The 125,131-nt window shown below is 40.8% G+C and overlaps 7 protein-coding genes and 1 long non-coding RNA gene across 15 annotated transcripts; 4 read left to right on the top strand and 4 right to left on the bottom strand.

Annotated features, from left to right (window-relative positions):
- Window positions 1-11,219: 11,219 nt before the first annotated feature.
- Window positions 11,220-25,818, bottom strand: tars2 (threonyl-tRNA synthetase 2, mitochondrial). 2 transcript variants are annotated; one of them, XM_026183835.1, is made up of 18 exons: window positions 25,758-25,818; window positions 19,496-19,677; window positions 19,301-19,415; window positions 18,846-18,967; window positions 18,376-18,484; window positions 17,894-17,958; window positions 17,731-17,809; window positions 17,033-17,179; window positions 16,852-16,950; window positions 15,985-16,154; window positions 15,750-15,912; window positions 15,145-15,282; window positions 14,573-14,650; window positions 12,625-12,725; window positions 12,022-12,123; window positions 11,847-11,919; window positions 11,587-11,701; window positions 11,220-11,483 (listed from the first exon to the last, which is right to left on the bottom strand). In XM_026183835.1, exons 1-18 carry the CDS (start codon window positions 25,809-25,811, stop codon window positions 11,341-11,343), a joined length of 2,055 nt encoding a protein of 684 aa, XP_026039620.1. In that variant the 5' UTR covers window positions 25,812-25,818; the 3' UTR covers window positions 11,220-11,340. The 2 variants fall into 2 exon arrangements, with proteins under 2 accessions (XP_026039620.1, XP_026039619.1); XM_026183834.1 differs by lacking the exon at window positions 25,758-25,818 and adding an exon at window positions 21,004-22,690.
- On the bottom strand, window positions 22,915-42,498 carry rprd2b (regulation of nuclear pre-mRNA domain containing 2b). The gene is made up of 10 exons (XM_026183833.1): window positions 42,260-42,498; window positions 33,749-33,878; window positions 33,420-33,619; window positions 32,246-32,298; window positions 31,984-32,110; window positions 30,519-30,694; window positions 30,052-30,337; window positions 29,652-29,909; window positions 27,963-28,127; window positions 22,915-27,870 (listed from the first exon to the last, which is right to left on the bottom strand). Exons 1-10 carry the CDS (start codon window positions 42,453-42,455, stop codon window positions 25,835-25,837), a joined length of 3,627 nt encoding a protein of 1,208 aa, XP_026039618.1. The 5' UTR covers window positions 42,456-42,498; the 3' UTR covers window positions 22,915-25,834.
- Window positions 42,499-42,651: 153 nt separating this feature from the next.
- prpf3 (PRP3 pre-mRNA processing factor 3 homolog (yeast)) lies at window positions 42,652-53,438 on the bottom strand. 2 transcript variants are annotated; one of them, XM_026185437.1, is made up of 17 exons: window positions 53,212-53,438; window positions 52,633-52,786; window positions 51,908-52,038; window positions 51,321-51,488; window positions 51,118-51,204; window positions 50,726-51,012; window positions 50,488-50,606; window positions 50,199-50,386; window positions 49,935-50,101; window positions 49,753-49,835; window positions 47,367-47,510; window positions 47,176-47,275; window positions 46,968-47,081; window positions 46,730-46,848; window positions 43,639-43,716; window positions 43,490-43,545; window positions 42,652-43,391 (listed from the first exon to the last, which is right to left on the bottom strand). In XM_026185437.1, the coding sequence occupies exons 2-17, from the start codon at window positions 52,775-52,777 to the stop codon at window positions 43,242-43,244; spliced, it is 2,136 nt and encodes a 711-aa protein (XP_026041222.1). In that variant the 5' UTR covers window positions 52,778-52,786; window positions 53,212-53,438; the 3' UTR covers window positions 42,652-43,241. The 2 variants fall into 2 exon arrangements, with proteins under 2 accessions (XP_026041222.1, XP_026041223.1); XM_026185438.1 differs by having other exon boundaries at window positions 50,726-50,988.
- Window positions 53,439-60,823: 7,385 nt separating this feature from the next.
- On the top strand, window positions 60,824-61,718 carry LOC113032497 (uncharacterized). Its single transcript, XR_003273886.1, has 3 exons — window positions 60,824-60,894; window positions 61,261-61,455; window positions 61,602-61,718. It is a non-coding gene; the product is annotated as an uncharacterized LOC113032497 (long non-coding RNA).
- A 2,663-nt stretch (window positions 61,719-64,381) lies between these two features.
- On the bottom strand, window positions 64,382-69,697 carry LOC113032556 (circadian-associated transcriptional repressor-like). Its single transcript, XM_026185540.1, has 6 exons — window positions 69,452-69,697; window positions 67,636-67,988; window positions 67,412-67,487; window positions 66,980-67,058; window positions 66,444-66,627; window positions 64,382-66,315 (listed from the first exon to the last, which is right to left on the bottom strand). The coding sequence occupies exons 2-6, from the start codon at window positions 67,984-67,986 to the stop codon at window positions 65,743-65,745; spliced, it is 1,263 nt and encodes a 420-aa protein (XP_026041325.1). The 5' UTR covers window positions 67,987-67,988; window positions 69,452-69,697; the 3' UTR covers window positions 64,382-65,742.
- A 9,225-nt stretch (window positions 69,698-78,922) lies between these two features.
- ca14 (carbonic anhydrase XIV) lies at window positions 78,923-91,610 on the top strand. Of its 6 annotated transcripts, none has more exons than XM_026185148.1 (13): window positions 78,923-79,096; window positions 79,331-79,354; window positions 82,652-82,831; window positions 83,055-83,200; window positions 84,613-84,708; window positions 84,839-84,905; window positions 85,252-85,409; window positions 86,369-86,495; window positions 87,326-87,349; window positions 87,492-87,576; window positions 87,753-87,794; window positions 88,787-88,840; window positions 90,396-91,610. In XM_026185148.1, the coding sequence occupies exons 1-13, from the start codon at window positions 79,027-79,029 to the stop codon at window positions 90,505-90,507; spliced, it is 1,185 nt and encodes a 394-aa protein (XP_026040933.1). In that variant the 5' UTR covers window positions 78,923-79,026; the 3' UTR covers window positions 90,508-91,610. The 6 variants fall into 6 exon arrangements, 5 of the variants coding, with proteins under 5 accessions (XP_026040933.1, XP_026040931.1, XP_026040928.1 ...); XR_003273859.1 differs by having other exon boundaries at window positions 78,961-79,096; window positions 88,787-89,487; window positions 90,396-90,458; XM_026185146.1 differs by having other exon boundaries at window positions 78,961-79,096; window positions 89,316-90,464.
- A 1,682-nt stretch (window positions 91,611-93,292) lies between these two features.
- LOC113032140 (uncharacterized) lies at window positions 93,293-94,388 on the top strand. The gene is made up of 2 exons (XM_026184825.1): window positions 93,293-93,439; window positions 93,634-94,388. Exons 1-2 carry the CDS (start codon window positions 93,320-93,322, stop codon window positions 94,222-94,224), a joined length of 711 nt encoding a protein of 236 aa, XP_026040610.1. The 5' UTR covers window positions 93,293-93,319; the 3' UTR covers window positions 94,225-94,388.
- A 12,631-nt stretch (window positions 94,389-107,019) lies between these two features.
- crabp2a (cellular retinoic acid binding protein 2, a) lies at window positions 107,020-114,173 on the top strand. The gene is made up of 4 exons (XM_026185825.1): window positions 107,020-107,341; window positions 110,591-110,769; window positions 111,343-111,459; window positions 113,514-114,173. Exons 1-4 carry the CDS (start codon window positions 107,260-107,262, stop codon window positions 113,565-113,567), a joined length of 432 nt encoding a protein of 143 aa, XP_026041610.1. The 5' UTR covers window positions 107,020-107,259; the 3' UTR covers window positions 113,568-114,173.
- The last annotated feature ends 10,958 nt before the right edge of the window (window positions 114,174-125,131 follow it).

Here is a 125,131-nt window from a genome sequence, read left to right as displayed (position 1 = left end):
CCCAGCCCTGACAAAGATGATGGTTTGTAGGATGTCTTGTAGGTTGTTGCTGCCTGCTGTGAGCTATCCCCGTGCTGATGACATCTGCTGTCACTCTCAGCACCTGGTCATGGAGCCAGTGACAGCAGCCTTCTCCCAGTGCTATAGGGGTGCAGTGGGTGCAGATCGGATTGATGGGAAGAAAGTCGTAGACTGACTGAATCAGGAAACTTATCTGGTGGGGATCAAATCATATCCAGGTCCAACATCTATTTCCATGGTATCCATGCTCCTTGTCGCCGTATCCCTAATGACCTGCAATAGTGGCCTTCTTCAACCCCTACACGAACCTCTTCTTGGAGAAGCTGGCATCCTTCTTGCCCTTGGGCCTTGCTATAAAGAGGCCAAGGAAAGTTTCTAAACCCTGCTCACCCTGATGCCACTTTTACCACCGACTCGCTGTGCTCCAGCCAGAATTAGGCCTCACATGCCTTCCACTTCCTCCATGTTCTGACCTCGATGCCTGCTGCAGAGACTTTATTGTAGCTGGAGTTGCTGGAGTCCCTGTACAAAATCACTTACTTGGCCCGGGTGACCATGAATTCTGATTACTGAAAGAGGGAGTTGCCGCTTGTTCTTGCTGCTATAAAGTCCAATACTGCTGAGACTTCAGGGTAGTTACAACCACCAGCGCAGGTAGTGGCTAATCCTTCTGAGTGGAGCCTCATAGACCTGCTGTGGTCAGACAAGTTGAGGCAAGATGCCATGCAGGTAAATTTTAAACTTTAAACTTTCCTGGCAGCCCTGATTTATCCTGCTAAGGGCCAGTTGCCCAGCTCACTGTTGGTCACTTGGAAAGCTGCAGTGTCCTTCAGGGTGCTATCAAACATCCTGCCAAGGTTCTTGACAGGCTTCTCTGTGACTGATGGAATCGGGATGCCTCCCACACTAAAGCAGAACTTGTCAGTCACCTTCCCCTTCCTCATTACTAATGCTCTAGGCTTGGCAGGCTTGAAATCCATCTGTGACCAGTTGATGAGTTCTTCGAGTCCTTGGAGCATCCACCTACCCCCGGTGACCTGGTGAGGTCATCCATAAATGCTCTTATAGGGGGCTTTACAACTTTTTTCTACAGATAAATGCCTCCCTCATGGCTATTCATACTACACATAAGGCTCAATTAAGAGCACATGTGACTGAAACATTCAGGTTCTCCCTTTAAATACTGCTTGAATGCAAACTTTATTAAAATGACCTAAATACTGACTGTTCCGCTGTAAGAAATTACTATTTAAAGTGTATATTTTGTTAAATCTAATTGAATTAACCCATTACAAACAGCCTTGTGTCAGTTAAGGGACCCTGACATTTGTAGGAAGCACACCCTGTGTAAGTGGAGTTCAAAAATACATCAACATAGATTTAGAGTCTACAGTGATGCTCTGTGAGGCAGTGTTTCAAGCTCACTGCTAAAGTCAAACATGCCTATATGCCAAAAATCTGGGTGCAGTTTGCAGGAGTGGATGGAGTTATCCCCCCTTCACCCTACCCTCCAACTGGTTTTGATATCTGTGCCTCTGCTAAATTATTTTTATCCCTGATAAAACTGATCTTACACTGCTGCTAGCGTGTTACTGACCATTTCTGTTTGGCACATCAACATATATATGTGCAAATCTACATGTAAAGACAAGATTCAAAGGTCTGAAACAGGTTCTTGGTCAAGACAGTTAAAAAAGGTACTGACTTATGACTTCTGTTTTCAAAACTTGAGTTTGATGTTTTGGTCAATATAAGTATCTTTAAATAAAACCAAGCTATAGAAACTAAACGTGTTGTATACCAGGCTGTAAACACTGTTATTTCTGCTGTAGATTTGTGCATTTTAATATCAGACTGACTCGCTTTTGGAGCCAACCTCAACTCGTAGTGAAGTGGCGGCAGTTATCAAGTGCATTCACTTGACATCCTGGGAGGCCACTGGACTATTATATGTGTGCGTTAACAAGCAGTTGAACAGGTGAACCTAATGAAGTGTATTTTGTACTGCCATCTATATTGATTTATATCATGTCTTCTATGCATTTAATGCTTTTCACATTATTTTAATTTTGCATAGAATTTCAAATAAGACCAACTTAACCTAATGCTGCGAAGAAATGCACCAGTGCCCCAGCCAAACTGTGATGCCGGGGGCCCCAGAGCTCTACACAACAGAGACGCAACACTGGTTAATAATGCTGGGCTGTGAAGGAGGCCCCCAACATCTGAGCTGATACTGTGTCTGAATAATGGACATTCCCACTGAAATTTGCATTTAACTGAATTACCACACACCAAAATGATACAAGGTGAATGTGGGGCCCTGGAGGAGCTGAGAGCCTTGTTTGAATTATAGTCCAACCTCAGCAGAAACTCTAATATTATCTGAGGCCTGAGCACGACGGGAAACCATCTAGTCATTAGACGCTGTGTAGGATTAAAGAAGATATGTCAGAGGATTTTCTTTTTCCTGCACATACATTTTGCCAACTGTGCAACTTGTCAGTTTCACAATTCAGTTTTTTCACAGTGTGTGCAAAGAGCATGTTTTTTTTGTGGACTTTGGGGGGTCTGGTTGTTGTTCTGTTATTCTTTAGAAGGTGCCTGAAATACTTTTTTTCAGTTGACTAAAAAGAAAAAGACACACAAAGAGGAGGTTAAGCTCGTTTGATATGACCACACACACACACACACACACACACACACACACACACACACACACACACACACACACACACACACACACACACACACACACACACACACACACACACAAACCCTCTCCAATAAACTTACGCAAGTGTAAAATGATTAAAACAAATAATCATGACACGCTCAGAAACAGTTATGAAATAGCTGAATAAACCTTTGCATCATTTAAACATGCCCGAAACCACATCTATGCCAAAGACTTGGCAGCGCACCCTCCCCTCCCTTATACCCGTATGAACCGACTGGTCCGTCTCGCTTTCCCTCGGGAGGTTTGAATTACCTCCTGAAAACAACCTGGGGTCAAAGTCCGAGGTCAGCCTCTCCTCAGCTTACTCCTCCAAGGCTGCACCGGTCTCTGCACAGTGTACTGAGATGTTTATTCAGTGTGCACTGAAGACGACCGGTATATAACAAATGAACTCTGGTGGACTGGATTTCTGAATGAATACACTTTGCACTGCACCTTCAGTTTACAGTGCAGGGCTCCGAATCGATTCTAAGACAAATGTTATCTTAAATAACGTCTGGATTGCAAATAATATAATATTTATTCTGTAACTGGTGATAAATGGCCTGGGATTATCACTTTCATTTCCTCCACATCCTAAACGCTTTATTTTGTCACATAAGCAAAAGTAAATCAACTGGATTGTCAGTTTTAAATGGTTATCATGCATCGTGGAAGTCTCTCGGTGCAGATTCTCGGCACACCCTGAGCTTTTCTGTCAGCTTTTCTTTTTTACTGCCTCTTGATTTCTAAAGTCTGCTTTGGTTCAACAACAAAAAGACAACACAAGCACCAGTAATGGGATATTAGAGCATGGGCGTCTTCTGCATGAGTTGGCCCAAAGTCATGCAAGAAAACTCAAAACTGGTGCTTGCTTCAAGAGCCTTTCCACTTCAGCTTTCCTAATAAAACTTTTTCTACAGTGACTTGTTGAGAGGGGAGAATGTCAGCTGTAAATATTTGCACGTTCCCAGGAGGGTTAATTTATTCTCCTTGCTTACTAAACGGTCCTGAGAGTCAACATGACCTCTGACCTTCCCTTGAACCCTAAAACTCCTCCCTCTTGAGAGCGAGTCGACAGGTTGGCTAGAACAATAAACCAAAATGCCTCTTCCACACAGATTCTCTTGGCTGAAGAAAGAGCTTCTTTCTCTGGCCTCTGTCTGCTCTCTCTCTCTCTAGGTATCCCACTCCAATGAGAAGCAGGATAGGAAATCAGGTCAGCAGTGTGCTGAGCATAGCAGGAATACTTTGGAGCAGTCCGAGGCCAGCCCGAGACTGTACGCCACTGTGTCGAGCTGCGAGCTATCTGTTTGTCTTTGCGAGTGTGACTTCCGCAGCTTGGCACAATTTGTCGGCTGGGTGCGAGTGTGTACATGCTGGAGCATCCATTACTTTGAAATTAGTCTAAAGCCAAGTGCAAGGGCACGTTTGAATCAAAGGCGAGAACGGCACACTGGCGGATTAGAGTGGAGCCCGGCTGACGGGTGGAGAGAGCAGCCAGCTCAAATAAGGATACCCAAAAACTCTTTGAGTATAAACTAAGAGATGGCTCTTAGCTGAACAGAGTTACTGGACCCAGAAGAATTACTGGAAATGGAGATGGAGAGAAGAGAGAGCAGCCTGGGTGGGCTGAGGTTTTGGGGGTATCCAGTCAGAAGCAGAAAGCTTTCTGACAGTTTTATTCCGCTGTCCTATTAAGAAGTAACTTTTCTTTTTTATTTGATTGTTACTCGGCAGCGCACACAAGAAAACGAATCCCCTCCCCACCCGAGTGCATGATTTGCTTGCACTGATGCTGCAGTGCCGTCATATGTTTGCTTGAAACTTTTACCCCGATCGGCACACCTGTTGAACAGAGTATAGTACTAATGATCTAGGGATATTCCCTCAGGTGGTAATTTACAAGCCCCTATCCAAACATTAACATGACTCAAAGGCATGGGAGCATGCACGTGCACAGACGACGTGCAGTACTGAAGTGTGGAAATTGGAGGGAGTGGGAGTTTACTGCAGGTTAAAGACTCTAAACTGGGAATGTGTGTTAGAAGAAGTGGTTGGTCGAGGGTCTCGACCGCTGGGCTCCTGTCACCCATTGGCTGTGAGCCTCACAGACCTCCTGTCATTGTTTTCAGTGGCTTCACTTTCTAAGAATGCTCTGGCAGTTCTCATATTTGTCTCCCTTTGCTTGCACACACTCTTTCTTTCTTAACACTATCTAAAACACACACTAACATGAAATGCATGAACACAGGCTGCTCGCACACACACACACACGCACACACACACACACACACACACACACACACGCACACACACGCACACACACACACACACACACACACGCACACACACACACACGCACACACACACACACACACACACACACACACACAGGTTATTTATAACAGGGTGGAAGGGAAAGGCAGCGCGGCCTTGCAGGGCCTATTTTGGGAGGTTGAGCCCTTCAATCACTCAGGCTGACAGCTTCTCAGTGATACCAGGAGAACAATACAGAGCAGCTTGTTTATCTTCCTCTAGCCGTCCTGTTAGACTCTGCCTCCATGCCTGGGTCATTGCCTCTCAGTCTGCCTGCCTCCCACCAGGAAAACGGGACTTCCAGGACAACGGCGATCTCCAAATCTGACATTTCACAACCACAAAGTGATTTTCCATTATTACCTCCCCCCAGCCCGGATGTTTACAGTAAGCAATGGCTTCAAACAAAAAACCAAAAAAAACCCCCAAAACAAACATCTTAAAGTATTATTTAATAAAAGCTTAACGCAAAAACTAAACTAAATCTGCTTTTGGATCATATTGATCCAGCATTAGAGCTCCTGCAGATTAACTACCTTAGTGACCAAATTATGACCGTCGTCATTTCTCAGATGTGAGGATTGTCCTTGTCAAAAATGATTTCAAGTGAATCACTTTGAGATTTTTGTCCAAAGATGTCATCTTGGGTTCTGGGAAACTATGTGAAGCATATTTTTTAATGTCGTTAGAGACCGATTCAAACGTCACTAAATCTTGATCAGACTTTAAATCGGTGAGAAGGAAGTCCACGTTATGTGACCTTACATCCAAACCCTGTTACTTATTTTAAGAAGATGGAGAAAAATGAAACAACTTTGAGTAGATGAATTAGATATGGACTGGCATTTAAACAGTGCTTTTCTAGTCTGAGTCAGAACATAAAGGTCTTTACATTACAGCGCTTTCTTCTGGGAATTTTAGGATCTTTATCTAGCTCGCATCCACAGATACGGCCAAATCAGAGTCACCCAGCCTAACATGCGTGTCTTTAGACTCTGGAACAGATGGACAGTTCTTTATGACTTTCCCATCGGGCTTATTCCAACATTAAAATGCTGAAGATATCCGTTCATGTCATTATGAATGAATTCTCTTCACTGTCCTTCCAAAGCAAAAAGCTTTTCCGCAGCAGCCTTACTTGTGGTAAGTCTCTCTAGCTAAAAATAATTTCCTGTGAACTCTGTTCGACTCCACCAGTTGAATGAAGGATTGCTTTGTGTGTGTGTGAGAGCAGAGATAGTAATGATGGAGGATGGGCACAGTGGGGACATGAGGAGTGCAACAGGAGGCTGATATAGTTATCTGGTAAAGATTAGAGTGGTGTTTACTGGAATTAATGGCCTGTGTCATCACTACGCAACTACTGTGCAATGTTGGCGGGTGGCTGTGGCGTCTGGGTCGCATTTATCGCCCCATTTTGGACAAAGCCTCCAGCAAAGAGAGCCCAGCCTTACAATAGACCTATAATCAACATGATGAATACTGCAGGACATCTAGGATCGCAACTGTTTGAGTCACATTCGGACTATTCAGAGGTCTCATCAGTCTGACAAGTACAAAGATGTTCAGTTTTCTGTTATAAAAGGCAAAGAGACTTTTACAACTTCAGTTCAAAACCTGTGAATCAATAATCCAATAAAGCTGATTTTCTAATAAATGACTAACACAGTGTAGTGTCTCTGTGTAGCTGTCTGCTTTACAAACAAACCCAAACGTCCTCTAATGTTAACTGTTATAATTAATCAACTATTCGTTCCATGTTATCAGACCTTGTTTCAGCTGTATATCATGTCTGTGATATAATAACTGAGATTCAGGAGACAAACATGTTTGATAAATCCTGTAAAAGCACAGATTGAGTTTATGAGTCCATTTAGATCCGATTTAGGTAAAAATGGTATCTGCTGTATTGTAAGGCCGTCTGGTTCTCCGCTACAAGCAGCTACCATAATCATCTAAGAGGCTGATAAGTTGTTTAAACACAAGGACAAAGTACAGACTCCTTCTTTTTTTATCTCTTTTATGACTCAATATTTTTTTAAACTATGTATAATACTGAGTTTGTTGGTTTTCTATTCTTAAACAAAAAAAGAACAAAACAAACCCCTAACATTTATCACATGTGTTATATCGATTATTCAGAGGACCAGGGACACATTGCTTCTGTTTAACCATTAGCTACACTTGCAGCATTGCTAATAAGATTGCCAGTCGATTCACCCAGCGGATGACTCTAAGTGACTTTGTTCCCTGACCTTCCTACAGGCACCAGCAGTAAATTATTTTTTAGCATCAATGTAAAATGCAGTCATGCAAAAAAAAAGTTTTCACAGGACTCTATGCAGCCCAGGGAAACTGCAAGAGTAAAGTGCACCCTTAGTGCAGAGGGTAAGTAGCAGCCAAGTGCTGCTAATCAACTGATCATCAGCGCGCATAAGCAGCTCTATAAAAGCTGATATTTTGGCAGGTTGAAGCATTCAGGTTTGTGGAAACACAATAAAACAATCCAGGAGCGGATGTCCCAACAAATTCCTCAAGGTCAGACCATGCAATGGTCAGAAGCCACTTTTGGCTGCTCCCTTCCTACAAAGGGTCACCACAGTGGATAACTCTGAATTTTACACTGGATACTCATCAATGGTGACCTTTTGCTTGCTAGACAAATGTTCAAACTATGGAGCCAGTGCAAGAAACCCAAAAACCTACGTGTCAGACTGTCAGTTAGCATGTTTAATGTTAGCGTTCACGACTGTACAATTAGATAAAGACTGAACAAACATGGCTTGTTTGCAAAGGTTTCCGGGAAAAGGTCTCGTCTCAGCACGACTTAGAGTTACAAAGCTACATCTGAAGAAAACATATCAGCAAAAGCACATCATACCAGCTGTCAAGCACGGTGGTGGAGGGGTGATGATTTTGGGCTTGTTTTGCAGGTATGGTTGACCATGAACTCCTCCATATACCAAATTATTCTAGAGCCATACGTAAAGCCATCTGTCCAACAGCTAAAGCTAAAATCTGGGTCACGCAGCAGAACAGTGGCCCCAAGCACAACAGAATGCCTTAAAAATGAATAAAGTACTGCAATGACCCAGTCAAAGTTTATTGCTCCTAAAACTGGTTCCAAGAGTTGTTGGGGTGCACAGCCCTGTGAAAACTTTCCTTTTCACATGACTCCGTTTCTCCACTTACTAGTTGGGCAAAAAGTTTGCGGGACAATGAAAGACTTTAAATTTGGCTGTATGTAACGTAATAAATAGACACCATTGACATTTACTTTTTTATAATTCAACATTCCCAACTTCTCACAAGCATACAGTACCAGCCACAAGTTTTGCCAGTCACCTATTCTGACTCACTGCAAATGGAAGTTAAGCTTTCTTATTATTGTCTTATGTCTTTGTATTTCTCTTTAAGCCATTAGCTGTTATTTCAGCTGCTGCTCTGTCCGATAATCATTTTTGGGTCTCAGCGGGGATGCATCCACAGCTCAGCACAGCTCTCTTTCAGCCATAGGTTTCTTATGAGACATGTTTACTTTTTAAAATAACAACCGGCAGAGATGTGTGACAAGAAGTAGGTGCAGCTCCGTAGAGCTGTCAATGCGGCTGTCATTTTCAAGGCTGTTAGCACAGCAAAGGATATTTCCTTCACCTCCATTGTATTAGAAAGTCCACAGATCTCAGATTTATATCTCAGCAATAAAAAAAAAAAAAAGAAGCAAAAATAACTAACTGGCAAAAAATGTGTGTTTAATGGTGTTTCTATGCAGTCTAATGGGATAAATGTTCCCATTAGAATCATTCTCTGTTGGGGTCACAGCAGCTCAGGTGGTAGAGCGGGTGGTCTATCATTCAGGAGGTCGGTAAATTGAATCCCAGCTTCTCCAGCCTGTCATACTGAACCCTAAGGTGTCACCACCGGTGCATCCATCTGTGTGTGAATGTCCCTGCATGAGTGAGACTTGTGGTAAAAAGCGTCAGCTAATTTACTATTTGATGCTCAAATTACCTGCCTGTGTTTGCACTCTCGCTTCTAGTCAGAGCTGTGCTTCAATTAAACGTACTTTCAAACCAGCTCCAGCAGAGAGCTTTTACAAATTTGCCCCAGCTTCCCTCTCTGCGGCCCACTAAGCGATGTCGGGAGGACCTGAACACGGTCACTCTACCTGTCTCACAGTGTGCTTTGTTGAAGCGGTTGCTTTTGTCCAGTCAACTCAGATTATTCTCTCGGGGCTCACACCTCCCACTCTCCCTCTGTGTCATTGTTGTGACTGATGTCTTTTCCATCCTGCTGCCCTCTCTCAATTAAAAAGGAAAAAACCTCCAATTCCTTTGACCTTTACCTTGACTTGGCTGTTTCCACTAAACACACATGAAAACACACAGCCCTGACACGGCTGCTCTCTCTCCTATTTTAGTCAAATCTCCCTCTGTGTCCTCCCTTTCTTCCAGTCTTTTAAAGGTATGCCCGGCTTTCTGCTCAGATAGCACCGCGCATGCTTATATAAGCAGGAGGTTTGCACGTTTGATGGCTTATAGGGAACAAATTGCATTGGTAGCTGAGTAATGCCACAGCAGTATAATCTCTTCAGTTCAGTTCCTCCTTCCCCAAGGGACCACTACCCTAGCCTTTACAACAGGTAGCTCCACCCAAGTGACTGACCCTTAAAGTCTAAACCTGCATAATCTCCATAAGAAACTATATAAAGAACATTTTAAGCATCCTGTAGAAGAAAAAGTGAGATTTGAAGAGTCTGGGGTTTCATCTGTACTTCTAAACTCATGGATGGGACACTGAATATTAGCTTATGGCTTTTATCAGTATACCAGTTAATTTTAAAACTCATTTAGCATTTCTAGACTCAACCCTGCTCTCATTACATTAAACTAGGCGAGGGCTTTTATTGTGGAAAGGTGTATCATTTATGTTTCTTTATGGGGTTTCCCCACTTTTCCAGGACTGTGTGCCAGTGGAGGCTCTTAACAGGTTGGTTCTTTTCCACTGTTCCCATTATTAGGCACTCTCATTCCTACTGCTTTTGTTGGACTTTCAGTTTTTCTGTTGTTTGCAGACAGCTTATGAGTCACTCATAGCAGGAAGTGGGCTGTGACCTTGTTATCCATCATTGTTCCAAGACTTTTAAATACATGTGTGAGTCATCGAATGCAAATTGGTAATTATAGCATGTATTATTATTATCATTGTATTATTAATGAATGTGATACAGAGTAAAACCTTTTTGGGTAGAAAAGATGGAAATGTAGCTCTAGCGAAATTCATTCATCATCCACTTTGTTAGAGAAAATATCCAGTGAGCAGCAGTTTGAGGCAAAATGCTTTTTTGACGTCAGAGCTGATAGTAAGAAAATATGACGCATCATTTCATAAAGCTCATATCTCACACTGGTGTCTTGAACATGACATTGAGTTCAATGTATGCAAATGGACTCCACAGTCACCAGATCGCAATCCAGTACAGCACCTTTGGGATGCAGTGGAACAGGAGATACACATCATGGATGTGCAGCCAACAAACCTGCAGCATGTGTGATACGATCGCATCAACATGGACCAAAATCTCACATTTTGAATCTGTCATGAGAAATTAAAGCAGTTCTGAAAAGCAAAAGTGGGGGTGGTGCAGGTACACACGTGTACCTTATCAAGTTTATTACTGTAAGTTTGTAATAAAGATGCTTAAAAAGAGCCAAAAACTATAAGACAAGTATAAAATTAAAAGGTTTCGCTTTTTTATGTGACATATTTTAAGTGTGTTAATTTCTTGGTTACTAGTGATTATACTGCAAACGGTTGTGTGTCCATGAGGATACAACCTACTATAACTCACACATTTTTGTGTAAACAGTAAGAAGTGTTGGATAGCACCGCCAGAGACTGAGTGTAACTTTTCACATTTCCTTTGTGTTACGTTTCCTCTCAAAAGGCTGAAAAAAGGTTGGAGCAGAAACCACAAAGGGTTCTCCTATGGGAGCAGGTGGCAGGACTCTGTGCTTATAGTTGGCACCATTATTTCTAAGAGTGTGGCGATCCTTAAATAGCCTTAAATCTCTCTCTCTCCAGTCTCTTTTTTGCAGGACAGTTTAATCAGCAAATTCCATTAAAGGACAAAATCAGCAATGAGTGCAGAACATAAACATCAGTGTTTTATACTTTTATTCCAACTTTAACCAGCCGCTTCTTCAGACAAAGCCAAAGTGCAACAGACTGAACATGTAAAACAAACATTTCATCAGTGAGTCATTATTTCCAGGACATCATCAAAACTCATCGAGGTTGCTTCTGGTGTCCCGTAGCTTTGTGAGGGACATCAGCACCTCCTCTGTCGGCCTCCTGCCCAGCTGTTTACCCCCTCTGCTCCTCACGTTCACTGTTCCACTCTCACGCTCCTTATCACCCACCACTGCACAGAAACACACACAAAAGACTGTCAAATATGTCAACAGTACTGAAAAACAGTCGCAGTCTTTAGTATTTTAAGTAGCCTCTTAGTTATTCATCTTTACCAAATATGTAGTTATACTGGGCGAGCTGAGCAGAGCGGATCTTCTTATTTAAGGTGGCTCCCTCATCGTCATTCAGATCTGCCATAAAGCCAGCTTCATGGAACTGCTGGACCACCTTAACAGGAGAGAGAGAGGGATTCATTCTTTTAAGACTGTATCTGTAATCTACCTCTTATATTAAAGAACAAATTAATCATGGCAGGATGAAAGTTCACTTTGTCTGCTTATGCACCCGAAGCAAATTTCCATCAGACACTGACCTGCCTGCCGTACGACTCATTGTTGCCCCCCACAGGAATAACTGCGACCTGAGCCGGAGACAGCCACAGAGGCCTGGGTGAGGCACAGAGGGGGGTGACAGGTTAGCGTACAGCTACAGGACAATAATCCCACTAACGGGGTACATTCAGATTTTGTGCATTATCATCTTCTCACCATTTCCCTCCAAAGTTTTCAGCCAGTATGGCCATCATCCTCTCCAGCGATCCCAGCACTGCTCTGTGGATCATTACTGGTCTGTGCAACTGTCCGTCTCGTCTGAGAGAAAGGTTACAAAAAAAGAGATCAGGAGGTGGTGCAGCGTGGCCAAGCTACAGACACAAATACTCTTCTTGACAGTATTGTGAACTTTACATTATACTGAAGTGAAGTAGCTGAGTGGAAGTAAATATGCAGATCTCTGTTGCTTATTTCTAACCTACTTTTCCTATAAACTGTTCTACAATGGGACACTAATCTATTGTTGAACATATAATCTAATCAGATTATAATCAAAAACACTTCAGTAGATGTGGACCAAATTCGACACACTTGAGCTGATAAATCCAATAAAGTGCTAATGTTTCATCATCAAATTAGCTCCCAAAGTTAGACTTGTGCCATCTTATTCCGAGTGATTACTGGAGATAGATATATATATACACAAGGATGCATTCTCAACAAAAAGAAGTGGCCAACTGTAAAGGAGTAGTGGTTTAAATCAGTGCAGGAATGTTAAAGAGATTGAATGCCAACTACTGAAATTTATGAGTGACTCACCCGACGTACTGAAGGTCAAATCTGATTGGCAGCTGGAAGTCCAGCTGGATCGTGGCACACTGGTGCTGTCTGCCAATAGCATCTTTGATCAGGATGTCAATCTGATGAAACATGAAGGCGTGCGTTATTACCGGGCTTCACTTTTCCCTTCCAGTTTAGCGCTCTGAGACAAAGTACCTTTTTGTGCACTGAATCATTAGAAATGGGTTTCTGAGAGAAGCTGATTAGCTGCTTAGATTGTGGTTTAAAAATCCTGGATACACGTTTCTCTGTTTCAACGAGCAGTTAAGCTCAACCTGACTTCACCCATCGCCTCCTCTCAGTGCTTCCACATGAGCACGCTGACGTTTATCTGAGGCCGACTTCTTCTTGGAAAGATAAATTAAGTCTCAACCCCCCCCCCCCCAAAAAAAAGCAAAGGTCATTGCCGCACTGTCGTTTCAATTTTATTTAAAAATAAACAAAAACAAACAAACAAAAGCAAACGCACACAAAACCTCTAAATATTCTGTGAACTACAATAATTCGTGTCTGTAGTTTCTCTGTGCAGAGCCGAAGCAGAACAAAGATGTCTTAATCTGCGTTGCAACATAAATAAATCCCCTTTAGAGGAATTAAAATCATTAAATCTAATTTTATTATTGTCAAAACTTGAGAAATGCTCTTGTTTGTTGTTCTCCCAAGATTTCAGAGATAATGAAGAGAAAATGTAAGCTTGGCTCTGTATCAAATGGAAAAATGATCTACCTGCCAGCACCTCTAAGCTGATGAACACATTGTTACAGGCTTGTGAGAAACAAAGGTTTCACTGGACTACTGTGGAAAAAACTGAGTGCAGCCCAGTATTCAGTAGCTGGTAGAGCAACAACTGTAGAGTCCTAGCCCACTCTCCTTTACACCGAGTTTCAATCAGGTTGAGGTCTGGACTTTAACTGGGGTATTGTAGATTTGCTGCAGTGCATTAAGTTGTTGTCCTGTTGCATCTGGTCATCTCAACAAGGGGCCCAGGCCCTGGGGCCCCAGAACAAGCCCAAATCATCACCCCTCCACCACCGAGCTTGACAGCTGCTATGAGGTGTTTGTGCCGATATGCTGCGTTCGGTATTTTGCAAATGTGCTGCCGAGCATTATGACCAAACATCTCCACTTTGGATTCTTCTGTCTAAAGGACATTGTTACAGAGGTCTCTGGTTTATTCAGAACTTTGCAAATCTAAGCATTGTTTTTTGTTCTTTTTAGATAGAAGAGGCTTTCTAAACAAGTCATACTTGTTCAGTCTTTTTATAACTGTACTGTCACAACTTTTAACATGCTAACTGAGGACCGTAGAGTCTGAGATGTAGACCTTGGGTTTTTCTGAACATTGCATGGACTGACCCTGGGGTGAATTTCCTGGGACGTTCACTCCTATTGTGGCCAGACCAGCCAACTGTCAGAACTTCTGCTTTAAAAGAAGTGGCAACACTTTCTGATGATCAGTCAGTCAAGTGCATTTGATTAGCAACAACCCAGCTGTTAGACTTAGTTTTTAGTTGGACTGAATTAGAGTCATGTTTTTTTCCAGTTTGAGGATACAAGTCAGGCAGTTAAGACTCGGAAGTTGCTATACCTGATAAAGAATTTTCCCACATGGAGACCACCCTAAAACCATTTCTTGGCTTGCTTTTGAGGTGCTGGTAGCTGTCCCAAAAGTAGCTGCTTCCACCATTTCTGAGTCAATATGCTAAGCTAATCAGCTCTCCTGGTAAATCTTTAATAGTGCTTCAACATAAAAAAACCCCAAACAAACAAAAAGAACCAAAACAAAACAAAACACACATTCCCTTAAAGTTTTTTACATTAAGGAGGAAGTGACTAAACTGATGTCACGATGCTTTGGTGTAAACAAACAGTGATAAACAACATTTACTCCTGAGTCCATTAAGTGCACGTCTTCCTTCTCACTGACCTTTGGTCCATAGAACGCTCCGTCTCCTGGGTTTAATTCCCAGCGTTCACCAAACTGCTGCAGACTCCTCTCCAACTGCTTCTCTCACACACACACACACACACACACACACACACACACACACACACACACACACACACACACACACACACACACACACACACACACACACACACACACACACACCAAAGTCCACAATAAGCAAGTAGTTGCATGACAGAATATAAGTACATTAAAGCACATTATGATCGCCATGTCTGTGTTTGAACTGTGCAGGCTCAGAACTGTTATGTTAAATTACACTCAATTGAATCAGCTTAGATTGCTGCTGTGCCCATTTAAAAAGTGCTCGGGGGATTTGGAGATATACATCTACCCAACAGCCTGACGCAAAGCAGCTCTCGACTGGAAAGTACCACTTACATAACTGATAGGTTAAGTGGAAATGCCTCCCCCCTGGCTGCCACTCAAGAGTACACATATATACACACACACACATTGAACAGCTGTGTCTGTGTAGGACTGCTTTTAGCACACAATATGATGGAGAGTGTGTCAACGTGTCTGTTTACCTGCTCAGCAGTGTCCCACTGATCAGGCTCCCCCAGGCACGGCGTGGGTCGCGTAGACAGCAGGCAGTGAAAGGAAAACCCAAACACTTGATAGACGCTCCTCACAAAGTCCAAACAAGTCACAATCTCTTCTTCCAGCTGGGAAAAAAGAAAGAAAAGTCAGGAAGAGGTCAACATGAGGACATAATAATAACAGAAAAGTGTACACAGCTGAGAGACCAACAACAACTGAGAGTGTAAAAATTAAACCAAGATCAAATTTCTCAGGCTGACATAGTGGTGGTCATCATGTGACCACCGTCTCTGAATTAACAAGGTGCAAACAGAAAGGCTGAAGGAACAGTATCATGGGAAGGCTGCAGGACTCCATGTAGGGGATCAGATTTACTGCAGAGCCACAAAGGCTTACATACGGAGGTGCAAAGTCTGAAAAGGACAAAGACCTTCATTCATCCAGGCTACAGCTTCCTGGAATGTCTCAGGAGTCATTTACACAGCCCATCTAATCACTGAAATGCGGTTCCACGTGGGTCTCGTTTACAGCGTCTGTCCCACTTAAACATGCCTTGGTTTAGAAACGAGAGATCATCTGCCTGTTTGCGTACCTGTTCAGGTGTGCAAAATATGTGCGCGTCATCCTGGCAGAACCTGCGAACGCGAGTGAGACCTCCCAGAGCGCCGGAGAGCTCATTACGATGCAGCGCCCCGAAGTCGGCCCATCGCAGAGGGAGCTCTCTCCACGAGCGAACGCGCTGCTCAAACATCAGGCTGAACACAACAAAGGAGAGTCAGTCTCTGCAAAGGCACCCGAGCACAGGTAGGTAAGGTGTGTGTGTTCACCAGTGTGCAGGACAGTTCATGGGTTTGAGAGCGTAGGTCTGAGAGTCCTCTGATTTCACAGTGAACATGTTCTTGCTGTAGTGCTCCCAGTGGCCAGAGCGCTCCCATAACGCAGTGCTGTATAGCGTTGGGGTCACGACCTCAGTGAAGCCTCGCCTTCGGTATTCACACTATGAGAGGTCAGGAAGGAAGGACTTGTGTGACAATGAGTGGAGGACAGGGTCAAATGGTCACAGGGTCAAACAGCATAGAGACTTTAGGCTAAAAAGGCTGACATCCTGACCGCTGACATGAACACGTATGACCTCAGCATTACAATCAGCAGAGCACGTGTTGATGCGTGTTATTACGTTTAAATGGACAACATTCAATAAATACACACACTCAATGAACAACTTCCTGCATAAGCGGCATTTTATCATTATATAAAACCAACTAAGGTCACAGTTGGATTTTGAATAATCAAATTAAAGCTTGTGGGGCATTTTTTGGTTTTAGTTGCATAAGCGGTGTTGAAAAGGGCCGGAGCTCACTTAACAGGTTTTTTCTGCAAGCAGATAGTTCATTTGAACCATTATACAGTTATTTCTTGATTTTTGATTAAACAACTTTTGATGTACCACAAACAGGCAAACTAACTAGAGAAAAAATGTTTCCTGTGTAATGCTGTGTTCATTCTTTAAAGCCACAACTAAGCAGTGAGAGGCCCAGGCCAAATATGAGGTTTGATGACATGTTTATCCACGACCCTTTGTCCCTGCGCTATATTCATACAGTTTCTTATCTGTAATGCTTTCTACAGGTGTAACAAGGCTGTGATGGTGCAGTTCTAGGGGATTCAAATATAAGCTCAAACAAATAATTCACCTTAATGAAGTCTGTGAGTGTGCTGTAGATGTGGGCTCCTTTAGGCAGAAAGAAACAACTTCCTGGACTGACTTCATTGAAGAAGAACAGCTCCTGGTCCTGTGGAAGAACATGAAAAGGTTCTTATTTCACTTTTTAAGATGGCATCATCTTCTGTACCCATGTACGGTTTCCGTCTTACCGTCCCGATGCGTCTGTGGTCCCGCCTCCTCGCTTCCTCCTGCTCCCTCTCCCACTCCTCCTTCTCTTTCTCACCTGGAAAGGCCACACCTAACAGTCGTGTCAAACCGGAGGACTCTGTCTGGTTGGCCAGGGTCACAGAGGACAGCTGGAATGGTACAGAGATGAAAAGTGGGGAGAAAATAATAGGTGAACATGGACGTGGCAAAAGAGAAAGTTATGAGAGGGACGGATGGCCGTGTGTTTCTAAGAGCCCAGAACAGAAATCTGGCCTCTGACAAACACAACATCCTGCTGCTGATATTTCCAGGCCCTTTCTGTTGTGGAATCCCAGTCTGCCCAGTGACAGCTTGGTATGGAAACTTTCCTCTCTCCCTGGATCAATATGGATGAGGAAAATTCCACTCACACAGCATGTGTCCCATCTGAGAGAGAGCCACGAAGGTCCAAATAAAACAGATTTTAACTGATGAGATGGCACTGCCTCTTTCATTGCAGTCATATAGTGTTTGAGTGTGAAAAATCGTGATAGCACTGCCATATGAAATACAGTTTTCATAGGAATAGAACAAATTCTTGATTTGCTTAAGAAAAGCAAAACAATAAAATAGATAAACTGGCAGTGAAACACAAAAACACAAAAAGAGAAAACAGAAAGACGAGCAAAGGACTGAATACACTGGATACACAAACACATACCTGCAGCATCTTGAAGACTGTGAGGAGGCCTGTGTGTGGGAGGAGGGGGCCGTTGCAGACCGCTATAGTGTCTCCACACCTGAGCCACACAGAATGGTTGAAACCAGTTAATTTACTGGTGAGTGTTTTAAATCACTGGCAGGTAAGAAGTTTTCCTACGTGCCTGTATACTGTGACAGTGGCGCCATTCATCTGCTCTTCAGCAAACTGCAGCCTCAGCTTACTGCTCTGTAAGAAGAAAACACAGAAAACCGATTTTAAGTTCAACATGGACACGAGGACAGACAAATATCACAGCTGGACTAAAAACAGGAGTCACACTTAAAAAGCGAGTAACATAACTGCTATTCACATCCTATCAAAGGTTACTCAGATATGCTTCAAGCCAGCATGGCACAATGCTGCTACACCACCAGTGTTTTTTTTTAAAGTGGAAATAAATATAAAATAACAAAACTTTCCTGCTTCCTGGCGTAATATAAGCTGGTGCATTAAAAGTGTGAGGAAGGAGCTTGAACAGCTATGCCACAGTGATTTGATAATTAAGACTTACCTCCTCTACATAAAGAATTAAAGAAAGATGTGTCAGCACTGAAAATGTCTGTCATCAATATTATATTATAACAAACAGAGCATGTTGCAGACCTGGAATAGCTCTTGGACCTCTTCTATACTCAGCTCCAGTCTAGAGAGAGGACGTTTGAGTGCTGCCGCCTCCTTACACCTCGCCTCCACATCACTCAGAGACAAAAAACTGTAGATGAAGTCACATTCAGGCAAAACTTCAGCTGCAGTTTAGTCAGAATCAGGAGCATGCCATACAGGTCAAACAGCCGGCACGAGTTACATAAGGTGGAAACGGTGTCATTAAAGCAGCACATAATAATGAACAGCTATACACAGCATGCATATAAATACAATTTAGTAACTAATTAAACTCATGAATAAAAAATATACACTTTATTTGAAAGGTCGGGATTTTTTTCCCTTTAAAACAAAAAGAAGCTGAAAAACTGAAATAACAACCATCATGTAACTACCACCACCTCTTTTGCGTTTGTGAGCACACAAAGATGAAGTTTTGACAGAGCTCATATCTGATAGATAGTAATCACCTGTTGTCCAACAGGTAATCACAGAAAAGCCCGAACTCTGATGTTCCTTCTCTGCACACCTCAGCACCAAACATGCCCTCCAAGACTCCACCGAGGACGCACGCCCCTGTTCTCCAGGCTGCCTGTGAAATCAAGGGTCGTAATGAGTGAGCGCCAAAGACATCTACACTGTACTTTTGGGATGGTAGATTAAAACAGCAAGGAAACACAAAGATGCTCTCATCCCACTACTGCTGGTCCCAGTTAAAGTGTCGTTTCAATTTTTGTTTGCCATGTTACATGGCATGTTAACATCTTTATTTATTTTCTAACTTATGATGATGCTGAATGAGGTGAGAAAATGTTTTTAAAAAAAACCTTCAAAACAAATTTTTCATCAACATCACACTTACAGGTCAAATAGGGGAAACTGCACATACTTAAAGGAAGTTAACAGCGGGGAACTGTGTAATTACCTGCTTTCCCTCAGTTGTATCAAACCCCAGAAGTTGTAGTTCACAGTCTGCCTCTAGGGGTCGTCCAAGCTCCCAGAGTTCCCCATTCACCTTACTCACCAGGGCTCCTTTCAATCTGAAACAACACGTGCAAAAGCACAGTTATATCACGACAGTTAAACATATTAAACCAAACAGTATAAACTGGGTACTTACCTCACACTCCGAGCAACATAGAGCGGTGTGGTGACACCAGCTGTTCCCTTAACTATCCGGCCGTCAACCAGCCGGATACGGAGGGGCATTTCTGTCGATTCAAAACGCTTCCCATTTCCACGTTTTTCCCTGAGAGCCTCAAAGATCTGCAGTCGTTCAGATAAGGCAGGAGATGCATTCACCTGTAAAGCAAAAAATAAAGATTTGGTTTGAAATTATTTACAAGAAGCAAAAGGACAAAAGAACTAAAATCTGAAGATGACAGAAAACCCGTCAAATAAGACCTCCAGAAATTAAGTGCATATGCAGTAAAGCTAAGAGAGACAGACAAGCATTTAGGATTTTAGCAACACAATAATATATTCTGAACTTATCTTACTGCCCCAACAGAATGAGTAACATAATGCAAAGACATACACAAGCATAGCCCCTCAATATGTTTACCTTACTATTTAGCTTACACTGCACAGACTCATCACTAATATGCATGGGATGGACTAAATATTTGAAACACCTGTCAGTTTAACGCAGTGAAGGCTTTTCCAAACCAGCTGTAATAACACCTTAAGACAATTCTTCATCTATGAAGGGTATAAAGGACTACTTTATAAGACTATGGAGGTGTTGGCATGACATAATTAATGAACTGGAATGGATTTTAAACTTGTTCAATTAATTAATTAATAAGCCATAATACCTTTAATCACCATGGCCCCAAGGTAAAATTAAACAGAATTAACATTTTAGGAATAGCCTTAAAGAAAATCCAAAAGTTTTTACCCATGTATTATTATATCAGTACTTGTTTTAGTTGGTTATAACAAAAAAACAAAACAAAAAAAACAAAAACGTAGTTAACTGACCGTAAACAAAAAAAAACTCTATAGACTTTTAGAAAAAACAAAAACTAACTTTTCTTACAAAATTTCCATAAAGTCCTCAGGAAGTCCACAAAGTTCTTTGTTTTAGTACTGAGCTGATTTGTCAACACAAAAAGCATCAGGACCCTTTTTTTTTTAAGTTTATTGTAAATGAGTCTTGTTCGTATTGTAATACTGGTTGTCAAAATCTTGTGTCAGAAAAACATGATTAATAATAATAATAATAATAATAATAATAATAATAACAATAACAACAACAACAATAAATGTTAACATATTTATATCAGCGAAAACTAAAGAGAAAAATCCAATCTCGACAATAGCTGATAATTCAATATGAAATAAATATTTAAGTTGAATTAAAAACAAAGTTATAACTTTGCATTCATCACCATTTCCCATACATTAACAAACCGGGTATGGCTATCAAAAAAAAAAAAGAAGCCAAAACATGAAACAAAATTACGATAAAACCGAATTAAAAGCACATTAATCTTAGCTACCACACGACAAATGTGCCCATTAGCACATTTAACAGACAGGAGCATCAACAGCAGCTCACAACACTCACTGAAAACACTGCTGCTTGCTAACGTTAGCCTCACTCAGTGCACTGCTTTACCGCACCTTGCTGTACTTCCTCTGCGCGCAAAGGGTCGCACGAGCTGTCGAACGACAGGTAACAAGCCGAAGCAGCTGCGTCACCGCCATACCAAACACCCCTGCCTAAAACAACCGCTTCATTCACCATTACCACATATAACTGTCCCCTTCACTGCAAGCGGCCATAACACCGGAAAGCACGGGTTACTGGCAGCAGCGTTGACGTAAAGACTGAAAAGTTATGACGGAGCTCCGTCTCAGCGTGCGCGCTCCTGACATCTACGCCAGGGCGCGCAATTAAACGCAGGGGAAATAGAAAGAGCGCGATGGGGGAAAACATCTCTAGCCTTCAAAAATAAAATTACGCACTGTCCGGTCAGGCGCTTCAGACTGGAGTCACATATGCTGAAATTTACACGAAACAGCGCATGCGTCGACAGTTCTCGTTTGTGGAGAACACTGCAAAACGGTGTTTGAGAGCTTGCGTGCAAAACAAAGTAATTTCAGAGAAGCACCGACCTGCTGCATCACGACGGGCCCACAAGCTGAGCAGCAGAATCGGTGCTCTTAGCTTCCCGAGCCTGCTGCAAGTGTGCATCAGTTTAGTGCCCAAAGTACAAGTTTATTTTAAAACACGGAGGGAGGAAAGATGAATACAGTTTGACTTTCACCGAAAACCACCTTCACTGCAGCTCTTATTAAAATAAGGGACATATTTTAAACCCTGCCCTCTACAGACTCGCTGTCAAAAGCTCTAAATAATTTTAATTATAAAACTATTCACTGGCCGTTTAATTTTGTGAACAGACTTAAAAAGCTGAGAATATTAATAAACAAACCAGCTGATTCTGAAAAGGAGCGTCATTATATTTTGGATTTAGAAATTGTGGGTAAAACAACCCAACGGAGAGATGAAGCGGCTTCATCAAGGACGACTTAAAGACTACAGCAGCCGAAGTACTTCTGCTCTGCCGCTTGGGGGAGCTACAGCTCTATGAGAGAAATCTACTGGACTTTACAGTGTAAATACAGTCCATTCAGCTTTAAATTACCCCAGCAATTACTTGGTGACATCACCTTAATTAGCAGATTAAACCATATTATAGGTAAGGTTTTAAAACTGTGTTTGGTTTAACATCATGTCCATGTTAAAATTAGGTAAAAGCCTTTTGCAATTAAAATGCTTCACACGCCACGTCTGTTGGCCTCTATAAGGGCAAAAAGTCGATCTACTATTTTCCCTAAAGGTTCAGATGTCTTAATAAGCACTGAAGACCTTACATTTCAGCTGTATGACATTTTAAAAGTTTTAGCAGCAGATTAACAGGAACAGGGGCCCTAATGTGTAGCAGAAAATATCCACAACAAGAATAAATTATCCTGCATCATGTTAAATTAAATGAATGTAAAAAATAATTATTTGCTGAACACTGTGCAGCCACTGTTTGGTCTTACTGTGGGCATATTAATTACACACTAGAGGTGAGTCATCACTCAGTCACAATGTCTCAAGTGAGCTCTGCAAATATGGTCCAGAAATAGGTACAGGGTTTTTAAATGAACTTGATTGTAAAGTGTGGCTTTCCAGCAACAGTGTGTGGTGTAGTGTGCAAGCTTTTTTTTTTTTTTTTTTTTTTTTTAAACAGAATGAACCAAAACAACAACAAATACAGAAAATGGCAAATGGAGCAGACTGATTACAGTCTGTAAAGCAAAAGAAAAAGAAAAAAAAAAAGATTTGCCAATATGTGAAGGCTGGTTTAAGTCAATTCATTAATGCACTGAAAATGTTACCCCTCTAATAGTTTTGATCCTTAAAAATAATATCATAAGATATAGTTCCCCCCTTAAGTATGCATATATTCACTGTGACAAAAATAAAAGCTGCAGAATGTGTGCATGTTCATCACACCAGAAAAGATTGGACACTCAAAGGGCGGTGATATAGCATCATTGATGAGAACAGCAGTGAAAGCAGTTCAACTTATATATATATATATATACACACACACACACACAAACAGGCTGGTAGTTTTGTCAGTCATTTTCAATTGGTCAAACCAAGTTATCTTAAGGTCACGAGGAAGGGACGAGAAGGTGAACTTGAAGATGTTTTACAATTATTCTGTGTGCAATGTGAACACTGCAAACTGATTATTAGCTGCTCCTACATGTGACTGTGAAGATAACAATTTACAGAGGGTGGTAACAGACGTATAAACATTCAGGAAAACACCAGTGTGCCAACGCTGTAGTGACAAATATGCTTTGTGGTTACATTTGGGTATATTTTTTAAACAATGTATTCAGAGACTTTATGCAGGAAGGTTTTCAGCATATTGATAAAACTGTAATTTCACCACAGCTTCAACACACACTTGAATCAAACACTAGAGATGTGAGACCACTGCACCTCTGACTTGTAGAGGTAAACTACTACCAATGTATGAGAGAGGTCAGTATTATGGAAACAATTTCTGGACAAGAGGGAGCATTAAGGCCATCGTGCTAATCTTTTTCTTCGTTGTTATTTTACCTCTTAAAAGTGGTGAGAGGTGCACAAGTGTTTTAGGGTGAAGCCCATGTGAGCACAAGGTAAGCACAGACGCTTGAAAGCAAAAGCATGAAATTAGCAATATAGAGAAAAGGGCCAAAACAATTGGAAGTATTCAAATGAACCATTTTACATGCAATCCTAATTAGCTTAAACACCATCTGTGGGTTCCTACAAATGGAAAAGCATCAAGTCCACCTAGCAAGAAAGCACAGCTGAAAAACAAAGGCTTTAAATGTTAATGTAATGGTAGCTGTGCAAATGCATGAGAACAATCTGAAAGGTAAAGTCAAACAGCGCAATTCAAGTGATGGATAGTGACCAAATAAAAATACCTCCCCCTCCCAGTTGAATTGAAACTCTGGATTTTATTCAAGAGTACATATTGAAGCCTAGCAAGGGTGTGGTTCAAAGTCTAATACTCCCTCCCATCCCATCATCCACTACCGAGTATCTTCATGACTCAGTCTAATGTGAAGCGCGCACAGGTAGACATTTATATATAGGAAATAAAAATGCATAATTATCTTCAGCCTCCTCTTCTGTGCGGTGGTTTCGCAAAAGGAGGACATAAACACATGATAGGTACTGGAGAGAAAATCTTCTGGGCTAAAGCTTATCCAAGGCCTCGATCACAGTAAAGACGGGGTGCGTGAACAACGATCACTGTCCTCATGTACAGAGATAATAGCTTTAAAAAAAAATTAAAAAAAAAAAAAGAGAGGGGGGGGGGGCTATGTCAACTCAGTCTTTATATTTACAAGCTTAGAAATATACAGTGAGAGTGACAGAAGGGTGGAAAAAGGTTGAGCAGAAGAATATTATTTACAGCGGGTAGTTTGGAAATAAGTCTTAATCTCACCTGAAAAACAAATCACTTCAAATCTCTCTCTCTCTCTCTCATGGAAGAAGAGATTACTGTCATGAATTCAATCCGACATTTTTGTTTTACTTTGACATTTTTGGGAAATGCAGTAATTCTTATTCATCTGTTAAATATGATGCAGACACAGATGAGCTTAGCAGAGTACAAAGACTGGAAGTACGGGCAAAACAGCTTGGACTTCTTGAAAAAAAAATTGTGACTTCTTAGAGTTGTGCTGTTGCTGTGAAATTTATCTCAGAAGTCACTGCATGCTCATTATCCCCTGTAAAAGGTCCGTTTTGTATGGGTGAAAGAAATTAGATGTTTTTTTTCCTGATCTAGCTTTCCAACTGTTTACAGTTTTTATGTTAAGCGTCATCTACAGCATGCTGGAGATGAGTGATATTGAGCTTCATTACAAAACAAAAAAGCCAACAAACGCATTTCCCAAAAAGCCAAACTACAGCCCTGTTTTTCCTCAATATCATGAGACCCATCTTTCTTTTATCCAGCATCTCTCTTCTCAGATTAAAATAATAATAATAATAATTAAAAAAAAATATCACACAGGAAAACTCTGAAGCCCCTTTCAGACACGCTCTCATTTTCAATTATCTCTTGTAACTTGTTCGCTTCATGTCTGAATAAGCATTCTAGTCACTTTTCTATAATTTTACTAAGTGGGATCCAGTACAGTGGTAATATTCACAATTGCGCTATATAACATAGACATCGTATTTTAACTGGATTAACTTACGTTTCCAGCCTATGAGGGAGGGGCAGGAATAGCCATCACTTGCTACAGCGCAGACATGGACATAAATATAAAGACCTCTATTTTAGGGAACAATGGCTAAGATAAGTAATCTTCACAAGTCTGTGGATAAGACTTCAATGGATGCACATAATAATCCAGTATGGCAATTCCCATGTAGCTCGTGGTTATGTCCCTAAGCCATGAGGAACATTAACATTAAAAACAAAGCGACCCATGTCTGAATGACAGAATGCCGTCACTGTAACAGACGAACGAAGCCACCAGCATGTCTGAAAGGGCTGAAATGTAGTTTCATTTTTCTTGAACTATTTTGCTTTTTTCTTCTTACAGGTATGCAATTCCTGCAACAGAACGAATGAAACTTGTGCACGGAGAATTGTTGTGGGGGAAAAAGAAAAAAGATTATTGGTTGTTACATAACAATCTGCACTATGAAACTGATAACCTCTTAGCTTTACTGTGCAGTGTTAGATGACTGGCTACCTGGCTGAAGCAAGACAATTTAAATCAGCTATTTACACACAACCTAAGGTAGTTTTAATTCAAGCTAATTAACAGAGTAAAGATATCTGGGCTCATACCAGCAGGGCTAACACACACACTGCACTGCTAGATGTGTGGCTTGCACTTCTCATTCAGCTTGTCGCAGATGACCACTTCAGTAGCGTGGGGGTAGGAAAGGCCTCTTCTGTGCATGCAAGGGACCACCTGTGAATGGAGGCCCGGGGCGCTTTCCCCCACGAAACCCCCCTATGGGTAGATCTTGATTATGCTGCTGAGGGTTTCGGCCTCGCAGCAGGGATCTCTGTGAGATGGGAACGGAGAGGATTGGAGGCCGAGGAGTAGGCAAGGTGAGGAGGGGAACAGGGTTAGGGTTTTGGTTGCGGGGCTGCCCTGGAGGACTAGCAGAAGGTTTCTGGAGAGGAAGGGCAGCGGACTGGGTAAGTGAGCGCGAAGGAGCAGTGTCAACTGCAGGGGAATTAGGTGTGGAGGGTGAGGTTGCAGATGATGTGGGAGAGGGAGACGGGGATGGAAGAGGTAGATTCAGAGGCTCCTTCACTCTACCCAATAAAGGTGGAGGAACACCAGGGGTACCTGGACGGTGGAGGGGGGGTGCATGGCAGAGAACAAAGGGCTCTTTTACTGTGCCGGGGCGGGGAAGCTTAGGGGGCTCGCCTAGCAACGATGACATGAGGGGTGGGGGGGCCACTTTGCCTCCTCTTGGCCCTACTCCACCTCTCTCTGCAGCTTCAGGTCTGACTGAGTGAGGAAGTGGCAGAGGCCGGTCAGCAGGGACCATCACCCCTCCTACCATGACTGCAGTGGGTACAGCAGGGTGAGTAGGTGGAGGGGAATGGCGCTGTGGTATTGGGGGTGGAGGGGGTCTAGGGATTGCTGGAGGTGTGCTGAAGAAGGGAGATGTAGGAGGAGGAACTTGGTGGAGGTGTGATGGAGGAGGAGTCTGGATGTTCTCTGTGTGGTAAGGCAACTGATACTGAGTTTGAGGAAGATGAGGAAGGGGCGGAGGGGGGTGAAGATGTGGGGGGAGTAGGAGATGTGGGGGAGGAGGAGGCATAGAGGGGGTCATGTCCTCTGTGCCCCCTGGGCCAATGTTAAGAGGAGGGGGGACAAGTTGTGGTGAGGGAGGCTGAGCTTCCAGGTATCCTTCCTCTTCATACCACATGGCTCCTCCTGGTCGACTTCCAGGTCCTCCTCCCCGTCGAGAGCCTCGACCAATCACGCGTATGCTCTCTACTGTCTTTATGCGCTCTCCAGTGAGCGGTCTATTAGAGTAGCCTAGAGTTTGAATGGGTGCCCCTTCGGTGCAGGGTGACACGAGTGTCTCAATACGATGGTATTGCCCCTCCTTCCCATCTCCACTTGGAGACATTTGACCTTTTAACTTGTCTTCTTTTTTTCCACACTGACCTCCTTCATCTGAACCAATGCTTGCCTTACGAGAGCCGGCACAGGGCCTCCTCTCTCCCATTGCTCTGTTGTTTCCCATCATCCTTAGCTGACTTTGCTGATCATCCTTCTTACCCTTCATGTCATTACTAGGAGAAGAGGAGACCAGCTTCCTCACATGCATCACTTCATTGTCTTTTAATTTTGTGCCGCTCTTTCTTCCAGCGCCATATCGGGAGGTGGGCAGGAAGTCTCCATCATTGCCGCTTCCCGACGGGGTGATAGCTGCATCCCAGGGTTCATTGCGGTAGGCTGTGGGTGAGAGGTTATGACCTCCAGATGAGCCCACAGATTCTGGCACACTTGCAGGTGTGTCCATAATCTCATCCTGGGTTGGGGTGCCGGCTGCCTCGTCTCTCACTGGGGTCCCATCCACCCCATCAGGACTAACATCACCAAGAGCGAGACTAAAACCTGGATTACCCTGCAGGAAACTGTTGATTTTGGATTCTAAGCTGGGGGGAGAGACAGAAGGAGCTGAGGGGCGAGGGGGGGGAGGTGGTGGAGGAGGAGGGGACAGTTGTCTCTCTCTCCCCCAGTCTCTGATTCTTCCAGGTGTTTCTCGCTTGTGGCTGTTCCCCAGACCAGCTTTCGTTTTTGGGGTAGTTGGGGTGGTCGGGGTGCTGGTGTGCAGAGCTTTAGAAGGTGCTGATTCTGGGGAGGTTCGTGTACCAGCAGCAGCACCAGAGGTGGTGTTAGTCACACTATGCAGGAAAGAGGACAAACCTGACAAAAACAAAGTGTGACAAATATTGAAACAAGGTCACTTCGTTAGTTATTCTTAAAGAAATTCAATAAGCCAAATATATGGATCTTACCTGTTGTGTTGGTTTTAGACAGAGCATTAAGTATCCCTTCAGGTGTGATATCAACACGTGACAGGATACTGGCCAAGGCAGGGCTTGGAGGGGTTCCTTTGGAGGCTGCTGATTGGCCAGATGGGGTTGTGGGTGTCCCAGGAGATGGACGAGGTGATGGGCTTGCTGCAGAGAGAAAGATCAAAGCAGCCCCAGAAATTTAACAAAATTATTTTAAATGTACTGAATCAAACAAAACGTCTTAAACTGGAAAAAATGTTCTGTGTTCCAACAATAAATTGAAAACAACATTAAAGTTAACCAGCAAGTATGAGCTGCATGGTCAACAACTGACTTTGCTCATTAGTCTGTTCCACAGAGATCCCCTGTTGTCCAGACATAATTAAAAAAAACAAATCATTGAGCTACGCTGGGTGATGTGCGTCTTCTTTACACAGAAAAATGTAATGGCGGCTTATTTGGAAATGGCTCCACAGATAATTAACCACAACCACTTTTACAGTTTCCAAGAGAGTTGTTCATGTAATGCAGAGGTCATTACATATTCCTGGAAATACTGTTAACATTGCTTCACTAACCCATTGCAGGCTCTTGAGGGAGGGCTAAAATGAGTGAGAAACATAAGCACATTTGTTGATAATTTCAATTAGCATTTCATATTTTGTGAGCACAGTCAGGGTTGAATAACATCTAGATTCAAGTCTGAAAAGATAAGTGATCAATGTAGTTAATTCTAGGACATTCAATTGAAAATGTTGTAATGAATACAGATTATTATAAAACAAAAAGTACAATCAGAAAGTTCTAGAATTAAGCACATGGGGAAAAAAATAACAAAAATATATAGTGGCAGCTGCCAGTTCTACCCTTCAGCTTCCTAGTAAATGCACCTATGCTATGAACTGGAAAATTAGGTGATTTTCAGATAACCTGACCACTGACCCTTAACCTTGATGTCAAGGTCACTGACATTAAAACTCATCTGAGCTTTTCAGTAGATGCACCTACAGTATGAACTCATTCTCGCGTTATTGTATTCACAAACTTGGGTTTCTAAACCACCTGCCCACTCAGCGGAGTGAGAATGAAGCTTTTATAGCAGAGAGGCTTTAAAAAACAAACAAACAAACAAACAAACAAACAAAGAACCTAAAAATATTCCTGGATTTAAAATCTCCCTTTCAAAAATCATATTCTCATCCATAGCTGATCATCTTTTAGGTCAGAACTTGAAGTCCAGGTCTGTCCCCTTAAACGGCTCCTTCTGGTATGTATGGCCGACGGTGAACACACCACAGTTCAGTTCACGGCGCTTGCGCTAATGTTTTCCTTGACATGCCCTAAAATGTTAGAGCAGAACTTCACATTGACTCTCTGAAGTTCACAGTGCACAAACCTGTAACTGTCCTGATCTTACAAGTTTCAATATCATAGTCTCATCACCACAGATGATGGCCCACAAATGATGTTTGCTGTTGATGTGGAAAGTAGTCTGGAGGAACATAAGAAGCTGATCTTAGAAGGAAGATGGCCTAAATTAATATCAAGTAACACTTTTAAAGCCCGTCTAGTCCTGGATTTTTTTTTTTTTTTTTCACAAAACAGAACAGTTTGTCTTGTTTTTTTAAATTTTGTCTAATAACCACCAAGCATAACACAGAAAGTCTTGTCCCTCTTCCACAAACATACCTGTATTCTTCATGGCGGAGGTTAGCGAGCTGAGAATGGAGGTAATCTTTCCCAGGTCCACCTTGGCCAGATTGACACCCAGAGGGGTGGCTGGGGTACTTGTAGGAGTAGCAGATGTGGGAGTCACTGGGGTGGTTGTGGTGGTAGTAGCAGAAGCATTGTTCTTAGAGGCCTTCGCAGGCGGATTTGGAAGCTTTGAAGGCGCATCTGACTTTGCAGCCTTAGACATGGCAGCGGCTGGCTTTTCCTTCTTATCATCTGAGAATGAAGGAAATTCAAAGAGCTCATAGATTCTCAAAATTGAATCACAAGTTTGCAGCTTTGCAACTTAACTTTCTAATGAATTAATTTGGAGACAAAAAATTATATCATAGCACAACCACAGATCTAGGACACTCACCCCCTGCAGTTGCAGCATCAGTCTCTTCGTCAGACATATCCATGTCCTCCATGTCTCTGTTGTCACTCTGCATTTCTCCTTCATCCATGGCCTTTCCATCCAGATCTGGATCGAGCTGGGCTCTGCTAGCCACCATTGCCATAAAGGGTGAGTCAGAGCCAGTGGGGGAGGGGGCATCTTCAGATGGTGAGGGGATGGGAGAGTCCTCAGGTCCAGGTAGAGTGGACTTGAGGGAATCCAATTTCCTTTTAAGACTGGCCACACGATTGGCAAATGCGTTGTAAGCCTGAGGAGAACGTCGAAGAGAGAAACAAAATTAAGCTCAAACAGTGGAATAGCTGGATCACCAATCAATGAAATAAATTAGTTTTAATGTTTTAAATACAAATGCTTGAATATTTCCACTTTAAGACCAACTAACTCTAATTGTTTTGATATCTTTACATCTTACAAAAGACAACACCTACATTGGCCACAATCTTCACTTCCTTGTACTGCATCTCATAGAAGATATCTGCGTTTCCCAGAGCCTCCAGCAGAGGAGGTCCTGCTTTCAACTCTTTCTCCAGGAAGCTGACAAACTCCTGCAGCTTCAGGCTGCCATCCTCAAAGTCCTTGGCAAATTTGTTCCCCCCTGCCTTATCTAACACAAGAGACAGTTGACAAGCAAGCCATTAAACACAAGGTTTACTCAATTTTTAACAAGTTAAATCAGAAAAAAAGCTAACAGAACAGTCAGAAGGTCAGTGCTGATGCCGAATGCATCAGGGGAAAAATAAATAAATAACACACTTTTTTTTCCAGAGAACTGCATCCCGCTTAACAAGAATAATCCATTGACCTATCCATGAACCCTTTTCACCGATGCCATTCTCAGAAATGGTACATGGGCCTTTTCAGAAATAAGATGCAAAGACTTAACAGCCATTGTTTACGGTGTGTGTTTAATGTGTGTACTGGCTGTACAAGAGCTTTCAGCTGAGGCTAGAGAAAAACTTACCAGTACTAAAAAACATTTCAAATACATGTGGAGAATTCAAATCTCCTCCACATGTAATTTGTTTAAATTATTTCATTTATAAGCTCAGATATCAGGGAACTAAGCACAGTTCATTAGTGAGTTTTGCACTGAGATGTTTAAAACAAACAAACAAAAAAAACTCCCTGGTGATAAAGCTGAGCTGATGCATTTCAGAATGTGAAAACACAAATGTCTGTCCCAGTCAGACTGGTCATTACTTGGGTTTTTAACCTGCACTGTGGTTTCAGATTGTGTCAATATGCAAGCAGCACAACTAATAGTCCCGTACGTCCACCACAAGCTAGTGCTAATCACGTGTTCTGCTGCCCGCACACTACATCAGGGAGCACCCTCGCTTAAGAGAAGATAGATTTCTCTTATTATGAGCATGTCTTAAGCAAACAGTTTCCTTCAGTGTGCTGCATGTCATAAAGGACAAATGTTGAAAGATGAGACTAAATTTTTAGATTCTGTAACATAGCTGAAGCAGACTAATTTACAATAAAATACAAAAGTAAAAGCAACACAGCAAATATCAGATGAAAATGAATTGGCTCACTTTAACAAGTGCGACAATTTGAGTTGTTGATATGAGTATAAAGTGTTGTGACAGTGAGGGATGTGTTGCCTTGTAGAGAACTATTTTAAAAGGACTTTAGGTACAATTAAAGTACAGGTGTGTTGTCTAAAACCATCACAAGTCCATGTTTTTATTGTTTGTTTTTAACTTTACCCTCCATGCCCACACCAAAGGCCTGTAAGAAGCCAGGAAGACCCCTGCTAGTGATATGTATACTTGTTTTGACAGGCTATGCCAAGGACATAAAAATCCAGTATATTTGAGACTTAAGAGAAAGTACAGAAGACAACAGGTGTGCACTGATGTACAAATAAGCCCAGTGACATCTGACCTTTAAGTCTCTTGAGGGCCTCCGTGCTGCAGACATCCACCCGGAGAGCTGACAGCTGCTTTTCTTGAAACTCTTCTTCGGCAACAGCTTGCCTATATTTTAACAATTGTTCAATGAGGGAGTGGGGCTAGAAGAGAGAGAGAGTGCAGATGATTTAACATCACAAGATGTTGTTATATCGTGGTTGATTTTCAGGCTTTTTAGAAAAGAAAAGAAAAGAAAAGAAAAAGGAAAAATTCAGGAAAACACAAAGAAGGCCTACCGTGAACTCCGCCACAATCTTGGACTTCAGGGCAGCTTTGGAATTAGCAGGAGCTAGAGAGTAAAAATAAATTACTTTAAAAACACTGTAAGGTATCTGGAAATATTCCAAACAGACAGCGTTAACTTAAGGATGATTTAGTAACCTATGCCCACACTAATACGTTTTCAGCAGTGCCCACACTACCTCAGTATTTTAGCACCTCAAACGGACTTTTCGTTAAACTGCTGACTTTCAGTTTTCTTTGAACAGCGTTTTCCCACACACATACTTTATTCAGCAGCGCCACCAAGTTATATTTTAAAATTTATTGAAGCATTTTTAAAATTTATATTGCTCATCAATGTACAAATTTTATAACTAGCAACCTACAATACTCCCAATTACCAGCAGGTTGACCAGAGGAGTGTACTACCAAACAGGAATTGAATTTATTGAGGTAGGTCAAGGTCACTGAGACTTTAGTTTTTAGTTTGAAAAAGTTTCGGAAATCCTAGGTGACTATTTCTCAAGTTATCGCATTCACAAACTTGGGAGTTCATGTTGCCTGCCCACCTGCCCAGTAGGGTGCCGACAATATCCTATCAGCTTCTTATGGATGAGGGGTAAAAAACAAAAAAAACTATTTCATCCATCCATCCATCCTCAGAGGCTGGGTTGCAGGGGCAGCAGCTTAAGCCAAACCCAATACCAACTGTAATTAATCATATTCTCCCATGTCTTCACAATGTGTCTTTATACTCTAATAACTTGAAATCAGCAATTTTGCTTCACTTTCCTTCGTCGTTTAAAATAACCATGAAGTGAATAACTGACTTTAAAACCAACTAATTAAACATCCAGTATTTACAGCATAATATTTACAGCATTACATTGAGATTGTTAATTTCCTGTTTCCTGCTACCAAGATGACCTTATAAATATATTTAATATATTTTAATATTTTTGAATAACATTTTCACCTTGTCATCATTTCAAGTAAAGAAAGTTCTGGTCTTTCTTTTTCTGGACATTGCTGTTCTTCCTAAGTAGTCATTTCTGCATCTACCATACGTAACACAGTCATGCAATAAGAGTTTCCTGGCATGTTAGTAAAGAATATATAGTTTGGTTTAAAAAAACAAAAACAAAAACAAAAAAACACACTGACAAAACTCTGAAGTGACAAACTGACCATTTGCAGGTGTAGCCTCTTTTTCCTTTTCCTTTTCTTTTTCCTTTTCTTTTTCCTTTTCTTTTTCCTTCTGCTTCTCTCGCTCCTTTTCCTTTTTATTCAAGTTGGCTTTGAACTGGGCAATGACCTCCTCGGGATACACACTTCTTTCTTCCCAAATGGAAAAGATCCTTTCCACTGACCTGCGAACCTTCCCATCTCTAACAGAGTAAAATGATAAACAACACACAGACCTTAATACCTTTTCAGTGATAGGCATGACGGGTTAGAAGAGAAACAAAATGCAGTGATGGCTGGACAGTACCGTAGAACAAACACTATGTACTTACTTGATGAGCTGAGCAGCATTAGGAAGGACCTCTGAGAAGGCTGAACGAAAAACGATGGCATTCTTTCTTTTGCAGTTTTGTATCACATCGTTGGCAAGGTAGAAAAGATTCAAGCGGTGATTGTTATCAGCTGAAAAAAAGAAAAGCAGAGAAATAAAGGACTCAATCTGGAGTTTAGATCACTATTAGCCTATTTACACTAGTTTCTACTTGGTTTGACCCGATTCAATTTTGGTTGTTTTCCCATTGCAATTGAGTACAACCTGAGGTGCGTGGGGTTGTGATGTCATTTGTATGCAACACAAACGGCATAACAAAGGAGGACATTGAGGTGATGTACGAGTTTCCTCGTTGCAGGGTTTCAAAAATGGTGTTTTTGATTTTTGTCAAGGACATGCTGTCACGATTCATCAAGTTACACCACTGACTAGCCAGAGTTCAACCACTCTGGTGACTCAGTTACTGCAACTTTGCAACTGTTACCTTAACACAAAATTTCTGCTTTTGTGGAAACATGCACATCCAGTGAAAGCTGCTGCTGGATGTGAATGCAAGCCAACATTAGATACTGTGCTTACAGATGAAAGCAGTATACTTGAACGCCAACAAGGGAAAAACAAGGGGGCAGGGATAGCTCAGTAGGTAGAGTGGTGGCCCTATGATTGGAAGGTTGGGGGTTCAACTCCACTGAACGGCTACCCTGAGGTACCGTCCCTACACACTGCTCCCCGGGCGCTGCATTGGTGGCTGCCCACTGCTTCACTGGGTGAATGGGTTAAATGCAGAGGAACTATTTCCCTATGGGGACTAACACATACACATACACATTCAGTAATTTATTCAATAAACAACAAGGTATAGTCTTAGCCTCAGGAGCTAGCATTGCCCTCTTTTGCCGAAATGACTTCTGTACGTGTTTATTCACCAGTCTTTGAAAATTTTAACAAGCTTAAGTCAAAGTCTTCCAGAAAAAAAATTCTTGCATGTATATCCAATTTCAAATCTCAATAAAACATTTAAAAAGAAATCAAATATGATTCAATTATTTTTCAAGTCACTTTTTAAATCGCTCCTTGGTGAATTTTCTGACTCTGCTAACTATCATCCTCCTGCTGAAAGGCTCACCAATTTAGTCAACTTGAACTTTTGGACAGATGACCCGTGAAAGCCATCTGCAGTCTACACCAAACATCTCTACTGTTTCTCTGGCTAAACCACAACATCTTTGACTTATTTTACCGCATTACTGTAAGAGGCCTGGAAAACTGGAAAACTTTCAGTTACCATCACTGTAGAGATACTATAGCTACAGCAAAAAGCTGAAGATCGTTTCTTCTTGTGATGGTCTGGATTAGTCAACTTATGCATACGTTTCCATTTCAAGAAGGAATACAATAGTGGCAGGACACAATGAGTTTTGCTGCTTTAGGGAGTAAACAATACTACTGGTTAAATTCTGGATTTTGGGAAATAAATGTCGTATCTAAAAATATCTAAATCTCTTAATGTGTTTTTTACATTTGAATTAGACTGGATTATCACCTCAGTCTAAAACAGAAGCAGCCTTTTATAAACACAATAATCTACCAGCAAAAAATAATAACAATAAACAAGAAGAAAAGGAGGTGAAAGTATTTCCTCTGCCTCAGCTCTCACCTTGTTACCTTCCATTATATACAGCAAGCTGTGCCAAGATAACTTTTTGAGTTGCTGACCTTTTAATTAAACCCCCAAAAGTCAGCAAATTTTAGGCTGGTAAAACAAACCTTTAAAAACCTTTTTTAAGTAGTTTCTTAATAGCAATAATTAACATACAAAACACAATATTATGCATTTAAATTTAATTTGAAACTATTAAATCAGTTCCATCATAATATCAATTTTAAATATCAGTGAAACCTGTGGCACAACAGTAAAGACACAGTGTCAGTCTGTGACTAAGCACGAGGAGCTTGAGCGGCCTAATTCTCAACCTGTGGAAACTGAGGTTGTGGCTTCGTTAAATCTCTGCATGTGCATTCCCAGTAGTGCTGTGACAGCAAGGAAGGTGAGTTTAACCACCAATTAATTAATTATCCTTTCACAACCAATGCCGTGCATTTTAGGAACGTGTAAATTGTAGGAACAGAACTTAAGGGACAACATCTTTGTATGAAAATTAGTGAAAACACCCAAACAGCAAACAAATCAAATTTTAATTTGTGTGACAGGAGATCTTTCTTCAAACTCTAGGGCTGCTCGATTATGGCAAAAATGATAATCACGATTATTTTCACTGAAATTGAGATCTCGATTATTTGACGATATTTATTTAACAATAACAATGTATTGAATAATGACTTTAAAGAGTGTCAAAAAATAATATAAAATAGTGTGCAAATACTGATAACAGTGCAAATGTTTGCAATATAAAAAACAAATGAAAAATGTAAACATCTATGTTTAGTGAACTTTGCAGTGTTGCTCTGTGGTGCAGCTACGACACTGTAGCAAAGTTTACACACTATGTCTACTTGATCCACGTCTGACTCCGCGAACCCATAATGTTTCCACACCACTGAAGTTTTTTTTACCTTTCTTTTCAACCAACGGCAGTCACTCTCCTCTCCAAATAACTTCTGCTTAGCTTTCCGAGCTTCCCTCGGGTCCTCTTAATCAGTGGTCCCCAACCCCCAGACCTCGGACCGATACCGGTCCGTGAGTCGTTTGGTACTGGGCCGTGAGAGTTGAGGCTCAGGTGTGAAATGTATAGTTTTCAGGGTTTTTATCGGTTTTCAGCATTATTTTGTTATCGTTTTTATCGTTTACTCGGTTTTCCTGAGTCTTTTCACGTGTGTTATGAATAAATTCTCTTTTTTTCGGTACCGGTACTAGTTTTATTTTGTTGTATTTATCCGCGACACCTTAAAGGCCGGTCCATGAAAATATTGTCGGGCATAAACCGGTCTGTGGCGCAAAAAAGGTTGGGGACCGCTGCTCTTGTGACACGTGTTCGAAATGCAGAGAGGTGCGCTCGATTTGCCACACAGAGCAGCGAGAGAGTAAAGCACGAGGGAGGGGCTAATAATCGGCTCAGTCTTTTTTAATGATCGTTGAAAGCCCAGATCGTAATCGAGATTAAAATTCGATTAATTGAGCAGCCCTATCAAACTCCGCTCTAAATCATACATTAAAACTTTATTTATGAGAGACTTGCGTGTGAAATAATGAAAATGTCACTAAGTAGGACGAAGTATACATACTGCTATTCAACATCATGATGTTAGTTGTTATCCTTTAATAACAAGTATTGTTGGGCAGAAAACTGAGAAAGATTTATTTTAGAATCTATATTATGCATGATTAGACAAGATAAAGGAACAATGAATGTTTAATTAATGTAATACTGTTTCACTGTGTTCAATTTTTTCATCTTCTTTGTTTCTACTTTAGAAGTGATTTTCCCCCACTTGTTTTTAACTTTAACTGAATTGAGAATTTACTCAGTCATGTTCCTTTTGAATTACACATTACCTTTTTTGTTATGTCAAATTTATTTAAATAGCACATTTAACACAGAGTTGACCACAGTGCTGTACCTTAAAGTATAGAGCCCGCTCCCAGAACTACATTAAAATACTTTGTGTATTATAGATCAAGATGTGTGTCTATTCTAATAAACTGAAAAACTGACTATACTATAATGCATTAAATTACAATTAGGTAAAAGATACAGTATTAAGCCCAAAAGTTGGAAAATTACAACAACAACAAAAATACTCAAAGTCTACAAAACTTCAATATGACAACAAAGCTTAAGAGTTTAAAATAAGCAGAACTGAACAGAAAAGTGAGACAAAACTGAGTTTAAAAACCCCCCAACTAAAATATAAAATAAAACAGGTACCACAGTTTGACAGATTTCCTTTCTTAAAACTTGGCATAAAAACTGAATCAGCCTGAAAAAAACCCCCAACAAAAAACAAAACTCCACTGCCTGTTGTCTATGTGGTGCAGTAGTTGGTCTGAATTATCCATGACAGACACTTTTGCATCTAAAAAAAGGTCCCTCAAGCATTTTTATCATCGTCCACTCAGACCACTGAAAAATGTTACTCATTACATGTATTGTGCTGCCTCACTCAAATGAGTAGTGAGAGAGAACAGTTAAGACGGGTTGACCTCTCCATGACAGAGAGCATCTTTAGCATGGTTATCAGCAGCCGGGAACATTATCTCAAAGATAAGAGCAAGCCTCACTCCAGAGCATGTCCTCTACAAACGTGTATTTATGAACCGAATCATCTGTAAAATTTGGAAACTTGTCATTTTGGACCGGAAAAATAATATTTTTAAAATTAATTTGAAGCTTGATTTGTACTTATGGACAAAAGTCATTTGGGTTTCCTTTTTGCACATTATTATTTTTTTGTTTGAATACTACTAGCACTTTAATTTGTATTATCTAATATTTTTATTTATTATTTTCAAATTCATATGTTTCCTGGGTAATTATTTTAATTTTCTGTGGGATGAGACAACAGGATGACAGTCACAGGTGGGCAGACTTGAGCAGGTGAGGCACTGGAGCCTAGAAGAGAAGGTCTGCCCAACAGGACGAGGAGATGAGAATTACTGAAATAATCATTGACTAATCAAAGAAAAACTGGAAGATTATTCAACTACCAAAATAATCTTTAGTTGCAGCCCTACAACAAAGTCCCTTCTGATCAGTTTGCTCTGGTCTCCATCAGCACACAAAAGCTCAAATGGTACACAGCAGTTCATTTGTATTGTCAGCATAAGCTAATCTCATCATTGTTCTGTGGGCAGCCATGCAGGGTGGGAATTATAAAAAAAGAAAAGGAAAAGAAAAATGCCCACATAGTAACTGGACTTAGCCACTGAAACAGAACGTCCCATTGGACAGATTAGCTTTCTAAAACACAGGGCCTGAGCCTGCAAAAGAAGAGCCTGCAGCAATAGTGTGTCTGCTGATTTTGTGTGTTTTCAGCACTTTTTTTTCTTTATTTATTTTCATACCAATAGATCACATGCTCAAGATTAGAAAACATGCTTAAATACTGATGGTTCATTTCAGCTTTCTAAATTTTAGTTCATGCTAACTTTCTTGCTGGAGTTTATGACTACTAGGGCTGTGCTATCATATATCATTCATGATAACACTGGTACAAATTCTGAAATGATATATTACTACAGAAACATCATTTGTTTTCTATTACAGAGTGTGCCCAACAACAGCATTAAGCCCAGGCATGTCTGAGAGTGAAAGCAATTGTTAGGATTATTAAGATTTAGTATGTGAAAAATTAGCTTCAACAACCTCCAACAATCTACAGTACTTTGCAATATATGCAAGAAAACTGTTTCCACTAAACGTGGAACACACACACACACACACACACACACACACACACACACACACACACACACACACACACACACACACACACACACACACTTTTCTACTTGAAAAAAACAAAAAAACATAAAGTACAACAACAGAATGAAAGAGGACCTGCTAGCAGCTGTGATGCTTCAACCAAATATAAACAAATGTCTCCACCGAGCAGTGCTGGAACACTCGCTAGTTGCACTCCATATGACAGGATGAATATTACTTAGGCCGTTAAGCAGTTGGCTAAAAACCTAAACAGAGATAACATCCTAGGTAGAAAATATTCTTCAGTTTTATTATGCAGCAACTGAAGAGTTACAAAGATAAGTTTACTTAAAAAAATAAAAATAACTACACTAAACGTTAAGTAGTTATGTTACTTACAGTTTCCAGGAAAAACACTACCCAGGGTACATACGGGTTTACATGTTACTTATGCTGTGTCACTGGCTATAATGCTGCTACTACAATGACAGTAGCTCATTAAAACATTCCTGAAAGGTGCAGTGAACATTCCTGAAAGGATCAGGAAAGTCATCAACCAGGAACCAAATTTGGTTTGTGAATCTGAACAATCTACAACAGAAACAACAACACAGAAGCACTATTTCAATATGACTTTACCAGCACTTCAAGCATCTATTTCATTTAATCATGCATGCACCAACATAAATAAAGAAGCACAGAATATGTAGGGCAGTTGGCCTGCCTTGTTCTTCCCACACAACTCTACAAAGCTGATGAAATTTATTTACTGCAGGCTTAAAAATAACAATCAGCCCATAACCCATCAAAACCTATACAAATAAAGATAAAAGGCAGCAAATGTATTTCTAATAGCAACGGATAAGGAGGGAGAGACTTATCAAATGTACTGTAGACACTTAAGGGGCACAAATTAAAGAAACGGGAGTGAAAAAACTAAAGTATATTGCAGAGACTTTGACTAGCTCTAAATAATACAAACAGGTGCAAATTTATATGGACTTGAGGGAAACTTTTAAAAACAGCATTACTACATTTTCAAAACATGATTCGGTTTGTTTGTTTGGGGTTTTTTTTTTTAAGCAAAGAATCAAAGTTTTCAAACACATCTCATCATCATCCATGAGAATCTGTCACAAAAAGCTCACCTAGCAACTGACCAAAATGCATAATCCTCCTCGGCTTTTGGGTGAGCTGTCTTTTTGTTAGCAAGATTACGCAAACAAACTACCAGGCCAAGGTGGAGAATAGGAAAAGGAAGAAGCCATTACATTTAGTGTTGATCTGAATTCGTTTCTTTAAAAACGCACGGTTTGGCATTGGCAGACAAGTGTGCTGATTAACTGCCCTTCCACTGAATTGCTCCACACTGCGATCCCGGCTGGTCTTATTAGATTTATTATGCAGGAGGATTCATAAAAACTCATAAGATACAAGTACATGGAGGGAGTAGAGATAAGAGTGCCGCCTTGAAATGTCAACATAGTGTTAGAGTGCAAAAGCAGAGATGACTGTAGTGACTAAGGAAATGCTTTCAAGGCTACAACTCTTCATAACTCCCTCTTGATAACTTGTTCTATTATGGAGGGCTCTTTTAGCATTTAACCAACACAACTAACTAGCAGCTATTTATTTTTTATTATTTGGCCATGACATGTTTTGGGATCTAGAACTACATCCAATTTAGGGTTTTGGGGAGTGCTGAAGCCTACACCAGATGTCACTAGACCTTAATAATGTGAGTCCTTGACAGGTTGCCAGTCCATAACAGGACAAACACACAGAGACAAAACCATCCACACACACATCCAGTTTAAAACCACAAGTTAACCCAGCATGTATGTCTTTGGACTGTGGGAGGAAGTTTTAGTACCGACAGAGAACCAACGCATCCACAAGGGGAACATACAAAGTTAATAAAAAGCATAAGACATAAAAAGCAAGATCTATGAGCAATTGTGTTTCCAATATATCTGACATATTAACAAAATATTTCTGATGTAGCAAAATATTAGTATATGTTGATTTAAGAAAGCTACAATGATAAGACTCATGCCTCTTATGAGACCTCTTTACACTCAACATCTTAAATCGGAATTACTGGTACAGATATAAAATTTTATTATTTAAAAGTGCATTTCAGATATCTAGCATTGAGGTTGAAAGGCACAAAATTACATCCTTACTAGATAAAAGTTTAACCTAACTAGACAGGATTTAATATCAAACAACGTAACTTCTACTTCTAATGTAAGAACTGTTGCGCACGTGTACTCTGCTACTTAAGATATATTTAATTAGAAACCAGTCTAAACACGTTATGGGAATGTCAACGGGGATTATAACACGTCAGAACAAAATAATAACTATCTAACACATTTTAAACAGAAGCCAATAGTAAAGGGTGAGGTGCTGTAATTAAAGTGTATTACACGATATCTACACTGCACATACCCACTATATGGCATTATCGTTAATACTAATCTGACGGGAGATAAATGAAGTGTAGATAGTTTAAACGACGTTATCACCGTTTGTTTGGAAAGTTTGGAACTACAGCTAGTCTAGTTAATTTTGCATTTTTAGTATAAATGTTAAATGAGCTTGTCGGTAAAAATTAATAATATAATAACAATGAAAGGGACATACGAGTTTAATTTAAGTGGATCGCTCCTTTATCGCTTCACGCGTCCCCTAAATAAACTATGCTCGATACGACCAGCCGTCAGGAACAACTCAAACCACCATGCACCAACTAAAGCTAACATGCAGCTGATTAAATCAGTCTAAAAATAATATTTTTATCATGTTTGCTCTTCGGCTTAAAAGCGCAGTGCCGTGAACCCCGGGAGGCCCGACTGTAAACATCGCTAGCAGTAGCTTTGCTAACATTAGCAGCTAATTTCAAGCAACGGCAGCGTTAGCTTATAAATATGCTGCATATCAAAAAACTTGAACTTCGTTCAGGGGGTAAATTATTGCTCTTTTGTGCACTAAACAACTTTGTCCCTAACGCAATAAACTGCAGCCGAGTTTTGCAAACTGGTAGCTGGTCCAGACAGAAATGCATTTGAAAAATGGCTAAAATGCGCTAGCTAGCGGATTAGCTTCAGTGACAAGCTACTCACATTTCTTGAGCCACTTCATCCAGTAGCGGACGATAAGGCTGTGATGTCTCTTGTTTTCAATGCACCAAGCTGAAAGTCCTTGTATTGACTCCATAGTGTTTGAAACTCCCTGAAAACGCCGGTCCAAAGACGCTTCCAGAGCAGCGGTGGAGCTGCGTGAGCCGTGACCACTAGCAGCCCCTGAACCGGCCGCCATCTTTCCAACTCTGTGGTGCTGCTGGGGATGGAGGAGCTAAACTAATGAGGACTGCTGGGGGTAAAACACGCCCCCCTGTTTTACTTTATTAGGAGAGCAAAACTAGAGCTACAAGCACAAGCGCAAAAGAAAACAGTGCACTACCAAAACCTAATATATAGTTTATATATTAATAAAATAATTCAGTTACAGAAAATATGGTGGAGGCGGCGCTTAAAGTTGGTTTATTTGAGATGGTCACTGTACAGAGAACTATAGCAACAACTGAGTCAAACTCCTCCTTTTACCTAAACAAAAAAACTAAACACATTGAGGCATTTTAAACTGTGAAAGATAGTTTTCTCTAAATGTGTGGGGCATCTCTTTATTGAAGTGCTTTAGTCAAAGCAGTTTTATTTTCACCAAACTTCAATCTTTACATAACCTGACAGTTTCTCGTCATCTCATCACATGTCTCATGTAATGATTTCCATAACATAATGCAATCTGCCAGACTGTATTTAATAATACAGGAAATATCTAACAGAAGAGTCTACTAGCCAAAAAGATGAACACTGATGCAGACCTACATACATACTATTCCTACACACATCCTGATCGGTCACACATTCTCACAAAAATATCCACACAGGGTCACTGTTCCTTGTTTTCAATGTTCAAGTCTCTTGATATCGCCTCTTTCCCCTGCAGCAATCAGCAGTGAAGGCTGGCTAGCTGTGAGGCTGTTGATCTGGAGGTTTGTAGGAAGAGAGCCCTGACTGAAACTAGATACTCCGCTGACAAGTTTCAGTCGTCTGTGGTCTCCAACACACTCTGGCTCAGCGCTAGGTCCCAGTAGTGTTCAGTGCCATGCTTCTTGAAGTGTTCTCTGGCCATGCTCTCTGTGGGGCACTGCTTGAACTTAATCTCTCCATAGCTACGCTCTTTAGCTGTTCCCTAAAGAACCAAAAGGAATCATTACACTTGAGCAACATCACAAAAAACAAATTGTAATTAAAAGTGAGTACGCAACAGAAGGCAAAATATTCACTCACCTCCCAAATCAACCAACACTTGTTGTTCCTCTTCGTATCATCATCACCATCTGGATCTAATTAGGAATAAAAGGGAGAGATTTTCATCTCACTAAAATACTGTATATGCTTGCATTTGCATAAAGAATCAAAATTCAAAACAATCTCACCATCTCTCTTGCTGTTGTGTTCCTCCCATTTGATTCTGTGCATCATCAGCCTCTTGAACTTTTTCTGCGATTTGGGCCCTAAAAGGAAGGAGAAATGTAGACTTAGGCCCAATTCCAATCCAGTCCTCTTCTTATTCTATTCATTGTTTTGAAATGAAGGGTCTAATACATTAAAGCACTATTTTAAGCCAACTACTTGTAAGTTCCAAAGAGATTTGTCTCTCCTCCTGGGATTAAGCTGCAGATCTTTCATTTGTGGGGCAAACGCATAAACCCCAACACTATGGAGCCACTAATTCCATGACAGTGTCAAAGTAAATAGCTCTTCTGGTAAATTTGTACATCACTTTATATATATTTTATGAAAGCGCTTCCTAATTTATTCATTGTTTTTATTTTTGTTGTGATGATGCACTGGCAAACTGTCCTTTGTACACCACCTCCCACCCTGTGTTAGCAGAGATAGGCCCTTACATTACTTTGACTTGGATACATCATTAAAATGCTAATAGTGAATAATAATAATTTTAAAAGAGATACGAATGTCAAAAATTAAGAGGATTTCAGAAACGCTGTTTTAAGCGCTAGGCACATTTTTTAGTAAACTATGGATATGAATGCAAACTTAAGAGGTTGTGGACATGGACTAGCAAAATGCATGTAGAAGAGGGTAAGAAGCAATACATAAAGAAAAACTTTATTGCTTGACTGACGTGTTTTTGACTTGTAGCTTACATCATAAAACAATTCAGACAACTTTTTATGACCTTAACAATCTAACTGTAGTATGTTGAAGATGACACGGCCAAACAGAAGGAAAAGAAGGACCCACAGAGACAATTTATGGATGTAATGAAGGAGGACATGCAAGGGTTGGTATGACAGAGGAGGACCCCTAGGACAGGGATAGAGGCAGATGATCTGGTGTGGAGACCCCAAAAGGGAGCAACAAAAAAGATGAGGAGGAGGAGAAGCACAAAGCGTGCAGCTGTCTATCCCAAACCTTCATTATGAAATCCTTTAGCAGCCCCAAATGTAATACACCGAGTAGTGGATAGAACAGACCTTAAACTCTGACTGTGTTTATCCCATTGCTTTAATTTCTGAAGCAGTACCAGGAAAGAAATTTTGTAGAACCCAATTAATTGCCTTCTACATGATTTCAGTAGTTTAGAACCAAAGGGAACAACTCCAAGAATTAAATGATTACATTCATACACTGGGCTCTCACTAACATTTCACACCCTAGCAGTTAGGCAAATTAGCAGTGGGGAAAAGCTTGTGATTAAGGGCTCACGAGCAGCTTTATAACAAATCATCTACAGATTACTTTTAAAAAGAGCTTTGCAGAAACTTCAGGTGCAGAATAGACAATTTTTATTTGCATTTCTGGTTCTCATTCTATATTCTAACATCTATATTTGCACATGCAAAAGTAGATAGTAAATGTCTGGAAATTTGCATAGCTTAACAAATAGAATTCTAGTCAAAAACCTTTTCATAAAAAGAAATACATATAGCTGTACAATTTTTATGGAGATGGGCAGTATAAACGGTATATGGTAGAGACGATATAAATTTGGCCAACGGTAGAGATTTTGACTTCACCCCTCTACCGCTATAGCGCATGTTAAGGGTGTCATCGAGCTGCACCTGTTTTGGTCGAAAGCATTGCAGTGGCTACAAACAACATCATTTGCAAATTACTGCGCTTCCTCCACTTCCATACCGTTGATTCATTAATGCTGAATTCTCTCGCCGCTGCTCTATTCCCATGTTGTTGCAGTATATTAATGACTAACCTCGTATTGTGGATGGATTATCTCAGTTGTTCTCCTGACTGAAGTTTGGTCCGTTTATAGCATCCTGCCATGCAATTGCATTTGTCCCTAACCACCAGAATCCCTCACGTTAACTTTTATCAAGTGGGGAAAAGTTAGCGTTCATCCTTCAGCTTCACTGTGCTAATGTTATGCTAATGTAGCTGTTTTGCTAGCGATCACGTAGGACATCATTATATACCAGCTAGTCCGATTTCAGTAACCCTACAAAAGTGACTGCTGTTTACTTTTCTGTCTTCATTTATGTTGGAAGTGATAGAAGAGCTGTACGTTTTAATTTTTTTTATTAATCTCTCAGTCAGAACATGGCATATCATGTTTAGGTGGAAACTAGCAAGCTAACTTCCTGCTAACTTCTAACTCTGTTCAGTTTAATAAATTCTGTTTTCATGGATGCCTGGATGTTGAACTTAATTGTTACACCTGATAAAGCAGCAACACTGATCATTTTATTAAAGATGAAATAATTTAGACAGTTTTTAATTCTCAGTGATGCCGCAGTGTTCTTTTGACTTTGGGACCTGAAGAGAGGGAGTTTTGGACCCAGATTACTCTGCAAGGCTCCTGACTACGGTAGCCGTAATACTCCGGCAATCCATCAAGCAGTGCGCCTTCATAGCTTACCAAAGTCGTACTAAAACATTTTTGACAGATTTCTGCGCACCGTGTAACACATAAAATCGGTTCGAGGTCCGTAAGCACAACCAGAATTCATACATAAGGCACACTGTCAATTTTTGAGATAATTAAAGGATTTTAAGTGTGCCTTATAGTGTGTAAAATATGTTATACAGAAGAAAAGAATATATATCGCGATATATATCGCTACCGCACATGCTTCAAATTATACCGCAATATGGATTTTAAGCCATATCACCTAGCCCTAGAGATCGTTCATGAGAGCTAACCAATGCAGAATCAGACATGTATCTATAGATACAAGAATCTGTTCATTAAGGGCTAAGTGACACAGGCTTAGAACAATTGGAGACTCACCAGCAGTTGCTGGGAGTCACAAGGGGGCTCTGGTTACAAAAAGGTATACTGTGCAGCAGCAAAAACATTCTTGTGACTGCTTTGGTTACTAACAGGCTGCTGCAGTTGCCTGTAGTTTGCATGGAAGAAGCCAACTTGTCTGCAAACGCTTGCTAAACACTCTGTGAGGAATAGGGAAACTTGAAAATTGTTTATTACATTAAGGGTAATAAGCAATAAAACATGTCTTGGCATCTGTCGGTGTCATCACTTACCTCCTTCCACCACAACAATGTTGACATCTTTGTGCAGAACAACTGTGCCTGTCAGGTATAGCTGGTTGGCATTGGCTTCCACTTTAAACTTCTTAGAAGGATTTTGCAGGTTTCGAATCCTGAGTAGGGAAGATGCTTAAATCAGTCACACTTCCTAACAAACATACTTAGCATTATACATTTTACTATTAACTACTGTATTTTACTTATGAGCTCGCTGCTCCCTTTAAACACACACCTGTACACTGCGATGTGAACACCATTAGTGAGGTCTTCTTTTAACTTCTTGACCTTCTTCTCTTTTCTTTGCTCTGCTGTGAGCTTGCGAGCTGCATTGGCCTCCTCGTGGGCCCTGAAATGCAGAGGGCAATGTTAGACAAAACCTAGGGAAAGCCTCTACAAACATAAACAAAAGGATAAATATGGAAATTATCTGTGTTACTGACTTTTGCCTCTTGGCCATCTGCGCTCTAACATGTGCTTCTACTTTTGTGGGGTCCTGAACCGCCTCCGTCCCCAAGACTCTCATCAGGTTGGAGATCCGCACTGAAAATAATCAAAGCAAACATCAGTTGAATTCTGTTTAATCTTTCATTATAATAACTTTTATTTATTGTGGTGATTTGCACATGCGTACCTTTGGGCTCTGGTGGAGGCATCAGTCCTAGACGAACCTTCTCTTGCAATTCTTTCTGTCCTTCCCTCCGTGTCTGCCGTCTAAGTTTCTTTTGTTCTTTCTTCGTCAAGTATACACCTAGAGTTACTGGCTTATCTGTGTCAACTAAAGGGGAAAAAAGAAAGGAATATATAACAGCTAGTGATACATAAACACCACTAAGATATTTGAAAGGGTGTGTGATTATGTTAAGAATTGTTATTTTTTAATTATTATTTAATTTATTATGTATTCTTTTTTTTTTTTCAAGTATGTTCTTAAAAAAATACAATGAAATAAAAATAACCTAAAAACCTACAGCAGATGAACAAACTGTCAAGAAGCGATTCATAAGGAATGAAAACAGGGATAGGCTGAAGTATGCCAAATTACACACGAACTGGACTGAAAATCAGCAACAGATCTTATGGCGTGATGAATCCAAATTTGAAATGACTAGGTCATATCAACATCTATATGCACAGAGAAGATCAGGGGAGAGGTGGTGTCCAATGTTCCCTCTAATTTTTCATATGTCTGAGCGAACACAAACTCCTTGAACGGTCCCTTGGACCACTGTGAGCAACAGTAGACGTGTGCCTTGTGGTCACACCAGCATCAAATCCATCCAAGTTACATGGAGTCATGTAACTCTCTGTCTGCAAAATACAGTATATAATGACCAATGTTGGGCAATTTAATTATATAGTTACTTCTTCAAAAAAGTAACTGAGTTATGCAAACAAAGTTTTTTGCAGCTGTTTACCTAAAAATGCAGCCAAGGCATTTTCTGCATCAAATTTGATGCCACACAAATTATTTGTGCCACTCCAAAAATAATTTCTATCCACTATGAGATAAAGGAGAACAACAGCCTGATACCTGCAGGCCTGACAACAGGAGATTTATCACTCCTGTAACATTCAGCAGTCGCCTCACTGTTCTGACACACACAACAAAACTATTGACTACACTACACACTAACTACACAAGATTTGCGCTAAATGTTGCAAATCTCTCACATCTCAAAACACCGCCGTCATTCCTAAAACTTCCCCCTTCCTAAACAACTAAATGCCATGTTGCCATATCATTTTTTGATTGGTCGACGTGGTACATTTTTCGACCAATAGGAAAGGGTGGGGTTTTTTTGGTTTTGTCTTTGCTCACAGGCGGAGAGTGCTTTCGAGCATTTTCCTCATAAAACGCAGTTTGTAGAGTTTCTTCCCGCAGTAAATATAAACAACGATAGTATTCAGGAAGAAAACCAAACCGTCAATTGTTCCGTCTGCCCTGCTCACATCTCCAATGGTTGTACACGTTGTCTTTAACGTGGCTTCACTCCACATCAGCCGCTTTGCTAGCTAAAACACCGGTGTCGGCACATAAGGACGCTGTCATAGCCTGTCAACGACGTTGATTAGCTGCGTATATACGAATGTGAATCACATCGTTGGCTGGACTATGGGAGAAGGTGGCATCGTTCTAATCCCATACGGGAGCAGCCAGTCACTTACTGACTAACACTGCAAAACAGAATTGTTAAAGTATTAATTTTAATTTCAGTTCAGGTTAGATTATTTTTTTGTGCGCAATGCAGATTTTCTGTGCGCAGAGACCGTGCCAGCAGTGCGCAAATGCGCACGCGTGCAGCTTAGAGGGAACATTGGTGGTGTCTACATCCATCTGTAAAACACGGTGGAGGCTCTGTTATGGTTTCAAGCTGTATTTCAGTCTGTGGTGCTGGAAAGCTTTTCAAAACTGATGGAATTACGAACACAGAAAATTGCTGAGATTTTGATAGACTATGAATGTGCCATCTGCAAAGCATGTTACTGACAACAGCTTTATTTTTCAGCATGACAATGCTGACAAACACGCTGCCGATGCAGCAAAAGCTGGACAGAAAAAGACACAGTGGAACACCATCAGTCATGGACTGGACTCCCCAAAGCCCCATCCTCAACATTATCGGAGCAGTGTGGGATCATCTTGACAAGAGAGCAGAACAAAAACAGCCAACATCCAAAGAAGAGCTTTGAATATCCTTCAAGAACCCTGGAGAACTTTTCCTGAAGACTAGTTGCATGTTGCTCATACCACATATTGACCTTCAAGCCTATTAGAATTGTAAAGCCTCTGTTTAGCCCTAATATACTGTATTTGTATGTATGGTTGCACAAGTTTCAATAACTCACTGTACCCATTTACCATTTTAATAGCTAAATATATTAATATTAATTAATTAAACTGAGTGGTGGCTCAAGACTTCTGCACATTACGGCATAAGGACATTTTTAACAGTTAATAATGATTTTGTAGGACAAAATCTCTTTTAACTTACACATTTTACCTCCTATAGACTTACCTGGTGGGCTCATTTGGGCAGGATGTTCCACCAGGCTGGTCACACCAAACAGCTCTAACGCTTCAAATTTTGTGTCTGAATTTCTTAAAATAAAAAATAAAAAAAAAACATTATTATTGCCATGTATTCCACACATTCCTGATAGCAAACTCAATGTTTAAGATCAAATTTTGATTTCTTACATGTCTATGTTGGAAGGCAGGATGAAAGAGTCCCACCACTCAATATTGGGAACCTGTCCCTCTCCAATCTCCTTTTTAGGAGCAATCAGTGCTAGCTTGGTTGAAGCCTGGATTCCTGTCTTCTTTGCTGCCTGGGCAATCTCATTCTGCAACCTTTCCAACTGGGCCTGATCCATACAAGAGAGACAAGAGACATATGATGACTTTCTTTTTCTTAAATTCTAAATATTCTCTTTCAAACAACTGGGACAGGGTTGTACCAACCTTAGTTCTAATTCTCTGAGCAATCTTCTCAAAGCGTCCCTGGTCATGGAATTTGAAAGTCCTGCGTGCACGCTGAGCTGGAGGAACAGGCACACGCTGGTCGAAGTAGGATGTGGACTCCAAGTCATCTCCGGGCTTCTCCTTCAGCTGCTGGCGGAACTGCTCTCTCTTTACTGCTCGAATGTTAGCTACACAGGGAAAGAAACATGTTTTGTGGAATATCAAAACAAAGAAAACACATTGTGTATGTTTGTGTACAAATACTGGATCAGTGTATCCATGTATGTACCTTTGAGCGTAGGCATGCGGTGTGTGAGTTCAACCTCTTTGCCACTGGCATCTACAGTTCTTCCCTTCTCATCCAGGATAAGAGGTGTCGGTTTGTTCACCTCCTTGGGTTCTACTTTGCTGTAGTTACACATAAAGAGAAAGCAGTTCAATGTCAATTGAGCACAAAGACATCACCTACTTTTTTCATGTCTTGTGCACATTTTAAAATTGTATATTTATAGTCTGACATCACTTACGGTGGAGCAATCCCCATGGCATGTAGATTAGCTAGTGCCACAAAGTTTTGTGGCCCAGTGTTCCCCAAAACCCCGAGGATGCCAGGTTTCATAGCTAACTGGGACTGAATGCGAGCCTGTAGCTCAGCAGCTTTACGGGCCTTCTCAATTGCATCATTCATGAAGCTGGCAGCCTGGTAGGGAGCGATGGATGACCCACCACCAGCTGCTGCAGCACCAGCAGTGCCAAGAAGTCGAGAGAGTGGAGGGCCATCCAGCTGTGACTGTGAAGTGGGAACAGGCAACCGCTAGAGTCAGAAAGAAGTTAGAAAGGTTTTAAATAGAATTTAAAACCTGAAAAGACTACAGTTCTTTATTCAGTATGTATTTTTATGGGAAAGAAATCTCATTACTGTTGTAGCAGGAGCTGGAGCAGTAAAGCTTAGTTGTTTCTTCCTTTCTTCGATCTGTTTTGTGGCTGCTTCCATCATCTGTTTGATCTGTTAGGACAGCAAAAGGATTCAGAGGTGACTGACGAAGAAAATAAACCGACTATACTTACATATACACACACACATATATATATATATTGTCTATTGCACCAAGTATTATGTACCTGTATTTTGGTGAGCATGCCGGGGCTCTCTGATGGAGGTCCTGGTATCACCTCAGGTTGCTCCACCTCCTCAAAACGGGGGACTCGTTTCCTCTTTGCCGTTGTGCCATCTGTTGGCTCGGGAGTTTCTCGCGCTGCGCCTGTGTCAGCCTCTTCACCAAACACATCCTGAGTACAGCCGGCAAACACACAAAAACACAAATAAAAATAAAAAAAATAAATATCTTATGCAGCAATTAAAGTTTACGTAAGAATAATCAGTATTGTGGCAGTGCAGTCCATGTAGAACTAAAGTTAAGTGCCATCTGAGTGAAACCTCAATTAAGCTTAATGTAGGAGTAAATCAAGTGTAAGGGGATGTTTACATTGAGGTTTAAGTTAATCAAACTGAGGCTTAACACAATCAGTCTAATCACTGCATGCATTGAATGTAATGTATTTATTTTTCTTTAACACAGGTCACTTTTGCATGTGAGCGTGTTAATATAGTCAGTTTTCTTGTCAGAAAACTCCCCACCTTCAGATCTAGTTATTCAGTTATATAATGATAATATAAAGCATAAACATTTGCTATGATGTTAGGCTACCTTAAGTTCTCTCTTGCGGTTTTTTTCTCCAGATCCTTTGTTCCCACGTGTGCTGCGGCTCTCCTCGAGGGCTTCAAAAAGTCGCTCTACAAAACCTCCAGCAGAGTCATCGAGAAAAGGACGCAGCTGGTCTGAGAATGATAAATATGAAATAATTAACACTCTGAAAAGAAAATAATGTTACCACAGAATGGCTTAAATACCCACATAAAAATACACACTATGAAAACCCAATACTGACATTTAAACTACAGCACCTGCAGAAGTCAGTCTAACAGACCGAGCAATTATTTCCCAGACAGATGAAATAAATAAATAAATAAACAACCAAACAAATAAAAGCAATAGGCAGCTTTCTTTGTACTCACAATCTTTCATTTGAATGAACAAATGACATGAGTATTTTAACTGGACAGCAAATCTATTACCTTTGCAAACAAGCCCTGCTGATAGCTACATCGCAGATCTTCACACCATCATTTTTTGGGCTGGCTGTCTGCACTATGTTAAGAACCCACAGCTTGGTAGTCATGCCAAATACTCCTAAGAAGGCCAGATAGGTTTTCAGACAGCTGTTGGACTCGTTTCTCTTCAGTGATGGGTGCATTTTGTAACCCGGTAAAACAAATCACCCTGGGATATGCCTCTAATGTCAGAGGCACTTTTGGCTGAACTGAATCGTCACCAGATCTCTAAGTACATAAGAGATATTTCACCGTACTTACCTATGGTCTTCCTTTTGTCTAGTCCCTTTCCCACACAGTGCAATGCTGCAGTCACCACAGTGGGCTCCGAGAAACCCAGCACCTTCTTCACAGTGCGTTCTACCCATGGCCTCAACTCCTCCACCTCCCGCTTTGGAAGAGACATCCTCCAATCCTGCAGAACATCAAATACTTATGTCATGGATTATCGCTACTGAGCATGGTTATCACTTAAATATCTTCGTGATTTCTGGCCTTAATTAGTCATATATCACACAAATGTGATAGTCCCAAACATGAGCTCCAAAACCCGCCGTCCTTTATCCACATAGCTACAGCTGCTCTGACACAGACGTTCACCAGCTTCCAACTAATAAAAACTCCCACATCAACAGTCAGTCACTCCGACATTGCTGCACTTTGTTAGTTGATGAGTGTTAAGTCAGACTGATTAAATTAAAGCGCCAGCCCGTAGCAACATACATTGCTAAATCAATCACATCCGCCAAACCTCCCTGGTTAGATGCTAACTAACGTTAGCACACCGCTGTACGCGAGCTACCATCACCGGGGAATAACTACTTCATGAGGCTTACAAACCTTAGATTATTCTTCTGTCGTAGTCAGCCCGTTTAAGCCGTGGAGGTAAAAAGAAAACCGATGAAGACTTAGACGCGTAAAACACTCAACGTGCCAAGTTTTCTGCAAAACTTTCTGTTTAGACGCGCGTCCGCACGACGTTTGTTTCAAGCCCCGGAACAGGAAATGGATACAGCTTCTTCTTCGTGGACTTTTTCGCAGAGTCGTTTCGTTTCAAGTGTGCGGTGTTTCCACCTAGCTGCACATGTATGGAAATAGCCATGTTCTCCACAAGGTAAAACGTATTTCTCCCAAATAGTTTTGAAAATCTGAGGATTAAGGAAATTTATTTATCCGTTAAAGTTCGTCCTTGACTACGTTAACATTGTGTCGTTATAGCATTATGCCCATAGCTCAGGGTTTTTCTAGAATTAAAACTGTCCTGTGGGTGTGACTATGCACACTGCATTTTATCACAGTCCTGACGTGTTCACTTTCAAGCCCATTTTACTTCAACTAACCTTACACAAGCCCCAATCAGTTTTCATTTTCACCAGCGAAAACACATTAATGAATCTGCCTATTTAGCTTGGGTCATATTATAAGAGGCACGGCAGTCTTTGGATCCTGGATTTAAATTTAAGGGAAAATTCTCCAACAGCACAAAATGATGGTAGAAGAAGTAAAACATATATAGAAAAAGTTCTTACAATTTATTTATTTATTTATTTATTTATTTATTTATTTTAGCAGATTTGTCTGGTGATACACGCAGTCTTTTGTCCATTTAAATCAAATTAAGCTAAATGACTTTCAAGTTTTTGGCATCATGTAATTGCAGAGCAATATATTTATAGAAATTCTAGCTGAACATTAGGTGTAATAGGAATAATTAGGTACTGGAATAATGGGGTTATGGTTAGGTTCAGTTCTACGCTTCTAGTTTACACATTCAAATTGAAGTCTTATAGCAAAGCAGTTGTAAAGTCTAAATGTGTGTGAGATGCCAGCTTTAGAAGGTTATGTCTTCTAGTTTCTGAGACTATGCTTCTTTATCTTGCTGGTAAAATTCAGCATAAGCCTACCACTAAGTGGATCAGCAGTGACTTGGTGGTTGTTAAGAGGTTAAATCTTTCCCCTGGCAACTTCAAATACCAAAACTAGTTAAGGCTGGATTAAAACTAATGTTTTACATTCTGGGAACTAAGAGAGTGATCTGAATTGCAAATAAAAATCCAAATTGAATAGCTGAAGAAGAGCTTTGGCAGAGAGTATTCACATTCTTCTCCTTTACAAGGTTCATGATAGGGCTTTGTCTTCATATTAAAAGCGCAGTGTTTCAATGATTTTCACAGAACTCAAACTAGTCATAAATATTGCCTAATTATTAACCGCAGCTCAGTCGTGAACCCAGTCCCCTGGTAAAAACATGAGATTATCAGATGATCTCCATTTCCTTCCCCTGAACGCCTGCCTCCTGACTTTTTTCCCTCCCTTTGCATGATGTGGGTCAACTGCGTGCACTTATAGTAGTGTGAGCATGAATCAGTTGCAGAGAGCCCGAGGCTATACCAGGCTGCCAAATGACTCGCTCTCTCTACAGCAAGCCACATCCACGCTTTCGCTCACAGTGCTAATGCTACGTGCAACCATCAGGAAGAGGTGCATATGCAGCATGCTTTAGTTACAACGCATGCTCTTTCTCTATCACCAAAATGTCAGCTAGTCATTACGGGTGTATTCATTTACTCCTACCAAACAGCACACCTCCATCGTCATCATCTGCCGATTCATCACCCATGTACTTAATATTTAGGTCCATGTTTACAAGCACACTACAACCCAAGTTGTGTGAATATGGAAGTAGTGTAAAGGAAGCCTCTAATTAGGACCACAGAATAATACATGGAAATCTGAGGCATTTTGATTACATGCTTTTTCCACCACAACAAACGCCTTTTGTTGTTTTCACTTTGATACCATTTTTCTCCGTGACCTTGAGGAAAATCAGAATGTCATATATTTAGTTTTCCCAAAAACAAGGTCTTACTGATCACTTGTTTTGGTTATTGAGTGTCGTAAATTATTCTTTGTTTAAATTGCTGAACGCAAGTTGCAATGCAATGTTTTGATCTGAAACAGTCTAATGATTTATATATTAGCTGAATTGCAGAAAAATATTCAGCAACTACTTCAATTGAAAATTAAATGTATTTTACCATCATTTAAGCAAGATAGTTTAACACATGAGCCAAGGTGTGAAAACAGGTGTGGGACACATTGGAGAGACCAAACAGCCACTTCACAAGCGCATGGCACAACATAGAAGAGCCACCTCCACGGGACAAGACTCAGCAGTTCATCTGCATCTAAAGGACAAAGGTCAGTCTTTTGAGGATGCCAATGTTCACATTTTGGACAGAGAAGACAGGTGGTTTGAAAGAGGAGTGAAAGAAGCCATTTATGTCCACTGTGAGCGACCATCTTTGAACAGAGGCGATGGCTTACGACACCAGCTGTCTGCCATCTATAATATCAGTTTTGAGTTCCCTTCCCAGACGCCTTAATGCCCACTCACACCCTGGGCCATTTGACCTCAGGAAATCACATGATAGGGTGGGGCCAGGTTTCACAATGAGCTCACCCGAAACGCTGGCTGATTGTGACCCACACCCATTTTCACACCTTGGCTCATGTGATTAGGTAGAGGATCATCAGGGGGTCCTTTTGTCCCTCTTTGGGGGGAAACTCCCACTGGGTTTAAATCTGGGACTCTCCGCCATTTGACCTTAGAACTGAAGAAGCTTCTCGGATGACAGGTGAAATGTCTTCAAGCAACTTAAAGAAGTTCTTTCCAAGCTCCTTAGACTAAGGTATTCACTGATATATTGCCCAAGAATAACTGCTGCTGACCTTGTTGGCTGTCAGTTATTTAGTGACATTTGCAAGTAGCAGTGACTATCGTTCCACTGTATGTGTTGTACAAATGTAGCTGCCTCTGGAGTTGAAAACTGATGCCAGCATGGAAGTGCCAAAAACTGCAGTAGTTCCTCCAGTGGCCACTTTAGGCCCACTCCAAAAAGAAGTTAATCCCGAGGGATGTTTTGGCCCTTTTCTAACAATATCTATCAGGCAACTATCGTATAGAGCCACCTGGATGCTGGAGTTAGGTTCATGGACTCTGTGACTGACACAGGCAGCTGGACCTGACAGACAGAGGCAATGCTTTCCACCAGGCATGCCAGGCCAAACAAACTTCAAACTACAGCAGTTGCAATGAGCAAAGTTTGCAGTGACACTAGGAGAGGCCTGACCTCGCTAAGGGGGAACCAGACAAGTGTTTCACATTCTTTTTAAACAAACCTAAAGACAAAAAAGAAAGTCATTCAATAAAAATGAAGTTGTCCCTCACGGAGTGACAAAATACAAAGTAAGTGATGTTTATGTATAAAGTGCTAGCAATATAAAAGTATGGTAGAAGACACAAAAATAAAAAAAGACAATAAAAATAGAATTAATAATAGAATTTCAATAGAAAGCGTGGTTAAACAGAGAAGAATTCAGTTGTCAAAGAGTCAACTAAATGTACCGTAGGGAAAATTTGATTCTCCTGCTGAATTTGTACATTTTGCTTTGAGTTACAAAAAAATGCATGGTTGCTAATTTTTATGGTCATTTTCATCTTAATAGAGGGAGACAGAATATCAACCACAAATCCAGAAAAACACATCACATAAAAGTTATGCATTGATTTGCATGCCATTGACTGAAATAAGTGCCACTCAGAATTCTGCCTCCCACAAATTGCCTGCGTGTCCATGTGGCACACAAATTACATTCAGTCAATTACAGATACTCCTGAACTTAACTCGCTATGTTTAGAAAGCACACCTGCACACAGAATCGGTTTTTTTCTATCCAACTTTGGCTACCAGTACCAAAAAAGCTGTCAAATGACATCAAGGACAAGATTGTAGATCTACACAAGACCATCAGCAAGAAGCTTGTTGAGAAGGTGACAAATGTTGGTGTGATTATGGTGTAATTTTGTAGCCTAACCAGCCTCCAGACCTCAGTCCTAGAGAAAATATGAGGAGGGAGCTGAAGGTCCAAGTTGCCAAGTGGCAGCCAAGAAACCTAAATGATTTGGAGTTTCTGTAAAGAGGAATGGGCCAAAATCCCTCCTGAGATGTGTGCAAACCTGGTGACCTATTACAAAAAATATCTTCCCACTGTGCTTGCCAACAGTAACACATTTTTTGCTTGGGGATCAAATACTCACTTCACTCAGTGACGTGCAAATCAATTTATAACTTTTATGTAATGTGTTTTTTTTTTTTTACTGGATTTTTGATTGATATTCTGTCTCTGTCCATTTAAATAAAACTACGATAAAAATTAGAGACTGTTAATTTCTTTGTAAGTGAGCAAACCTTCAAATTCAGCAGATGATCAAATAATTGTTTTCCCCACTGCCACTTCCCCACACTCCCCACTTCCACACAAAGTAAAAACTTTATTTATGTAGCACCTTTAAAGATATTGATTACAAAGTGCTGAACAAAAGAAAACAAAAACATCAGACATTAGTATATCAAAATAGTTAATTATAAGCAGTTGTAAAATATTTTTAGTTGCTTTTAAAAAAGCTGAACAGAGTTTGCAGACCTAAAACTAAAAGGGAGAAAGTTCCAGAGTCCTGGTGCTACAACTGAGAGAAGGCTCTGTCACCTTTAGTTTTTAAGTTTTAGTTTTTACCCTTGCATGTGGCACAGCAGGCTTCAGTCAGATGACCTTAGGGATCTGCTAAGGACATACAGATGTAAAAGTTCTTAGATGTATGCTTGTGCTTGACCATTCAGAGCCCTATGAGTGAGAACCAAAATCTTGACATGTATTCTCGAGTCAATGGGATGCCAATGGAGCTGGGAAAGTAGCAGTGTGACATGAGAAAACTTTGGTGATTTGTTCAGAAGTCTGGCAGCATCTACAAACGGTCCAATGATGCTTTGTGTAGGCTGGTCAATAACGAGTTACACTAATATATACACTATGTACACACAGATATACACTAAATAAGTGGTGATGATTTACACTAATCCAGTCTCAAAGAAACAAAAGCATGAATAATAGTTTCCAGTTCTGTTTGTGAGATAGTACTATTTGGCAATATTTCGTTAGTGATAAAAACATAAACGAACCAATGACTGAACATGACCAAAGTAAAGTAAAACCAGAATCTAAATTTGCCCAGAGGTTCCTGATGGAAGGCTTGGAATAGTCTAATCAACTAAGAGTCTAATGCACTAAGAGTTTCCTAGAGTTATATGCTTTTCTGGAGCACAAACAAGAATTTCATTTTTTTCCTCATTAAGTTAAGAAAACATTTTATCCATCCAGCTTTTTACACAGTGTAAGACGTGCAGTTTCGAACGTCATGAGGCTTAAAAAAGATATAAAACTGAATATTACCTGTGTAGCAGTGATATGATAGGTCTTTAAAAGTGCTCAAAATGTGCTGACGAGGGAGCATGTAAACCAGAATTAATACGGGCCCCAAAACAGAACCCTGAGGTACACCAAAATGAAGATGACTTAAGGAAGACTTGTAATTTGAAGCAGGCACGCAAAAAGAATGATCAGAAAGATATGAAGGCAGCGTAAGGCAGATCCCAACACACTGGTCCAATACCTCAACCTGTCAAGCAAGATCTGGTGAGCAATTGTATCAAAGGCTAAAGTCGGTTCCAACATAAGGAGGACAGAACAATTCCTGTGGCACTTTGCGCCAAAACATCATTAGATAGTCTGAGAAGAGCTGTCTCAGTTAATTGTCCTTCACAGAACCCAGGTGGAAATTTATCAAGAATGCTGTTTATCGTAACTTAGTCTAGGGTGAATAACAGCATTCTTAAAGTAACACAGAACTTGACCAGAGGCCAGAGAGGAATTTACTATAGCCTGTATGCAATTAACTAAGAAACAAATAATAAGTTCTGAACCCGTGACTTAAATATGTGAGGAACAGTGTGTTTAAGACAAAGCTGAGATAAATAGTCTGGAGATATCCATGCAGTGATAGAGGAGAAAAAAAGCAGGACAGTGGGGAGTGAAGCACATAATTACAGTTAAATATAATGCTAAATAACTGAATGTTGTACATTTAGCCTCAACTGTGGGTTAGAGGCATTTGAATAATACAACAAAAACTTCTTTTTGTTTACAAAGTAAACTTGCACTAGCAGTTTTGTCTTCACCATTGTTACTGAAATAAACGTGGTCTCTGCGGTTGGTGTCTTTAATAAAATTACATAATATGGTTTGCTGGGTGATAGAGATCAACATCCAAGACATCTGCGCTTCAGTTCTGGTAAGTGAAATTGTAGTATGTTGTTAGTCTGTTGATTAATACTAATAAGTCTATATTTGTGTCTGTGCCATGCACGTGTACAGTTTATGAATCAGCTTGCTATTGACGCTTCATCATCTCATTCGCATATGGTCATGTCTTGCTCAAAAACCAATAGCAACATGTCAGCAGCCAAAAAGCTAGTTGAAGCTTCAAAATGCATACTCCAAAACCAGTGGGTGACATCTGAATGTTCAAGGATAGTCTGATGAAGATAGATGAGCTAAAAGACTCCAAAACTATTGAGTTTTTTTGTTATTATGGTACCGTCTCTGATAGGAAAGTGAGACAAATAAGCAAACATGACTTACTTATTAACATGACTCCAAATAATATGTTTTAAAAAAAATTTAAATTGTTGGGCTTCACTTTCTCACTGATCAGCCTAAAAGTAGTACATGAGTTGCTAAATGCCAGGTTTACATATAAAGCTCTTCTCTCGGTTTTAACTCTGATTTTGGCTAAAAACAAAACAAAAAACCCAACATGGGTAATTATTTTCATTAAATTTACAATAATGCTACCTTAATCTGTGGATAATCAAATGATGAGCCTGACAGTAAACACCTCACACACCACTGTCTCTCACATTTACCCACTCTGCTACGACCACCCGTGGCCAACCTGAATCCCTCCCATGAGCCGTCTGCCCTGCACACCCCACAGCCCCCGCCCCCCGTTCCCTCTCTCCAGCCAGCTCTATTATGTAATGACACCTCAGCACATAATATGACAATACCACAGATATTTCTATACAAGTGCACACAGGAAAAACAAAAACGCACACAGCATCACATGCGCACACGCATGCCCTGACCCCACACTGGCAAACACAGTGATTTCAATTTGCCTGTGCAGCTAAAACAAGAGTAATGCATCATGGGGGCATGCGATGGGATCTGTATGAATTAATCTGTTATATTACTGGAATGTCAGGTATTTAGTTTGTAATCCTAGTCCGGTATCTGCAAAGCTTTTATTGCTGAATCTTAAGTGTTTCCTTTCAGTCTTAACAGCCTTTGAGCTTGATATCAGCTATTAATGTATATTATTGCTTTTCTCCAAAAATTAACTACAGAGCAAAGTTTAAGACTTTAGTTAAGTTATCCCCCCTGTTCTCACACAAAGCTTTTTGATTCATCAACTGTATGGTTATGGTATATTTTATCATGCTGACCCAGTTTTATTTCATTGTGTCTGACAGGGGTTGTAAATCATCTTGGAAGATATACTCTCAGGGGGCTCAGCTGTCTTGACTTCGAGCATACGCTGCTAGGATCTCAGTTTATGTGCAGGTGGTTCATTCTAACTCAGAGGGAGTAAGCTTTAATCTCTCACTTTTGTCTCATTTATAGCCCTCTTTGCTTGCCATCTGTGTCTTTCTTTCCCCCCTCATGAGTATACTGAACCTGGTGATTCCCTTTCACTCAGTGTACTTGAATAATTAAGCAGCCGTGTGGGATGGTGTCATCGCGAGCAGACTCCCGAGAACACATTCAGGCCAGAGAAACTGATGAGGATGTTATTTGCCTGTAGCTGAGCCGTGCCCCAAATATCACACACACACACACACACACACACACACACACAATGTCATGATGAGACACACGTGCGCCCTTGAAAATTTAGTCCTGGTGTCTCTGTCTTTACGTTGTTCACAGAGATGGAGACCACAGATGGCGCGCAGAGCAACCCCTTCAACCTGGCACACCAAGGGCCCGTCACCGCTGTGATCTCCGGCGAAGCAGGGACTTCGAAATGTCTCTGATTTCCATTTCAGGATTGGGCAGGTTTATTGAGCATTCAGGCTGTTTTTTTGGTCAAGTCTGCACTAAAAAAAACCCTGTGGACTTATGGTGAGTAAGAGGCTGTGTATGTAGTTGTAAAGTCAGAGAGTGACTTCACCTCACGCGAGTCGTACTGGAGTGAAATTATGGGGGAGGGGTGTTTAGAATAAGTGAATAAGCACCTCATTGTGTCGTTCCCTTCATTATGTGCACAGAGCAGAACTGGAAGGACACCATTAAATCATCAACTTGTTAAAACCAGTAACAGGATGTGGGCCCACAATTAAAACCTACACAGCAAGGGATAAGAGCCGCAGTAAGTTCATTATGTGCAATCCTATTGATGGACACACACATGCTAAATTAAGCCAACACATGCTCGGAGAAGTGAAAACAACTTGAATGTGAACAGTGCTGTAATGTTAATTATGTGAAAATATACTGCGCAAACAGAATATTATAATCCAACTGAATGATTAAACAAAAAACAAATGTAGCTTTTTTGGGGAGAAAAAGAACAATTATACATATTTTGTTTGTTAAAAAAAATGTTCTCAAAACTGTAGCGAGGTCAAGTTTCGTCCCTGTGCCCTCCACACATCCTCTTCTCGTCCTTTTCCTCTTGCCCCTCGTTTCCATCCTCCGGAGTAGAAAGAGGGGGGGAGAATAGCAGCGGTGGGGAGATGGAGGGCAAGGGCTTTTTCTGCTAAAAACTGCATGGATACAAGGGGGGGCCGAGGGGGAGGGAGGGTGGAGGCAGGGAGGGCTGTCTGTGTTGTTGTAACGTAGCATAGTCACTGTGTCAGAGACAAGCCCATCACCAAATCAGCCAGTCAGTGTGTCAGAGCGTGCGACGGGGGGGGGAGCAGCGCATGCATGCATGCATACGTGCCGCATGGCATGAGAGAGAAGTCAAAACCACACCCTCCCAAAATTTGCCACTCTCATCCTGGTGTGCATGCAGTATCTAAGGATATGATGCTGGGCGAAGGAGAACGAGAGTGCAATGATGGTTAATACATGAAATTAACAGTTGTGCTCCTTGTGCAGTGTAACATCTATTGTTGCGTCTGATTTTCTGGTCATAGATTTTTCTTTGAGAATTGGTGAAATTAACAGAATCAGAACTTCCAGATTTAAATATTAAAGGATAAAAGAAGCAATGTTTTTTGAAAACAACAAAAAAGACAGATTGAAGTTAAATTAGTACACAGCTTCATAACTTTAAAGTTTTTACTTTCTCTTTATTTTGAAGTAAAACTCACATTTTGTTACATAACATTACTCCTAGCAACCTCCCAGTGTGTGTTTGGGTTATCAGAATTTTTTTCATTTTCTTTCATCACGTTCGGTGTGGGTGATGCAGCGCCGCGCCACTCAATTTTTCATTCTCACCTTTTGATTTTTTTTTTCTAGAGGGAATTAAAATTCTCGGTGGTCGCCTGCAGAGATCAGACTTTAGCCTGTGGGTAATTGTTTTCGTGTGAAATGCAGGACCGCGCTACAGAGACCACCAACTTTTCTCTGCTAACCTCCAGAAGGTATTTACTCATTATAACACTCTCACATGAGCACACATATAAGCTAAAGTAGTGTTTGGACTCTGATGTAGCAGCTGGTTGGAGGATCAGCCAGCCCCCCTACCTCTCTCAGTCAGATTACAGAGGCTGTAGTCTCACCACCCCACTGCCCCTCCTCTTCTTCCTGCCTTCATCGTCTCCGCCTCACCCCCACTCACTCGTGCACTCACGCAGCCTTCAGAATATACAGTCTGTAAATCTGCACCCCATCGAGTCACACATCTGTTTATTAAAAGCTGCTTTCCAAATCGGGAGCTGCATAATCAAAAGAAAACAAAATAAATGCATGAAGATTTGCGTAAACAAGCACACAGGCAGTTTCATCTTTCAAAAATTGGTTTCATTTATTAAAAGTTTTTATTTTATTTTATTTTTTTTAATCTTTGATTGTATCAATATTTTAAAAAAAAAGGAGTGTAATATCACATAGAATTGGGTTGAGTGAAAGACAGAGTTTAGTTTAGAAAGAAAATATACTACGGGATTGAGGGAGATAAAGGAGAGGAGAGGGCAGGGGCAGACGAGTGCAGCAGAGTGGGGGAAGGGAGGCGAGGTGGAACTACAGTCAGCTTTTAAAATGTAATAAGTAGTTGTAGTAGTAAAAGAAGAAGGCAGCTGAAATAAACAAGACATTATTTCTGACCAATAAGCAGTGGTCGCTGCAGTAGAAAACACATGAAAAAGGACATAATGAAAAATAAGTGCAATTGGCTTCTCTGTCATACCACAAAAAACAACCCAAAAACCAAAACAGGAGTGTGGTGGAAGACACCCCCAGCCTCTGATCAAGAGTCAACATCTGGCGTATTGTAGCAGGATAAGAGTGACTGAGGGTTTGTACACTCCGTACTGAGAAAAACAACAAAAACAAACAGGCAGTAACATGTTGGCTGCCGGTGGCTCTGTGTTCACGTGTGGTGCTTTTTGGAGGAGTCTAGTAATGCAAATCCCCCCACCCCATTTGTAGTTATGTAAATAACATATGAACCTCTCACACCAATTCAAAAATATCAGTCCAAATATTTACAATATAGATTAATCCAGTCGGGTTACTAAGAACCCCTTCAACATTTAAATGAATGCTGTGAGTGGACTTCCAATTAAAGAGCAAGCCTTCAATGATACATGTAAATCAGCACGATGATAGCAGCGGTAGAGAGTGGTGCAAAGAAAGATTTCTTCCCTTACATTTATATTTTCACCATGTTTTCAAGTTTTCAAGAGCACCATCTTTAAGTGCCGTTCAGTCTGTTTCTCTCCTGATCAGAACCTAAAGAAAAGCCCCAAAGGAAGGCTAGACACTTAAATACTACATGACAAATAGTAGCCACTGCTGTTGGTGTGTGTATTAGTCAGAGATGCAGGCCATTCAGGTGAGCTGTAGATGTTGGGATATAAGAGCTGGATGCCATTTTTTTTTGTTTTTGTTTTAAAGAATCACAGTTGATGATGTTGGTTTTTAAGCTGTGTGCGATTTTAGAAGAAGGGTGACTACACGTTGGCTTTCGCGTTTGACTGTGCACTGGTTTTGTGAAACACATGCAAACAATCAAAACACAGTATGAATGCACTGAGAGCACAGAATGCTTTTTTTTTTGAAAAACACATCCTATTTGGTAAAAAAGGCACAGTAGTCCAAGAGACCAATCATAAGATTTCACGTCCTTTTTGTTTTGCCCTCCTCACGATAGCAATAAAAACCACAAAAAAATGTCAACAGCATCTTCCCAGTCACCTCAAAAGAACTGTAGGCCAAACTATGCAAGCGCACAGCAGGTGATAAGCTGCCCAATAAATACAAACAATAAATAGATGCAGTATCAGATCAACACATGAATAAATTAACTGTGTAATTGAATCAATAGACATGTCTTTTAGTGGTCCTTGTTAACTCCATACGCTGGTCTATTAAAAGTCTCGGATTGTAATGAGACTGATTGCCAGTCGGTTTGCCGTCGGAAACATCTGATCCACGGCACGACAGGAAAAGTTATGTGACCACCGGTCGCTGCGATGTCACTCCTGCTCGATGCTGATGATCTGCCAGCCGAGTGTCTAAACAATTCTTGGATTACATTCGTGAGTTGTGATGTCATTTTTCCACCGTCTCCAATGGCTCCGACACGGCGCACACTACACCTCATTTCTCACATCACTAGCAACAAGATTTTTTTAGTTACCCCCAGTGTCGCTTTTTCCTCTTCAAACCATTCAAAAGAATGTAGAGAAAAACGTGTCTTCTGCTGCAAGACTAGAATCAGCTCACTCATCAACCACATCAAAATAAACACTGGAAGGTTTTATTTTGATTACTGACATCGGCTGTTCCATTTTCGAACAGTTTCTTTCAAGTTAGATGTCTGTTGAAACAGTCACCTACATAAATATTTCTTCTTTTTGTATTGATTGCCTTCATGCTGAAGAGGAGCGATCATTTACTCCTCTAAATACTCTAGAATGTCTCTCGTTACCTGTACATTGCTTTTGAACCTTGACAACCACCTTTCCGCACGAGTTTCGATTATAAGTGTGATAACGGTTCTTGTTTATGTCCTGTTGTTTGAAATGTCTGTTTTAACTGTGGTCTGGATGATAGGTTATGTTTTTATCCGTCATTGTTTTCAACATCTATCACCAACAATTCTTTCCTCACTTCCTCTCATTAATGCAAGTATAATCACAGGCCTTCAGCCTCTTCCCTTCTTCCTGTCGCAGCAGCTTTTAGCCCAGTGGTGTAACAAAGCAAGGCTGCCAGTTCTTTTGCTGATTCAGTACATCAGGTCTTCAAGCTGGTGGGACACGCCCCAGGCAAAGGCTTAAGTGTAACAGGAGGAGACTGGCTCTCACCCGGAGTTGCCTCGGTGGTCCCCCTCTCACTCTGCTGTCCAGCAACAGGCTGGCTTTGGCACCGGATTGGCTTCTTCACATTTTTGGGGTGCTTGTAAGGTGTGGTGGAGGAGATGGAGCTGTCTTGTGTAGCCGGGCTCAACCTCCTGCTGGCTGTGAGAGCATCGTGTGAGAGGCAGGTATTTCGTGGGGACAGGATGGGCGCAACATGAACCCACGTGAGGCTCGGCTTAGAGCTCTGACCCGCTTGGTACTTCGACACCTTCACTGGTTCCTTGCCGTCTCCGTCTTTTCCGTCATTTTTGTCATCAGTTAGCTGACTGCTGCTGGCTGCATGGGCCAAACTCTGATTTGCATCAGCTGCTAGTGATGGGGAGGAAGAAGGTCCACCTTCTCTGCAATCAGACTTCACCCTGTTTTCTCCTGTGCTGATATGGGGGGACTTGAGAGGTACAGGGGAAGGCGTGGGAGAGTCTGTACCCGTCCAGCTGAGTCTGCGCTTCTGGAAAATAAACAGGAGAGTAATTTTCAGAATATGAACGGGAGGTTTTTGTAAAATTTGTGGTGCTGGTGGGGTGGAGAAATGTTTATGTGTATTAGCAGCAAGAAGTCAGGAATGTATGTCCTCACCTTAACGGGAATATGTAACTGATCCCTGTGTTTGTGCGGCGGGATGGAGCCGAAAGCTTCCTGGAGGGATCGGGCAGGGGATGTGGCGACACTGGAGGCTGTAGACACAGGCTGAGTGAGAATTTGGGGAAACCAAAGTTTTAGCATCATCTCCACCTGGAGCAGAGTGTTCAGATACTTCTCCCTATGATGTAGAAAGAGGAACAAAATTTAGGTGAGGAGCAGATAGGAATACGACTTTGCTGCTGAGTAGAAACAGGCGTGGATATTTATGATCCTGCACAGAGATCTAGTTAAAATTTCATCTGAAGTTTGGTGTTTCTCTGCACTGACAGTGAAAGCTGTAACTCTACCTGCCTGAGGACTGTTCAATAAAACATCCTGCCTCACCGTGCACTGCATATCTAAGATCAACTCACAGTTTAATAAAGATAATAATTCTTAAATGCAGCTAAAACATCTCATGATGGCAGGACTTGATAAGAGTGAGAAAAAGAGGGCTGATGGATGGTGGGACAATTTGGTTGACATCCTACCCGCAGTCAGGTCTCTGTAAAACCCCCACAATCCTCTGGATACGATCCATCGCCACGCTCTGCTGGAAACTACTCAAGCCTGTCAATCAAAAGAACATAATCCTTCAGTCAGCATTCACACTGAATGAATGCATATGTGGGCATGCACGGTCTCACACATGCACACACGCTCTAACTCATGATATCGGTAAACTCTTGCAAGCTACTGAGTCAGCGAGAAGACTCGCTTCACACATACACACACACACAGCACTGTGGACTGGATCGATAGGCTACATCAATACAGACTACTGCTTGAAGGAAAACTTACTATTTCAATGGACTGAGGCCACTTAGATCATGTAAACCTGTGTTCAGCCTCAACAACTGCAGAAGCCAGCGAGCGCACACACACACTTGCCTCCCAGAAGACAGTGAAGAAAGGATGCTTACCCCGGTCGAATCGGCCCCTCTTCAGTCCATTCAGCAGCTCTAGCAGGGGCCTGATGAAACCCTGCAGCTCAGCACACTGACAGAGGAGGAGGGAAGACAGATTACGAGTTGGTTTTGGTTAGGCTTGGCTGTCTGAGGCTATCTGCTGGGCTTTCCTTTGCACGCACACTGCTATGTCAGCCCTCTTCTCATCACTCTCCTTTTCTGCCCATCACCTTTCTTACCTTCTGAGCAAACAGCAGATCTCCTTGTGATTTTGCAGTCTGCCTCGCCGGATCAGTCTTCCCCAGGCTGACGTGAGCCGCTTTGCCGCCACTCTGTGACCTGTACGAGTCCTCCTCTTCCTCTTTGTCGGTGAAGCCGTCACACGTCCACTGTGACCCGGGACTGTCTGACCCCCCATTTCCACTTGCTGACGCGCTGCCCGACCCCCCGATGATGACAGATGGAGAGCTGTCTGTCAGGAAGACGTCTGTGTCGTCCTCTGCCTGCTCTGAATCGCTGAACAAGAGGCTGTCACTGGAGCTCAGGGAATCAAAGGAGGGCTGAGAGGAGGTGCTGCCCTGCGACTGCATCCCTATCGGGACAGAAAGAAAGCTCAAAGATTAGGATGACGGAAAGAAACACAAGTGTGGCTTAAGGGAACATTGAAAACCAACACATCTGAAGTGAGAGGAAGTTTAGTTCTTAGCATTTGGCAATACTCCATTTTCCTACCTCGCTACCAAAAATTATAACCCCTATTACTCAAAATGGTGGGTATAGCACTGCCCTAGTTTGGGACTGGGGGTAGGCAGTAGGCACACAATAGTAGTGCATGTCTGGCTTCCATTGAGGAGATTGGAGGCTGTAGGAGAGTAAAATGTGTGAGGGGGATGGGAGCTTGTAGAGTAGTGAAATCGGAATAGGCCTGCTCTCTCTCTTTGCCACAGCCTCCAGTGCTCTCTCTAGCCCCTCCTCTCCGTCTCAGGCTTGCGCTCCATCCCCCCTTGGATTCACACACACACACACACACACACACACACACACACACACACACACACACACACACACACACACACACACACACACACACACACACACACACAAACCACTCTCTTTCCTCTCGGCTGTATTTCTGTATGCTTCTCATCCCTCTCCGCTCTGCCTTCAGCTCATCCTGTTCGTTATGCACACAAGCCCGGTGCCCCCTCTTCCTTTCCTCTCCAAACCAAGCCCTCTTCCTCCTCCTTTTTCTCACATTTTCACATTCTGCATTTCTGGCCATGTGCCTTTCTCTCATCTGTTTGTTTTTCTCCCCCTTTCTTTCTCAGCTTGTTCAATCTCTGATCCCACCAATACTGAGGGGGAGATTTCAGGGGAAACTGAGAAATGCTCAGCAATGAAATACACCAACAGAACTCTTTATCAGCGTCAGAAAAATAAAGTCAAAAGTCACTCACAAATGAAGGAGACTGACACAAACGCAAAAGGAGAAAGAAACGCTCAGACAGCGTGCTTTGCCATTTACATTTTATGTCTGGTGGCTGTCAAACCAAATGGCACGTTGTTAACGTGAAAGAGTCAACAGCTTCAAATACTGTGAGGCAATCTGATGCTATTTCTGTTTATGTACAACCCCTTACTTAGTTTATAGCCCCAGCTGGATGGAGATGCGGTAGGATTGGATTGGTGGATGTGTTGCCACAGCCTGCACAGGTAGACCATGAGGCTGCGACTCAGGTGTTTTCTGCCGGCCTGTGTCTGTGCCCACCACCACCACGCCAGCAAGAGAAACTAATAGAACTGTACATTCAGGCCATCTAAAGCCGTTCAGTCTATCAGACACTAACATAAATCCATAGCAGTTACTTGTCTTAAACATGAAGGAAAATCTGAGCAATCATTATAACGTTTAAAAGCAATTTATCGTTAGGCAACACAGCTTTAGGATATATTAAAATTATACCGGGATGGTACGCACAGGACAGGAAATTCCTTCAGGCTAAGCTGCCAACTTCGGCAAACAAAAAAGATAAAAATGCTTTTGAAAATTCTTACCTTCAGTAAAGCGCTTTTAAAAATAACAGCTGATTCTAATAATAGTGGAGGATGGCTCTGTCTTCTACTTTTGGTCCGTCAGTCCACACTCCGAGGCTGGAGCAGCATCGGGACGCCGAGCATCACCTCTCTGTCACACACACATATACACACACACACACACCACCCGGCCTGCCGTTCATCGGTCTGTGCCTGTGCTGCCTCTTTCTCTCGGCAGTTTACAAGCGTCAACATGTGCGCAAATCCACGTGCCCACGCTCTGCGCGCACTCCATTGGCTGCCGTGTCGACGGCGGCGCGCGCCATTGGCTGAACCTTCCAGCCAGTGATCGCAGTGATCTCCGCTGACTGGACGGCGGCCCCGGCACTCACGGTCCTGCCCACTCATGTGTCGCCCGTGAGTGTGGCGTCTGGGCTGGGCTGCTCTACTATAGCGAGCGGGTGTAAACACACGCAGGCACGCACGTCGGCCCGAGATGTGCACAGTATGTTCTATGCACGAGATGTGCGCAAAAATTACTCATACCGAGAGCGTAAGAACGCACGTTGATAAATAAATATTACAAGGGACTTGAGAGGTTTAGCAGAAGGCACGCATGGAGCACGAAAACCGCTTACAAATAAGGCCTCTCAAAGGTAAAATAATAACTAAATAAACAGTGGGCGACGTTTTTCATTATATTGCCCAGAACAGACTAGAAAATCACATTTCTTATAATGATGGTCACTCTGCCTGGACAAGGCTGTGCAATTCTTTCACCCTGAGTTATCTTGGGTTACATAACTTGCAATATTAGACGGATATTGTTTATTTGCTAAATTTCTTGCAGTTTTACATAATCTCATGTGAACATTTTTGTATTTTCCTCAGTTTAAAGCTTACCAACTCGTTTGTCTAGTGTCACAAACTGGAATTCAGAGGATGAAAGTAGGAAGGAGAGCTGAGGTGATAAATTTTCCAAACAATGAAATATCGTATTTAAAGTGTGATTGCCTGCTTTGTGTCAGTGTCATTTCATGTTTAAGTTAAAAACACACACTGCTGCATGCAATCATACAGATAACAAATCACCTCCCAGTACCATGATATATAGCCTTACAGCAGCGAACTCACTGACCCTCCCTCTGAAACTTGCAATGCATTATACCAACGTACATGGATCATACACATGATCTTGTCACATGCTACATACTTATCTTATTGCTGGTCTCTCTCCTCATTGGGCTTTATTGTAAGGCCACGATTTTACTGGCTTTGACTAGTATTTTTAGATCCGAAATCCCCAGCATGTTTCAGCCTATGATAAACGGCCTACCCTTCCCCCACTCCCATGCTTAACATACACATGAACCCACTGACCCTCCTCAACGTACACAACAGGCTGTGTCCTTGTTAGATTGACAATTACCATCTTCGAGGCCTGCAACTATGTCAAGTCCCTCAGTATTTAGTAACCTTAACATCAGGTGCGCAAACAGGACCCTCTTATTGTCAGGATACAATAACAGGTGAACTTTGGCAAAAAATAAACCAGGGGAAAGGTCGTATGTGTGCTACGTGAGCATTCCTCTACAGCACATGAACTCACTGAACCTACTTTGAGTTCATGCTTGCTGAAGACCATCCCCTTCAAATCCCATCCTCCACTTGGCTTCCATGTTTTTTTTTCTCTTTTCTCATTATCAGTCCTTGTATTGACAAGCTGAAGTATCATTTATGGAAGATGTGTTTGTCAATTAAGTGGGTCAAAGTTCAGTGTGTCAAACCGGTCCCTGAGGTGGAAATCAGAGCATTGCTCCATTGGGTTGATTGTAGTAAAAACTGACTATTGCATGAATGTAATAAAAAGGATTCAGCAGATGATTTAGAGGGAAACAAAGAGGGATGTGAGAGCGCTTAATTATAGAAGCTAAATTAAACATTTACACGATTACTTTACGTAGAAGACATTTCTACATACATTCTTACTCAGTGTGAAAGCATTTAAATGTTTAGGTAGTGAAAGTTGAAGTTCCTGTTTGGTGAGGTGAGAATCAGACACTAGGACTGAAAAGTCATTGGTCTAATGGAAGACAAAGACACAAAGAGCTGCAATATAAAGTGGAGACAGTTTGCAGTATACACTCTTTGTGCTCTTTGTATCTTTGTCCTCCATCAGAAAGACAAAGATTCAGACCATGTCAGGATAGCTGGGAAACTACTACACACTGCTGCTTTACCCTGCCCTACCTTCTCCTTCAGCTTCCTCTGATTTAGAGGAAATGTCGATCATGTTGCCATATCACAGTGAAATAATATCCATAAAGGAACTTGATGAAACACACTGTACATCCCTCTTGTAATTATTATGTGTTTGGGTGCACGTACCTGAGTGTCTAAACAGTATATTTCTTTTCATTGCAGAACAGGCAGAAACTGCTTAGTACTACTAAACTTTGTTTCAAATTTTAAATAAGTTACTATTTGGTTTGAAGCCTGGTACTTTAGCGCCTGCCTCACAATTATTAACTACTATATCTGCTCCTCAGTGATAGTGCACTCACCTTTGGGCAAATCAGACATGCTTTTTGGAATCAGTTCCAAAGTATCACGCAAACTCTTTCACAATGTATTTTGCAACTACAGTGCGATTACAGCTTCCAATGTCAGTTTCAAAAACACTGGCACACTGAGTAAAATGTAAATAAAAACAGGATGCAGTGATTCACAAATCTCATGAACCCTTGTTCTATTCACAGTGGAACACAGAAAACATATCAAATATTTCAACCCAAGAATAATATCAGCTCATTTTGAATTTGATAGCAGCAACATGTTTCAAAAAAGTTGGGATGGGGTGCCATGTTTACAACAGTGTGTAAACCTCTGGGAACTAAGGAGACCAGTTTTTGGACTTCTGGGAGAGGAATAACGTCCCTTTCTCGTCTGATATAGGATTCTAGCTGCTCAAAAAGTCCTGGATCTTCTTTGTTGTACTTTTAATTTCATGATGTATTGACTATTTGTAGAAGGCAGGACTGCAGGCAGGCAAGTTTAAAAACTAGAGTCTTCTACTACAAAGTCACGTTGCTTCTCCTTCTCTGGAGTAGATGTGGTCTGGATGGAAGTATATGGTGCTCTAAAACCTTTATATGTCTTTCAGCATTGATGGTGCCTTTCCAGATTTGCAAGCTCTCAATTCCATAGGCACCAATGCACCCACCATCAGAGATGCAGGATTTTTTGACTGACTGCTGATAACGAACTGGATGTTCTCTCTCCTCTTTAGTTGTGGGATGCTGTGTTCATTTTTCCAAACAGAACTTCAAATTTTGATTTGTCCAACATCCTTGCCTGAGTACATTTTAAATGAGGGTTAGCACAGAGAAGATAGCAGTGTTTCTGGATTATGTTCACATATAAGCCATATGTGGGGTTTTTTTTAAAGAAAAAAAGAAAATTTGTGGATGTGAACAGACAATAATTTGTGGAAGTGTTCCTGAGCTGATGCAGTAATTTCTGTGAAAGGATCACACCTGTTTTTAATGAATTGCTCCCCGAGGGCTCAAAGATCACCGACATCCAACAGTTATTTTAAGCCTCCTGCCTTTAACACGGACATTTCTCTAGACTCCTTTTCATATGTTACTATCACACAAGTGCTAAAGGACACCATTATGGTAGTAATATTTGTTGCTGTTACCACAAACATTACAGTTTCATTCTGAACTAGTCAGAATCCATCTTCTGTTCAGGCTGCAGGCGTACATCTGCGGAGCAGACATGTGTGCCACAGAATAAGCAGAGGGATCTTCACATGTCGGAGAGACGCTCCGCTGCTAGATTTGTGAATGAAACCGGCAGACACGCCCTCGGCACAGACTTGGCAAATGGCAGGTGGAAGCACTTTAGCCACACCTCCAAGTGGAAGACTCAACAGCCAATGGGAGAGCGGCAAGTGTTACCAGTGTTGCATAATTTGGCTGAAGTGCTTCACGTTTGAGCGCTCCGGTGCACTGTGTGAAAGGATGGAGCTGAGAGACAGACAGAGGAGGTGGAGAAAACTAAAATCGCGAGATCAGTGCCAGAGATGTTAGAAACAATAGTCACGAGTCACACAAACCGCTGTCAACAACCCGAGGAAGAGAACAGATCAGAGTTTCACGAAAAAACAACAACAAACATAAATAGCAAATAATTCAAACACTTATGAGCAGACCTGGTGGGATTTTTCCCCCCACACTTTTGTTTATCTTAAGGGATAAATAGTTGCAATCAGTGATTTTATTAATTAAATTCTATATCCTGTTGTTTCTATGCTTGATGCAGTAAGTGATGTAACCTTTTCAGTTTTATCTTTGAAGTTTATCCTTGAATCCACAATGTGATGTAATCTAGATCAAAAGACTCTTGCTTGGATTGACTCTGAGGTTTTAAAGGGAACTGTTCCCTAAAGGGCGATTTATATCCAGTTTAAAAGTAGTTGCGCAGCTAATCAGTGCGTGGAGACTTTAATTGGTGGCGCTTGCGGTTCACAGTGAAGCAGTGGATTCACGTGGGCTCAGTCTTTCTGTTTTCACTAGTTTATTTATTTATTTTTGTGATTCGCTATTTTTCACCTAAATAAATGTCGATGTTTCCTTATTCGGCATCTTTGGAGCAGTTCCAAGATTGTAACGATCTTTCCAGTGTTGCAGGAAGAAGTGACGATAACATTTACTTTTAGGGTGTATTTTCTGCTCGTTAAGCCCAAAATATGTCACATGGATAGGGCTCCCCCTGGTGTTCACACCGAAGATCTTTATTTAATGACAGTTTTTATTGATCATTTTGACGCCATTCTCACATCAATCTCACACCAGTGAGAACCCACATCAGGCTTTCTCATAGTATTTGTACACACTGCTATTGGTTTTACACATACTTCACTGCTAAAGGTGATAGTCATTGTGTGATGTGTTTCTCATTTGAATGGCACAACTGATCAAATTGTTATTTTCCAGAAAGAAATACAGATCTCTCGCTTATGAAACAACGCTGTGAAGCATTGCATTAGTGTTTTCAATCAAATCACTTCTCAAGTTTTTAAAATATGCATGAAACAGCAAGGCCGTTAAATGCTGTCAGTGGTAGCAGTGAATATGCTCTTCAGTTGAAAGCAAATATAAACGCGGTCTCAGAAGAGGTTCAGTCGAAGCAGCTACAAACACATATTCTCAGTCTTGTGTCACACGTGCAGGTTATGACACTGTTATTACATGCAAGCATGAACTACACACATATGTAGTGTGACTTTGTCATACTATTCAGTAATTGTTTCTGTGTATATAGTATATTTTTGTCTTTGTTTATTTTCTGATGCACATAGTATCAGGACTGATTTACAACAAAAAAGGGATGATTTTTTAAAAATTGCAGTGACTAATATGATGTTACTCTTAGAAAAAACTAGAGGTGTCTAGGTTGATATGATGGGTTGCATTAAATTTTGTATTTTTCTATAAATTTGACAGCTTTTCCTGCTGATAAAGATACTACACCAAAATAGTTACCTAAAAGATAAACAGGAAAAGGTCCAGTTTTTTACTGTCTAATATAAAAATGTCAGTATAAAAAAGAGAAAATGTTCATCAATCAACGAAAACTTGTTCTTTTAAAGCTACAGGATAGTAGTTTACATTTCATACATTTACACATTTGTCATGAAGATAAACCAAGACCTGCTGTAGATACTGCACTTATTTATCTTATACTAAAAGATCTCAGGGATTAAATGTATAATTAAAGATGTTTACACTGACAGAAAGAGTAGTTTCACTCATCTGCCCCACTGAAGATCCAAGTGGGCTGTATGTGGCCCTCATTGTAAAAGGAGTTTGACATCCTTTGTTTAGACTGTTTTACTGACTTGCACAGATGAGACTGTGATATGAGATGTGGTGACAGTGACACTCCTGATGTGAGACTTACACCAACGTGATGAAGAAACACAGTAAAGTCAGAAAGACCTCAGATGAGAAATGGGAATTTTGTGTTCTGGTTTTTAAAAGATGTTTTTCTATTTAAAATTAGAATCCATGAGAGAACCACAAATAAATTACTTAACCTTGAAGTTAATGTTTGGAAATGGATCCAGGAGACCTCCGGGGGTTAAGTTTATTGACCATAACAAAGCAGTCATGTGGGCCTTGAGTGGTCTCTTCAAGTTTATTAGGGGCTTGTAACCAGATCGGCAGATATGGAAACACAGACAAGCCTTGAAACTTTTTTTTTTTAGTTCCAAAATGTGTATAACTTTAATATCTTTAAAAGTAAAGATCGCACTGGGATGCTTTTAGCTTGGTTATCTTTTCATGTGGGACATAGAGATAACTCTTTTATACATATATTTTCTTTGCAGTAACATTGAATCTGTTTCTGGTTTAAGAAATTTTACTGGTCATTTTTTTTCAAAGTAGCCAATCTACTCAAAGTGTGTCCACTGACATACTGGGTTGCTGTGGCATTTATGACGAAACAATAAACAAAAGTTTTCTTTACTTTTATCTGCACCTTACTGACTTTGGATGGAGTGCAGCAAAAATGTAGCCCTAATGTAGAGTAAAAACATTTTAGGCACAAAAAATGAAATGTGAACAATGTACTTGAAATTTTACAAAATTGCTTAAATGGAGAAAAGCAAAATGATACTCGTGAAACTATATGCATCAGAAAATAGACAAAGAAAATATGTAGAATCCATGAACATAGCAGCAGCCACTGTATGGTCCATTGCAGTCACACCACATACAGTCAGCAGCCACTTTATACTCATTAATGCAAATACCTAATCAACCAATCACAGGTCAGAAATTCAAATTCAGGCATGTAGACATGGTCAGTAGAGTGATCAAGTTCAAACCAAGCATCAAGAAGAAAGGGGAATAAAAGTGACACAGCTACTGGTCTAATTGTTTCGAATACTGCTGGCCTGCTGGCATTGGGAATGGTCTGAAATGAGAAAATATCAAGCGAGCAGCAGCTGGGTGAAAATATCTTGTTGATGTCAGAGGTCAGAGAAGAACGGCCAGAAGATTTTAAGCAGAACAGCAACAGTAAGTCAGTCAACCACTCGTTACAAACATGAGTGGTTGTGCAGGAGCGCATCTCTCAAATCATAACACATCTGACTTTGAAGCAGATCTGCTACAGCAACAGATGAGCACAGTGGAGGCCACTCCTGTCTGCCAAGAACAGGAAACAGCTGTCGGTTATATATTGGACGAACATTTGAAAATCAATGGCCCCCAATGTCACCTGCACTGTGAATGACCTCCAAGATGTGACTGATAAAAGTACAAAGCAGAGTTGCATCAATTGCACCTCAATAACAAATATTGTTTGTAGTGAAGCACGAGTAAGTTATTTTTAAAAAGGGCATTATTATTATTATTTCATAACAAAAGTCAGAGTATCAGTTCCAAAGAACTGACAGTGTTGAGAGTAGATTGCATTCAAAGAGAGGCCTTGCAAACCAAAACAAATCTGTAATTTTCCCATAATTTTGCTGCAGCAGGTGAAAGAACCAGTTTTTTCGTTGTTTGTAATTTAGTTTTGTAATGGATTTGTTGTTGATTCAGTTTGTGATAGGCATTCTTCTATGAAGAAATCATCGAACTTCATGTTTTTTCATGCTCAGAGAAACACTGTGCTACTGTTGCTATTCAAGTCAATCAAGAAGAAATTAATAGAAAACAATAAAATGCATAAATCTGACACCATATTGTTAATAAACTGCAGAGCCTTTAGAGGGTGACCTCCAGTCAAGTATTTGACTGTGGTTAAACCTCATATATGACATGCACATACATACCACACAGTCATGCATGCAGTCACATGTGAACAAAGTCACAAAGACAAGAAAATTGATCACACCTGCAGGCTTCTGACACACACAGTCACAGCTGAGGAAAAAGCAAAAGTGGACGACAACGCTTGACCGGAGTCAAAGAGGAAAGGAGGGAAGAGGATAAAAGAACGAGTGCGGAGTGCGAGGGTGGAGAGGCAGAGTCGTAGGATGGGAGAAGATGGAGGGGTGATGCAATAAAATCAGAACTGCACTTTTATTGACATTTTTGGGGGTTTTTGATAAACGAAACATAGAAGAAGGTTGACTAGCAATACTAGTATGAGAACCAGCGCTTGTTTGTCTTCTCAGCTTTCTGTTTTTCACTCATCCACATCTTCTGACTGTACTAAACACCTTTATTCTTTGCCTGTATGACCTCCTTTTTCTCCTTTCTTCTTCTTTTTAATTTTTTCTTGTCATCTATATTCTTGCCCAAGCAGCTCAACATCATTCATTTCATACAATGTGGTTTTACAGCTGATGTGGGATCATAAAGTTTGTGAACAATGGCATAGCTCTTGTCATTTTGCCTCCTATAGATCATCACAACATCACTAACCCTGTAATGCCATGAAATTTAGCATGGGGAAAAAAAGTTTTGTTAAACACGTTTTTGACAGATTTCTAAAATATTTGTGGTTTCTTGTTTTTATCCTAGTACATCTGGGGGTGGTGGTAGTTTACAATTAGGTCTTACTTTGATATTTTGGGCTTTGAATCTTATTCTTTTTGGTCATTTTTGGATTTTATCTCGTACAATTTGTATATTTTTCATCTGTATTTTCACAGTGTGTATTTGTGTCTGTGGAAACACTGTTGATTGTCCTGCATTAGGCAGGGTATTTTTGCAAAAGAGAGTCACGCTATAACAGATAAATAAAAGTTTCATCATAGAAAAGAAATATTGGTATTATTGACACTATTGATTAAAGTTCAGTAACTAAATGCATCAGAATCTTTACAAGTTTCAGTAGCAAGATCAGTTTAATGTTTGATTAGATGTGCTAAGTAGAAACGTGATTATCAGGCCTCTGGTGAATTTTACATGTTCAAATCAGCTGTTCAAAGAGTTTTCATCTTGCCTAATGACACCAGAGGAAGTTCTTCTGCATCAACAAGGAACTCCACAGACCTGCGTGTTCAGCTAACTGTTGATTCTAAATTGCCTCTGTATGTGACGTAGAATAAAATACTAGTTCATACACAAGCGTGCATGCAGAAGGTGTGGTTAAATGACTCAAATTCAACTCACAGAAGTTCTTCCTACCAAAAAAACTTATGTTTAAAACAGCAGACATCTTTTTTTCCTTCACATATTTCCATTTCTCCTCTTCCCTAATCAGTTAGGTCTTTCATTCTTTTATTTTTAACCCAATTTCCTCCATCCTGTCTTTTTGTCTTTTTCCGCCTCCAACTCTGAATGAATTCTCACTAACTGATCCCTAAACCGGGCCTTGTCTCGCCCCTGATTTTCTCGTTTTGTCTTCTTTCATACTTTCTGTTCATCTCTCTCTTGCTGAGACCAGTGCACTGTGTGCCTGAGTGGATTCAGCATGTGACATCAACACTCTGGCTGTTAAACAGAGCTGTGGCAGGTGGGATTGCTGGAGCCCGTCACTTTCTCTCCTCTCTTTCTCACTCTCTCTCTTGCTCGTTCCTCATCTCTCAGTCTGCTCTTATTCACTGTGTATGGGCAAAGCGGGATAACATGGACACTTTGGGTCTTTTTATGCTGCTAATACTTCTGTTTTTCCAGTGGATGCCTGCCCTTGCTGCTGGTAAGGTGAAAATTAACATAATAACGGGCATCATGTGAGATTTTTGGCTTTGATTCTGGTATTTGATGGTTTGGGTTTTCCAGTTTGAGCCTTAGTAGAAGAAAAGTAGTAATTTCCTGATCTATCTTTTATCCTCTGCCTTTTCTTTTTTCAAAGTGAATTTTTAAATTTGGTTTAACCAAAACAGAAATTTCAGGAATTTTTTCTCTTTTGTTTGTTTTTATTTTTTTTCAGAGGAAATCACCTGGACTTACTCTGGTAAGTTCAAGTTCCCAATGTAGCTCATTAAAAAACAGATTATTTTATTGAGTGATAGTTAGCACAACATTGTCTAGATTTATGGTTAGAGTATGTTAGATATCTGGGGCAATTGTTTGTTTGTTTGTTTTTTGTTGTTTTTTTAGCACTTTAAAAATAAGGAGCAAAGTCCTGAAGTCAATTTTGTAATGACCTGAAAACAAATAGAGACATTTCGTACAGTTTAATGTGTAATCCATTACGCAATCTAATCTGATGACATCAAAGACTTGCACAAGTTTTGCATGAAACAACTAAGCAGGGTTTTCACCTGCTTGGCTGCACATGTTAAATCTGGATCTCTAAAATGTTAAAATTCTGGTAAAAGCTTCTGTAACTGGGGTAGGATTTAGGTCTTCCCCTCCCATATCTTCCACCCTTTCTCCCTCTGTTTTTCCCCTTCTCTGTATTAGTTACAGTTCAGCAAACTGGCATGAGGGCAGCAGCCACACAGAGATGATGAAGGGGTGGGTGGAGGCCGGTTGAAAGGAAGAAAGCTAGAAAAAGCCTGAGAGAGAGGCTGACTGGGAGAGAGGCAGGTGCACGAAGATGAGTGTGTTGGACAGAGCAAGGGAGATGGGACGGAATGAAGCTAAAGCAAAGCAAATCGCACAGTGTATTGTTGCAGCGCACAATATCCTATGTGTTTATTGTGTTGTTGAGGCACACTGGCTGCCTATGCTGCAGACAAAGACATTGTGGGAATGAATGGGGTGCACAGATTAGCACCCTTTGCATGTATTCAGGAGAGCAGCACTGATATACAGTACATGCAGAATACACAGCAAACTTTAGAGTCTGTACCAGGAGGCAGATAGTGTATATACATGTGTGTCTAGGTCTTATTATACTGGATATAGAGGCAGACGACTGTAAGATTGTGTTGCAGTACATACGGTGTGTTTACTAATGCAGAAAATCCGTTTTTATTAAGCACAAGGTTGTGAAGTGGAGAATCACTTGATGTCAGAGATTTGTCTTCACAGGAGTTTAGAGACAATTAAGGGAAAGTCGGTGATCTCCTCATCACCCTCTCAATGTGTCTTTGTTTTTAGCTGCATTCAGGCCGGTTGTAGCATGCTTTGAGAGGTAGGGTGGGTGCATGGGGGTCATAATTTTCGCCTCCAGTCACCATGGAGACCTCCATGACAACCAGTTAGGGGGCTGCAAGACTTTGAAGTTCTTTGCTGTGAAGAGTAGCTAGTGAGGGGCAGTGGGCATTTGGCAGATTAGAGAGGGCAAGGTGGGGGTTACATGGAGACATGGAGAAAGCAGTGGGAGTGGACATGTGGTATGCGTTTACATAATTAATGTCAAGTCCCCTCCTCAATTCCTCAATTTCTGTGTGTTTGAGTGTAAACAAAGCCTTCTGAATTTACTGTGTCTATGCAGAGGAAGTGTTGGTTTTGCAGAGGTATAATGTGCTTTTAAACACAGAATCAGTGAACCTACAGCTGCAAATAACATGACAGACCTTGCATTTTTGTGTGTAAAAGGTGTCAGTGGTGTGCCTGTTTTCTAAAGCATTCCTCGCTTTGCAATTGAAATTCAGGTTCTTTGACTCACATGTCGCTCTTTCTCTTTCCTCTTTTCTAAGTTTCTTTTATCGTGCAATAGAATAGACCAGTCTCTTTTTAATTCAGTGAACCCAGGCCTCAACTACCCTCCTCTCCCTCAGTTTCTTTCTCAGCGTATCTCTGTCCATCTTTCCATTAAATTCTTTAAAAATAATTAATCTTAATACTCTTTAATCTTTTATACATTAACAGATATTACATATTAGATATTATGTGAGCAGGGGACCAACATTTCATAGTAATTTCCTATGGAAGCCAGCAAAAATATCTGAATCTTGTACAGGTTATTATATACTTTGTTTTTCATGCTCATCAGGTTATAATTATATAAAATACTGACACTGTCATTCAATAATCAAGTCAGTAATTATCAGTGCCACAACAATGGTTTTTCCAGAATTTACCATCATCTGCGTTAACCATCCAAAATTAAGCATCACATTTTATAAAAAAAAGAAGAAGCAATTTTAATGGGTTTTTTTTTACATAGCTGTAGGAATTTACTCATAGTACAAATATAGTATTTATGTTTTTTAAAAAGCACTGTATTTTATGAAAAAATGGACTCTCATCAACAATCATAATGCACTTTGTTAAATTAGAAGTAATTTTATAATCTTATCTATCATTGCACATCTATTGTACATGGTTTATTTGTTTATTTATGTTTTGTGTCTCTTTGACCACAGATATCTGCATTAACTAGCTGTTTAGTAGCAAATATCATCAACACATATCATTAGTAATCAGAAAACACATATTACTGCTTTTGTGTTTTTTAATGTTGATATTTTAAATCTACTAAGTAATAAACAGAGTAGCCCCTCAGTAACCTTTGTATTAATATGTTTTGATCAATTTGAGCCTTACGAGGCACCAGCATCACTAGAATAACATTATTTATGCTACAAGAACCAACACTAACACTAAGAAACACACACAAAGCAAAGGTCTAAGAGTCCAAAAAACTAAAAACAAGTCTTTCCAACTCCTCACTCATTCCTCATTCAATATGCGATCATGCCCATACTGATTTATGAGGAGTCTGACAAGTAAGAGCCCAACATGGTTAATGTGGTCATGCAAAATATGAAAAAAGACACTGCGCTACTATTATTTGTGTTAATTAAACAATTACGTAATGTTAAACGAGTGACAAATAAATATATTAGGACAAATAAATATTACCAGACATTCAAAGTTGGGTTAGAATATATCCCCTCAGGTGACAACCAACGTTGATTAAGCAGTTGATCCACTGCTCTGGTTAATAAAAATTAATGCGGTGCTGATTTCTTTGATTCATTGCTTAGATCCATTTCCCTGCATGTTTGTATTTTTTCCAGCCTTTTTTTTAAAAAAAAAAATGTGTTTGACAGTAGAGTTAATTCAATACAGTAGAAATAGAAATGTTTCTCTGAACAAACAGTTTTCAGTTATTTAGACTGTTTTAACAAAACTGGTTCAGGATTGTCCTGCACTGTCAGCAGTGGTGGCTTTTATCAAAGGCACATAAATATTTGGATGTGTGCATGTTTTTGCCACGAGCCTGTGAACCTAAAGAGCACATAGAGGAATAATTGTTCTGCATAATTAGAGATACATCAATAGAAGCTTTTCACTGAGCCAGTGAGCTGTGTGATTGAATGACATCAGTGTAACGGTCTTTCCTCTGTCAAAGGCTTAGTCGGCCAGAGTGAGTGGTCAGAGTATTTCCCGGATTGTGGTGGTACCTCACAGTCTCCAGTTGATGTGATGACCACGCAGGCTAAATACGACCCCAGTTTGATCCCTGTGACTCCGCTGGGCTACAGCCAGCACGGCAACCAACCCTTCACTATGTACAATAACGGACACACAGGTAACTTTGGCAGCCAGCTCATTTCCCGTTCCAGTTTTACGGTCTGCCTGTTTATACTGGAGTCAGATGTGGTCAGCAAACTTTTATAGCTCATTAATTACTTTAGGAGATTAATAAGAGATGACTTGCAACTTTCCATTTTTATATCCACTTTTAAAATTGTAGATTCTCATTATACACTTTCCTAGAAACAAGTCACCAGTGTTGTTTATTTCTCCATCAGTGGTGATTGAACTGCCAGAATGGATGGGACTCGGGGGGCTGCCGTGGTTCTTTACAGCCATACAAATGCACCTCCACTGGGGCAATGACGGCCCAAGTCCCGGAGGCAGTGAACACACCATTAACGGACTGAGTGCAGATGCAGAGGTACATTTAAACACATCTGACTGTTAACTACCAGTAACCACACACATACAGTTAAAGTAAATATGAAACTCACCCACAATACATGATGCGTCACTTAACATAGCATGGACTAAACAGATTTGTAATATAAAAATTAATAATAATAAATAAATGAATAAATAAACAACAAGGACCAGTATAAAGATGTTTATTCATTCATTTATAAATATAAAGACAAATATTTTTATAAATATAAAAGTTTTTTTCAGCTGATTTAACATGTATGTAAGACACACTTGTGTAAAAAGGTTTTCTTGGAATCTGCCATTACATGTGTGACATACACAATTAAGCAATGTGCATGTCACACCAAATTCTGTGGCAGCATGACGGCAGGCAGATTTCTTGGTTACAAATATGTGACTACACACAATATGTATCAACAATTACAGCAGTAAATGTGTGAATTTGCAGATGGAAATAGTCACAAAGAAATTCATCGCTTCCTCTCGCGTGCATAAAACTATGTAAAACGGCTGTGCTACAACTATTACTTTTTAATTAAGTAATAGTCAAAAAGACAGACAAAGATTGATAGAAAAACACTTTGAGAATTAGCAGTCAATTCAGTTATTTTTCTATCAAAAGTGAAAAAAACCCAACTCTCTTTTTAAAAATGTATCTATTTATCTTTGGCACATGCAGTAAATGCAGTAAGCATTTAACTAAAAATTGACACAATTAAATGAGAGACTTTTTATATTCTCTGATAAACTATTTTTGATTGTGTTTTTCATTTTTTAGTGATGATTGAGATTATATAAATATTTGTTTAAATATAACATATTAATAACAAATATATAATATACCCTCCTATAAAGATAAATGTTATTTTAACAAATACAATTATTTATTTTTGGAATTGCATCGGTATATTTAAAGATCTTCTTATATTTTATATTTAAATCTTTGTGTCACTTTTTTGTTGATTTAATTTTGGTTTACTGTGATAATGAAACAGCCCACTGACGAGAAGCTAAGGGGGGAAATGACATCCAAGAAACATTTGTGTTGATTTAATGTTAATTAAAAAAAAAAAAACAGAATTTAAAAGAGGGAACGACACGAGTAGGTGACCGAATAAAATTTGGAAAGAGTGAACAAGGTAGAAGAAAGAAGGTAAAAGAGTGGAGTAAGGATGAAGGTGAGCTGAATATAGATACACCTTTAAGAAAAGGACAATTATCATTTTTTAAAAATGAACTTGGCATTTGGGCTTTTACAGCATAATGAGACATTTCAGTGCTTTTCAGGACTGAGTTTGCATCCAGCTTTTTCTGTCTGTCAGTTTTAAACCCAAGCCTCTCTTTGCCGCCTTCTTCCTTGTCAGAGTGAATTTTTAAAAATACTGCGTGTCCTCCTACTCCCTCCAGCTCCATGTGGTGCACTACAACTCTGAGCTCTACCCAAACATGTCTGCAGCGATGACCCAGAAAGACGGTTTGGCTGTTTTAGGAATTCTCATTGTGGTAATGAAACAATTTTGTCACACAGCAGCTATCCATATAATCATAAAAAAGTAAAAGGTGTAAATCTTACACTCATTAGCTGGAATATTTTTGAGCATTTTAGTGATCATTTAAGCCCGACTTTTCCCAGACAGGTGAGGAGACAAACCCGGCGTTTAACAACATCCTCAACTATCTGAGTCGCATCAGGCACGCAGGTAAGTCTTCTTCCACTTCCACTTTATTCCTAAAGCACTTTAAAACAAGAAAACAGCTAACCAAAGGGCTTTGCAAAAAATACGAGAACAAAAATAAAACAATAAATCAGCTATAAGTGAATACATAGGAGCTGAAGAACATTAGAAATAGTACAGGTGCATACAAAGGGTAAAAGTTTAAGAGAGAAACTCACACTGGGTCAAAGCCAAGGAGAAAAGGTGTGTTTTTAAAAACAGCGAGAGATGGAGCCTGCCTGGCCTCCAGCTATAGCTCATTCCACATTTTAGGAGCAAAAGCTGCAAAGGGTATTTACACATTTCTTCTTCTCCTTTCATCCATAATCAGACCAGAAAGCGTTCATCCCAGCCTTTGACGTGCAGTCTTTGCTTCCTGAGGATCTTGGGCGATACTATCGATACAACGGCTCCCTGACAACACCGCCGTGCCACCAGAGTGTTATCTGGACCCTTTTCCATAAAAGGGTTCAAATCTCAGTAGCCCAGGTCTGCACATCTAAAATCTCTAATCTCTAAACAGTGCAAAAAGAGAACAAACATGCCTCATTTTTTGCTCAGCTAGTTATGTTTTTCCTCACTAATATGAAACAGGTCGATTGAGCATATTGAGTACAACATTAATCCTATTTTTACTTTAAAATCAAAGTGAAATGTATTATTTTTTCATGGGGCGACCGTGGCTCAGGGGGTTGGGAAGCGTATCTGTAACCGGAAGGTCACCGGTTCGATCCCTGGGCTCTCTGTCCTGGTCGTTGTGTCCTTGGGCAAGACACTTTACCCTACCGCCTACTGGTGTTGGCCAGAGGGGCCGATGGCGCGATATGGCAGCCTCGCTTCTGTCAGTCTGCCCCAGAGCAGCTGTGGCTACAACTGTAGCTTGCCTCCACCAGTGTGTGAATGAATAGTGGCATTGTAAAGCGCTTTGGGTGCCTTGAAAAGCGCTATATAAAATCCAATCCATTATTTATTTATTTTTTTTTATCATGATAAATATATGTAAAAACATATCTCACAGAACTTATTATCCCTTTAAGATAACAAAACATTATCTTACCAACAACATATTTACCTGTTTAGACATGTTATGGCTTCCTGTGGATGTGACGAGTGCATCCTGCAGCTGTGCAATGCTCATTGGTTGTATCTGCCTCTGATGAGAACATCAACCCAGCATGTCCCAGGAAGACATATCAGCACTAAATACTGGCCGAGGAGCTGCCTGCATATGGTCCAGAAAATCCTGTCCTACTCCAGCAGTGTTATATTTTCTTTATTTGTAACAGAAAGTGTAAACTTGGAATGTTTTTGTGACTTTGACTTAACTTTCAGCACTACACTATAACTGACAGCTTTTATTCTACCAGAAGGATATAAACTTGCTTTCCGCGTGCAGTCTAGAACTCAGTGTAACTGCTCTTCTTCTCCTTTTTATCTCTCCACTCCAGCTGCTGAAGTTGGAGAAAATCCTTTACTCCAGTAAAGCTGAAGAACCAGACAGGATGCTGCTGCAGGACAACTACCGTGCAACACAGCCACTCAACCACAGAGTCATCTTCACCTCCTTTTCTGCAGGTCAGACAGAGTAACTACAACCAGATAATTAAAAGAGACATGAAATTCTCTCTTTCATGTTGCTGTGGTGCACAGGAAGTCACATATTTGCATATGAGCACTTAGAAAAATGGTACTTGGTTAGAATATTAGCAGAATATTCTTTTTAGCCTTTCAGACTGAAGAAATGCAGATTTGGGACAGGTCGCAGCCAGTCTGCTTTGAAGTGTTACCCCACTTTAGCCCTTCTACACTGAGTGATTGTAATGCCAATCTGCTGCTCGTGATACAAAGAACAATGAGTACAATAAAGTCAGTGGGTGACCATGTAGAGCAAAGCAAGCAATTAGTACAATGTATTTAAAGCGTGAAAAGTGAGGAGAAATGTGGGAATACTAATGATTGCCGGTGATTTTGTTTGAGAGACAATAACCTTAGGATGGCATGATTAAAGAGAAAAAGAGAGAGAATAAGGGGAAGTGATGGAAAAGGAAAAAGTGTTTCTTTGCAAGCTTATTGGAGAAAAGGATTTTTTAGAAACTGAACACTGTCTCCATTGTAATCGCAAGAGAAGAGGGAAGAGGAAAAAGAGACAGAGAGAGAAGTGAAAGAGAGAGACAGAGTGGCAGACAAAAACAAAGGAGAAAGAATTTGTGTAAAATGCTCATTGTAATGAGTGGCTGAACTGGAAAGCCTGTGATATCAGCACTCTTGAAAAGGCAGCAAGACTGAGTGGACATAACATTTCACAACACTACGAGTTGAACACCAGATACTGTCAAGATAAACCGATTGGTTGCTCCGTGTGAGACGAAAAATAACAAAATGATTATTTATTCTGTATTTTGTAGAATCGGGGAAGGAGCTCTCGTCTGGTAAGACTAGCAGTTATTTCCATGCATATCTTTGCTGTCACTTTTTGTAGAATTGCTTTTTTAATTCGCTGAATTGCTTTATTTCTGTATTTCTGTTCACTTTTTATTGCTTTCCTGTTTGTCTCTGTGGTCATCCCTGCAGGAGAAGTAACAGCCATAGTGATAGGAGTGATGTGTGGCTGTGTAGGCCTGGCGGTTATCGTTCGCTTCATCGTGAAGACAATACGGTAAAAGGTTTTTACTGCATTGCTTCGTGATTTCCATAGTCTCGTTGCTGTTTTTTCTTTCCACTCTTTCAAAAGCACATTGTGGTCTTTCTGTTTTTCTTTTTGGTTTCACTTTACTGTTTACCTGTAGAAACTTTGGGGGGGATCGCCTCACTCCAACTCCTTTCTCTTGGCAGATTTTTTAAACTCCTCCAATTTGAAGCAGTCGTGGTAAACAGGTGCTTTACCTGACCTGAATACTGACAGAGCTTTTGGATAGCACTGACTGTGTCGGGCGTCCTCAGCGCAGATCTTGGATCGGCTTATAGACATATTCATTCTGTTTTCGATCCCTGTGAATGAAAACAATGGTGATCTCATAGTAATCTACATATAAATCATTAATTACAGTATGCTGACAAGCAGACATAAATTAGAGTCCAACGAATACACTGGCATGGACAAAACTGTGGATATATTTTGATTTAGTTACAATATCAGATGGTTTTAACTTAAATATGATCATTTTTACCATTACCAGTGTTGGTTGGGCTGTAATAGAAATGTAAAGAAAGAAATGAAAAGATAAAATTAGCACTAAGATCAGTGCTGGGAATAATCCGATCCTTTGACCTCTGCTGCAATAACATGCCTATTTCATAATTCGCTGCCTTCTCTCATGATTACCACTGATTAATGAAAGTATGAGCTCTTCCCATGCCCGAGCGATTTAACTCTTTTCCCCTTGGATGCCTACTATGTGTAAACACTGTCTCTCTTTTTTGTGCTGAACAGTTTCTGTCATATTTGAGGGCTTTCTTCCAGGATGACTGGGTGTTTGTGTCGGCGGTGGTGGTGGTGGTGGTGGTGGTGGGGGGGGGGGGGGGGGGGTGTATATAAATAATATGCACTCAGGTGTCAAACCTCATCAACGATGGTACAGCGGAAGTCGTCAAATGTTGTCTTCATGGGGGAAAGAGCTAACATCTTCACTGCTTTCTTCAGCGCTTCTCAAAATGGATTATTAGATCCCTCGAGGAGTTTGGGAAACCATCAGCTTTCATTTTGTTAATCTGCTTTAAACTTTACATTAAAATCTCATCTCCGGTCCCTCAGACTAACGAGAGCACAGTGGGAAGAAAACACTTGCATACAGCCTCTTTGAAATGTTAACTCTCTGTTTTGTTCTTCTGTTCCTGTCATGTGATTCCATCTTTTGATCTTGTGACAGCTCTACCTCTAGCTGGGATGTCCTGCACAATAACCGGCCTGCTCCCATGCCAAGGTCACTGTTCAAAATTATGACCCCTGACCTCAAAACTTTAATTTCAACCTCTCAGACGTAGTTTATTCTTTTTTTAACCACCTATTCACAATAACTTATCCTCATGAGTTAGACATTCTTAGAGTACCTACTAAAGACTGTGAGACATTTTAACTTCCAAGAAAGCCTCCAGAGTACAGTTAGAATTTCTTAAACATCTGTCATTAGTAAGAAGAGTAGTCCTTAATCCTAAAGTTTTAGGTGTTAGAGTTCTGTCCTCTGTCTTCTAATGTACTCAGTGCTCACTGGATACATACGTGACTGTGTTGGACTGTCTCTTAAACTGTAAATTTACATGGGAAGGAATAATAATATCTGTCTCTACTGGCTAAAGTTTAGTTGATTTAAAGTGGCAACAGGAAACTTTTCATCATTCGCTGCTCTTGCGAATAGCTGATAGCTTTCCATTTTTAAATACTCTTGTGTTTTAAACCAGTGTAACAACGTGAGAACACAAGGATCCACTAGAGTCTGAATGGCACATCAAGGCTTTCTGGGGACACAACCTCTGATTTCTTCTAAATGCACTGACATTTCTGCACAGAAGCTATAAGGGGGCCGACTGTGCATGTTTTTCTAGGCTGGACCAGATTTTTCTCTGCATTACGGTAGGCTCCTTACCTTACGATATAAATCGCCATGAGGCAACTACTGTTGTGATCTGATACTTTATAAATAAACCTGAACTGAACTGAAATGCATTTTACTGAAAGGTGTTAATAGTATTTTGTCAGCCCCAGCAACCTGCTTCAGTAACCTGACACAGCTTCTGTGTTGGATTGCATTAGATCACATGTTTAATGTTTCCCAAACAGAGTAAAGCTGGAAGGAAATGAAAAAAAAAAGACAATACATTTTTATACCATAACTTTTCAACTCTATGAATGCGTTTTATAGTATTACATGGCAGTTGATATGACATGACCAACCTGAAAGACAGGATATATATCCACAGATTCTTAAAGCTTCTGTTACGACATCTGAATGAACTGCCAGGACATTTATATGAATGGGGGCTTGTTTACTCCACCTCTTTCCCTATGACAGCTGCAATAGGCTCCAGCTCCTTCCTGTGACCCTGAACTCAAGTGGAAAAAATGGATAAGGATAGAAGGATATTTATATACATTTAAAGCAAAATGTCATTAGTATATCCAAAATATGTGATGAAAAAAATGTACTCTTGCTGTACTGAAACATGACAGTGACACAGTAAATCCAGTGGGCATCCTTTGTTACATGTCCCCCTCTGCTAGTTTATTTTCTCTTGACTCTACTAATTTATCCCCTGCCCTCATAGGTTCCTAAAACACCCGTGTTTGATCATTTTTAGTTTTCTTTTTTTGTTTTTTAATCATATAATGGAGCCTTACCGGGGCTGAGCTGTATTTTTGGACAAGGAGCGACCTCTTCTGGATAAACTACACTGACATTTAAAAAAAAAAAAAACTGTCTGAGAAGTTTTGAAGTATGTGCGATTAATCGGTGGGGATAACTCTTCGCTTTGACGTTTCAGGACAAAGGATTCAGAGAAGGAAAAAGAGGAAAAACAAGACATGGCTATGAACTCGACTTCAGAAGCAGAAAAGAAAGAAGAGTCCTTGCTGTCACCTCAGAGTGTGCCCTAGCTCACAGCAACATCAAACACTGTCCCTCTCATCAGTGAGTTTATTGCTGATCCACATCTCCTCAGGGGAGAGGAAGCAACATGTTTTTACTTTATCATTTACAAAACGCTAAAAGAAGAAGGAGCAGCTTATGAAAAAAGCGAAGGGACTTGGACACAGGAGAAGCCACCTGCTGCCCGGACCATTTCTGTCTGGCGTATGACATTTCCTCAGTTTGCACAGGGAGCAGTTGGTGTAAATATGCAGTTTTGCTGGGGGGTTTTTCAGGTATGGCTCATGCATGGCTGGAATATATGACCGACTCATGTAAATACTTTGGGGGATAAACATTCTGTTGTTTTTATCACAGTGGGGCGGTATTTTATCTGTTCACTTTGTTCTTTGAACTGTAAGCACACGTCACTTGGCACATTAATAATCCTAATTAAAATTATTTTATTTTTCACTAAAACCTAAGAATTGAAGAAAATTTGATAACAATGCACACGAGAGTTGAAGCAGGTTTTATTTGTATAAAATACACGATATCGGAACATTTCTGGCTCTGAACTGAAATCAGCAGATTTTGTTGTAAATCAGTTTTATTTATGTGCATTTAGTTATTCCATCGAGGGTTTGGGTGCTATACGTCCTCTTTATGTGTTTGTTTTCAGCTAACTTGTCAACATGGACACCACATTAAAACACCTGAATGTCAAACTTGCCGATTCTTGATTACATATGACCGCGTGTTAATATCTGGCTCACAAAGTGGTTTTGCATGATTGCATGTGATCAAGTAAGAAGTGTTGAGAGCTGTGGAAGTTTGAGGATGCTGCTTGACATAAAGTTTTCCCTATTCATTCACCTTAACCCTAACCATAAAAAGTGAATTCCTAACCCAAAATATCATGGCCATTGTGTGTCTTATCTGAAATCATGAGATGGAGCAGTGGGCCAGGACAAAACTGTTCATGATGCAGCAGAGCCACGTGTCATATTCATGTCATACAACCTGACAGCTGCGAGGCAAGGCTGTCTAATTTTGTTTCCTCTGCCTTTCCTACTTGAGGTGGAGGGTGCTTTCACATCTGCAGAGAAAAAATAAAAAGACTGAAGAGGCACTTTTGATATTTGATACCGAAATGTAACAAACTTATTTAGGCATTTTTCTTAAATGAAGTAACATATCAGCAAAAAGAGTAACGTGTGTGTTCATGATGCAAAATACTACACCAGTAAAACACTTAAAGCTGGAGGTGTCTCTGGATTGTAGTGGTTAACATGGTTGCTTAGTAAGCAGAAGGACACTGTGTTGATTCCTGCTGGAGACACAAACCTGCTTCCTGGGCCTTGTGTGTTAAACTCAAACATGCTGACGAGATCATGATGAGGGTGCAATCCAACGGAGCTTTATTATGAAAGCATACCGTACACGTGACCAGCTGCACATGACATAGATCATTCCTGAAGACTGCAGTGACAACATATGACACCTATGATTTGTTTAAGAGTCATGACTGATACCAGGACTGATACTGGTAGTACCAGTAAATTAGAGGAGATTATGGTCCCCATGTTTTCACTATGGCCTGCTCTCTTTGTGGAACCACAGCAAAATCAGCTGAAAAGACCTTCTTAGCTTTATGTGTATTAATCAGATTTGAATGAACATAAACGTGTGTTTAATGTCACAGTTGTTTTGTGCTCTGGAGGCCTGAAGATTAGATCACAACTCAGATGAAAGCGAGAAAAGACAATGAGGAAGTTTGGTTACACTTCACTTACGAAAGCGAAGCCATTCAAACATCTTCTGATCTCATTAACCCCTTTTCTTTATTTGATGTTAAATTTCATGGATTTAATATAAAAATATAAATTATTTATTTCAATCACATATACAGTGGCTTGCAAAAGTATTCGGCCCCCTTGAACTTTTCCAAATTTTGTCACATTACAGCCACAAACATGAATCAATTTTAATGGAATTCCACGTGAAAGACCAACACAAAGTGTTGTACATGTGAGAAGTGGAACGAAAAACATACATGATTCCAAAACATTTTTTACAAATAAATAACTGAAAAGTGGGGTGTGCGTAATTATTCAGCTGGAGCTGTTTTGCAAAGAAGAATGGGCAAGGATTTCAGTCTCTAGATGTGTAAAGCTGGTAGAGACATACCCCAAAAGACTGGCAGCTGTGGTTGAAGCAAAGGTGGTTCTACAAAGTATTGACTGAGGGGGCTGAATAATTACGCACACCCCACTTTCCAGTTATTTATTTGTAAAAAATGTTTGGAATCATGTATGATTTTCGTTCCACTTCTCACGTGTACACCACTTTGTATTGGTCTTTCACGTGGAATTACAATCAAATTTATTCATGTTTGTGGCTGTAATGTGACAAAATGAGGAAACGTTCAAGGGGGCAGAATACTTTTTGCAAGCCACTGTATATGAGATATGATTTCTTCATTTGTAACATATTCTGACTTTTGATGACATCTCAAGCAATTTTAAGTATTCCTGTGTTTCAATCTTAACTATAATTTACGCTGACTATGATGTCAGCTGATTTATAATTGAAAAGTCACGTCTGCAGGAACATAGGCTAGGCTATCAAAACAGAGACAGTGATGTATCGGTTGAAACATGATAATAATCTGCATAATTAAACTAACGTGTTACAAAAAGCAGCCCTTCAATGCAGCAGACTCAGACAGCGAGTAGCCAAAATAGCTCACTGGACCTTTAGTATTTATAGCAGTCACTGGATCACCTTCCTCTCCACAATCACTGCTCTGAAGCATAGCCATGTGGTCGGCCTTATGTAATGCACAAGTTCTGGCCACTCCTACTCCTACGGCACAGAGAACTGAAAGACAGCGCAGTCGTCTCACATCTGGAGCTCTTTCACTTCTATATCTCACAGAAGAACCAGCAGCTGGCAAAGGTAGGAAGTTGTCTCAAATAAGCAGCGGTTTTCTACTTCTGCTCCCGTTTTCATGTTTTAAAAACTGCACAGACAGTCAGCTGTGGCTCTGTCGCTAATTCAGCTGCTTTTTATGTACTGTTCAGCGAAAAGCTGTAACGTGTTTGTTCACGACTTCTTTATAGCTGCTTGATAACTCTTCTCGCTCTCTGCAGGACCGCTGGGTAATGGCTGCTCCCAGGACTTACCTCTCGCTTGCCGTCTGTCTTTTTCTGGGACATCAAACTGTTGCCATAAGCGATGCTCCCTGCCAGCTCTCCACTTGGAAAAAAGGCTTCAAAACCTTCATGGATCGCCACGTTCGCAATGGAACTCCTACGACCCTTGATCAAAATGAGTGGTTTAGTTACATTAAGAATATCGGGGACTGTAGCAGACCCACACAGTCCTTCCTTGATCCAAAGGAACTGAAGAGGGTGAAGGCCGTCTGCTCAAAGAATGGAGGAAAGACGTACAAGGATAACCTGTGCATCAGCCAGCAGCCTTTCACCTTTGTCACAGTGAGAAGTGTTAAGGACACCTGTGGTATCAAAAGTGTCCAAAAGGACACCAAACACCTGATCCTGGCCTGTGAAGTGTTGGACAACGAGTGTGTGCCGGTCCATTTTGAGGGAAACCCCACGAACCTGAAGCCTGATAACAATGCCAAAGCCTGCCAGGACCCCAGGATAAGCCATGCTCCCAGCTTAAAAACGACATGGCTCTGGTTGTTGTTTACTTTGTTATTCCTTATAAGCTTTTTTTAAATTGATTAATTAAATGTTATGGATTTGTTTTTGTTTTTTTATCTGAAGGCTTTTCAATTCAGTTCACATTTCAGTCATGAAATTTGATTTGGAGTTTCTGACTTCAAAGCAATATTAAAACAAACCAAAAAAGTCAAGTATTCAGTTATTTAAAGATGGATTTTTGTAACAAATGTTGCTACTTTTTTATGCATGTACTGCTCAGGTGAGTCTGTCTATGAGTTTGATTTGAATAATTTGATTGTGGACATGGCAGACATGGTGTGCAGGGTTTGAATAACAACAGTGGTCTCTTGAGACTGACTCAAAAATAAAATTATTGGTGCTAAATTATGAGCCCATGAAGAGTAAATTTAATAAAAATTCTCAAAAAGCAACTGCAGGAATTTTTCTTTCATCTTTCTCTGACACAAACTCAACGAATCGCCCCAATCCATCCACGTCTTTTATTTTAATCCACCAGTAGTTAGTGATTCATGTTTACAAATGAGGTAGATGACAACCATGTGAAGATTGTGTCTCTAGATTTGTCTTGTTTTAACTGATTTGCCTGCTAATTAGTCCACAAAAGCTACAGTGAAAGTGCAGCAATTAGACAGCAAACCCATTCAAGCTGCACAGAAGACTGATAATAACTATTGTTTGGGTGAGCTTTGTTTGGAGCAGCTGATATATTTATTATACATTCATAACAAGAAGTCTCGTCACACCAGTAGTTCAGTTTCAAAATTCAAGAAATTAATATTTGCTTTGTTCTTCCTTCCAGCAAATTAACCAAATGGGTTTGTCGTCTGTCAGTGATGAAAGTATCGGTACCTCACTGTGTGTACACTTATTGCATGCGATGCAAAAACCACAGGAAATATCAGACCATGAAGACGCGTGCACTTGAAACTCAAATTGCTCATCACTATGCTGAATAGCTTAACATGCACATGATGGCAGTTTAACTAAATGAAATAAGAGTTTTCAGGTGTGGTTAAATACAGATGTAGTCTGAGATTAAGAAAAAAAATCAGCATATGAGCTGCTTTCAATCACAATCTTAACACATCTTTGCCACAGTGCCTCTCTGGTCTCTGCTGATTCAGATTAGCACCCTCTGCTGGCTTCTTCTTACGTTCGACCTCCTGAGATGAGAAGTGGATCCATAGGTTTGCCAAGCTGACTTCTTTCTACCTCTTCAGGGGTTTTTTATACTTTTGAGGATGTAGTCAGTGAAGTGACGTATCTTAGACGCAGCTTGTTAATGAAAAGGGAGAAAGGTGTCACAGAAATCTAAATTGATTTTACACACAAATGGGTTGAGGGGTTCTCAAAAAGAGAACAAGAAGAACCACAAGCACAGAATCATTTATAGGCACGTTATTTACAAGTTCACAGGTTGCAATAGAGATTGTTACAGTTCACAGGCACTGCTATTTTTTGCGAGTGTGTTTGTGCATTTGGTTATGATCTCTGCAATTTGAGTTCTTGGTGTTGCCCTCTGATAATAAAGGAGGGTTGTGGCTATTTATGTGGCCTTCTCTTTAGCGCTGCCCTTCCTTGGCGTCTCTCATCTCATTACGTGTGATGGCTGCACTTACAGCCACACAGTGGTAATATCACCATGTTAGTGTAGAGGCTTATAAGTAATATTGCATTCACATTTCTTTCTTTAAATATAGGAATTTATTTACAGAACAATAAATAACTGGTTTTGGTTTAGAATTCATTCACATATCCACATAACACTGCATTCTAAAATAAGTGCGCACATTTTAGTTTACACTGTTATGTATGATTAATCTTTTGTTTTCTGAGTTACCTTAGTTGCAGCTGTTCCAGTCCCTTGATTAAGGAGCCAAGAGGTGGAAAAGGGGCGGAGCGAGGTTTAAAGGAAGGCTACAAATTGGTTCACGCCATAACTCGGGACCATGGGGGGGAATTGGAGTTCATTATGTTTGGTTTAGTTAGGTTTTGTGTGTTTTACCCCTTTTCCTGTTTTTGTGGGCTGATCAGCCACTATTTAAGTTTCCCCTTTGTCTCGTTAAGTTAGGTCAGCTTGTTTGAGTTATCAGTTGTGTTGTCAACTTTGAGTAGAGTTTTGTTAGTTTGACCTCTTTTATGGGCCCAAGATTTTGATTCTTTTTGCATGAGTTAACCAATTATGTTTTTTGGGTTAAATAAAAAATCATTTTTTGGACTTTAACCTGTGCCTAAGTTTCCTTCACTGCTCGGTCCATCACATTACGTCTGTGCACTAGACCTCTGTTTTTTCCGGTTGCGTGTTTTCTTTTTTTTGTTACTAAGTGATGTTCATCAGGCAGGCAGTAGCTGTCATTTATGTGTTAGGGCCTTACAAGCCAGCTGTAATAAGTCGATTACATGTTGCATTAAAAGATTACAGGGAATCAAAATGAGACACTATGGAGCCTCCCATTCAGCCAGGTCAGCTTGGCACAGAGATGAGAAGAATGTTAAAAGTTTCCATTACAAAGAGGCACTGCTGCATTTTTACTGCACTTATACTGACATGGGTGTTTGCAAGGGAAAGGTTTAAAGATGGGAAAAGAATAAAGACACTACAGTCCTTCAGTCAGTGATACAAAAGTAGACCGTTTCCTTTTCTTCATTTTTATTTGACTTGTTATCCACCCTCATATGAGACCTTGTGTATTTAATTTAAGATGCATGTGATGGCTGCACTTACAGCCACACAGTGGTAATATCACCATGTTAGTGTAGAGGCTTATAAGTAATATTGCATTCACATTTCTTTCTTTAAATATAGGAATTTATTTACAGAACAATAAATAACTGGTTTTGGTTTAGAATTCATTCACATATCCACATAACGCTGCATTCTAAAATAAGTGCGCACATTTTAGTTTACACTGTTATGTATGATTAATCTTTTGTTTTCTGAGTTACCTTAGTTGCAGCTGTTCCAGTCCCTTGATTAAGGAGCCAAGAGGTGGAAAAGGGGCGGAGCGAGCTTTAAAGGAAGGCTACAAATTGGTTTACGCCATAACTCGGGACCTTGGGGGGGAATTGGAGTTCATTATGTTTGGTTTAGTTAGGTTTTGTGTGTTTTACCCCTTTTCCTGTTTTTGTGGGCTGATCAGCCACTATTTAAGTTTCCCCTTTGTCTCATTAAGTTAGGTCAGTTTGTTTGAGTTATCAGTTGTGTTGTTAACTTTGAGTAGAGTTTTGTTAGTTTGACCTCTTTTATGGGCCCAAGATTTTGATTCTTTTTGCATGAGTTAACCAATTATGTTTTTTGGGTTAAATAAAAAAATCATTTTTTGGACTTTAACCTGTGCCTAAGTTTCCTTCACTGCTCGGTCCATCACAATGCACCTTTTCAGCTCTGTCATTAAACATATTTACAACAGGGTGGGTGTTCCAAAATGATACAATATACAGCAACACCAATATTAAATATTGCAAGCATGTATCTCCACTCTGAACTAAACTATGCAGAATAAATATGAAATAGAAACTTACTGAAATAAGATACTTTGTGATATACGAGTCATTGTTGCTGTTGAGGGGTCACCATTTTCCTGAGTTTGCATTAGAATTTCCCCAAATTGCCCATTCAGCAACAAATGCTGTGCCCACGTGTGCACCATATTTACAGTTTTCTACTAAGCCAGTTCACTGACAGTGTTAACTCAGGCTGATGAAGGTTGAGTGGGCTGAAAGCCTGTCTCAAGTCAACCACAGGCCCCGCTGCATGAGCCAACTGTCAGGTATATTGTGGCACATGGCCCACATAAAACCTGTCACAACCAAAGCCTGGCTCAGCTCAATATTTTTGTGCCAGCATTGGCAAACAACACTTTTCCCATAATAGAGCCAGAAATGCCAAGTAGCTCGGATTCAGCTCAAATCTGTCTACCGGCTTTGTGGTGATTGGAGCTGACCTTTTATTATTCTCATTTCGCACTTTGTGGTGTTAAATGAACATTAACAGCATAAGAGCTAACTCGCAGCTTTGACATAGCCTTCTTAAGAAGCTCTTCAACAAATTAAGGCCTGGGTGAACTGCTGCCACTCTGTATCACATTAAAACTGGTTCTCAGAGAGACAAAAACACAAACAAAATTATCAGGATGACTTGTGGGGGTTGGGACTCCACCTGTCCCTGCAGGCGCATGAGCAGGCCTGCAGTCACGCAAAGCCGAGGGCACTAAACTCCTGTAAACACTAATAACAATAGTTTGATTAGTTACAGTAGGCTCACATGCCCAGACATCTTCTACGTGTGGAGCCAAAAGGTTATAAAGAGTTTGAAGACTTAGACACAGCACCGTCAGTTTGCCACCACCAGATGGCAGGAGAGTTGCTCATTAGGCTACTCACCAAAATCCCAGGATCCAAGCAAAGCCTGAGCATAACAGTACAAACAGCCTTCAGGCTTAAATTCATTTAAAAATATATATGGTTCCTTCATCTTTTATTCTAAAAGAGAAAGACTTTTAGTTGTTTAGAGTCTTTTTAGGCACCTACAGCTACATCCTGTGAGATTTCATCGGTCATGTATTTTATTGCAAGTCACATCGTATGAGCCTAATAAACTTGGTTAGAATATAAAGTTTGATGGTAAACTGCAGAATGACAATACTTAAAAAGTCATCTGCAACTCTGCTTGGTTTTTCCCATGCTATGTCTACTTTGTCATGGTCATTATAACGGCCGGCACATGATACATCATACAAACAAATCTTCCAACACACATGCATCTTACTCTTTGCTAGAATTTCGTTTTGGCTCATTTTCGCTTGCTGTTGGTGAGACTAGATTGTTGCAGCGGTCTCTGTGAGATGATCGTCCTAAACTTCCAACATTTGTTTGCAAATTAGTCTTGAAGAGTTTTTAAAGTGCAACAACCTTTTTGGATCAAAGAATCCCACAAATATAAGTAAGATAACAGGTAATATGATACGTTGGGACAGTACAGATCAGATTGTGAATAAACAACTTTGGGATTTTTTTTGTCTTCATTTATTTTTTTATTGTTCAGTTGAATGTCCCCTCTTGTTTTGGGCTCTGTGCAAAAAAATAAAAAAATAAATAAAAATAAAAAATTGAACTCTGACCTGGAGACCACCTGACCCCTTTTAAAAGAATGACATAGAATAAAACTTTACTTATATAGCACCTTTCAGGATAAAAATTACAATGTGAATCACAACAAGATACTAAAAACATACAGACAGAACGTTTCTGAAAAACAAGGTGACAAAGACGAGCGTTTAGCTGCTTTTTAAACCACTGAGTCCACAGATCTCAGGCTCAGTAGGGAAGAGCTCCAGAATCTGGGGACCACTGCAAACGCTCCTAGTTATGCTGCACAGCAAGCAGGGCCTGAACAAATGACCCCAGGGCCCTGCTGCTATTTTTAAAAACGGTTCCTGATAGAAGATTTAGGAAAAGTCGCGAGGAAACCTGGTGTTTCCATATGTTGGAGGACACAAACAAGGACTTCTGTTTGTAACCTCTCATTATTAAGTTTGAGAACACTGTCAGCCACCCATCTTTTAATAGAGTCTATTATAAACTATGCAGAATTTGTCATTTTAAAACATCTTTGGGCTTAAAAGAGGTATATAACTGAACATAATCTGTGTAGCAGTGATAATAAAAGCCCTTTAAAAAGCTTAAAATGAGCTAAAGAGGGAGTGGATATACAAGAAACTGTAAAGTGCCAGAAACAGAACCTTGTGCCACACAGCAGGCAAGAGATGCAGACGAGGAGGTTAATTTATAAGCCACAGAACCACTCCAACACAGAACCCAGTACACTCACCCAGTATGTCAAGCTATCAAGCTAAAATGACAGTCACGTATAGTATCAAATGTGGAGGTCAGGTACTACGCCAGCAAAAACTTTGTGCTGCTGAGCCATTTACAGTAAAACATGATGAAAAACACTGAACTTTTAGCACCTCTAAAGTGTAAGCATTAGACTCAAATAGCGAAATAAGCAGGATGGAGGTGTTATTATCAAGAGAAAATATTTCTTGCATACTTTAAAAAGTTATGGAGTTCTTATTGAGCTTATTTTGTATACATCTGCTTGTACAAAGCCACACTACACTGATATGAATGAATAGAAGTGCGAATGAAACAATAGGCTCATTGATTTGCAGAAAAGTTAATCAAAAATAAAAGAAGTGATGACTTGCTTGGAATTTGACAAGAAATGACAATTCTTCACTTGGTTTTCTTGTACAGCAACACCGAAAGTATCACAGATGACTCCATCTCTATGCACTGCACCTCGTAAAATTTCATCACACCTTTCCATTTCATGTATAGCTATCTCTCGTAGCTTTCTTCCCCATCATGTTTTTGCAAAGGCAGGTGAATAAAAGCTTTTTAAACCTTATATTGAGCATTTATTTTCTCACACGTCTTTGGCAAAGTCAGAGGATCAGTGAAGAAATCACAGAGCTTAATGCCATTTTCCAGTTTTCTGCCTCAAACTCACTGATATGCAGATCTACTGCTATTCAAAGCAATCGAGAGAACAATAAAGCATAAATCTGACACTGTGTCAGTTAATTGTAGAGTCTTTGGGGACACACTGTGGTCACGTACAGCAACAGTGACCAGAGGGTGACCTGCGCCAAGTATTTAACTATAGCAATTCTTCATCTATGACATCATCGCATGCACACATACTGTCCAGTCGTGCATGCATCCATATGTGCACAAATGCACAGACAAACTTAAACAGATGAGAACATTGCCTTCTGGAGACACTACTGACACACAATCGTGGCTGAGGAAAAAGCAAAAGTGGACAACAATCGTTGACTCGGGTCAAAGAGGAAAGGCAGCGGGAGAATAAAAGAATGAGTGCGGAGTGAGAGGCAGAGCGAGGGTGGAGGGGCAGAGTCGTAGGATGCAAGAAGAAGGAGGGCTGATACGATAAAAGCAGGGCTGGACTTTTATTGAACTTTTTTGGGGTTTTCAGGAAAACAAAACACATAAAATAAGGTGAAAAGCAATAAAAGTATGGGAACCAGCTCTTGTTTGTCTTCTCAGCTTCCCATTTTTCTCCAGTCCACATATGTTAGCTGTATTTCACAAAACCTTCTTCATGAACACCTCAGCCTCCCTCAGTTCCTTTCTTTGCCTCTCTGACCTCACTGTTCTCCTCTTTTCTTCTTCATCCTTCTCATCTGCTGTCTTCTGTTGGCTGCACGACAATTCAGCATCACTCAGTGCAGTTGTCACCTCAGATTAAGTGCAGGTGACAGTGTACACAGGGAAACACAGGGAAAACTTCAAGCATTGAACACACAAGGAGGACCAAATAAAGACAAGCTCGACGTAATCTATTTCTCCAGCTCCTTTTCATTCAGTGCTCACAGTCACAGCCATCTCCTCCCCTTCCTAATCAACCTCTCCCTGCTCTTGCTCTCCTGCTGTCCAGACCGGCTCATAACAAATGTGATAATTAGAAGCACAAAGACGAGGGGGGAGAGAAGAAGAGAAGAGGGGGTTTTGGGAGCGGGGCGAAAGCAGGGAGGAGCTCTGAAGGACAATACGAATAGAGTGTGAGTAATACAGGCGTCTGGCTGCAACTGCAAAGGCATCTAGAGGTTCAGTCTCATGTATGCAACACATAGGCGCACACACACAGTGTCCATTAGTGATACTTTAAATGCAAAACTCCTTGCACGATGATGTGGTGTGTGTGTGTGTGTGTGTGTGTGTGTGTGTGTGTGTGTGTGTGTGTGTGTGTGTGTGTGTCAGGAACAATCTGTGTCTGATGATTTCCATTACCAAGAAAAATAATAAGGAAAGAGTAACCGTTATGTGGGGAAACACACACACACACACACACACACACACACACACACACACACACACACAAACTTGTTTTCATGTTTTGACATAATGCTTTCCCTAGCTGCTGCTCCTAACCATCAAAAGTGAACGCTTAACCCTAACCCTTAAACCCTTAAACTGTTGGTCCCCACAAGGATAGTAGAATTCCAATTTTTGGTCCTCACAAAGATATCTAAACATGCTACACACACAGACGTGCGCTCTTAACTTTTCTAATTTCTTATCTTTCCTCTGCTCTTTGGTTTGATCTCTCTGCCTCTCTTCCATGTACACAGTTAAATACTGCCATCTCTAATCAGCCCCATATGGATTGCTGGGTCAGCATGCCAGCAGCCAACAGTGCTGCACACACTTTTGGCTGCGAACATGTGTGTCTGCAACTGTTGTGAAAGTCACACAGAGCAGGGGTTCGCAAATGTTTTAATGCTGTGACCCCCTTTAAACGTATTTATGTCTCGGCATGTAATTTTTAGAGGCTGGAAGAGGTTCAGCTGTCATGCATTTTGTGCAAAAAGTGAAAAGATTACAGAAAAAGACACAGTCTTGTGTCACGTAAATGTTTTGTGTTCTTTCCTGTTCTATTAGTCATCTAAAAGGCGCCTGATTCATCTCATGACTCTTTGGGGAGGTCTCAAGCCCACACGGACCCAGGGTTAAATCATAAAAGAGAGATACGGTAATTTGGGGAATGTTAGTCTGCAGGCATGTGCACTTCTTGCCCAGTGGTTTCCTGTGAGGGTAAAGGCCAGTAATAATGACTTCCAGGAGCTGGCAGTTTGGAAGGCCTGGGTCAAGTTCACATCTGGGATTACTAAGGTTAGTGGGTGAGAATTTTTACTGGAGGTCATCGGCATTATAAAGTGGAGAATGCCACTGAAGTGTGGCTTTAACCCGACTGATCGCATTCACACGCACAGGCTCCAACTTGTGCATACATGTCGCTATATTTTTTTATTCTTATTGCAACACAAATACGATAAGACATCTGAAATAGGACACCCACATTTTAGACATACTTTAGATACAATTTGCATTAAATCTAATATGGTGTGAGCTTTTTTCCTGTTTTCTTTCATGACCACATGAGGAAACTTTGGAACAGTAAATAGTCTGTAGATTGTAACTTTCACAGATATGGCTCAAATCTGTGTCATTTGAATGAGGAGAGGAAATAGGAAACAATACGCAGCATAAGAGGAAGTGAGTGTGGAGATATGGTACAGGTCACCCTAGGGAGGGTGTTGATACAAGGCTCAGTCTGTTTTAAATGTAACACAGAGAAGGAAATACAGCTGGAAATTCTCTGCTGCCAGCGACACAACTGTGAGGATTGCAGGGTATAGAGTGTTCAACCAAATGATTTCGTTTAACTGTTTCATGGTATCACCAAGGATGTCAGTGTCACAGTCGGCCCAGTTTTGTTCTAATTAAACAACTGTGTAAAGGATTCAGATTAATTGTGCTTCTCATCACAGAAATGAACAAACCTTCCTTAATAATAGCATTTGGCAAAGTGCAGCAGGCTCCACATAACCAATTATTTAGCATCCTCATTCCTTTCTGTGTCATCCAATTTCAAGCCATTGAAGTATTAAACTGAACCCATCACTACCTCTGAAACCGCACATCTCCAAATGTTTCCCTTTCTATTAGTTCAAAGAAGTACAAGTACATTCTGAAAAGGTTCTCATTTAAAGAAAGATTAATTTGGAAAACAGGTTTATTATATTATCATGATTATTCACAACCTTTGATGTCCTACAAACTATGCAGAATTTTTCAAATACGTCAGTTTTCCTGCATTCTTGCTGTCTGTTGTCAAGGCAAAGAAACACTAGTGTCATAAATCAAAGAAATTCTTCAGAACAACCCTTTAGCTAAACTGGTTTACTGGTGCAGCATGGTTAATGTCCTGATCGATAAGAAGGTTGCAGATGGGCAATGTCTCAAAGGTGTCTGCAGGACAAGAGACAGCTAAAACTCCAGTGATGCGTCTGTTCTATGTCTCTGCAGTTTTTACTTTGCAGAGACACAAGACACACAGCCAAGGGGACCTACTGGACCCTTAGTGGCCTGGAAGCTGCATGTGTGTCACCCCTGCTGCTGCTGCTGCATTTGATTTGATGAAAACACTGGCTTAGTTATTATCAGCTTTTGCTGATGTCATTTAGTCACATTAGTTAGAAAGTTTGAAAAATCTGATTGTGCATAAGCTGGAAATAGTAAATATTTTCATTGTCAAAACTAATTGTATGATTATTTCTCAAACAGAACCCCGAATTTTTTTCTGCGTTGTACTCTTCTTCTATGGTATTATTGCTGCTTTATGTTATTGTTTCTATAAATGCTGAATGTTTGTAGCCATGCTGATAAGAGCCAAAAATGACTGTAAACAGGACACAAGAGATTCTGTTTAGATTGCACATGGTGCAGCCTGCCTGTCAGTCTCTGTGATGGCAGTTGGTGATATCGGTTACCAATAATAATCTTGGTATGAGAAAGAACACAGAAAGATGAAGATGACAGAACAAAAGAAGTAAACAGTATATGTGAGGATAATAGCTGGAACATAAGGAAATAGCTTAGATAAAGTTGGCGCAGGAGCAGGAAAATAATACTTCTTACACCTCCGAAGACAGATCTTAATCTGTCGCCTTCATTCATCCACTGCTCTTAACCTCTCCATCGCTGTTGGCTTTTGATCTCCTTGCTCTCTCTTGCTGACTCACTCTCCCTATCCTTCTCCCCACAACAAAGAGACAAAAATTGACATGCACTTCAGTCTCTAACTTTCTCACTAACTAGCCCCCCCTCCTTTTTTCTTCTCCTTTCCATCCTCTCCCCTTCTGTTTTTGCCTCTTCCCTCTCCTCAACATGCTTGAGGAATGTGTCAAAGCAGAACAAAAGAACAAAAGCTTGACAGGAGGAGGAGGAGGTGGAGAAGGTCGAAAAAGAGAAGAAAGGGGGGGAGAAAGTAGCATGAGGTAAAGGAGAGACAGAAAGGAAAAGAGGAATGGAGGGAAGGAATGGGGGGCAAGAGAGAGGCTGAGAGGAGCGGGGCACGGTTGAGTGGATCTGAATGTTGAGCTTTGCTTTGTCATCACGTGCTGACATGCAGCATCACACACATTTCAGAGCTCTTTATCAACCCCCCCATCTGAACAGCACACACACAACATGGGTGAGGCTATCGTCCTATACTGCATGACTGTCTGTTTCATTCAGTGGCTTTTGATGCATTTCTTGTTATGTCATGCTAAAGCGGTAATGGCCTGTGATGACGCTGAAGACGAATTACTCCATGGTAGCCAGCTGTCCTTTGTAACCTTGGTGGTTTGAATCAGCCACCTTTAAACTGGGGGCGTGATCATGTCCTCTTTTCTTAACCATAGACCACCACAGATGCTGTGCTTTAATATAAAGATTCCCATGTGGATTTCGATTGATCTCAGTAATAAACTTCACTTTTTTACTTCACTATCAGGTGTTTTGATTTAATAATATAAGAGAAAACTGTTAAAGAGTTTAAAAAAGAAGAAGAGGTAAGCCAGCTTACAAAAAACATGAGTGACATAGAAGAAGAAAAAGAGAAGACTGGAGTGCAAATTACACCTCTAATATGGCTGTCTTGTGAGGACATGCTGTGATTGTGGCATGGTGTGTGGCCAGTGACTTAGATGTTAGGTGTGTGTGTGTGTGTGTGTGTGTGTGTGTGTGTGTGTGTGTGTGTGTGTGTGTGTGTGTGTGTGTGTGTGTGTGTGTGTGTGTGTGTGGATGAAGGAAACAATGAGAGCAAGCTTTGTTCACATCAAACAGACCCGCCGGGCCCGATGCAAACCAAAGCAACTGAACGCAGAGCTGTGCGCAAAAGCGCATATCAGGTTACCAAATATCAATCTGACACTGTTATTGACCTCTGTTAGTCACTGTGTCTTTGTTATAACACTGACACTGAGCCGGTGTGTGCGTGAAGCTTATATCCTAAGCCATGGGGGTATGGGGGCTAATGCCCGCGCCTTAAAGTCGCCTCGCGCTAATTCGCCGTGCAGAATTAGCGGATGGGATCATCCATCAAGAGTCAATAGTTAACGTCTGCTTTGTCCAGTTGCCATCCATCATCAGCGCGTGCGTGAGCGCGCATACATACGGTGTGTGTGCGTGTGCATTTCCGTGTGTTCTTTATAGGACTACCTTCCGACCCCGCAGGGCCCCTGACCCCGCCTGACGCGTCTCCTCCCCTCCTCTTTCTTCCGCCAGCGGGGGGCGAAAAACTTTAATAAGGAGAGCCACCGCTGACCTGCGCCAATACTACCTCTTATTTTTAATCCCAGCCCCACGTAATATATTTCCCTCATGGGTTCGGGTTGTTTTTTCCTCTGACGCAGGCTAGCCCACCAGTTGCAGCCGTTAGATGTATCCCATTACCTCTGCTTATATTTTTATGACACAGAACCAGGGCGTACTGGAGGCTGGGAGATGAACTTGGCCCCTCTCTCACTCTCTCTTTCTCTCTCTCTCGCTCTCATCACACACCCACACAAACCGCTCCGCCATCTCTTCAGGTTGGCAGTTGACTTGTTCTTCCTTTGCGCCGCCCTGCCAAGACGACATGTTCTGTCAATACTGACCTGGTTACATCCTTTCTGTTTTGCAATGACAACATTGATGGTAATATGTAGTTAATGTAATTGCCTAAAGTAAGTGGCTAAACACCTAATAAACAGAGCACGCGGGAGTTTCGGGGAGTGGTTAGTTTGGGTGGTGACAGGTGCGCGTATGGATGAGAGGGGTCTCCAAACGGCGTCTCCCTGGGCCGAAGTGCACAGAGTGCTTGCTGGGGTGTTCTCAGGTTAAAGCACTGTGGGCCTGTGCCTGTAATCTGTCGGCCTCCGGGGCGTGTCCGTTCAGAAAGGGGCGTGTGCATCCCTACACAAGTATCTTTGCGCTCCGTGTCATTCATTTGAAGTGCAAATGCTTATAACGTGCACTGCTAGATAGATGAGATAAGAGCTGCTGTCAGTAGGTCTCTCATCCCGGGAAGAAGGCAAAACCAAGTCACGGACAGATCCAAGCCATCTGGCGCACACACAACTTGTTCATTTTTGACGCACAGACGCGCACTGACTGCAGCCCAGGACCTGACAGCTTATCTAGTCCACACCACTAAGCAAACTATCGCCGAACATGGAGCGCAAAATCCCAGATTTCTCCGGCACTTGGGAGATGAAGAGCTCTGAAAATTTTGAGGAACTCTTGAAAGTGTTAGGTAAGTAATGTGAAGCAAGGTTTGTTTGTTTTTTTCTTAAATCATCATCACTGTAAGTGGCAGTTTGAACGTTTTTATGCGTCAGTGGTTCCTGGTGAAGCTTTTAGTTCTGTTCATAGAGACAGATCAGATGTGTCAGCTCAAACTGTAGCTTTCTCAGCACATTGTGAGTCTACCTCTGCGTCCGTGCACCAGCGTACTGCATGGGTGGGGGGTCTTTGTCATTCTGCTGCAGAACCCCAAACTCCGTTCTTGGCCCCCAGCCAGCCCCCCCCCCCCCCCCCCCCCTCTTTTTTATCCTCTCTCATCTCCCCTTTTGGCCTCCCCTGCTAACACAATAGCGACAAACGGCGACACATCTGTCTGTGTCTCAACCTCAGATTGTTTGCGTGTGTTTTTAAAGAGGACCGTTATGACACAATACAGTGCAGGACAGTGGCATCGTTATCCGAAGTGACAGTCCGAGAGAAGAACAAATACCTGCCGCTGAGATCCACGCTGTTTTTTTGTCTGGCTCATTTGTAAACCGGCCAGTGTGTGCGTGAACGCGCCTGTAGGGCGCACTACAGGCGCGCATCTGTCGTTAGTAGCCAATTTTCATTAGATGACTTGGCAGTGCACACCTGGAATCCGTTTTATCGCAAAGCGCCAACAACACCGCCTTTATCTTAGTCTCTTAGCTACCTACACATATAGAGGTAACTGAACTACATGAATCCCGTACCACCACTACACAAATGAAAGACCACCGGTTAGTTTTAACGTCTGTTTGATCCAGATTATTCTGACCAAAGGCAAATATGGCACCGTGCGCAATAATGCGAGGACAGGATATTTTATGCGTATACTGTCTGTCTAAAAGGACGTTTCTATGACTTTTCGATGAAAAGAGAGGTCTGAGCGCCTGTAGCAACCTTTAAATCTCCTCTTAAGATATACTTTCATCACCTGATTTTTTAAATACTCTTCTTTTTCTTTTATTTCTCCTTAAATGGTTTTAGCATATGTTCTAAAATGCATTGTTCTTGCGATGCGCCTGCTTTGTGCACTTTGTATTTGAATTATTTTATCTCTTGTTATTATTATAAGACAACATTCCAACAGCAGGAATGCTGTGTAACTACCACACACAAACACACACACATCCACACCCATGACTGCATGTGTTCCTTTAATTTACCTCTACATTGGGATGACTGACAGAGGGGAATGGGCTCTGATCCCTGGTTTCATTGGAGGCAAAGCACAGCTGGATGCATACTGTCATCACCTACTACCCTATTCCCTCCATCTATCCTCTCTTCCTTTCCTCATTCCAGCTCTCCTCCCTCTACCCTCGTCTCTCCATGTCCCAAATGCTTCCTCTGCCCTATGATCTTTGACCTCTGACCCTGACCGTCTGTCTGAAATTGTGTTTGTCCCCCAGTGGTGAAACTTGTGTGAATTAAAGAATTTCGGTCACAAAAATTAACAGCGGGGAATACCTTGAGAACCTTCGTATCCCTCTGTGGCTTCCAAAGGTTTTGGCAGGCCAGCAGCGTCTAAGACAAAAAACTGATGGGGGCCACATTTTCACTTCTAGGCTTTTATCCTTGGTCGTGCACAAGGAGTCATTACATATGGTATCTGTGGGGGAAAAAACTGAAAATAGGCTACATTGTGAGTAAAGCTATAAAGCACATGTATAAATGCACAGTAGCAGCTATGATGTGCAGTGATTTACAATAATAAAAAGTAAATAAATAATCACATTTTCAAACTTTTGCCACCCCGTCACAGCATGGAGGAAAAAAGTATTTATATAACCAAATTAAATAAAGCAAGTCGTTCCACAACGTAAACACACACATACTGCAAATGCCCCCTGAAATGTTGAGAATTATTAGCATAACATAATATTTAAGTACTTGGAAGTATTAATAATTACCTGGAGCAAAAAAGGTATAAGTAATTCCTGCAAAATAATGTCTTTCCAATGAGTGGACATTCATCTGCACACCACAAGCTCACAATGCATTTATATATATGAAGCTGCTTGTACAGTGCATACAAATTATACACAGGGCATAGGCTGGACAACCCAATGCATGGCAAATGACTGTGCATTTCTCTCTGTATATATTTACACTTGGTGACAGGTGGGAATGTGTGAGAGGTGAGAAGTGTGAAACCCAACTCGCAGCAGATACACACTGGGCGGCATACACACACTTCCCCTCACACTTGGACAGAGATCTTCGCACACCACACGCAGACCGCTGCCCCTCGTCTGCCCAGGCCCCCAACCTCCCTCCCCCATACCGGTCTTCTCCTTGTTCCCTCTCTTTTCCCACGGGGTAACATCATTTTTTTCCTCCTTCCCCTTTTCAGATAATCACTATTGGACAAACCTTTTCCTCCTTCACATTTTTTAAAACTTTTAAGCACATTTCAGTGGGAAAAAAGGCTGGGGAAATTAATTTTATTAAAAGTAATACTGCAGATTAGTTTATAAATGTGGCTAAAGTTACCAAACACTAACATTAGTTAGATTTTACGTGACTTGTCTTTTTTTTGGGAGTGCTGTTCTGGTCACTCTTTTGTGAAATCATTGTGAAATACAGATGACCAACATACCACAAACTGCCCCCGTATGGAGAAGCCTTTTACAGTCACACAAAATGTTGAATGAGTTATGCTTTTTCCCTAGAAACAGAAAAAAGGGGAATAACTGAGATTACACTTCAGGAAGTGCAAATCGCAATCACGGTGTGAGTGTTAAAGTCAGTAAGCGTGTGTTTGCATGGCCGCAACGATGATTAAGTCTGTGGAGGGGGATTGAGGCATGCTTTGTCATATGACCTCATTGTTTCCTGTGCAATCATTATTGGAAAGCACTGTGCATTTCAAGTCTGCTCCAAATTTTGCCCCGTGTGTGCAGAAAGACATTGCAGATAAGCAGCAACACAACAACACTCAAACACAACCACACAGCCGATACAGGGCTTGCTTGTCTTTGTTTGCTTGTGTTTTTGTTTACACTCTAATACACAAGCACAGGAAAAAAAAAGATCCATCTCCATGAACTGAGTTTACCAATGTCCCAGGGAATATTTTTAGTTTTAGTGGAAGCAGTAGTGTTAATTCAAGGCACCGCATTTAGCTGTGGAAGAGCATTGGCACTATGTTTTTTTGTCATTATGTGTTGTCTTTTCTGGAAATCTCTTCTCACACATGCTCTTTCGCATTTTCTGTTGCTTGTTTGTGTAGGTGTGAACGTGATGCTACGCAAGATTGCAGTGAAGGCAGCCTCCAAGCCCCTGGTGGAGATTACTCAGGATGGAGAAACGCTCTCTATTAAAACATCGACCACAGTCCGAACCACCCACATCACCTTCACTGTTGGGCAGGAGTTCAATGAGACCACTGTGGATGGGCGTCCCTGCACGGTACACAAAATATGGACATGAATATATTACTAAATGCACTTCATCTCTTCTTGGACTACACATGGACACACACATACATAACCAAATACACAGTAGATATGGGTGGGAGCTGTGTAGATTACATCAATCTGTTTAATTTGGCTTTTCATCATATTTGGACTGATAGCACAGCTTTACCCCTCCCTTGGTCTCTGAAGGCCTATCATGCTACACTGCACTCCTTCACACACTTTACAATCCCTTTCAACTTCCCATCTTCCCTCCGTTCCCCCTACTTGCCCTTTGCTACCCTCTGTCCCTCCCTAATTCTCCCCGCTACTCTCTCCAATTTCCCATAGATGGCCTCTGTTCAGCCGTTTCCAAAGCAAACACATGCAACCCAGCCAGCGCTTCGCTCTACTAACGATGAGCGCATCACGAGTTATCACCTCTCAGTGATCACCCTGCTAAAGCCTTTTTGTGCTCTCTCTCTATTAGACACTCCCTCATTAAGTTCCCTTCCCTACAAATGGCATCGTATTTATTCGTGTCCATTTATTTGTGCATTCATTCGTGGGTCTAATGGCTTTTCAGAGTTTTCCACGTTGGGAAACAGACAGCAAGATCAGCTGTGAGCAGACTCTGCAGAAAGGAGAGGGGCCTAAGACATCTTGGACCCGAGAGATCACCAGTGACAGCAAGCTGATCTTGGTAAAACACACAAACTATCACCTGAGCAAGAGTTTAGATTTGGAGACTAACAAGTGCAAAGCTTTACCATAGATTATAGTTCACAAATTATTGTACACTATCCACTACTGATCTACTACTAAACTGAATTTTCAGACTTGAAATTAACTAATTTTTTTTTTAAAAAGTGTGTTTTAAAGATCATTATTAAAAAAGTGGCTAAGGAGTAAATCTTAAAATGAACTATGAACTGTATATAAAAAATGGACATTGCCACTGTGCTGCCTCCAATGTACACTTTGAAGCCTTGACCTTAGCGTTGTGAACATCCCCATTTATCATTTTATAGCCATAAATAATTGCAATTGGACCATAGGATGAGGTGCGAAGTTGTCAGCTAATTTCAGGAAATTTGACATCCCTAATTTATACAGGATCACACACACACAGACATTTGCTAACTGCTGTGCAGCATATAGCACAAGAAACACAGTGACATGGTCCAATTCAGTAACCCAGCAGTCACCAACCAGCAACATCTGCATGAGCTACCAGTCACCTGTCAGTCGAAGAAGCTACACCCTTAACATAGTGGCCATGAAGGGGGAAATTAGCTTGAGAGACCAGTTTGTAAACGTGTTTATTTTGTCCATGTGGATCAACTACAGGCTGTATAAAATAGATGCTCATCAGTTCTAGGACTCGTAAACCAAGTGCAGAAATGCTTTAACCCTGCATTTTTTTTCTAATACCTAATAGCTCATGACTCCTCTGGCTACAAAAAGAAGTCCAGCTGTGTAGAAGTCTATGGGTGCAACAGCTCTTGAGCTCACATGATCTATGACATCATTAAATGCTTCCCCAATGAGTTTATGCTCTCAGTTCGCACTTTTAACTTTAATACACAATAATTACGTTATATCTAAATCATGGTCCTCATTCGAGTCAAAAATGAAGATAAGAAGGTTATCTTCACGTTGGCTATGCCCATCTTTTAATTACAGTCTGTGGGGATTGGCTTACTTTTGGTGCCAGCCTCAAGTGCCCAATCAAAGTACTGCAGTTTGGGGGGGGGTTGGGCGCTTGTCCTTTAGTCCAGGTTGTTTCCCCTTATTTAAACTCTGCCATCAGCAAAATTTTATTCAGCTGTCGTGAAGACAGTTCAGTTGTCATCACATGAACAAAGTGTGTACTCCGTGTCACAGCAAGACAACTGGCTGACAAACAGACCACGACAAAAGCTGCTACGTGGATCTTGTTTTACTTGTGAAACCTAGAAATATTATTTTGTTTATAGCAACGAGGGCTGCATGGGCTGTAGCATTGCACTTCTGACATTAGCTGCATGTGTTTGCAAGACACTCACCACACAGAGTTGAGTTATTGTGCTCAAATAACCTTTTTGGAGTCCACTTATATCTGCTGCCTTCTTACAATAAAATACTAATCTAATGAAAAAATAAACACAGAAGCATAATTGCACTTAATGGGGAACCCCACCCAGCTAGCACTTCATGTTGATTAAAACAAACTTTCTGATGTAATTAAATTAAATTACATTAATTAAAATTCTTATTTGACCCAGTAAACCAGTTCAGCTAGAGATAAGATACCATGCAGGCTTCAGTCTGGAGTGAACTGTTTTTAAAGTGCAGAAATTGCAAACACAGTAAGTATTTATGGGGAGATGCTAGCTTGAGGGCTGGCAGTAAATAGTTCACATTTAAGACTCCTGAAGTCTTGTTAAGCACCAAACCCACAACTGGTTTTTAGAAGCCAGCGTAGTTGTAGTGTTTGTGTGTGTGTAAGAGAGAGAGGGAAAGCAAGCAAAGTGTGTTTACTCTTTGCATACACAGTGATTGGTCAAAACAGTTTGGCACAGTGACATTATGTTAGTCATAACTGCTGGAGGCAATAAAAACTGGACTTTTAGGGTGGATTAACATGAATGGCTGTTCTGTGAAAGCTTTAACTTTTTAAAAATGAATTTATGGCTAACTCCATGCCAGTACTTTTGCCTCAGTGTGTGCGAGTATCCTCATTAACTGCCCTCATTGCCCTCTCTTTCTTTTCAGACCATGAGAGCAGATGATGTGATATGCACCAGAGTCTACGAACGACAACAATGAACAAGAGCACTTCTCACTTTTCGCCCTTTCAGCGCGCCCCGTGTCTACAGCATCACCGCTTTGTGTCATTGCTCCTCTTTGTCAGAGCTGGGAAATAGCAGCCTATAGTTTTATTCCAGCATCCATGTTAGCTTCACTATATAATAGGTGTGGTAATTATATCTAGCATGTCGCATGTGCACTATAGTCTTAGCTACTGTGCTATCCGTCTGTCTTTCCAGACCCATCAAACGTGACCAGCTGAAGATTTGAACATGAACATGTCTTCTGCATTGTATTAGACTTGCTAAGGAACATCTTGTGTATTTGGCATTGTGTGTGTTTGAGTGTGAGTGTGTGTGTGGAAGGAGATGGGCTGTGAGACTATATTTGTAGACGTGTAAACCAATCTATGAGCTCTTCCAGTCTCCGGGTCAGTTTTGATGTGTCCCTCTGTCCTCTCTGTTGCCCTGCCCTCACAACTTTAACCTTTTTCTATCTCATGATGACATTTTATATTTATTACTACGCTAGAGTCGGTTTTTACATTGTGTCTCTTTTATACGAAATGTGATCGTAGGAAACAACACTTTCTATGGGAAAACAATAAACTACGACATTAACTCAGCTCGACTCTTTGCTCTCCTGTGTTGAAAACCATTAGGAGCAGAAGCGCATTTAACAGTGCCAGCAGTGTTTTATGGTTTGTGAGTGTAGCTGCAGAAGGTGTGCCCATTAGACGGCTCCATCTTATTTTGGTTTTGCTGTCAGCTGTCTGCAACTAGAATAACTTGTCTGTCCCCTCCCGTTTAGTCTTGCTTCCTCCCAACCTCCCTTCCCTCTCTCTGTCAGTCATCTCGGTGCCACATGTCCTCCTTATTCTTCTCTCACAGTTTCATCTTGCAATGTTTCCCCGGCAGCTGGCTCTCATTTCTTTTATTTCCATATTATTTGCCAGTTGGTTAAATGATTCATACTTTTAAAGCCCTAAAAGGCTGCTTGACTTCAGGGATATGTTGTGTTTTTAATCCACTTACTCACTTTCCAGTCAAGAGTTAGATGAGAAGATTGATTCCACCTTTACATATTTAAGGCCTAGACATGTGGCCACTATATGGGCAAAAGTACTGGGTCACACCACACCTGGTATGCACCAATCCAAGAGTATAATAATGAGCTGTAAGTGATATTATGGCAAAGGGGAAGCATTTAGGAACAAATTCAATTAAATTCAAGTTGATTTAAATAGCACCAAATCATGACAACAGTTGCCTCAAGTCATTTTTCACTGTAAGGTAAAGACACTACAGTACTGGAGAAAACCCCAACCACAACGAGCACAACGAGCAAGCACTTTGCAATAGTGGGAAGGAAAAACTCCCTTTTACCAGGAAGAAAGTTCCAGCAGCATCCAATTCGAGGGGGGGGGGGGGGGCAGCCATCCACCATGACTGGACAGGAGAAAGAGAAGAGAAAAAACATAGAATAAAGAAGAGAAATTACAAAAATATAGCGACATGCTGCAGTCGTATATAAACACACAGGCAGTGAAAAAAGTGCTCAGTGCACCATGGGAAAGGCTCGCAGCATGCTTGGGCCTCCAGTAGTGTAACTAAAGGATAACTAACAAAACTAACTACATGCTTTATCAAAAAGGCAGGTTTTAAGCCTCATTTGGAATGTAAAGAGAGTGTCTTTCTCCAAAATCCAAAATTGGAGTTGACCCCACAAGAAAGTTGCCGGATAGCCGGAGACTCAGCCTCCCATTCTACTTTTAAATATCCCAGGAAACACAAGAAAGCCAGCAGTCTGAGAGTGAAGTGCTCTATTACAATAAAAATCTACAGTGAGTCCTGAGTTGATCATTCAAGACCTTGTATGAAAGGAGAAGGATTTTAGATTTGATTCAGGATTTAACAGGGAGGCAATAAAGAGAGGCCAGTATGGGAGAAATATGCTCTGTCTTTCTGATCCCTGTCCATACTCACTGCAGCATTTTGGATCAGGTGAAAGCTTTTCAGAGAGCTTTAAGAGCAACCTGACGGTAGTGAATTATAATTTTCCAGCATAAAAGTAACAAATGCACAAACTAGCTTTTCAGAATTAATCTGAGACACAGAATAAAGAAAGCAGTCCTACGTATTTGTTTGATATGCATCTTCAAGGACGTATCCTGCTCAAAATAGACACATTGTTTCTAAGGTTTTTCAGACAGAGGGTAAGCTCAGTTATGTTTGAATTTAGGAGAAGAAAATTACAGGAAATCCCGGCCTTCACGTATGTCTTTATTATATGTGTTTGGCTTGACACATTGATTTAAGTAATCTGGCTTCCAGGACTCTGCTGATTCAATAACGTATATAATATAAGTTCAAACCCAGTCTGGCAGTAACAGCAATGCAAAAGCTGCACCAGGAGTGGATGGATTTCCATAACCAAGCAGCTCCTGTAGGTGTAAGATTTAGATGGCCAACTACTTTTGTCCACGTAATGTGTCTGCATATAAAAATGCAGAATCTGTAGACAACAGGTTTCTACTGTAGTTCGAGTTCTATTGACCAATTAGATTTGCATAGGCTTTGGTTGCATGTGCAGGTAAACAGTCGACGTGGAGTTTCACCTGGTTTCACCTGATGATTATTTAGCTTTTTATTATTAAAAAAACATATTTATTTGTAAACAATGACCAGAGGATGAAACAGATATCTCCTCACCAATTGTTAAAGCCTTTAAAATTGTTTATAGTCAGAGGCAGCAAAATTGCCCAAACCAGCACAACTAGTTAATGTGATATACTAAAAAAAAAAAAAAAGTCTATAAATACCAAATGTTAGGACCTTACCTACTTATTTACATGTGTTTTTTTTTTTAATCTTACACTTCATGTTTAGAGGTGTTGGTAGCTGGGTGTTTCTGCCTATACAAAGAGCAGGGTTGTTGAAGCTAACTAATTATCCATTTGAGGTAGATGAGACCCAGACACAAGAGTGGTATTGATCTTCTTGGAAAAAAGGTTAAAAGGAATCTCTGACAGGTCAGCCTAATCCATTAAATGTCCTCATTTATGGATTTTATATTATTGCAACTGTGGAGCGTTACTGGACAAATAGAGGTCAGCCCGAGATCTTTTGGGGCCAGACGTTGAACCTCTTGACCAATCGTCAAATGGTCAGAGTTCGGGCAGTGGGCGTGCCTCTAATGGCAGGAAATGCCACTTGGATTACAGGGTACAGCTGATTGACAGCAGATGTGCTTAACAACAAGCAGGCCATTAAGGGTCCTGGAAATGGAAGAGGCAGGGGGGGGGAATTGACAAAACAATATCCCACACACATTTACGGTCATGTAATAAGTGAAAAAAAGTACAGATGGATTCCTGAGGGAGGAATTTAGCGTTGACAAAACTTTTTTCTTTAAAGAACTATCTCATCTTTATTTCTCTTCTTGCCCTGCAGCTGTGTATAGTTACGGTGTGACCCCAATAAAGTCCCTTCCTCTGCCTCCTGCCCTAATAAAAAAGGTAAATAACTGCCCCTCCCTCTCTGTTTATTGCCCCCTGGGGCAGTAAAAGGCAGCTGTCTGGCCCCCTTCAAAACGCCTTCAAAACATGCATTTCACAGAGAAAACTGAAAACACACATTCTGTCAACTTTTCACACACACCATCCAACACCCACACTCTACACGCAGTTTATAAAACACTGTGCACAAAAACAGGTGAAAAAAGCAGTATGGATAACTAAGAAGACACCGAGCGCACTCGTGTCTGCTGATGACATCCTGACAGCATCGTTATTTCTGCAGGTTGTTGGCTTTAGAGAAAACATAGCAAGGAAAAGAAGATATGGGAATACCTTGGCAAACTCTGGACAAACATACTGCACGCCAACACTGTAAGAGAAACAGTAACGGATATACTGTAGGAAAAAAATACAGACATGCATATACACAATGATTAACAACTGCTGCTCTTCATCCATCAGATTTAAGTGGAAACTTGACACCACCTGAACATGTCTAACAAGTAACCATGGGCAATCGCAGATAACTGAATAGAAACTAGATGTTGGTGTTGTCGAAGTTTGTGGGGGAGCAGGTTAGTTTAGCTGCCCCGGGGCCATGGCTGACTCAGGGTGGCGTTTGATAAATGACTTACACGCATGCAGGAGTTGAGTGTGTTCTTGCCTGCATACTTGAGTGCGTGTCACAAAAGTCAAGACAAGTGATTTGTGATCTGGTTGAAGGAATTACTGAGGAAAAGGGTCAAGTGCATTCTGGGTTAGATTGTAAAGGAGTGGGAGGCGTCAGAGAAAGAAAAATGTCCTGTGGGTGCTCAGAGAGCACGGCTGGCAAAAAGCAGCACATTCCCACTACATCTTCCTGATACACATATTCATAGGGAAAGTATGCATGTGGCAGTGTGATGACAGGTTAAACACCCTCACACACTACACTGTCACTGTCCGGGATATTGATTTACACTCACACACACACATCTGAAGGTAAAGTGCACCAATCTCCTGTGGCAAACACTATTAGACCACCCAGGAACCTTTGAGGTCTCTTGTAAAAGACTGGTCAAGAATAGTGCACATGACATCATGCCACACACACACCGGACTGGCTGCAGCACATGGAAATCTACAGTTTTAAACACATCCATAAGCTCACAAACAAAAATCAAATTATCCTCCTCCATTAAATTAGAAGTTTGTTATTCAGCCAAGAAAAGGCATGAGAGGGAGAGGAAGGCATGCAGTAAAGGTCAGAGGAAGAAGTCTGGAAATCAAAAGTATTCGGCTGGCGCCCTGACCCACTGACTCAAACTGACAGACTTCAAAATATCCTCACTTTAACATCTGGCCAGAGAGTCCTTCCATTAAGGAAAATAAAATCAAAGAGGAGCACAACCGAGAGACTTGGAGACACTGAGTCAGAGACTGAAGAGGCAGTCTCAGTCCTATTTGTATAAAAGATGACAAATTCACTTATACACAATGAGGCCAAGGATTCAATTTGCTGAGGCTCCTCATGTCTATTCACTGAGGGGAATCTCCAAACTGCAAAATCACAGTGTAGCATGAGCACACTCATCCTTCTCTAAGTATAGGACAATAGTCTTACAGTATGCTGGAGGTGAACTGAATGAAGTCTTTGTAGAGGTGAAGAATGTAATAAATCTGATCACAGACTTAATGGTGAACTCTAGATACACTGCAGGACACAGAGGAGATGGGAGATAGCATCTGAAGACAGATAGAGAGAGGGAGGGTGAACTTTATAGAGACAGGAAGGACAGTCGGGCACATTTTGCTGCAAAGAACTGACACTGCAGGCTAATTATGTGCTTGTGCATCCATTTTCCCCATCAATTAAGGAAAGCTAAATAGGCACAGAGACAGTAAAGCAGTCATTAAGCTCACCCACCATATGTAAACATCAAGATTTTGCCTTGTGTCCTTTTTATGCCTTAATCCCACCTTAGTTTCATCAGTACACAAAACAGAATGAACAAGCTCCAGTCATTTGCTTATTAATAAAGAGTCATTTAAGCCTTGAGTTGGCAGTCTTGCTTTTTTTTTTTTATCCTTATTTGGTGTTTAAGAATTCCTTCAGGACATTCGCCTCTTTCTCTTGTGATCTCTTTTTGTGGGGGCACAGTGCATGCAAAGCAAACTGAAAATGTAAGTCAGAGTAGCTCAAATACTCCTGACTCCAGTTATCTTTGTTAATGTGATTAGCCCAAGGATTCGTGCACTTTCCCCAGCTTAGACTGTTAATGTTTAAATGATTAAAAAAGACAGTGCAGTTAAAAAAGTGTGACATTTAAAAACAGATCATGTTTCAGCCTTTAAGCAACCCGTATGTGAATGGAACCCATATGGCCTATCCTCTGGTCTTCTGTCCCCTGTTCCACCGCAACATGTAGATCCATCTATCCACACATCCATGCATTCATACATTCATCCATACATCTGAGGTTTTTTTGTGTCCAGTGCAAAAGAGATGGAGGTGGGGGTGTGAAGGCAGGCGTCCAGAGGGACCATCAGGCATCACAGCTGCTGCAGCTGTTAAATCGACATGACTCACTCCTTGTTTTTAGGATCAGCACTCAGTAAAGTCTCACACATGCATTAATATGCAAAACAACATGCACACAAAAGTGCACATGTAAACTGAAAAAACATATTTCAACCATAATGCTTTTTATGATTGAACTTGTACTTATTATTCATTTTAATTATTAAAGCGGGAAAACCTCATTTCAGTCTATTAACATCCATGTTTATCCACTTCTTCCCCCCCACCCCTATCTCTCCCTTTCTCACTCTCTCCATCTCTTTCCTCGCTCAAGCACACTTGGGAACAGCGAGTCATAGCTGGACGCAGCGTAATGCTGGGTGAGGTGCGCTGTGGTGTCATTTGATTGGTTGCAGAGCACTGTGATTTGAGAAGCAGGGTTGGAGGAAACACACCTTGTGAAAACTTATTGGCTGCCGCATGTGCACGCACACACACATAAAGCATGTGTGTACATGAAAAACTCCCAGAGCTGCTACTCGGAAATTGGTGCATGACTGAAAGAGCAAAAATAGTGCAACTGCTTTCCTCGTGGGAACAAATTAAAGGTGGAGTAATCCATTTTGGAAAAAGACTGTCGATACTTGAACACGGTGACTAAACAAATATGCCACTCCTGTCAGGGCACTTCAGATGATTACACCGAAATACACAGATGCACAAACAAGGCAATGACACAAAGTAACAGTTACAGGCACACTAACTTTGTTTCAAAGTGTTTAGAAAGTTTGCAACACTTGCATTTAGTGCACAACATGCTACTTTTAGCTCTAAAACAGAGGCTTTTGGAGACTCTGCTGACCCAGTTTTACTCTGAAATGCCCAGACGTGTGGTTTAGTCAAGACTGTCAGAAATTGAGACGTTTGGAAGCACTGACACAGACGTCTGCACTTGTTTCCTCATTTAGTCTTAGCAGTCACAAAAATTAAGCCAAATTATTATACCTAGGCTCCCAGATTTCATCATTCTTGTCTGGTTACCCCATTTCCACTGCTTCTTCTGATTATGTACCAATCTGAACATGCCAACAATTCCCAGTCTGTGTTCTGCCTCTATGACTGCCTTCATGTACTACTTTAATTAAGAGTTCCACTTGATCACAAAGAAATTCACGATCTTCTTCCAATTCTTTCTCCCTCATAGTTTGGTCTTCAAGAAACCAAGCCAACACTTTTACAACAGCATGAATACATAATAAATAGTAAACACAGTGTGTGTAGTGGTGCGTTAGTCATTATAGAACACATTTTGACATTCAAAAGTCTTGAGATGCCCCTCATTTCTTTGACTTTTGCTAGAATAAAAATATTTGGCATGATCACCTTTATTCCTTCCACATTCTGAACTCTGTTAGGTAAGATTTCTTGTCATTTCATTCTTCAGGAATACTTATCCAGACTGCTTCGATATTGTTGATGTCTGGGCTCTGGGAGGCCAATCCATGACTGGTAGTGTATCATTGTATGTTATTCTATCCAGGTATGCTTTTACTGTATGGGCAGTGTTTTGGCGATCACTGTCATGCTGAAAAATGAAGCTGTTCTCAATCAGATGTTTTCCAGATAGTATTGCATGTTGGATGAAAATCTGATGGGACTTTTATGCATTCAAAATTCTCTCAGTTTTTTAAATATCCCCAACACCACTGGCTGAAATGCAACCCAAACCATGACAGAGCCTCCACCGTGTTTTATAAATAGTTGTAGACACTCACTGTTGCACCTCTCTCCTGACCTCCTCAGTACATACTGATGATAATTTAAACTACAAATTTGGCACAACTCAGCCTTTTCTCCCTGTTGTCCTTCTATAAGAATGGCTTATGACAGAAGCCCCTCTACTGAGACCATTTCTGGTGAGGCTTCAGTGAATGGGAGATGGATCAACTGAAGGGTCAACTGCATCTCTCGGGTCCTAAATTTTTTTTCCTTAAGGGCCAGACAGATCCAAAAATACTATTTTATTTCTGTCAAATTTTGTTATTGTTGGAATTTTTCAAAGATTCAATTGAAGAACTTGAATTGAATCTTGAATCCTGAAGACACAATTTAAAATTGGTTCATTGATGAGTCATCGGGCTGTCAGCGTGACACAGAAATGCTCACAACTCTTCTTGCTGCTATAGCTAACACCACAAGAGCATGCTCTTATTCTCTCGTATACACAACACATATGTGCCTCCCAGCTTTATTTGTTTATGATTGGGGTTAGAAGACATAACCACCAACAGAATGAAATATAATCAGGATAGAACTTGACCAACTCATTCAGTGAACAAGGTTTCAAAACATCGAGAGCGTCACAGCACTGAACATCAGCAATGTAAGTCTCATCATCTTTCTGCTCTGTGGCGTGTCTACCTGAAACAGATGGATGCAGCTGTACTTTAACAAAGGTAAGCATGTTTCAACATATTTCCTTTTAAACTAATCCTCTGTCTTTTGTCTGGAATGTGGTTGTGTGGTTGCCATTTATAAAGTTCAGGAGATATTTTCTGATTTTCAAAAATGGAAACATTCCTCAGAGTCTTTGGTCCATATTGACCTGATAGCATTACACAGTTGCTGCAGATTTTGTGGCTGCACATCCATGTAGTGAATCTCCTCTTCCACCACATTCCAACGGCACTGTATTAGATCTGGTGACTGTGGAGGCCATTTGATGACAGTGAACTCATTGTCATGTTCGAAAAAATTAGTTGGAGTTTTAATCTGAGCTATGTGACACGGTGCATTATCCTGCTGGAAGCTGCCATCAGAAGATGGGTGCACTGTGGTCATAAAAGGTTGGACATTATCAGCAGTAATACTCAGAGAGGCGGTGCTGTTTAAATGATGCTCAGTTTGTACTAATGGGCAAAAGCATGCCAAGAAAATATCCCCACACCATTACATCACCACCACCAGTCTGAACTATTGATACCAATCCATGATTTCATAATGCCAAATTCTGACTCTATCATCTAAATGTTGCAGAGGAAATTGAAACTCATCAGACCAGGCAACATTTTTCTAATTTTTTAATGTGTGGTGTTGGTGAACCTCTGTCTCCCATTCTTAGCTGAGGAGCAGTACCTGGTGTGGTCTTCTGCTGTTGTAGCCCATCTGCTTCAAGCTTCAAGTGTGCTCTTGTGCCTTCAGAGATACTCGTCTGATACCTTTGCAGTAACAAGTGTTATCTGAACTGCTTGTTTTCCTATGAGCTCAAAGCAGCCTGGCCATTTTCCTCTGAGCTCTGACAGGTATAACAAGCTATTTTGACTAAGAAAAGTGGCACCCATTGGATATTTTCTCTTTTTCAGACCATTTTCTGTAAACCCTAAATGGTTTTGTGGGAAAATCCCAGTAGATCAGCAGCTTCTGAAATATACAAACCAGTCCATCAATAACTATGCCATATCCATGCAATGAGTTACTGCCATGACATCAGTGCACAGAAGGTAGGAGAAACTGGAAACCCAAAGACCAACAACACCAATTAAAATAACAGGTATCACTAAAATGAAAAGCTAACCTTTCTTTAATAAGCCACGTAGTCACAACCACCAGTATCAAACACTGGCAGAATTCCAACCAAACCCATCAGGGGGGACGCCTCCCTTCCTGATGACAGAAAGGGGAAAAGGCTTGTCTACTAACACCCCACTGTCACTACTGTCTAACTATCCACAAATCACAATTGCTGTACTGTACTGATAAAATTTAACACACTGGTGTTATAGTCTCCTACAGCCCTGCATCTATCTATCTACATAGCCAGACTGTAGGTCTGACGTTGATTTACTTATCATTCAACAGGCAAAATATCCCACAGAGCTGCCAACTAAAGTAGTACACCCAGCGGACATTCCATGTTCAGCTCATGCTGAAATGCAGATTTGCCTGGAAAGGGCGAAGCAGACACACTGAGCAGCAGACATCAGTCCAACATAAAGCCTCTGCTGCTGTTTTGTACACTATGAAACTCGCATGCAGTTTGAAACGGTTTCTGCTGGCATATTTCTTATTCTTTGACCAGAAATTACAAGACAACATGGTCATCTAATATACTATCAAGTCTAATAAAATTATGCAAATATGCATGGTATAACTAACCCATAAATATTAAAGTCTAACCAGTTTTCATCTTTAAAGTTGTGGGAAAGATCTAGAAAAAGTAAAACAGTGCCTACTTGTGCATAGAATAAAATAAATACATTATATTTAATGTGCATCAATGGTTGCTAAATGCTGTAAAAGTTATCTGCTCTGCTTTGATTTAACCTGTTTTGTCACAGCAGCGTGACTCTGAAAAGTTTGATTTTATGATTGATGTTAATGGGCTCCTGCATAATGCCAACCGGTGTGAAACAGTTTGTCTGTGGTGTGTGTGTGTGTGTGTGTGTGTGTGTGTGTGTGTGTGTGTGTGTGTGTGTGTGTGTGTGTGTGTGTGTGTGTGTGTGTGTGTGTGTGTGTGTGTGTGTGTGTGTGTGTGTGTGTGAGACAGACAGAGAGAGTTGGCTCTTGCACAGGTTTCACCTCAGTGCAAGACTCAGCGATTGTCTACAGCGGCGTTTGATTGCGTGTGACATTAAATGCTGCTGCCAGTTAGCACAACTATGTTGCTAGTCGAGTTACAGAACCCAAGATGTGCCAAACACATTAGGATACATAATTGCAAAAATAATATTGGCTTGATGTTTCTTTGAGTCATTGTGCATAGAGCTCATGGGAATATATGATGCCTCTTGCTGGATTCTGCGTAGGGAGACACTAGATGAAGAAAGAAAGTGGAGGCAATAATGTCAAGGATGCTGATGAAAACCAAAGTCATTTCTGCAGTAAATGAAAGGGGAATGCCGGAGAGGGTGAGGTCAGTTTTCCAATAATCATTAACTTTCCCTCACTGGACTCATGAATCAAAGCAAATGGAGTCCTTCAAGATGTGTTGGCCACTTATGAGTTTACTCTGTAAACCCGGTGCACTGCGTGCTGCCGCTGGCAGAAATCCATCGCCACATGATGACCCTGGAAAAGCCAGAGATAGAAAAAAAAGATGTTCTGCAGCATTCCTTTAAGTGGGAAAGGAGGAATTCAGCATAATATGAATCTGACATCAGCTGACCATCATGAGACATTGTACTGACAACCAGAAGACAAGCTGGCCCCGGATGAGCTATGCAATTAGCTTTAAAAGGAAACCATACAAATTTTGAAGAGAGGTTAGAGAGTGCACACACACCACGAGGCTGCTCTTCCAGGAAATACAGATACAAATACTGAAACACTGCGACACCAAGTGGTAATAAGAGGCATTTGTTATAGCAGCAGCATAGTATTTGCATCCTTTTATCACTACAGCTATATTTTTACACTCTTAAGCAGAAGATATTATATGGAGCTTGACTATTTACAGTCACAAGTCACAGCAGATTGTTAATTTATTTTTGTAAAGTCCAGCGATTGCCATTTTGAGACCTGTTTATGCAAAAGGTCAAAAACTGGGTTCAACTAATCTTTATACAT

This window comes from Astatotilapia calliptera, chromosome 11 (genome assembly GCF_900246225.1).
Source record: "Astatotilapia calliptera chromosome 11, fAstCal1.2, whole genome shotgun sequence".
Taxonomy (NCBI): domain Eukaryota; kingdom Metazoa; phylum Chordata; class Actinopteri; order Cichliformes; family Cichlidae; genus Astatotilapia; species Astatotilapia calliptera.
The sequence above is the reverse complement of the archived record's forward strand: the minus strand, read 5'-3'. Positions and strand labels throughout refer to the sequence as shown.

What these genes read in the sequence shown, in the direction of transcription:
- LOC113032140 (XM_026184825.1), top strand. Translation starts at nt 93,320, where the DNA reads ATGCACAAGTTCTGGCCACTCCTACTCCTACGGCACAGAGAACTGAAA. An exon ending in AGAACCAGCAGCTGGCAAAG is followed by an intron (nt 93,440 to 93,633) that starts GTAGGAAGTTGT and finishes CGCTCTCTGCAG; the next exon opens with GACCGCTGGGTAATGGCTGC.
- LOC113032556 (XM_026185540.1), bottom strand. Translation starts at nt 67,986, where the DNA reads ATGCAGTCGCAGGGCAGCACCTCCTCTCAGCCCTCCTTTGATTCCCTG. An exon ending in ATCTGCTGTTTGCTCAGAAG is followed by an intron (nt 67,488 to 67,635) that starts GTAAGAAAGGTG and finishes CTCCTCTGTCAG; the next exon opens with TGTGCTGAGCTGCAGGGTTT. An exon ending in TTACAGAGACCTGACTGCGG is followed by an intron (nt 66,628 to 66,979) that starts GTAGGATGTCAA and finishes TCTACATCATAG; the next exon opens with GGAGAAGTATCTGAACACTC.
- crabp2a (XM_026185825.1), top strand. Translation starts at nt 107,260, where the DNA reads ATGGAGCGCAAAATCCCAGATTTCTCCGGCACTTGGGAGATGAAGAGC. An exon ending in GGAACTCTTGAAAGTGTTAG is followed by an intron (nt 107,342 to 110,590) that starts GTAAGTAATGTG and finishes TTGTTTGTGTAG; the next exon opens with GTGTGAACGTGATGCTACGC. An exon ending in TGGATGGGCGTCCCTGCACG is followed by an intron (nt 110,770 to 111,342) that starts GTACACAAAATA and finishes ATGGCTTTTCAG; the next exon opens with AGTTTTCCACGTTGGGAAAC.
- tars2 (XM_026183834.1), bottom strand. Translation starts at nt 21,087, where the DNA reads ATGGCGGTGACGCAGCTGCTTCGGCTTGTTACCTGTCGTTCGACAGCT. An exon ending in GAAAACTTTGGAGGGAAATG is followed by an intron (nt 11,920 to 12,021) that starts GTGAGAAGATGA and finishes TGCCTCACCCAG; the next exon opens with GCCTCTGTGGCTGTCTCCGG. An exon ending in ATGAGTCGTACGGCAGGCAG is followed by an intron (nt 11,702 to 11,846) that starts GTCAGTGTCTGA and finishes TCTCCTGTTAAG; the next exon opens with GTGGTCCAGCAGTTCCATGA.
- rprd2b (XM_026183833.1), bottom strand. Translation starts at nt 42,455, where the DNA reads ATGGCGGCCGGTTCAGGGGCTGCTAGTGGTCACGGCTCACGCAGCTCC. An exon ending in TGATGCTGCAACTGCAGGGG is followed by an intron (nt 29,910 to 30,051) that starts GTGAGTGTCCTA and finishes CTTCATTCTCAG; the next exon opens with ATGATAAGAAGGAAAAGCCA. An exon ending in GTCTAAAACCAACACAACAG is followed by an intron (nt 27,871 to 27,962) that starts GTAAGATCCATA and finishes TGTTTTTGTCAG; the next exon opens with GTTTGTCCTCTTTCCTGCAT.
- ca14 (XM_026185148.1), top strand. Translation starts at nt 79,027, where the DNA reads ATGGACACTTTGGGTCTTTTTATGCTGCTAATACTTCTGTTTTTCCAG. An exon ending in GATGCCTGCCCTTGCTGCTG is followed by an intron (nt 79,097 to 79,330) that starts GTAAGGTGAAAA and finishes ATTTTTTTTCAG; the next exon opens with AGGAAATCACCTGGACTTAC. An exon ending in TTTTAGGAATTCTCATTGTG is followed by an intron (nt 84,709 to 84,838) that starts GTAATGAAACAA and finishes GACTTTTCCCAG; the next exon opens with ACAGGTGAGGAGACAAACCC.
- prpf3 (XM_026185437.1), bottom strand. Translation starts at nt 52,777, where the DNA reads ATGTCTCTTCCAAAGCGGGAGGTGGAGGAGTTGAGGCCATGGGTAGAA. An exon ending in CTCAGAGAATTAGAACTAAG is followed by an intron (nt 50,102 to 50,198) that starts GTTGGTACAACC and finishes TGTATGGATCAG; the next exon opens with GCCCAGTTGGAAAGGTTGCA. An exon ending in GCCTCCACCAGAGCCCAAAG is followed by an intron (nt 47,276 to 47,366) that starts GTACGCATGTGC and finishes GATTATTTTCAG; the next exon opens with TGCGGATCTCCAACCTGATG.